This window comes from Beta vulgaris, chromosome 3 (genome assembly GCF_026745355.1).
Source record: "Beta vulgaris subsp. vulgaris cultivar EL10 chromosome 3, EL10.2, whole genome shotgun sequence".
NCBI lineage: Eukaryota > Viridiplantae > Streptophyta > Magnoliopsida > Caryophyllales > Amaranthaceae > Beta > Beta vulgaris.
Genome location: NC_079204.1, coordinates 25,893,218 through 26,001,143, shown reverse-complemented (window position 1 = coordinate 26,001,143; position 107,926 = coordinate 25,893,218). Strand labels below are relative to the sequence as shown.

The 107,926-nt window shown below is 37.6% G+C and overlaps 3 protein-coding genes and 1 long non-coding RNA gene across 4 annotated transcripts; 2 read left to right on the top strand and 2 right to left on the bottom strand.

Moving 5' to 3' along the window:
- Positions 1-7,761: 7,761 nt before the first annotated feature.
- On the top strand, positions 7,762-8,223 carry LOC130590781 (uncharacterized). Its single transcript, XM_057393333.1, has one exon. It carries the CDS (start codon positions 7,762-7,764, stop codon positions 8,221-8,223), a length of 462 nt encoding a protein of 153 aa, XP_057249316.1.
- Positions 8,224-9,823: 1,600 nt separating this feature from the next.
- LOC125496018 (uncharacterized) lies at positions 9,824-11,980 on the top strand. The gene is made up of 2 exons (XR_007272660.2): positions 9,824-9,999; positions 11,683-11,980. It is a non-coding gene; the product is annotated as an uncharacterized LOC125496018 (long non-coding RNA).
- An 11,831-nt stretch (positions 11,981-23,811) lies between these two features.
- LOC104906870 (serine carboxypeptidase-like 7) lies at positions 23,812-86,905 on the bottom strand. Its single transcript, XM_010695698.3, is given in 16 exon segments — positions 23,812-24,131; positions 27,656-27,753; positions 30,804-30,858; positions 30,946-31,021; positions 31,024-31,058; positions 43,797-43,915; positions 44,632-44,703; positions 45,453-45,521; positions 45,849-45,935; positions 46,600-46,707; positions 48,864-48,901; positions 56,139-56,241; positions 61,455-61,577; positions 62,190-62,272; positions 86,259-86,404; positions 86,585-86,905. Coding segments are annotated over 15 exon segments (1,353 nt in total). The 5' UTR covers positions 86,740-86,905; the 3' UTR covers positions 23,812-24,131; positions 27,656-27,669.
- On the bottom strand, positions 38,178-39,942 carry LOC104906869 (uncharacterized). The gene is made up of 2 exons (XM_010695697.4): positions 39,422-39,942; positions 38,178-39,329 (listed from the first exon to the last, which is right to left on the bottom strand). The coding sequence occupies exons 1-2, from the start codon at positions 39,494-39,496 to the stop codon at positions 38,625-38,627; spliced, it is 780 nt and encodes a 259-aa protein (XP_010693999.1). The 5' UTR covers positions 39,497-39,942; the 3' UTR covers positions 38,178-38,624.
- Positions 86,906-107,926: the final 21,021 nt, after the last annotated feature.

Sequence of the window (107,926 nt, the reverse complement as noted above, 5' to 3'; positions counted from 1 at the left end):
AACCGGGCTTACTGATGCGGTTTTGGTCCGCATCAGATGGACCCGCAGCAGCTAACAAAAAAATCTGATGCGGTCCAAAACCGCATCAGCTTTTCACAATCTGATGCGGTTTTGGAAGACCGCATCAGATTTTGTGGTCATGAAATTAAAAAAAAAACCTACTTTCCACTGTAGGTGCAGCAACAAAGCAGGCCATCCTAAAATTACAGATTTTGCAATTGACACAAGCATCAGACTTTAATAAAACCAAGCATACAATAAGAAAATCATACTAAATCTCAAATAAAACCAAAACGTATATAAATTATACAATACGAAAATTACAAAAACTAAATGTACGAATAAAAAAAAATTAAATCTAACTAAAAAACGTACTTTACATAAACTGAAGAATTACAAGAAATAAAACGAACTAGATCTAATGTTTACATAAACAGAAAATGAACGAAAATTACAAAAATTACATAAATAGAAACGAAAAAACATTGAGGGAACGAAAATTACAAAAAAAATAAAATAAAGAAAAGAAAAAATAATAGAAAACTCAGATCTAAGAAATGAACAACCAAAAAAAATGAAAAAAAAAAACCTTTATAGATTTTCGTCTTCGATTCGACACTAGTTTCGTCCTCAATTCTTCTTCGTCTTCGACTCGTGCAGATACTTATTTCGTCCTTGATTCGTCTTCGATTCTTCCTCGTTTCATCTTCGATTCGAAGAATTTAATTTTTTTCACGGACTGAAATCGAACAATTTAAAGAACGAAGTGAGGCGGAGGTCGTGGTGGTTGAAGAATCCATTGATTTCACTGGAAAATCGGTCGATTAATATTGGAAGGAGGACAATAAAGCGAAGGATTTGGAACTCTAGGAAAGTGAAGAGAGAAAGGGAACGTTCGAGGGTGAAGAGCAAGGAGGACATTCAAGGTTTATTTGGGATTTTTTGTCGTCTCAGAGGAGGAAATTTGGAGAAGGGAGAAAGGAGGGATTAGACGCCGTGGGAGGAGAGTAGAGGAGAGGAGAGAGAGGGATTAGGGTTTGAGGAGGGGTTGGGTTTTTTAGAGGAGGGAGTTGAGGAGTTTTAGGGTTTTTTAGAGGAGAGGGGGAGATTAAAAAAATGGTGCGGGTTTGTTAATTTAATATGGGCCACGCACGAATGGGCCGCGACGAACATTTGAGCTTCAAAAAATTAAGAAAATATGATGCGATCCATCAAACCGTATCAGATTTTGAAAAACCCCATCAATTTTTTTTAATCTGATGCCGTTTTTAATGGACCGCATCCGATTTTTTTGACAAATATCCCTCCTATTTTTTGAAGCATTTTCGGATGCGGTTTTACAAAAACCGCATCTGATACAAAGTGACATATAAGGTTTTTTCCACTAGTGCCCCTTCCTTTAGTTCTTGTGCATTGTCAGATCTCACAGAAGTAATACAAGCATTAAATTGTGTTTGCACATAGTTAAAGAAAGTATCAAGAATATGAGGACAATCTGATTTATTTTTAAGAAAATGCACCGAAGTGAAACTAGTGTAATCATCCACTATAGTCAAGAACATGTTACATCGAGTGTGTGTTTTGGCCTTGTAAGGACCCCACACATCAAAAGGTTTAGATGTCTTAGTGCTACTGAAGGGAAAAGGTTTTCTAGTTTGCTCTACAGCAGGATAAATTTGACATATAATGTCATGTGTACAAGAGTGACCATTACAATCAGGCAAGACATGTTTTATTTGGGAAAAAGCAAGATGTTGTAAACGTAAATACCAAAGCTTCGCTACATCAACAGTAGAAAAACAAGTAATGTTGTTATTGAAAGAGGAATGCTCCACTAAATGAGGTTTCGGTGATGTGACACTGTATAAACCTCCTCGCAAACTACCAAGAAGCATTGAAGGACCTGTCAGCCCCTGAAGAAAACATTCACTATGAGTAAATGTAATTTGACAATTCAAATCTTCACAAAGCTTATGAACAAACAAAAGATTAAAGTGAAAATCAGGAATGTGAAGGACATTTGTGAGTAGAATGTTTTCTGTGAGGTATATGGAACCAATTTGTTTGACTGGAATTTGTTTACCATCAGGGATTGTTATGCTTTGATTGGTGTCATTTGTGGGATTATATGTGTGGGATAGGGATAAATTTGAACAAATATGGTCAGTAGCACCACTATCCAATAACCAGGGTATATTATTACTTGTTGACAGACCATATGTACCGGCCATGAGACCCTGACTCCCTATTGTGTGTTCTACAATATTGGTCTGTTGTTGTTGAATAAGACTCATAAGTTGATTGAGTTGTTCAAGTGAAATAGAAGTAGGTTGAGACTCTGATGAATTTTTCTTGTTCTTAAAAGAATCAAACTCTTGTTGTTTTGATAAGTGAGTAATAACTGGTACTCTTTTATCTTTAAATCCCTTGAAGCGAGGTGGATACTCATTAAGTTTGAAGCATCTTTCCATGTTATGGCCTGGTATTTTGCAATGAGTGCAATAATAGAATGATCCAGGTCTCTTATTACCAGCGAGTGTAGGAGGTTTATTTGCAGCAGCTTAGGGTTTCTGATTATTCTGATAAGGCTTGTAAGTTCATTGCTAGAAGAAAGAGAAGTCACTTCTTTGTGCCTTTCTTCTGGTGCAGTGATTCCGTAAGCCTGAGCAACCTTTGGAGGAGGTTGTGTCATGAGTATATTTCCTCTCACTGTAGAGAAACTATCATTCAGTTTCATCATAAACTGAATTAGTCTTTGTTCCTAATCCCTTGTGTGTATCTTTTGTGTCAAATTGCAAGTGCATTTGTGGGAAGAACAGAAAGGCAATGGATTAGCATCATTAAATTCATCCCAGTTTATTTTGAGTTGTGTATAAATTCAGAAACACTAGTTTTGCCTTGATTTATTTCAGCAAGTTTCCGCTCCAGTGCATAAACTTCTGTCATTGAAGAGTATCTAAACCTCTCTTCTAAATCTTTCCATATATCTACTACAGTATCAAAGAATAGGACACTCTTCTTCACAGTGTTGTCTAAATTAGCAATGAACCAAGATATGACCAGATTATTGCATCTCTCCGAGGCTAGATATTCAGCTGTTCCTATTACAGGAATGTCTAGACTTCCATCAACAAATTTCAGTTTGTTTTTGGCTGACAAAGATATTATTATTGATCTCTTCCAGTCATTGAATGCACTTCCATTACCGCCGCACGCGCAGCACCGCCGAGACCCAGCCACCACGTCACGCTGCCGTCGTTTCCCGCTGACTGCCGTTGCTCGCCGCTGACCACCGGAGCCGACATCCCACCCTTGCCGGAATTTTCGTCCTCCCTGCTCCTAGTAGCAGAGGTGATGTCATTATACTTTTGTTAATTTCTGATTTCTTTAGTTTATAATGCAAACCCAAGTTTTTAACCCTTAACCTTTATTAATTTATTTGGGCCTAGAACCTTGGACTCAGAAATAAGCTTAAGTTTTAAATTTGAATTATATTGTTGTTGGGCTAAAGGAGTTAAACTAAAGCTGATTTAGTGCTTTAATAAGTCATGTTAGTTTAATTTATTAAGTTAAGTATAATGTTGAGGCTTATAATCTGAATTTACTTAGTTAAATCATTTAAGTTAATCGTGTTCCTTTAGTATATTGAGCTTTAGTGGACTGATTTAGTTAGTTTCACTAAACCACCTAACTTATTTACTAAAATCTATTATTGGGTTATAATTCATGATTTCTAAACTAGTTGAGTTGTTTAAAACTAATAGAAATAATTCATCAAGTTTGTTGTTTATCATTAAGTTTAAGTTATGAGTACTTCACTAATCCTTAAGTTCACTTATAATAATTAGTTACTTGACTTGTTAGTTTTAAATGACTAAATAATATTAAAATAATGTTATGGGATCTATTATAACTTTAAACTTAACTAATTAATGGACGACTAATTAATTATTAACTATGAACTAGAATAATGTTATGTTTTCGAAAGGTTTTATAATATGTAATGGTATAACTTTAATGTTTCGATAATTCTAAAAATATAGCTAAATGAGTTATTTTATTAATTAGTTGTTAAAGAGTCACCCTAATTAAAAAGTTAATAGCAATTAAGAATTAATGACCTTTAAGGAGACCTTTACGACGTTATAATAACAGTTATGACCTTAATAAGCGCTAACCAATATTTAGGCTTAAAAGCTAAATAACGAAACGTTCATTAATAAAATTATTCTTGAATAGATTAAGGAAGATAAAGGATATTACAAGCCTCCCCCGGCTATCAAGGTTATTAAGCAGGAATTCAGGTAACGTCTACTGCTAACGCCCGCATTCCCATTCGAAGTATGTTTTATGATCATGATTAATATTATGTTTTATATATGGATTGCGGGAACTGAAATGTTTTATGATGGTTATGAACTTATGATGATACGATGCTATGAAATGACGATGATGATGTTATGTTATGATATGAAATGAAAGAATATAATTATTCACGATGATGATGATATGCTTAAAAGAAATGAAACATGATAAATTCAAGTGAAAGACGGTTCTTGGCAAGTATTCTGTTATCCCGGGTCGTGCACGTACCTTCCGGCCGGTTAACCACCTTCCGTTTAGTGAGTGCTATTGTCCTCGGGTGGCACCGCGCATTCTGGGCAAATAACGCCACCTTCCGTTTAGTGAGGGCTTTTGTCCTCGGGTGGCTGCCTTCCGTTTATGATGCTATGATGTTTTGGGGAGACGTCCCTTCCATTGTACTAGCCAAGTTACCAAAGTATAATATATATGATGATGAACATGATAAAGAAGATAATGTAACATGATATGATATGTTTGTGAAATGTTTTATTTATTCTATTCTCCCTGTTTTTAACTAAAATGATGTGAAATGAATTTACGATGTTAGAGTAGTATGTTACTGAGCCTCGGCTCACGACGTTTTGCTTTATGTTTTAGGTACCGATGGTGATAACGGGATGGCGTAGCAGTGAGGATTTAATTAATATCTAGATTATCTAGACTCTCATGGTTTTAATTTAAGTTTATGTCAAAACTCTGATTAGTAACTAAGTTTCTATTGATCAAGACTAATGTTGGATCTATATTATGCTTCATGTTATAAAATGTTTAAGTTTATGATTTTATGTTGCCTTGTATTTTCATTATGGAAAGTACGGCGGTAAGGCACCGAGTATTTAGGTTCCGCTGCTAATAATCGATTAATTAACTTAATGACGATGATTACAGGCCGGGGTGTTACAGCTGATGAGTTCGAAATTGGTATGCTGAACTTTACAGGGGCTAAGGATGAATAAGGTGCTGAACCAGGCTCACCACACAACTCTCATAGAGAGGAAGAGTCTGGTCCAGCACAAAATCAGGTAGCTCAAGAGGTAAGGGAAGGAGATAGTGACTCAAATGCTCATCCACATGAAGATGATGCAGATGAGACCACTATGGAAACTGGTTCACCTGCTCAAAACAACAATGAGACAGGGAAAACTAGTACAGGAACAAGTTCAACATTAGAAGGCACAAATGCAAACTTTGATATGAACAAATCTTTTAAGTACAAGTTTTCTCACCCCACTGATTTAATCATAGTAATTTAACAAGGGGGTGCAGACAAGGAACTCTACTTTGCAAAACTTTTGTGCATTCTATTCCTTCTTATCAAATGTTGAACCTACTGACTATAAGGTTGCTTTAACGGATCCAGATTGGGTTCTAGCCATGCAAGATGAACTCAATCAGTTTGAGAAAATCAAGTATGGCATCTTGAACCCAGGACGGAAACATGTCTGTTATTGGAACTAAATGGGTGTTCAGGAACAAATTGGACGATTCAGGAATTATAGTCAGAAACAAAGCTAGGCTAGTGGTTCAAGGGTTTAATCAACAAGAAGGAATTGATTATGATGAAACCTTTGCTCCAGTAGCCAGGCTTGAAGCTATCAGGATATTAATTGCATTTGCTGCTCAAATGAACTTTAAACTCTTTCAAATGGAGTTAAGACAGCCTTTCTTAATGTTATTTGAAAGAAGATGTTTATGTAAAGCAACCCCCTGGTTTTGAGGATAGTGACTTGCCAAATCATGTTTTTAAACTCGACAAAGCTCTTTATGGCTCAAACAAGCTCCTAGAGCTTGGTATGAGAGACTTTCCAGTTTCTTTTTAGAAAATGGCTATAAGAGAGGATCAGTTGACAAGACACTATTCTTGAAAGAAAGGGAACTGATCTGTTAGTGGTCCAAATATATGTTGATGATATTTTGTTTGGAGCTACTAATCCTGATTTGTGTAATGAGTTTGCAGATTTGATGAAGAGCGAATTTGAGATGAGTATGATGGGAGAACTTGGATTCTTCCTTGGCTTCAAATCAAGCAAACCAAAGATGGAATCATGATCCATCAACAGAAATACCTCAAGGAGCTGCTGAAGAGGTATGGTCTGCAAGATAGCAAGTCCTATGAAACACCTATTCCAACTTCTACAAAATTAGCCTTGATGAGAAGGGAAAGGATGTTGAGGGCACGCTATACAGAGGTATGATTGGCTCATTGCTTTACTTAACAGCCAGTAGGCCAGATATAGTGTTTTCAGTAGGGTTGTGTGCGAGATTTCAAAGCAACCCTAAAGAATCTCACCTAAAGGTTGTTAAAAGGATTCTTAGATATCTCAATGGTACTGATGATTTGTGTTTGTGGTATCCAAAGGGCAGCAGCATGAGCCTCATTGGATACACAGATGCTGACTTTGCTGGTTTTATTGTGGACAGGAAGAGTACTTCTGGAATGCGCCACTTCTTAGGTTCTTGTCTCATTTCATGGGGATCAAGAAACAAAATTCTGTAGCATTATCCAAGCTGAGTCTGAGTACATTGCTGCTGTTTGTGCTGTGCTCAACTCTTGTGGATAAAGTCACAACTAAAGGATTTTGGGGTCTGTTTCGGAAGTGTTCCTGATTTTATGTGATAACACAAGTGCAATCAATATTTCGAAAAATCCTGTCCAGCATTCTAAAACCAAGCATATTGAGATTAGGCATCATTTTCTAAGGGACAATGTTGAAAAAGGTAATGTTGAGTTGGAGTTTTGCAGGTCAGAAGATCAACTAGCTGACATATTTACAAAACCTTTGAGCAGAGAAGTGTTCATCAAGCTTCGTACCTTGTTGGGTATGATTAAGATTAGACAATGAGCTCTTAGGTCTTGACTTGTCCCTTTGGCTAGTCAAATGATGTCAATTTGTGTATATTTTTTTTTTTTTGACATTTTCTTTTGCTTTTTAGGGCTTACAAAGTTTTATGCGATGCTGAACTGATCATCTTAGTACTTGGTACTTAAGCATAAGTCTTAAAAAGGTAAGTTGGCACAGACCAGTTGCAGACCACTTGGAACCAGATTCTTGAGGCGGTTATTCTCTAATATTTGTTTATTTTCAAATTTCAAATTAGGAAAATAAATGAGTGACGGTTTATATTAAGGCAACTGCAGTTTGCGAAGAACGGATATATCCGTTTGTTTTTTTCCTTACCATCTATATATATTCTTGCATGTGATCATACTTTCCTTATTTCTCTCTTATTCTCTTTGATCACATATTTTCCTGATTCTTTTGTTGCTTATTTTCTCTCGATCAAACCCTAATTTCTTCTTCTACTCTTTTCTTTCTCGAATTCTTGAAACACAAATTGTTCAAGTTTTTCTTCTCTTATTCTCAAGTACTCAAAACAGAGGAATTCAGTCTCATCATGTCAAAGAGAAGAAATACTTGGTTGGTCGAAAAGGAGGTTGAAGAATCTCCTGAAATTGTAACTAAGAAAGCAAAGGAAATGGCTGAACCAGTGGAGGATCCAATTGTGGAGGAAGAGGTTGAAGATGAGGAGGAAGAACCTTTAATACAAAGGAACTCCAAGAAGCCAGCAACCACAAAATCCACCACTACAAAAACAACTGCACCCAAATCCACCACAAAATCTAGCATCACCAATGCGGTTATTCCAAAATCAACCGCCAAAATCACCAAAACCGCCACTCCCAAAGTTACAAAAACCACCACTCCAAAAAGCCTGTCGCACCAAATCAAAGGCTTCCTCCCAAAACCGGTTGAGGAGTCTAAGCCAGAGGAGTCGGAGAAGATGGAGGAGTCAGAATCTGAAAAGGAGTCGGAGCCGGTGGGTGAGTCTGAATCGGAAAATCAGGAGATGGAATAAGAAGAAATTGAGAAGGAGGTTGTTGTAGTTGAAAAGGCAAAGAAGGTTGCCGCCAAGAAACAACCCTCAAAAGCGGTTAAGTCTGTTGAGAAGACGGTTACCAAACCCATTCCCACAAAACAACCAGTCAAAACCACCAAGCCCAAAATCTCTACCCCTACAATCACACCCAAACTAGTGGAGAAATTAAAGAAGAAGGAAGGTGCTGATGTTTAGGGGGAAGTTTCTACGAAGGAGGGTGTTAAGGCTGTAGCTAGCAAGGGCACAAGGATAAAGACGGTTGCTAGGAAGGGTGCTGAATCTTCCAAAGGCAAGGAGATTGTGCAGGAACCAGACCCAGAACTGTTCCCAGCCGACAAAAAGAGAAAGTTGCCTGCTATTGTTGCTGCCGAGGGTTCTAAACCCAAGAAAAGTAAGTCTATCACTCCTGAGCCTTTGTATGATTTAAGGGATAGGTCGATTCTGGTTGGTTTTTCTATTGCAAAGAGTTGGGTTGGTCAAAAATTCTTGCATGAGGTTAAGGAAGCTTTAGACTTTCAGAAATGGTCTGTGTTATTTGCCAAAGAACTTGATGTGTTTATGCCTTTGGTTGAGGAATTTTATGAACATATGCATACTAAGGATGATGGGTCCTACTTTGCTTTTGTTAAGGGCATTCCCATTAATTTATCTGAGAAGATTTTGGCGGAAATTCTCAAAGTCCCAAACAAGGGACTTGTTGAGTACTTAAGGGACAACTGGCCCACAGTTAAAGGCCTCACAGCAGAACAGATCCAGACCAGGTTGTTCACTGGTCCACCTGACCCTAAGCAAGGGTACACCATTGGCCACTTCAGGGACCCCATCATGAGGATCTTTCATACCATAGCCTCAAATATTGTGTTTCCCATAGCACAAGGCCGCATGAGTGTCCGGTTGATGGATAGTGTTCTCATATACTGTCTCATAGAACACATTCCAGTCAACCTCCCTGCTATGATATTGGGTCACATGATCTGTTGTGTGGAGAAGGCTAAGCATGCACTGCCCTATGGAGCACTACTACATAATTGGTCTAAGGTAACACCTTATAGTAACACTTTAAAATATTAAAAATTGTCTACCACTTAAGTATCACTATTGTAATACTTGGAGAAAATGTAACACTTTTATGTAACACTAAAATATAAGTAACACTTTTGTGTAACACTTTATTCTTAAGTGACTCATTAATGTAACACTCTTGCACAAGTAACACTTCCCAGTAACACTTCAGTAACACTTTCTAAGAATTATTTATATAATACCATAATGGTAACATTATGCCTACTATAACATAGGTAACACTTCAAGTCTTCAATTACAAGAATAACTTTTTTATTTTCCTCTAAATAGATTATGGAGAATTTTTTTTTAAAGTTGGATAATATAATATACTCCTAAATTGACTTAATACAAAAATTACAAGGACAAACTACGGAGTACTTTAACCATCGAAATCACCAAAACCTTTCTCAAGCTTATCTATCTTCCGCTCTTTTTCACTCTCGTTGTGCACTTCGCTAGAGCACCGACCATATACCGACGCTCAACCCATCTGGTTGTTGTTCTCTTTCATCTTCTCACCATTAAATGCGTGCTTCTTCTTGATCTGTTCAATCCTGACACTGTTGGCGTTTGATGCTGCTGCACATCGTTGGCTTCCCTTGCAATTGTCGACGGTGGCCGAAAGTGCCGCCACGCTTCCCCTCTTGTTTTCTTAACTTGTTTAGGGTTGAATTGAATTGGGTTTAAGAGGTATGTATTTCGAATTTAGTGTTTATTGTTCAATTATATATTATAAAAATTACCAATATTATGATAAAACTTTTGTGAAATAAGAGTATAATTTGATTTCTATTTCGTGGTAAGGTTTAATTGTTTGATAAATTACAATTATTGGAACAAAGTTGATGCTTGCTGCTCGCTACTTGCTACCTAAGATTGTTCTACTTTTGTTTCGGTTTCGTTTGTGAATTTGTACGGAATGATTGTTTAGTGTTTGGTTTTCAACATCTACCAAACCAATTATACTCGACTATGCTAAAGATTGTAGTAACTACTAACTAGAAGTTTTATATACTCATTTTTATGACCTGCAATGGACATAAAGTCATAAAGGGGAAAAAATGGAGAATGATATAGTAGAGGAGATTAAGTTAATTTAATAATCATCATCTAGCCTAATTAAATTACTTTTCCCATTTTGTTAATTTGATGATCTTAGTTCTTTACTCAACCTTAGATTGGTGTATTCATGGTGTTGTATTTCTTGATACAATTCTTATATTATCAACTTATAGCATCGAATTTTCTTACTGAAGATATTGAATAAGATGAATCGAAACATATTTTACAAGTTTCGATATTATAAAGGGCTTCAATGTTGGCTAGAGAAGAATTCGCAGTAAACTAAGGCCAACCAAAAACCAGCAATGGCCATGCAACTACTCTTCAAAGTATTCCACCAATTGGCCTTAATTTTTAGATAATAAGAACCCACGCCCCATTTCAGCAGTAGGATAACCACTAGTCCCTGAATTGTGCTCTCTGATTAAGAAAGTCTAAGAAATAAATAGCCTATAACCTTTCGACAACTTTGTGAGTCATGCCTAACTCTAATCTGAGGGTTTTGACTGAAATGTAATCTCACCATGAGCAAAATTCTTTCTAGCTGAAAAAAAGAAGATGAGACTTGAGAGTGTGATTGACACGAGATAGAAATTCAAGGGGCAGTATGCAGTCCATGATTCCTCCCTAAACCTAATATTAAGCTATAATCATGATATGACACTCCAGCTTGAGCAATTGCTGCAATATTTCCTCAACTTATTGCAATTCTTCCACTGCCAAGTGTTTTAACAAGTGTATTATCTACTACGAAGAATTTTTCTTTCATTTTTTTTCGCTTTTCTAACTAAGTCTTATCTGGTTAGGTTTAAGGTATATGTCTAGAACTCCGTGAGACCCACTAACAGAGGAGCTCAACTGGATTGTTTGTAAGTTTGTCGTCGTTTTTCTTAATAATTATTTTTGAGGAGTAGAAATGGAGACCATGGGGCGTTTGGCCATTGCGGAGGATCAGAATCTTGTCGATAACCACTAATATTGAACTGAGATCTGAAGTTGAGACTAGATTTGTGTGGTATAGACAGTGTAATGTTATACCCTGGCACTGGTTGCTGATAGTTTGAAACTCTTTCTATTTGGAGATGACAGGATCAAGAAAGTTATGTATATCATAGTTCAGATCTAGTGGGAAAGATAGAACCAAGATATAGTTCCTTCATTGTGGCCTGCTGTTGAATGATATTTTTGGAAACATCCTCTAACTATAGAAGATCTACAGCAGATCTATTGCTTTTGAGTTCTAATTATTTTTTTTGACAGACTTGATTTGTTATCATATAAGACTTTGAAGTGTTTTTTTCCTTACTGCAGGATGATGGAAATAATGGCGGATTAGAGTAGCAAACATACATGATACATCGAGAAGCATGCCTATACATGGATAATAGAATTGAAGAATAATGAAAGAATGACCTTTATATTGATTTAGGTTTATTTAAGGAGAGATATATATATTATGATTTTATGATTTAATTTTCAGATTAACTATTTATATTTTGGATGCAATAGTATGTTTTCGATTGAGTATACTCTTTGGCTCATTTTTTACAATGGTCGTTGAGTATTTCTACTCATTTATATCAATAATATCATTTTATTTCCTCTTCAATTATTACGTTTATAAGTTTTACTATTATTATCATTGTATATATGCCGATAAATTAAAGAATGTTACTATAAGATTGTGAAATAGAAGTGTTACACTATAAAACTAGCTGATAAGAAGTGTTGCCAAAATATCTAATAGAGTGTTTACATATGCTGATTTAAAGTGATACATAATATTTAACAAAGTGTTACTATACAGTCATGAGATGACATAGAAAATGCTACTATAGGATGAAAAAGTGTTACATAAAACATTATTAGTAACACTACAAAAATGCTACATTAGCTTAAAAAAAGTGTTACGTTAGAGAATTTTGAGTAACACTTGATAAAGTGAAACATTAGCATTGGAAAGTGTTACCTTAGAGAATAGGTAGCACGGGCAGATGTTTCACTTATAAAAGTGTTACATATGACCTAAAGCAACACTTTTAGGCCTTTCAGTAATACTTTTGGGGTGATACTTTAGGCCAATTATACACTAGTGGAGGATGGCTGACCTTGGTATTCACTCATTGGAAAATTCGTATTGTGGAAGACTATGGCACCACGTCTCACCTTACGAATCAGATTATAGGTTAGAAGGGCATGTCATATACAGGTGGTGTTCTAAAAATGAAAAGTGAAGCAAAGGGTGCTGCTGTTGGTGAAGGGACCAGTACGGAATCAGTTCAGGCTACTTATGCCTTGGTGAAACAGTTGAGTGACCAAAATCAGATGATGCAGAATATGCTAAAAATATGCTGCTGGAGCTGATTGATTTCTTCTTTTCTTATTCTATTTTGCTGCTAACCCCTCTCTTTTATTGAACTTTATCTCTGGTTACCCTCTTTCCCAAATTACAAAAACATTTGATCGTATGTAATTTGGTCTACTACTGATCTGTAATAACTCTTATTTAGGACAAGTAGCTTGTGGTACTCTGCAAGAACTTTGGTAGCATCAGCATCCCTAGAATGCTGTTAGAGCTGCCTATTTAGCTTGACTTAATAGTTATCTACTGCTTATGTTTTGTTCCTTTGATAGTACCCTTGATTTATTTGATGATGCCAAAAGGGGAAGCAGGTGTAGTTCTGTGATCTTTTTCGCCTACTCTTAGGGGGAAGCAGGTCTGGTGTTACAACTTGTGTGTGTTGCAGCAACTAGAACAAGGCTGAGTGCCTTGTTAGTGGTGACAGACCAGAAGTGGTTTGATTTGAGTGTATTCAAAGCACTTTACTTCTTTTCACCCTAATGACTTAGAAATAAGTCTGAACACTACTGATGTTCTTCTTGCGATGCATGTTTAAGTCTAAGAGCTCTGAGTCTAATCAGTATTTGCCTATGGTACTTAGAAACTCTTTCTTAAACTCTGTCAGTTAGTTGTGAACTGGTGTACTTGTAAATGATGCTTAATTCGAGGAACAGTACGAGACCAGTGCTTTGAGTTCTTATCTTAAGAATTCAATTTGTTTGAAAAAGTTCCCAAAACTAATGATATTATTTGCAGGGGGAACTTCAGGGTTTGTCATCATCAAAAAGGGGGAATTTGTTATGTTCCCTGTTTTGAGTTTTGAATGATGACAAACCACATTGAACTATTATATTGCATCCATGTTTCTGTTTACATGTGTAGGTGCCAAAGTACGAGTTCAATGGATAGAAAGACGAAGCTAGTGAAGCCAAGTCTTGAAGAATTGCATGAAGACCAAGATCAAGTTGTAGCATTTAGGTCTTAGATGCAATGTAAGTGGTATAAAGGTTTGAATGCACTATAAGGGTTTGAAACTAGAGAGATGAGCTAGTTGTGGATTACAAGAAATCTCGGTTACTTGTCATACACAACTACAAGTAAAACTTAATTGATTGAAACAGTCTGGGAACAGATCTGAACCAGTCCTCAAGGTTTTACTTCATGCATTCGTATTTTAGGAAAGTTTTCTTTCCGCGCAAAATTGATTTTCAAAATACACGGATGCATGGTTTGTTGTGTGAGCAAGATTTCTTAATTATGGTAAGTGTGTTATATGATATTATGCTGAGTATATTTTCCTTGGAATAATTTCCATATTTTCTAGGAAAATATACTCTCACAATATCATGTAAACATTTACTTACCAAAGGCTTATTTAAGGAGTTTTGCGAACACACAAACCTTAAGCTTTTGCACGCATATTTTCAGAATACTCCAAGCAAAAGCACTTCATCTCTTGAACTCTCAAATCTAAGCAAAAACCCGAATACCACATAGATCTTAATCTACTCTCATTCTAAGCGTGTAAGCCTGTTTGTTTTTTGAGAGAAAAACTGATTGTATTTGAGCATTCTGTGAGTTCAGTTTGCTGGAGAAGTTGATCAGGGATCAACTTCATTTGAACCATCATAGTTGGTGGTTGAGTCGAACTTCCATAGGTGGAAGTTGGGAACATCTCATGCATAGGTGCATAAGTGATTAGTGTAATTCTTTTGTTATTCTGAGTTGATTAATAAAAGAGTGAGTGAGTGGAGGACGTAGACTTATTAGAAGTCGAACCTCGTTAAATCCTGGTGTTGTTTATTCATTGCTTTTATTTCCGCTGCTAGAGAACTGTTCTTACTATAATCGAAAAAGTTACAACATTCAGACAAATACTCAATTCATCCCCCCCCCCCTCTTGAGTGTCTCTTGCACTTACAAATATGATTATAAGAATTTTTTGGGCTGCGTTAGTAAAGTGAGGCTGTGTTTAGTAACCCCCTTTATTCCTTGTACAAAACTCCTTTTATAGAACTTCTAGTAAGTTTTGCACTACTAAGAGCCTCCCCTAAAAAACAGGAAGGTGTTGTTTCACTATTTTGATGATGACAAATGATTATCTTTGATTAACTTAGTTTCTTTGATTTCGTGTGTTATTAGATTTATTTATTTTATTTAGTGTTATTAGGTTTATTTGTTTTAGTTTTATTTTATCTTTTAATCTAGATTTGTTATTTTATCTTAGGTTTATTATTTTTTATATCACAAATATTATGTTTAATAACTTATGGAGAATTGATTTCTTCTTTTCTTATTCTATTTTGCTGCTAACCCCTCTCTTTTATTGAACTTTATCTCTGGTTACCCCCTTTCCCAAATTACAAAAATATTTGATCGTATGTAATTTGGTCTACTACTGATCTGTAATAACTCTTATTTAGGACAAGTAGCTTGTGTACTCTGCAAGAACTTTGGTAGCATCAGCATCCCTAGAATGCTGTTAGAGCTGCCTATTTAGCTTGACTTAATAGTTATCTACTGCTTATGTTTTGTTCCTTTGATAGTACCCTTGATTTATTTTGATGATGCCAAAAGTGGGAAGCAGGTGTAGTTCTGTGATCTTTTTCGCCTACTCTTAGGGGGAAGCAGGTCTGGTATTACAACTTGTGTGTGTTGCAGCAACTAGAACAAGGCTGAGTGCCTTGTTAGTGGTGACAAACCAGAATTGGTTTGAATTTGAGTGTATTCAAAGCACTTTACTTCTTTTCACCCTAATGACTTAGAAATAAGTCTGAACACTACTGATGTTCTTCTTGCGAATGCATGTTTAAGTCTAAGAGCTCTGAGTCTAATCAGTATTTGCCTATGGTACTTAGAAACTCTTTCTTAAACTCTGTCAGTTAGTTGTGAACTGGTGTACTTGTAAATGATGCTTAATCTGCAGGAACAGTACGAGACCAGTGCTTTGAGTTCTTATCTTAAGAATTCAATTTGTTTGAAAAAGTTCCCAAAACTAATGATATTATTTGCAGGGGGAACTTCAGGGTTTGTCATCATCAAAAAGGGGGAATTTGTTATGTTCCCTGTTTTGAGTTTTGAATGATGACAAACCACATTGAACTATTATATTGCATGCATGTTTCTGTTTACATGTGTAGGTGCCAAAGTACGAGTTCAATGGATAGAAAGACGAAGCTAGTGAAGCCAAGTCTTGAAGAATTGCATGAAGACCAAGATCAAGTTGTAGCATTTAGGTCTTAGATGCAATGTAAGTGGTATAAAGGTTTGAATGCACTATAAGGTTTGAAACTAGAGAGATGAGCTAGTTGTGGATGACAAGAAATCTCGGTTACTTGTCATACACAACTACAAGTAAAATTTTGTTGATTGAAACAGTCTGGGAACAGATCTGAACCAGTCCTCAAGGTTTTACTTCATGCATTCGTATTTTAGGAAAGTTTTCTTTCCACGCAAAATTGATTTTCAAAATACACGATGCATGGTTTGTTGTGTGAGCAAGATTTCTTAATTATGGTAAGTGTGTTATATGATATTATCTGAGTATATTTTCCTTGGAATAATTTCCATATTTTCTAGGAAAATATACTCTCACAATATCATGTAAACATTTACTTACCAAAGGCTTATTTAAGGAGTTTTGCGAACACACAAACCTTAAGCTTTTGCACGCATATTTTCAGAATACTCCAAGCAAAAGCACTTCATCTCTTGAACTCTCAAATCTAAGCAAAAACCCGAATACCACATAGATCTTAATCTACTTTCATTCTAAGCGTGTAAGCCTGTTTGTTTTTTGAGAAAAAAACTGATTGTATTTGAGCATTCTGTGAGTTCAGTTTGCTGGAGAAGTTGATCAGGGATCAACTTCATTTGAACCATCATAGTTGGTGGTTGAGTCGAACTTCCATAGGTGGAAGTTGGGGAATCATCTGTGCATAGGTGCATAAGTGATTGAGTGTAATTCTTTTGTTATTCTGAGTTGATTAATAAAAGAGTGAGTGAGTGGAGGACGTAGACTTATTAGAAGTCGAACCTCGTTAAATCCTGGTGTTGTTTATTCATTGCTTTTATTTCCGCTGCTAGAGAACTGTTCCTACCATAATCGAAAAAGTTACAACATTCAGACAAATACTCAATTCATCCCCCCCCCCCTCTTGAGTGTCTCTTGCACTTACAAATATGATTATAAGAATTTTTTGGGCTGCGTTAGTAAAGTGAGGCTGTGTTTAGTAACCCCCTTTATTCCTTGTACAACTCTCCTTTTATTGAACTTCTAGTAAGTTTTGCACTACTAAGAGCCTCCCCTAAAAAACAGGAAGGTGTTGTTTCACTATTTTGATGATGACAAATAATTATCTTTGATTAACTTAGTTTCTCTGATTTCGTGTGTTATTAGATTTATTTATTTTATTTAGTGTTATTAGGTTTATTTGTTTTAGTTTTATTTTATCTTTTAATCTAGATTTGTTATTTTCTCTTAGGTTTATTATTTTTTATATCACAAATATTATGTTTAATAACTTATGGAGAATTAATTAGGAGGTTAATCAAAAATTAAGTTGTTAACTTTATTTGTTTTTGCAACAAATGATTTATTTTATGGACGTAAATTTGTGAAATTATATGATTCCACAATGCTCTTGAAAGTTAGTTTGTGCGCAACAATTAAAGTGGTTATTTGATAAGGAGCGTTCGAAGGCACTAACTTCCAGCACCTAAAAAGGAGGGTTGTTGAAGTAGTTCCTAGATTTTAGGAACTACAACAACCCACAACAACCCACCTACTTCTAAGGCGTGTGATAATGGATGATGTTTCGGAACCAACGCATAACTCCCAACTGATTCGCAAACGGCAAGAATGTGGATGAAGTGAGGTTGAAATTCAGCTCCCACTATGTTTGTGGAGAAGATCATTGGAAATTTGTTATCTACAAATAGTTGTGTGTAACGAACTTAATAGTTAAGCTTTCAGAATTTTATAGTAATATTTTCAGAGAAAGTGTTTTCGGCTTTATCTCTTCTTTCATTATTATACACTGTATTAGAGATTGGATTGTGTGACAAAATTTGTAATCATTTCGAGAAAAAGAGAAAGAGAAAGAATAGAGAGAAAAAGAAAGACTTCTATTGAAGTCAAGAGAGAAAGTCACTTGTTCAGGGGGAACAAGGTGACAGGGAACAAGTTCCTAGAGGAACTGAGAAGGTCCAAGATTAGGTTGTACAAAAGAGAGTCTTTTGGCCTAAGTTTATTAAAGAGAATTGAGTCAAAATCCCTCGTGGTCAAGGTTTTTCTTCCTATTGGGCCTAGGAAGTTTTCCTTGTAAAAATTCTCGTGTTCTTATTCTTTTCAAGTTTATGTATTTATCTCTTTCTTAAATAAAGATTCTTTTATTTCCGCAAAAAGATAGAAAATCTCCCCAACTACAATTCCCCCCCCCCCTCTTGTAGTTGCTCAAGTGTTTGTACTCGACTAACAGAAGGGTTACAACTCGACGACTTGGCCTTCTAATGAATGTGGATTGATTTATGATGAAGTTACTTTCACAATACTTCTCTATATTGCTAGACACATTCAACTCCATTTCATGAGGCACTAGCAACATCTGCTTGACTATAGGAGTTTTTACAACAACCTTGACTTGGTCTGCTGTCATCGCATCATCAAGCTAGTTTAGTGAAGTCGAGTGTCGCTTGTTAGCATCGGTCATCGGTCGTCGACATTATATAAAATACGGCCATAACACCTACCAAAAGTAAACCTCAATTAATGCATGGAGCGTGTTTGTTAGGACATTGTGAGACTTTGTGCTATTTGCACCCACAAAGGGGACAAACCTCATGCACCGTCTCACAGAATAAGAAATTCAGTAGACTCGTTATCGGAATCCATAGTTATAGACCTTGGGATTGGTTTAGTAATTTGGAGGTCGAGACAAACTCGAGCAAATTGAGCTTTTTCATCATTTTGGAGGGAAAACTTGTCAAGCTTAATAAGGTGGCCAATACTCTGGGAGAGAAGATAAGATATGAACAATATCAATACTCATTTGGGAGGAACGAGATCTTCTCCCACTAGTCTACATGGGTTATGCTATTAGAAAAAGGGCTTGAACAATGGTCTCCAAGGAATGAGGATGAATTTTAGCCCTTGGACGAACTAAGGATGACGCTCATGCACGTCAGTTTTGTCAAGCGAATTAGATAAGGTGATTGAAAACCACCTATTAGAAAGATAGTGAATCGTGACTTCCCCATGAATGGAATTACAATCACGTTTGATATGGTTAATGACTACGGTAGTAGGTATGGGCTCACTCTAAACTTTCCCAAAAAGCCACGTGGATTTGAGCAGGGAAACGCATTGTTCATCGATCATGGGGGCTTGGATGGTTATGCCGGGGGGAGTAGGACGTGAAAGGTCTGGAACCATTAGAACTTGCGTGCCTTGGTTCATGGGAAGAGGTGTTAGAAATAGTAATCTAAAAAAATCTAGTGTAAAAATCAAGATGAATTCTAGAGTTATCCAAACAAATATCTATTGTAATTAAGGCATATTATAGAAAAATCTAGGAATGAAGAATCTAGAATAATCAAGCATCAGATATTAAATTAGATCATGTAAGATTAGTGTAGAATATTGTAGATTAATATATACCACTCCTATAAATATGTGTTAGCATTGTACGTAGGATTGTGGAGTCATATTATGTACTTCCTCCCACATTCATAAGCAAGAGTTCTCTTATGGAACCTTGCATATCACATATCATATGTATCTCCACCAAGTTTGTAACATATTATTCCAAACAATGAAAATTCAGAAATTACAAAATTGGTCGATTAACCTTTCGCAGGCGCCTGTCACAAATTATATCAAGAGGGAGATGTATTGTGATTGTTATGATCCATGTGTTGATCAACATTGAAGCTGAAGCAATGGATCTCAACCATAATCCACAAGAAAAGTTTGGAGGTGGACCAGACCTTTTAGAGTTAAGGGGAAGGGTATCATTAGATTTAGGGGATTTGAGAATGGCGGCATTCTTAGCCGGGGAAGGAACGTCAGACATGAAGGAGTAAGAGCGAGGAGAGATGGTTTAAGCTCTTACAAAAGGGTGAGCAAGAATGGGTGAGTGCTTTAGGCATGAAGGGAGGGTCTTTACGCTTTATATAGAGAAGGTGAGAATAGATGAGAGTAAATTGGAAGGTCGTCGGAATTGGAGGGAGGGCCCGAGAAACCCAACAAGCCAAGAGAGACAACATTGAAAAACAAAGAACCCAAAATACTTAAGCAACAAGCCAATAAAACCAAATAAATCCAAAATATAATTGAAAAGAATGAGAAAAGCATGCAAGGAAAAAAACATAGAACAAATAAAAGATGAAGAATTTCTTCCATGGGTTCGAAAATCCATTATTGGATTTGTTGCGGAGAGAGAAGATTAGTAACTGTGCGCGTAATTAGGTGATGTGTGACCGGTTATTTGATAGATAGTATCCTATAAATTTTATTTAATCTTGTCATAATTGAGATTATGTTGGATCTCAAGGAGATGCATGTACGGCTCAATCTGGTACGCCAAATTGTAATCATTACAAGATAAAAAAATTTCATTAATTAAATTATAGCGTGCGCATTAGAGGTTTAAGAGGGAAGTAATGTGTCACACTTGTATATAGTTTTTAGGTGCATTTTTGTTTAATTTAGGTTGCAATTTAGGTTCAATATTGCATTATGTCTTAAGTTGTACTATTATATTCCTATTTGGTTTGTTTTCTTATTTTTGATGAATTTCACGTAATTAATATATATTTGAAGTACAACTAGCTAAGCTTGAGCATTTTGAGCATTTGAAAGGAAGGTGCACTGCATAAGGATCATCATGGATATTTCATAGTACGAGTTTGAGTGAAAACAAAGCGGAAAATCATTAGAAGAACTGTGGAAAAAGAGTCATGTCTATTCTTCTTACCATAACATTTGATGCTGTCATAAGAATTTATAATTTCAGTGGATTTGGAAACTAGACTTAAAGAGATTTCGAACTATAGGTGGTACACCCCAAGGAGACTTCTAGTCAAGTAGTTATGCCTTTCGGAAGGTTGGATTGTTTCTGCTGGAATCTGCTATGTATTGGTACCATACTCGCGAATCGCTAAAATTCGCCTATTTAATTAATATTTCGACTTTCCTTATCTTGTAACTTACTTTCCTAGTTGTATGAGGGTACTTAGAGTATGTACAATGGGGCTCTCCAACTAGCTCTCCAACTAGCTCTCCAAGGAGAGAGAAAATGGAGAGCCACCTCTTACCCAACAATGGGGCTCTTGGGTGTGTCTTGGGTGTCTCTCCATGGAGACACTTTGCCAAAGGGCTCTTGGGGGAGATACCATTTGGGTTGATGGAGAGATGGCTCTCCAATGTGTGGGACCCACTTTTTATTGTAATTACTTCAATTCTTTTTTCTTCATGCAACCATTTAATGATCTTTTCTATAAAAATTATAAAAAAGATGGTAATAATTATTATGCCAACAAGTATAATTTTCCTTTATCTATAAAATGAGCCTAATATTGGATATTTAAAAATTAGTTTTTCATGTTGTAGGTTAATTCTTCATTCCATGCCAAATTTATGAAAATTAAATATTAGCACTCATAATTATATTGTTTTTTAAAAATTCTACTTTGCTTAAATTATGAAAAAGATTAATTTGTAATTATATTTAATTTACATGAATAACTTAATTTATATAACTTTGATCATAATATGAAATGAGGTTCATTTATTGACATGGGGACCACAAAATAATGAAAAGTTGAATGGAGAGCTCTTTAAAGGGTTTTATTGTTGTTGGGTGTTTTTAAACATGGCTCTTGAGAGTAGCTTGAAGAGAGAGAATAGGAGAGAGAGTGTGGAGAGCTAGTTGGAGAGACACCAACCATTGTACATGCTCTTAGTAATATTTATATTAGGAATCACTTATTGTGAGGGACTCCCCCATCCCCCCCCCCCCCCCCCTCTCTCTCTTATTAGTTTTAGCATTTTGTTCCTTTCTCTCTCTAGCTATCTAGTTGTAAAACCTAGTTTTTCTTTTTCTTCATTAATTCATGAGTTCAATAAGTTTATTTCATTCATATCTTTAATTATGTTTTCCTTTGTAGATCTAACTTTTATGAATTATTTTATGATTGAGTAGTTTTTATTTTTAGGGTTGAAAATCCATGTTTATATCCTTTAAGTCTTGATTGATGTTATTAATGATTTGATTAGTCATTGATATTTTTTATTAAGTAGGTTTTATTTTGTTAATCTTGCAACCAGATCAACTGTGTGATTAAATCTTGCTAATAATGAGTCGTAGTTCGAGAGATAATACTCTTTAGAGCCTTACCTACAATTAGCAAATCTTATTATGTTAGCAACCGTTCTGCATACGCTGATTTGAGAGAACTAAAACTCGACCGTAGGGTTCACGGTTAATTGATAGATTATAAATATGAATATGGAGAACCATTACGCTATATCTTTAGTTTGATGATTTTCGTATTTTTTAGTATAGAATTGTTTACCATACTTTTTTTTTTTTTAGTTTTTCCAAACCTTAGAAGCTACGATCGTACTTACTCTACTACATTGTTAGAAGGTTTTTGCTCGGAATGATTTTTGACATAGGTGTATGACAATATTGTTATGTGAATCTCATTAGTTTTGATTTAAACTCATTCCAAACAAGATTAAGTTTTTGCCACTGATTTATTTAAGAGAGTGAGTTATGCGAGCATCATCATGGAAAGAAATGGTCCGAAATAAAAGCATTTTTAACAGGCTGAAGTAAAGGATTGAATTTCGCATTCATTTAAAATTTTTGTTTATTTTGTATTCTTCCCTAAATTTCCAAGTTTGGTATTAAGGGCTCATGAATGGAAGCGCAGCGAGATTGAAATTCTGTGTATTATGGATTGATTTTATATTTAGATAGTTGATTCAAGAATATATTTGTTGATATTTCATTGTATACATTATCTGGGAATTTAGTAAATACATTAGTGTAATTTAAGGTAATTTTTCTCTGTGATTTTATTTAATTAAGAGTTAATTCTATTTTACGGTTGTTAAGTATGTTTCAATAGTAACTCGGAAGAGCACTGTTACAATTTAAGTGATATGCAATTTCTTAAGATGGAAAATGTTACAAATAAAAAAAAGAGTGGAAGTATTATCATAAACACCAAAAGTATTTTTAGACTTTGTTGTTGTTTGGCATGCAAGAAATCATGTAGGCAATAGTAACTCTTAAGATTTTCGAATCTGAATAGTTATTTAGTTGACATGAAGTGGGAAAAATGAGGACAATGAAAATTCATGGGAATTTCAAATTCCCACAAAATGTTGGATTTTATTTACCTACCCTCCCCTTAGTCACAATTCCTCCATAAATTCTATGTATTACAACTCCCCTTATGACTACCGAACAACTTAGAGTAATTTCAAGGAATTTCACAAGGGAATTAAATTCCGACAAATTGTAAATTCCTATAGGAAAATAACTCTCATTGTGACCAAACAGACACTTTGTATGAAAAAACGTTAACAAACAAAAGAAACGCAAAGGGAAAATAACAGGTCCAAACTTCTTATTTTCCCTTAATTGGATATAGATGGGCTAAAATTGATCAATTTTACTTTTCCTCTAAAAAAACCACAGTTAGAAATAAAGAAAAATGTCAACCAAACCTTGTACCTACATCTGTTATCCAAAGACACAACAAGTGTTGCGATATTCTTTACCTCAGTTAAACATATACATTGTTTTTTGGCATCTTTATTGTACTTCCTCCTTCTTTTTTTACTTATCACAGTTTGACTTTTACACTTTTCACCTACATTACTTAGTTTATGTTTAGTAATTTATAGTTAAGGAAAAAAATATTCATGTGGGATCTTGTTAGATTCGTCTGAATGTATATTTTCCAAATATATATTTTTTATAATTTGTATTTATCGATAATTAAACATATTGATGGTTAAAATTATGCATTGGCAAGCATGAAAGTCAAACTGTTGCAAGTAAAAGAAACAGAAGAAGTATATGTTAACTCGGCAACTCCTGAGTCCTGACCCTTTGCTGTCAACCCTTAATAACGTAAATACCCCAACTACAAAATAAATTATCAACATTACAATTTCCTGAGTTTCCATAAAAAAAATTAAATAAATGCATACACACCATGACACCAACTGCAATTTCATGAGTTTCCATTAAAAAATTAAATAAATGCATACACACCAACTGGAATACAGTTTCTCAACAAAAGCGAACAATTCCTCTTTCTTTATTTCATAACTCAAACCGCATTCTCGTTTTTTCCTCTTCTCCCTTCCATTCATGTGCCAAAATCTCCATTTGATTACCTACAAATGAATACAACAAAAGAATATAGACACATATTAACCAAATGACACAAAAATAATTTAGATGTGATTTTTATTTAAGATAGCAAACATTGTAATCCAACCACAACTCCACAAACTAAGAGGACAAAAAAGGAAAATCTCAAATTCAACTAGCAAACCAGTCAGAAAGGTTTTTTTTTCGTAATAGATCCTCATTTTGTTATACTTGCGGAGGCAACAAATTCGAATGTTCATTTAATGGAAAGAATCATAACACAATCCAACAAAATCATAACCATACTTTCTCTACCTCTGGGTGATCATAACACAATCCAACAACGAACATTGCTAAAATCATAAAGTATGGAGTAAAAAGAGAAGCCCATTGTTTCTTTGAGGAGAAAAGAGGACGAAAGGAGGGCAGAGTGAGGAGGACAATGATGAATTGAAGATGGGAGGAGGAAGAGGAGAGAGGAAATGATGGGCATATTATTATTTATAAACAAGTATTTTGGCACGTATAATGCCACAATGCCACATGTCAGTTACAATTATCAAATATATTATTATTCATAAATTTCATAATCGATTTTATTATCTTTTCATAATATTATGTTTAGTGCGAAATTGAAAAATGAATGTTATGGCATGATAAATTGTTTAAAAAAAAATCTAAGAAATTGAGGAGAAAAATAACAATTTAAATAGAATTGGGATAAGAAAATGTTATTACTTAATACTCCCTCCGTTTCCTAAAGATCTTCCCTCTTTCCGTTTAAGGGTGTTTCCAAAAGATCTTCCCTCTTTTGCTTTATTCCTTATTTGGCAAAACAAATTTCCCTATTTACCCTATCATGTCACTATCATATGGTCCACCATTACATTATTAATTCAATTTTACTCCCTTTCTCTCTCCTACTTTAACCCTTTTTATTTGTTTATTTATCTTAACCCTTTCTCTCTCCTACTTTACTCACACCATGCCCCCACACAACTTGATTTTCCTTAGTATCCGTAGGAACAGTAAGTGGGAAGATCTTTAGGAAACGGAGGGAGTACAAGTGTTAGAGATCAAAAAAATTGTCTATGTTTTTATAATTAAAAATAATTATAATACCTTTTATTATGCTTAACATTAAGCATTGAAATCGTAGTGGATTAATGGTTAAACTCTCACAATTAATAAAAGCTCATGTTTTTCAATCCTAATAACTACACATTGTTAATATTTTTAAATGAGATTATAAACATGTGTATTGAAAACTTGAAAAAACTGCTGCATGACACCTTTACTTTGATAGTGAACATGTTTAATATATTTGTATAAATGTAGTTTATATAAATTTCATACACTAGTGGAAAAAACCTTATATGTCACTTAGTAACAGATGCGGTTTTTGTAAAACTGCATTCGAAAAACAACCAAAAAATGAGAAGAAAAGTTGGCAGAAAAATCTAATGCGGTCCTGTTGTGGACCGCATCAGATTAAAAAAACCGATGTGGATTTTAAAAAATCTGATGTAGTTTATTAGACTGTATTAGTAAAATTTTCGCTCAAAAAAATCGCCCAAAAAATGCGTGGCCCAGTTTTAATTTTGTGTGGCCCATTTTCCTTGAGCTCATTTCACCGTGTTAAAAAAAAGTGTGACTTTTTTTTTATCCCATTTCAGTCTTCTTTCATCCTCTTTCCAGACTCCCACCCACCCTTTTCCCTCTCTCCTCTCTTATGAAACCCTAAATCCCAGCCACCCACCCTCCTCCCTCTCTCAAACTCCCAATCTCACTTCCTCTTTCATCCTCTCCTCTCCTTTTATTCGATCTACGCACTCTCTCCGTCTTCCTCACAAGCTCGTCGTTTCTACGTCGTCTCCGAAAAATACCCGCAATTCCTTGTCGTTTCCCCACAAACTGCCACAAGCCATTCATTTTTCGCGAACGAAGCTGCACAAGTGAAGAGAAAGATGCATATCTTCTATTTTCGTTGCTTCCGGCAAGTGTTTTAGGAACATTTAGGGTTTTTTTTGTCGATTTTTAGCATTTAATGATAGTTTTATGTTAATGAGTTCAATTTTCTGTAGTTTATAATTTTAGTTAGATCTAGTTCTTTTTTTTTTTTTTTGTAATTTTCGTTCACTTATATACATTTTTTCGTTATATCTAATTTTTTAGTTTTTATATACATTTTTTCGTTTGTATTTTTTAGTTAGATTTGATTTTTTTCGTTTTTTTGTAATTTTGGTTTTTTCCATTGTTGAACTGGAAATTTTGGTATATGTTTTTGGTATGTATACGTATACAATATATATACGTTTTTTAGAAACTGGAAATAAGGTAAATTGGAATGTATTTGCGTTATTAATTCGGTTTTAGATTTATTTGTAAGTTTTTTTGATCAGTTTTATTTGTATATTTTTTGGCAATGATTTTGTTGTTGTAACATTGTTGTTGTTAAAATGAAACGTGAAAATTCAGTTGGTGAACTGAAAATGAAATGTAAGTGCAGCTGCAGGTCTGCACTTTTTTTTTTTAACATTAATTTAGACAATCTGGTGCGGTTTTGGACATCAGTAAATATTTTGGATCTACTGAGAGCCCACTTGATGCGAATAAAAACCGCATCAGTAAGTCTGATTTCGACCGCAGCGGTTGAACTTTTTTCCACTAGTGATACTATTTTTTACTATTATCAAGGATTAGAGTAATACTAGCTCATGTCTTTAGTCTTTACTAGATTGTATACCTTATATGTTATCATATAAAATTGAGTTTAATTGGAGAGAAACAAATAAAAGATATACAAAAACAAAGGTCAAAATGGAGGTAAAATAAAACACCATCAAATCCCTATAAAAAAAAAATAAAACTACACTAAAGATGAAGGAGACACCAAAAATAAATATAAATAAATAAGTAAAAAAAATTGGCTTTCTTAACGATATTATTACTACAATTACACCCAGAGATAACATACAACATAAGTGTTGAAACTTTACTAATAATTTATACACTCAACTGTAGAACTGCAATGCAGTTTCTTGCGACAGTTGCACTATCTACTACTACCTCTGTTTTTTTTTAGTTGTAACAATTTCTACTTTTAATTTAGTTGTTTTTTATTAGTTGCAACATTTCCCTTTTTAGGAAAGCTTTTGGGATAATTTGACTATATTACCCTTACTTCACCTACTCTCCCCATTTAATTACCGTAATAGTAGCAAGGGAAAGTGGGTCAATTATACTCTCTTTTCTCATTTCTTAAAGTTTGTGCAAAAAGGTGAATGTTGCAACTAAATAAAAACAGAGGTAGTATTAACACTAAAGATGATTTTGACTTATTCCTCTTTTATATGCTTTGGCACGCATCGTGTCCATATAAAACTAGTGACATAAATAATAAAATTCCAAAGCCTATAACATACACTTGGGTGTATAGTATACCCAAGGTTTTTCTTTTTGTATGCAATAACATTCACAAGCAAAGCTCGATTATTTATCAAGTTATTTATCCACACACGAGACATAATGCAAGGTGCGAAATTACCTGGTACTCTCGTACTAGAGTGGATGCGATTCTAACCATTTCATCAACATGTTGAAGCATTCAGCACGCTTATACTCTGGAGCAGTATGTCCCGCTCCCTGCAAGTAAAATAATACATCATACATCCTGATTCCTGCAAGGGTGTACTCTCTTTGTTTCATATTATTTTACCCACTTTTTTTTTTCGAATTGTCTCTTATTACTTACCCTTTTTTTCCAAACTTTTCGAATGAACCCAGTAGTTTTGTATTATTATCCACTACATAAAGCATTATTATTCTATTTGTCACTATCCTCCTCCTCTTAGTCCACAATAAATTTCTTTCTCTTTTGTCTTTAGCACCCACATACTAATTCTCTTGAAGCCCAAAAAAATTGGTAAACTAATAAGAGAAGGATGGAGTATTTTGTTCAATTGAATATGACTTGTCTGGACTTATAAAATATCACTTGTTGGAAGTTCTTAGGACTTGATGAAAACATAAAGATTAATTAAATACTAATAATCTACCTTTATCGATGTTCGGTCCTAACTTTTCATAATTTGATAATAATCCAAACTTTGGAGCATATCTCCCTAGAATAGGTCATTAATACCTATTGGTAACCTGTAAATGCAGATTTCAATACCCTAATTATATATTTAAAAACGAATTCAAAACCCTAATCATGTAATTAAACACTAAAAGAAACTAAAGCAACACTCCTCCCTCCCAAGTCCCACCCCCTCCACCCATAGAAATCCCCCCACTATCCTAAACCAGCACGACACCAGCCCCTTTCTCCCTTACCTCAGCCACCAGCAGGCCTCCTTTTACAATTCTCGAACCCCCTCCCTTTCCATCCCTACCCCATCACCCCCCCCCCTTACTACAGCCACCAGTACCACCCCACCTAAACCCAATCCTATGTCAACTCACTCACAAACATAGCCTTAAAATCCCAGAACTTATCAAACCTAAAAACCACATATATTGAATGTTTTTTTAAAAAAAAAAAAATCAACAACCTCTTCCTCCATAATTATAAGATAATTCTTGACATTCTCTCTCCTCTCTCACAATTCACAAACAACACCACAATTAAACCTAAAAACACAACTAAACCCGAAAAAAAAACTAGAATCCATAAATCAAAATCATGTCTTCTAACCCATCAAATCAAAACCCAACACCACAAAACCAATCGTACCCAAAAATTCCCCCATTTCACGTAGAACCACCAACTTTAAGCAACAGCAGATCGTCCTCACGTGTCACCGTCTCAATGCCCATTGCCACGAAAATTGGCGTAATAGCCGAGACTCTGACGGCAAGTATGGCGCGCAAGATTGCGATTGCGGTGGGTCTGAGCAACGAGAGTGCGTTGCTGTAAAAGGAGTGGTTGACCTCTACATCCACAATCAAATCCCACAACCATTCAGTCGGCACATCACTAGCGTTGGAGTGGTTATCGTGGTGGGGTGGGTTGGTTGGGTTGTGCTGATGGTGGATTCAAGTCGTGGAAGAGAGATTTGCTCTTGAGGAGTTGAGGTTGTCAAAGCTAACGGCAGAAAATAAGAAAAGGAACTTAGTTAATAAAATTTAACTTGTTCACCAGTTTTTAGGTAAAAAGGACCAATTTAAGAAGATAAGGTATAGAGGTGGGATTATTTTATTGAAAATTTTGACTATTTTGAATAGACCGGCCAAAGATGGGATTATTAAAATCATTTTTTTCAATATATTATGCTAACCTAAATATACATAAAATATCATTCTTTTCCTTCTTGTTCTAAGTTCAACCAAAGTTCACAAACCTGCCATAGAGGGAGAAGGTTAACAATTGACACTGACATATGTCAAGTTTGTGGGAAAGAACCCAACGTTCACAAAGTCATGTCAAAGTTGTAGGTTTTCTAAGTACCATATTCTCAAAAAGGAGTATATATCTCATAATACTTCTATAACTTAATTCGCAACTATGATAACATCTGACATTCACCACCTTTTTATCCAATTACTCTGTCCCCATATCACATTTCACTACTTTTAGAAAACTGAGTATTGTGTTATTATTGGATTATCAAGTACTACAGTTCTACTACCATGAGAAGATTTGTTCATCTCTATTAAGAAGATTAGAGATAGAGAAAGCTTTTTACTTAATTATCTGAATACTCAAACTAGCTAGTATAATGTATAGCTGTTTCAGAACATATATAGTATATATCAGTGAAATATTTTCGGGAAAAAAGGGAGATAAAAGTAGATATTGCTTATCTAGTGACTCTTAAACTACCCATAAATGTCGAGTGTAAAAAAGGAGATAGCACTTTATCTTGAGTTACCTATATAAATAATCTCCTACGCACCAATATATATATGGTAGTTTGAAAATGTGGTTGCATACTTGCATTAGATAAGGGGGGTGAACTTTAAAAGAGATGTTTTCCACATGATCATATGCTTCATTTTTCTCAACCAGCATGACCAACTAACCATGGATCGTGAGTAAATTCTACTTGGTACTATTGTGATCATAGTAGACTTTTTTAGTCAAGGATTAAGCTGACAAAATGATAATCTTCATTGCCTTTATATGTTTAAATCCTACTTGGTACTATTGGATTGTACTTCATGTTGTATTTTTATTGATCATTTTGATATTTATGTTGTTCATATGTAAGCTTTAACCAGCTTTTTTGACCAAACATACGAAACAAATGTTACTAATTAAGATGTAGGATTCATCTTAATGTATATTTTAAGATGTTTTATATAATTTTGTATCACTATCAGATACTAAGAGATTTAATTGGTGCATTGGAAAGTGTGAAACCACATATGAATGATAAAGAAGAAAAAAGATGAAATATATTTTATATTTTCTTGCAATGTACACGAGGATCGCGAGTAAATTCTACTAGAGTTTTATTCAAATTTTTAAATATATACAATCTTAGTTTTATACTTTCATAGTCTTAAATAAGTTGTGCATTAAGTGCATCTTAAGCTAATTCTATATTACCAAAATTTGTATGCATTCATATAAAAAATTGACTCGCGTGCATATAATAAATCTAGAACATATTGGAACTTATTATAACTTATTTTTAGAGAAATTAAACAAATTAAGTTAAACATAAAACTAAGTAAATTTCTTTTACCTTCACAGTAGCAAATGTTAGATTATAACGGTCATTTGAGAACCTTGTAGTGTACCTGCACATGCACCTGTAATGTTGAGAGCCAGGCCAGAAAGATATTGATTTAAATATGGTCGAGTTCAAGTAGTATTTAGAAAGTCACCCAGCAACTTGATCATTGACAAACCATGGCCTCCAATCTATCGAAATTGAAATATTTAGCATCTTAATCCATCCAATGTTCCCACATATGATACCTTCCTGTCTTGGTCACCACTGCCATGAAAAAAGAATTTACAGAAAATCTATGACAAACTGACATGATATAAAAGAGATTGATTTATAGCAATGTGTTAACTTTGAGTACATCACTCCGTATGTTCTTTGATTCTTCCTTGATCAATCCTGATATTCATGGTGGACATTACTTGCTACTTCATTCTAGACCTAGCTTGTATCAGTAATTAGTATGAGTGTCTGACATTCCTTTGATCCCTCGATAGAAGAAACGATAGGGTTCGATACCATAAATTTATAAAGAATTTACACATGGTTAAGAAGCAGGATGCTTATGACTTTTTGTCATAAGAATTTGAAACAAATCCCGTCAATTTAAGAAAAAAACTGGTGCCTTGGAAGCTTAATAATACTGAAATTCAAGACGAATGTCAAGTTCATTCTATTGAGTGGATGAAGACTTTGTAATAAATCGGCCTAAGGAGAGAGGCACTCTAGGTATTGCATAATTAGTTAGCTAGCATTAGCCTGATGAATAAGTTAGTTGAAGCAAAGAGTATAAAAATCCTATAAATAGAGAAGAATAGGGGGAGGAGAAGAATCAGGAAATTTTCGAGTGAATTCAGCTTTGCTTAGTTTGTAGTTGGGTGTGTCCAACCACTCCAAAGTCTGGGATTGTAGACACCATTGTATGATTTAATTGCATTTGTATGGTGGCTGACTAAGTTTCATACCGGTTTAATTAGACCTGTGTGGTCTATGCACTTTATACGGAACCGATGACATGGTCATGCCGGTCCAATCACGGCTGACATTCTTGCTATGGCCAAGTTGGATGTGATCCAGTCCTGCTCACTAGACCTATGGGCCTAAAGATATACTTTTGATATAAGATAAGAATATATCCCAAGGGAATATTCTTACGGATATCTCTTGCAAATATCGGGCCCAACACAGATATGGGCTTACTCGGGTCCCTATAAATAATCCCGTTGATCTAAGTCATAAGGTACGTTCGCGAATCCCAATACATTCTACTTGAGAGCTACCGGCTTTACCAAATACTGACTTAGGCATCGGAGGGGCGTTCCTCGGATCAACCCTCGAGGCTAGTTTACGTGTTCTTTCTTGCAGGAACTTGAACCGGCTTAACTGGCTACGAGGCATACCGATTCATACCCTAAAAACTTGTCCCATACCAGAACAATTGGCGCTAGAAGGAGGGGTGAATAATACCTTGTAGCCTAAGCCATTTCTTGCAAACAAAACCCTCATGGATCCTAATCAGCAATTTGGGATGTCGAAACCAATGAAAACAATGTCCCCATTGTGAAAACTCCCCCAAGATTCTCAACTCCTCTACGGTTGCAAGGCAAAGCCGGCCACCCACTCACAAAGGTAGAAAAACCCCTGATACTCCCCAAGAGGACATATTTCATACTTTGCAGAACATGTTCACCCTAGAACAGCTCAGGAGTGCTGCTGAGGTATTCCAAGCAATGGCTAGCGGCACCACCCGAGCCTCCCGGCTAAGCGACCTCTGAGCAGAGCCCACAGCCCAGTGTTAAAGCTCCGCTCACTGTGGACGGGCTGCCAAGGAGAGCGAGACCGGCATGATCAGGATCAGGTGGCCAACTCCAAAACCCCCATAGAGCATATGGGGAATGAGGAAGAAGGGGAGGGGGAAGCGCAGGATACAAAGGTCCAACAGCAATCCTCCCAACCAAGAAAGGGGAGTGAATATTGGCGCAGAGCACCGGTATCTTTGCGGAATTTGCCATTTTCCACCACTATTCTGCAAGAGCCCACGGAGAAGATAAAAATGCCGACATGTAAGTATGACGGCAAGGCTGATCCGGAGGATCACATATCCGCCTATGAAGGACATATGTTGCTGTACACCGATACCGATTCAGTATGGTGTAAGGTGTTCCCCTCTACTCTGATTGGACTGGGACAGACATGGTTCAAGAGTATACCACCGGCAACCGTCTTCGACTTTCGCCAACTCACATCCATGTTTGTAACGCACTTCATAAGTAATAAACGCCGCGAGAAGACAACCAGCGAGCTGATGTCCATCAAGCAAGGTGCGACATAAAGTTTAAGGGATTATGTAGGGCGTTTCAACGCTGAAGGTGTCACCATCCCTACTCTGCAACAAGAGGTAGCGGTCCTAGCCCTCATGACGGGGTTGAGGGAAGGGACCCCCTTTCGAAGTTACCTGGGCCGAAAGAAAATGACGTGCCTAACTGGGGTCTTAGGAAAGGCGAATGACTTCATTAGAGGAGAGGAATTCGACAAAGCGACTAATGCTAAAAGGCCGGCAGTAGTAGAGAAAGATAAGGAAAAGGATAAAGAAAAGGAGAGCCGGGACGATAAATACCGGAAGGATAGAAAGCCTGACACCTCTGGCAGGAGGGAGGAGAACAACTCCGTGAAAAAAGGATTTGAGGGCCGACCAGACAAATATCATAACTATACATCACTAACGATATCCCGGGCTCGGATATTCGAGTTGCCCAATAAAGACGATAAGTGGCAAAGGCCCAGGAAGATGTATTACAAGGGCAGGGATAAGTCTAAGTGGTGTGAATTTCACAACGATTACGGCCACAAAACGGACGACTGCAAAGACCTTAAGGACGGGATCGAAGACCTCATCAGGAGAGGTTACTTTACCCAGTACCAAGCAAAGGTCGATCGCAAATCTCCCCCTAGGGAAGATGAGAATAACCAGGAGGCCGGTAAAGGACAGGATCACTGAGATCCATGTCATAAGTGGAGGACCAACAAGGGGTGGTAGCATCCACGGAGCTAAAGCTAGTCTGAAGGAGGTTCGACACCAGGTGAACTATAACAATACCAGAACATGGCCGACACCTCCACCGATGCCGTCCGTGGCTTTTACCTCAGAAGACGCCAAAGGGATCGTATATCCCCATGACGATCCTTTGGTAATATCTCTGCAGATATCAACTGCAATGGTTCATCGTGTGCTAGTAGATGGGGGAAGCTCTACTAACATCCTCTACAAAGAGACATTCGAGAAAATGGGCTTCGATAAGGCATGCCTGAAAACGGTATCGTACCCGGTTATCGGTTTCACAGGGGCATCTATCGTCCCAGAAGGAACCATAAAGTTGGCCGTAAAGTTGGGAGAGGGGTCTCATTCCAGGGACTTCATAGTGGAATTTCTCGTCGTTGACGTCCCGGCGGCGTACAACGCCATTATCGGCAGACCGCTGATCCATGACGCTCAAGCTGTGGTTTCCACCTACCACCTTACCATGGTTTACACCTCCAATGACGGTAACCCCGAGAAGCTCCGGGGAAATAAGGAATCAGCGAGGGATTGTTATCTAACTTCACTCAAACACTCCGATCACAAACGATCCGCGGAAACACCGCCATCAGAGAGAAAAAGAAGAAGGTTAGAGAACAAAGCCAAGAAGGATCTATCCATGGAAAACTTCGAGGGAAGGCCGGCAGATCAGCCGAGACCTAGCCCGGAAGCCGAAACAGAAGAAGTCAGTTTAGAGATGGACAGGCCAGAAAGTACGGTCAAAATTGGGGCAGTTTTGGCTGAGGAAGTCAAAATCAACTTGATAACGCTGCTAAGAGGGCATGCGGAAATCTTCGCGTTCTCAGCAGACGAGATGTCGGTCATTGACCCGAACTTCATGGTGCACCGGCTCAATGTTAATGAAGATGTCATGCCAGTTAAGCAAAAGAAGAGAAACTTTAGCACCGAGAAAAACGCGGCCATAAAAGAGGAAGTGGATAAGCTGCTGGCAGCAGACTTTCTAGAGCCCTGTGACTACCCTGAGTGGTTGGCAAATGTGGTCATGGTGAAAAAGGCCAATGGGTCATGGCGGATGTGTGTGGATTTTGCCGACCTCAACAAAGCCTGCCCAAAGGACTGTTATCCTTTACCTAGAATTGATCAGCTGGTAGATTCTACTAGTGGCCATGCCTTACTAAGCTTCATGGATGCCTTCTCCAGCTACCACCAAATTAGCATGCTAAACTCCGACAGAAACAAGGCAGCTTTCATAATGGATGCAGGGGTCTATGCCTACAAAGCCATGCCTTTTGGGCTCAAGAACGTCGGTGCCACTTACCAGAAGTTGGTGGACAAAATCTTCGAGCATCAGAAAGGCCGGAATGTGGAAGTATACGTGGACGATAGCATCGTCAAAAGTGTAACTGAAGAAAAGCATGTGATGGACCTTGAGGAAACCTTTGCAACACTGAGACGATACCATATGAAGCTGAATCCAAAGAAGTGTGTATTCGGAGTCAGGTCCGGCAAGTTCCTAGGCTTCATGGTGAGTGAAAGGGCCATAGATGCTAATCCGGACAAGATCAAGGCCATCAGTGACCTCCCGGAGCCAAAGAGCATCCGGGATATCCATAAGCTAACAGGAAGAATGGCGGCTCTCACTAGGTTCGTCTCTAAATCAGCCGATAAGGCCTTGCCGTTCTTCAAAGTCCTCAGGGGAAATAAGAAGTTTTAGTGGGGGGAAGAGAAGAGACGAGCCTTCGAAGGGATAAAAGAGCATTTCATGAAGCTGCCGACCATAACCCGACCAGAGATAGGGGAGAAGTTGCAGCTTTATATCTCTGTATCCCAAAAAACGGTAGCAGTCGTACTATTGGTAAACAGGCAGGGGCAGCAAAGTCCAATTTACTTCATAAGCCATGTATTGGCAGGCGCGGAGCAAAGGTACGAGCTACTGGAAAAAATGGCGTATGCCGTCCTCATCGCGGCAAGAAAGCTGAGACCGTATTTCGACTCTCACACCGTTCAAGTGCTCACCAACCAACCTCTGGAAAAAGCTCTCCACAAGCTAGACACAACCGGCAGGCTCTTGAAGTGGGCAATAGAGCTCTCGGAATTTGACATAGAATACCGGCCTCGTACAGCTATCAAGGCCCAAGCACTGGTCGACTTCATTGTCGAGACAACCTACGCAGAGATAGCAGAATCTGTCGGCACATGGAAGATAGAAGTAGATGGTTCGACGGCCCAACGTGCCGCAAGAGTCGGAGTAGTCATAACATCCGTTTTGGTTTCAAGGCCTCTAATAATGAAGCCGAATACGAAGCAGCCCTGGCCGAACTAAGTCTGAGCATTGCGGCTGGCGCCAAAAAAGTTATAATGATCACGGACTCGCAACTTATTTCAAGCCAGATAGAAGGAACGTACAAGGCCAGAGAGCCAGTAATGCAGAAATATCTCAACCGGGTCAAAAACATGGCGGCGGAACTACAGAGCTTCGAGGTCAAGCTGGTTCCAAGGGCGGAGAATATGGCGGCAGGCGCCTTGTCAAAACTGGCAAGCTCCAGTATCAGCGACCAAAAGAGGAGCGTCATGGTGGAAACATTGAAGGAGCGAAGCGTGGACACCACCACAGCAACCGTCAATACTATAGCCTCAGGACTGGAATGGTATGACAGTATAAGAGCATATAAGCTAACGGGCGAGCTCCCAGAAGAAAAAATAGCGGCCCATAAGTTGAAAAGAGACTCGGCATGGTACTGCATCTTCCAAGGCCAGTTATACAAGCAGGGATTTTCACTACCCCTACTAAGGTGCGTCACGGCCTATGAGGCCACTAAGGTGATCGAAGAAATCCATGAAGGGATATGTGGGAACCATATCGGTGGAAAGTCGTTAGCACTCAAAGCACTAAGAGTGGGTTTATACTAGCCTACTATGCTGACATATGCCCAGGCCTACGTGAAAAAGTGCGACAAGTGTCAAAGGTTCGCACCGGTGATTAATCAACCGGCTAATGACCTCTAGCCAATCCTGAACCCAATCCCTTTCGCGCAGTGGGGGATGGATATTATAGGACCCTTCACACCGACATCTGGGGGAAGGAAGTTCCTGATTGTGGGTATTGATTACTTCACGAAATGGATTGAAGCTGAGCCAACCGCCAAGATAACGACAAATCAGGTAAAGAAGTTCATATGGCAGAACGTTATCACCCGGTTTGGGATTCCAATGGGAATTGTCATGGATCACAGTGTCCAGTTCGATTGCGGCCCCATCCGAGACTTTCTGCGGCCTTATAGCATAAAGTTTGCCTACTCATCAGTTTGTCACCCTCAAAGTAATGGACAGGCGGAATCCGCTAACAAACAGATACTCAACGCCCTCAAAAAGAGGTTAGATGACTTGAAAGGGGCATGGTCAGACATGGTACCGGCTGTATTATGGTCTAACAAAACAACTGAAAAGGAAGCTACCGGAGAAACACCATTCAGGCTAGCCTTCGGGGTTGAAGCAGTCTTACCCGTGGAGGTAGGCCTACCGAATTGGCGAATCTTGAACTATGATCCGGAGCTAAACGAGAGATTGCATAAGGAGGAACTGGACCTACTACCAGAGGTTAGGCTGGCAGCCGAACTCAAATCGGCTGCATACAAGGACCGGATTAGCAAGGCCTACAACAAGCGGGTACGAAGTCGGCCTATTTCTAAGGAGGACTTCGTGCTTAGATGAAAAGCGGCAACCGGTAAGGCACATGTGGACGGTAAACTTACCGCCAATTGGAAAGGACCATGCTTGGTCAAGGAAGAGATCGTGCCCGGATCTTATCGGTTGGAAGACATGTCGGGCAAGCTGCTGAAAAATAGCTGGAATGCTAGTGTCCTCAAAAGGTACTACGCATAAGTCAATAAAATGGGCATTGTTGCCAGTAGGATTTAATTTTTCCTACCATTCCTGTTTTTATCATTGTAGGCCATAAATCCGGCACAGCCGGGAAGAGCCGTTTTATTTTAATAAAATGAGCATCTTCTGCACGCAACTCTTTAACTATCCAACCTTGCCGGTCAATGACCTTCGTGGATCTGCCGGCTAAAAGCTGATAAGCATTATTAATCATTCAGTCAATGACCTTCGTGGATCTGCTGAATAGATTAAAGTGCGAAACCGGTCAATGACCTTCGTGGATCTGCTGGTTAAAATAAATTATCGTTCATGATTAATCAGTCAATGACCTTAGTGGATCTGCTGAATTAGTCAGAATGCCAAATCGGTCAATGACCTTTGTTGATTTGCCGGTTAAAATAAATTATCGTTCATGATTAATCAGTCAATGACCTTAGTGGATCTTCTGAATTAGTCAGAATTTCGTGGATCTGCGGGTTAAAATAAATTATTGTTCATGATTAATCAGTCAATGACCTTAGTGGATCTGCTGAATTAGTCGGAATGCCAAACCGGTCAATGACCTTCGTGGATCTGCCGGTTAAACTTACAAAGAATTATCACTCAGTCAATGAGCATATTAAGGTGCGAAACCGGTCAATGACCTTCGTGGATCTGCCGATAGAGTTAATTACACAATATTAAATTATCTTGTTATAACTAAGGAGATAACGGTCACTGACCCGCGACGAATTAGCGGCATAATTGATTAAGCAATTAAAACGTAATAAGAACGACATCATAGTTGGAAAAAAGATACTTCATTAATCAATCAAAACATTACATCCCTAAAGCAGCTGGTCACATAAGGCCAACCACCAAAAAATATCGGTCACAGACGACCAGACTAACAGAACGGTAAAGATGATTTGGCTACCCTAAGGAAAAGACATTATGATCGCAAAAAACACACCACCCACAAAGTGGCCCAGTACAAGAAGTGTAAGGAAGGAAGCTAAAACTCTATTTGGCATGCTCTTCTTCCTCAGAACCGTCAACGATACCACTTGCTCTTCCGGTTTGTCGTTACCGATAGCAGGGTTGGCAACGTCAGCAGCAGCATTGACGGTCTCCTGTTCCTCTTCGAACTCGGCCTTGGGATCCGCGTTGGCGATGTCGGCCTCGGAAACACCATGGTCCAAGACTTCGCCCTCAACCGGTAGCTCATGAACACGCTGAACATGGGCGTCTTCAATTTTGGACCAGTCAAGGTCTGGGAAGGTGTGCCTGACACACCTCATACCCGCGTTGAGCAAGCGTGTCACAAAGTCCATACCTTTCTGGTATTCCTTAACGGCCTCGCGTTCTAGTTCATTCGCTTCCGCGATCTGCTCTCGGAGTAGCCGGATCTCCTCATCTTTGTTGAACAAGATCAAGGAATGACCCTCCACCACCTTAGTAAGGGTGGCTTCAGCCTTGCTCTCAGCTGCAAGGGAATCATTCATCTCGGTCTTGGCCGCAAGAAGTTCTTGCTCTTTAACGACCATCCGGCCCTTCAGCTCCTTATGGTCCTTCACTTCATTGAAGTACGAAGTCTGAAAGTATCGGTAGAAATCGCAAGGCTCTTTACCGGACTGGGCAGACTGCAGGAGGCAAAACAACAAAGAGGTCAATACAAGAAAAAGACAGGTAGCGTACTTTAAAGAAAGAAGAAAGGCAAAAGCTAAAAGCTTACCAAGGCCAAGTTATGCGCATGCGTCGCGGCAAGCGTATAAACCTCGTCCACCGGTATATCGTATTTAAGCTGCATAGCTTTTAAAATACGATATCCTAGATTCCCGCCCTCCAATGGACGGTCCAGGAGCAGCGATTCGTCGTCCAAAACATTGAGCTATGGATCAAACTTCTCACCGTCCTTTACCGGAGAGCGAGACCAGCATTTCTTCAAAATGTTCGGCATCTCAATCCAGTTTCGCTCCAGAAAGCCCACCTTCCTAGGCTTGGCAAAAGTCTCCAACCCTGGCACCATTTCCGGTAGGGTTAGTTGCTTGTAAATCTTCGGCCGCAACGAGGAGTTACCAACCTCGGCAACTCGGTCGGTAATTAAGTTGGCGGAAGCAGAGGCCACGATGTTGGTGGCAGCCTTAGGAGCCGCCTTCTTCGCCAGTGGTTGTTCCTTTGTCGGCTAAGATTTCCTCTTCTGAGAGGAAATCCCATCCTGACGCTGCACCAGTGGCATCGAGTCCCTGACGACCTCTTCAGGACTAGAATCCCGGCCAGCTCCACGACCTCCTCGGCCTCCACGGCCTCCTCGGCCACCAGCTGGTACCTGGATGGGAATGAATCGGCGCGCAGGCTTGGGAGGCATATTGCTTAGTGGCCGGTATTTGCGATCGACGTGAAGAGCTTCGCGGATTGGAAAATCCCAGCCTGAAAACAGGAAAAACAAAGAAGGATATCACAGTTAGTACGGTTCCAAGAAAATAATAAAAGCAATCAGAGCAGGCGCATATACACACCATAGGGGTCAGACTGGCAAAAGCCTAAGGCCGACAAGGCTGGGTTGGTGAAAATGTAATTGGCGTGAGGAAGCCAATACTTGGGAACCGCTATCCTATTCGCGCCTCTTAAGGCCGGAATAGAGTCAGAAGCAAAGTAATTATACGCTTCTCTTTCCCGATGAGTCAAACCCCTGCCCCGAATATGTTCCATCCGGGAGCGGGGCTTAGTCCATTGGCGCCTCAATGGAAAGTCGTCGGGTACGTGCACCCAGAAAAATCGGCCTCTCCAAAGCTTGAGAGAACTCAACTTAGGGTATACTGTCAACTTGTCGGCCTTTGTATACAAAGACATCCAGCCACCGCGGCCTTCAAGTTCATCATCCCGGCATCTTTTATTTTTCCCGGCTCCTTTTCCCTTTGCAGAACCATCTTCTTTAATCCAGTGTAATTTGCGGAAGAGGTTTAATGTTTTCAGAAAGCCTTTATGGCAGACCACCCAGGCATATGCCATCAAGTTCCGCCATCCAAGGGGGGTCAGTTGGGCCAGACATATGTTCCAGGCTTTGAAAATCTTAATGAAAAAAGGGTCCAAGGGGAATCGCATCCCGAAATCAAGCATATGGGTGTAAATGGCTACGTGACCCACAGGACAGTCAGTCACGCGGCTCCCTTCAGTCGGGAGTACTAGCCGGTACCCCTCGGGAAAGGCAAAGTATTTTGGCCCTTTTATCAGGAATTTACTCTTCCGGGAGGTGTTGGCCCAACCACTATCTAACTGAACGCCAGCGGCACTGCCAGCATCACTAGGTGGCATGTATAAGTCAGCTAGGCCCTCTTCGTCAGATTCCTCGGGAATAATTTCCTCAGGATCCTCCTGTTCAGAATCCTCCCCAGCCTCAAGCGTGGTCGACTCCTCATCAGACTCGTTCATGGAGCGAACCACACTGTCTACATGTTCTGAACGCACAGGGGAGACCGTCACCTCCTTAGGTCCCGGCCTACTAGAGGTCTTTCCAACCTCGAAAGTTGATCTATTAACAGGGGGCTTACCGGAAGGAAACAGTTCAGGGGAATGTTCAGTTAAACCTCTCATGGTCCCATGCTGTCCTAGAACCTCAACTTGCCCTAATACCATCCCTAAGGGTGAGGCACGAATTGCCGGTTCATTGTCTTGCCTACCGGAAGTACTACAGTCATCTTGGCTATTGGCCATAAGTTCCAAGGCAGGGTTAATTATTGGTGAATCATTAACCTCTACAGACCTGATGGAGGTACGATCGGAATTTACATCACTTTCCGTCATGACGGAAGGAGTCGTAGAGATATTTTGCGAATCGGAATCTTCGGAATTGGAAGACATTATAAATACGACGGTGTGAAAGATGGGGAAAAGTTTCGATGAAATACCTGGAAATATGGATGCAAGGAGTAAATGCACCGGAATCAACGATTAGCGTGAGGCCGGAAGAAGAAATCGAGCAAAACCGTCAAGAGAACAGAAGGGCAGTGTAGAGAGAGAAAGATTGTTATGAATATAATCGCAAGTGAGAGAATGTGGGAAATGAGGAGCGAAGGGCGCACAAAGAGTATTTATAGAGGAAATCACGGTCGAGATTAAGCAACTCTTTGTCTTCCCGTCCCGATCATGCCACGTGTTGTTAAGTAGCACCCAGCTGTGAAGCAATCACTCATAATGAGCTCTAAGGACAAGTGCGCGACGAGGCAACGGTTGAAACTCTCTGGCCAACGTTTCGCATTTCCTCACCAAAATCAGGTCATCATCACCCATGTCGGTTTGAAACCTACTAAGCAGGATACATCCATAATGGACATACCATCTTGGGGCTAGTTGTATGGGGGCTGACTAAGTTTCATACCGGTTTAATTAGACCTGTGTGGTCTATGCACTTTATACGGAATCGATGACACGGTCATGCCGGTCCAATCACGGCTGACATTCCACAGGCCTATGGCCACGGGCTTGGATGTGATCCAGTCCTGCTCACTAGCGCCTATGGGCCTAAAAGATATACTTTTGATATAAGATAAGAATATATCCTAAGGGAATATTCTTAGGGATATCTCCCGCAAATATCGGGCCCAACCCAGATATGGGCTACTCGGTCCTAAATCTCGTTGATCTGAGTCATAAGGTACGTTCACGAATCCCAATACATTCTACTTGAGAGCTACCGACTTTACCAAATACTGACTTAGGCATCAAAGGGGCTTTCCTCGGATCAACCCCCGAGGCTAGTTTACGTGTTCTTTCTTGCAGGAACTTGAACTGCCTTAACTGGCTACGAGGCATACCGGTTCATACCCTAAAAACTTGTCCCATACCGGAACAACATCAAACTAAAATCATCCCAAATTCGCTTCTTCTTTTTGTAAACCTTCAATTAATTAAAAAAAATTGTTTATCAAATGAGTGTTATGTCATTATGTGTCTCAATTAACTTATTAAGCAGTTTAATTAAGCTAATGGACCATTTGATAAGGGACCCAAAATAGTTCGAACCACTATAAGATAATCAAAAGTTGGAACCTTTTCAAGTTACTTTGGACTACTAGTGTAAATATTTCTTATGAAGAACTCTATTTAATTTAGGTTATTCCTTGTATATGTATTTCAGTTTATTCATGAATAATAACAAGTTGATTTTATTGAATCCTGAACGTGAGTTCATTGTTGATCTTGGATGGATTTTCAAAATTATTAGTCCCTCCATCCCAAAATCTAGTTCCCATTTCCATTTTGGGTGTCCAAAAATATAGTTCTCATTTCCATATTTAGTTCGACATTTTTCCGTAATTTGTCTAGAAAAACTGTGTTCCATCATTTATTTGCATCTTGAATTTTGTTTTTTCCTTTGTTTATTCAACGAAAAAGTTACAATTAATGCTCTTTCACCAATTATTCTCCATTCTCTCACCTAAAATCATCTTTTCCCATACAACTTTTTTTTTTTGAAAGACCATACAACATTTATTTAAATAAACAAAAAATCTTTATTATCCCTCTTATATTCTACTTGCATAAATTACCGTGAGAAAAGGAAAATGAGAACTATATTTTGGGACGGAGGGAGTATTACTTTTAGAGAGTGAAATCAAGAACAATAAGTACGAGTAAATATTACTTTAAGAGAGTTTAGTTTAGTAAGTGAGTGAGGCTAATCATATATATTCTCAAAACCTCCTAAATTGAATTAAAGGTGAGTGAAGCCTCTGAAATTGATTAAAACCCTTAGTGGAGTTTAACTGGATGAAGGTTAGGAAAAGCCAAGGTAGGTACTTTAACTGAATAACCACAAGAAAATAACCAAAATAAGCGGTAAGATAATCCCTCAAATACAATGGACACACTGACAAAATCATTTACTTCCTCCGTTTCATATTACTCGCTATAATTCTCAATTCACAGACTCCTATGCAATTTTTGGAGAAGAGAGAGGTAGAGAGTAAAAAGAAAAGGGACTCATGTGATAGGAGAGAGATAGAAAGAGTTTATTATCCAAAAAGAAAGTGTAGCAAGTATTATGAAATGGGGGAAGTAACAAATTCCTTGACAATAAAGGTGCAATATCGATAAGAGGAATTTATTACCTGTAGATCAACGCGTGGAGGAACTCTTGTGTCAGATTTTGATGGTAACCAACGGTACTTCGAACGTTGTATTCATATGCTAAAGTTCTATTACATCTTATCCAATAGCGTTTGGTACCCTAGTCAAGAAAGAAAGAAGATGCTAAACCAGTCCACATGAAACTTCCCGAACAAGAAATTCCCTCTCCCCCTCTCACCCGAAAAAAACAACAAAGAAGCACACTTTTGTACACGGATGAAAAGAGTCAAAAGATATTTTTTTATTTCAAAATTCCACCTTTTGATGTTAACATAGTATTTTCTTGATATAATATAGTACTTATACTGTTGTTATAAACCAAAAATTTGTTCATATATGAACTGGGCAAAGGACATGAAGCCTCTTCAGCACAGCCAAACATAATGACTTAGGACAACTGTTCAAGCTAAAACTTGATATCATCTCTATATATTTTAGAGCAACATATCTAGACAGATGATGCTAGGTGCTAAATTACGTGTCATCTTCAGACTTCAATGCACATATGACACTGTACAATTCCTTGGTATAAAGGTTCGATGGATGTCCATTATCCATATATGTACTAGTTCACATTTTATAATGCCAGCCTCATAGTTGCTTTTCTTCCACCAGTAATAACACGGTACGGTAGTTCTATGAATAAAGATTCATCATTTTCACACATAATTTTCGATTCATTAATCTACTCATACTGCATCCTTTATACCTTTAAAGATCAGTTTGGAATCTTAGTCAAACTTCCCTTTATGTTATGCCAAGAAAAGTCACCATTAAAATTTTAGACAACAAGTCACCAACTTGTTGTTCATATACCTCTTGAATGTGAAGAGCTGCTTGAACTTGTATGTCATTAGCCCAGTTATACAATAGCCCATATATGCTCTCCTACAAATTAAAGATAACAGAAAAGAAAAATGTTTAGAAATGTCCTGTAATTCCCTGCAACCAAAATCATACAACTTAACATCGTAGAACATTCCCTCCTAGACTTTGCACTGGCCATTAACACATGCCAGAAGCCTTCCTAAACTCAGTTGGGACCTGGTTTATGAATTGAAAGCAAAGGAGAAAAAAGACTCAAAATAGAGAGCATAAAGGAACAAACTGTTATGCCATGCTGACATCTTTTGCTGCTTGTTGGTGGTTGGGCTGATTAGCAATGCTAGGATTGTAAGGGGTGCACAAAATCAGGTTAAGGACTGCTCCTTACCCTACTAGACTCTAGTAGTCGGCTAGTCACTTAAGGAGCACTCCTGAATCTCATTTAACACTGAATACCCGATAATAAACCAATTACATTTTAGAGATAGAGATAAGATCGAATTGTCCGTTTTACGAAATCAATTATCTTATTGACATTAATAAAAAAACAAAGCAACTACCAAAATTTCTCTAACAAAGCCTTTTTCTATTTGACACGAAACTCTCATCCAATTTTTACTGTAGCACACCAACTTCAAACTAGTACATGACTTTCAATAAAGGGGCCAACTTGTAAAACGACCATATATCAACATGTTCTACTGTCTTGTTTCTTTTTTTTTCTTAGAAGGGGGAGGGGGGAGACTGATGGATACTACCAAAAGATAGTACAAAAAGAGAACTATAAAGGCAATATCACGTATAGGAGATACCTGGCACCATGTTTTATCTGATATGCATTTCGGTTTTAAGATATGAGCATCAAACAACGGGTCCAGGTTCTGCAAAAATAAGGCATAGTTATTTGATGGTTCTTAAATGAAATTTTTGTGAAGAAAAATTAGCTAATCTTAATGCCATGTAAAACTAATTGTGCTTACAATTATAGATAATATGGCACTTCTACTTCTAGGCAGCTCATAACCAATATTTTGGTAGTACGACAAAATTAAGTCTGAACTTAGTTTAACATCTTTCATCTTTGATAACTTAAGTCTTAAAACTAATAAAAAATTTCAATCATGTTTCATATTTGACAAAAAAATAACTCGTTTCATTTTCTTTCTCGTATGTGTATGCTACTCTAGCTGAAGAGTTTCCAAACTCACATATGAAATAGCTTGAAGATTAAGTGTGCAATTAATATTATCCATGTCCACGTCCTGATAAGCGTCATTGCAGCTTCTTATGGTTGACTGTGTAGAAAGAACTAAACAATGATTTCAGATCCACAACAATGAAAAGCAGAAAAGCAAGTTAACCTGTGCTGTCTGCACCGAAAAAAAAATAGTTTGAAACTTATTCTAACTACAAAAATTATAGCAAGTATTTTTAGTTAATAATAAAAAGTACCAATGGTATTGTCAAATGAGAACTAACATACTTAGAATTGAGCCATTAACCCTTGTAAGCTTGGATGGGGAAAATTTTTACATACCTATGTTGGACAAACTAGTGAACTACACTCTTGTAAGAATGAAATGCTTACTCGACATTCTAGCAAGGAATGGGATACTTACCGACACTTTGTTTTTCACTCCGACACTTCTAGTATTACCATAAACATATTTGTAAAGAAAAACTACAAGATAGGACATGTAATCATAATGAGGAAATGGGTAGATCTAACAATGTGTCCACATGTATTTGTACTGTGAAAAGACATGGAAAGTCTTCAAGAATCAAGAATATGTTTCCTGGATGCCTTGTTCCATTCCCATGTTCAAGTGTAGGATAAGATCCCTGTTTAAATACTTTGAACGACAAAGTGTCTTAACACTTATGTATGTACTCAAACTCAATACTTGAATCCATGTACGAGTAACCTAGCTAAGCATCGTAGTTCAAGTTCAATTGTACCTCATAGAGCTCATCCGATAAAAGAGACACGCGGTGATCATAATTCAATTGTGAATGGGAATTCGTTTCATCCTCCTTCCATGTTAATGGGTTTCCAAGAACATATCCCTACACCAAGAAGATACAGTAAAAGGTTGAAACAAATCTTGAAGTTGGAAAACTAAAATGTAGATAACAAATCCTAGCTTGCTGTGATAGATGCTTAGTTTTATGTATCCATTTCCCTAAATTAGGTTACAAGTAACTCATGAGTTTTATCTAGACTTGTATCAAGATTAACTGATTGTAGAATTAACTGGACTTGCTATATAATGTTTCCTCCATTCTTTTTTAATCACAACATATACAACCATGGTGTCAAAACAAGGCCTATCGTATCCCTGTGTCGTAAAGGTTTTCAACTCTACTGAACCGATATATTTTTGGTGGAACAACAACACTTCCTTTGTACACATTATAAGGCTTATTTGCTAAACGACGCCCTATAATTTCCTACTAACGCCCTAAATACAGTATTTTTATACTATATTTATATACTTCCCTAAAGCCTCCTCCAATTTCAAAAGTTCACTTCCCGCTACACCACCACCACCACCGTACCCCGACACACCATCACCACAACTTCTGCTATGGCTTACTTCTTAGTAAAATCTTTCCCATTAGTGGACAAACAAATTGGGACTTGAATTTCGCTATTTTAATCAGTAAATTCTTAGTAAGGATTGATTACAAGTCTTTAACTTTCGTGGAATTGTTCTTGTGCAGCCTACAATACGCCCAATCCAGATCTTGCAAATTTTAGGCAGCTGCTTATCGTTAGTGAACCTTCAGGTAGTCTTTAATCTAGTTTGCTAGTTTTCACCACCACATACACCTTCTTCTACACGGCACCACCACCACCACCACCACCACCTTCTTCTCCACGGCACCACCACCACCATCATCATCGTCTTTTCCACGGCACCACCACAGCCACTATACCCCGACACACCACCCCTTTGTTTTCTTTTTTTTTTCGTTTAAAAAAAATTCAGAAAAAAAGGGGGCGCCCACCAAGGACGCCCCACGCTCCACCACATGATGAGGCGCCTGCCAAGGACGCCTCCACCGGTGGTGGGGCGTCCTTGGTGGGCGCCCCCTTATTTTCTGAATTTTGTTTTTTTTTTAAAAAAGGAGGCGTCCACCAAGGACGCCTCCACCGCAGGTGCCTCACCAAGTGGTGGAGCGCCTGCCAAGGACGCCTCCACCGGTGGTGGGACGTCCTTGGTGGACGCCTCCTTTTAAAAAAAAAAAACAAAATTCAGAAAAAAAGGGAGATAAAACAGAGAGAAGAAGGTGGTGGACTGTCAAATTATAAATTATAAGAAATTATTATTATAAAAATATTTTTAAAGACGAATTTAACTGTATAGATATTATCTTATTTTTTACCAACAAATTTTGAGATGGTTGAGTGCGCCCTGTATTATGAAATAGAGGATTCTTTAATTGTCAACTTTTGACAGTGGCAAGTTTCCTAACTTCCTCTTTTTACTTCTATTTTGACAAGTTCAGAATAACTTTTGAAACTGCATCCTTGGATGCTTATTTTTCTGATACACTTCTTTTGTTTTGAAAACTTGCAACTTTTACATTTGTAATCTCCACATACCTCACTTTACCATTTTTCTGAACTACTCCGTCCTTTATTACTTTTCCCGTTTTGACTATTTACATTTATCGATGTAAAACTTTGAGTAATAATATCTCTAATTATGTATTTGTAAAAATTATAAAAAATTGATATTCCGAAACTACATATTGAGATGAATCAAACGAATCCCATATAATTATATTTTTCCTTACATATAAAGCACAAATTATGGTCAAAGTAACAATGATAAATAGTGTTATAAGTCAAAGTGGGTAAACTAATAAAGGACGAAGGAAATAATATACAAAACGTCAAAACCACATATTATTATGTAAAATATTATTAGATTTGTGGCAATGCATATTTTCAAACATATCAACCTTTTATTAAATTTTACTAGCAAATAACTAGAAATATTAATGGTCAAACTTGGTCATGGGCAAGCGCAACCAACTATCAAAGAGAGGATGAAGGATAATAGTAACCACATACATAGGAGTATGTAACATCTAAACTAGAATTTTGAAGCAATATCAGTAAAGACACATGTGGCAACTACCCAATTAAGCTCTCTATTATAAATGTGTAGAGCGGGTAGTCATTTGCATAATAATGGTTGTTCACAATGTACCTGGAGATTCATAAAAGGCTGAAATCCAACTTTGTTTCCTACAAATCATAGATAACCCAATAAGTTAAAGGATGGAGGTTAAGAGTTCAGACAAAGATAATTACACAGAAGTTGGGAGGTAGGGGCCAACACACTCACAGGGACACAGAAAAATAGGTTAAAGAAAAGTAAAAAATGTTTGATGAAAAAATATAGATTTGGTTGTGCTAATTATAATAATAGAAGCTTTGAGCGCAATCATCTGTAAAATCTGTCTTGCATTGCTTTTAAACATTCTTCTCTCCCACCGTAACAAAAGCAAAGTTTGTGAAATTACACACTAGAAGACACGAAGAGCGAGCATCTCTTATTGTTAGGAATATAGTCAAAGAGATGTATCCATGTCAGGGGACACATAAGAATTTCAGAAGCTACCTGGACTCCCCAAAGCACTATTCTATTCCATGAGTTCTCCACGACATCAAATAGTTCAAAGATCGAGTAGAATAATTTACATTTATGCATCCAGCTATTATAAACAATTCCCGTTCTTTGCCCAAACTATAAGGGATTGTTTGGTTCAGAAAGGAGATAGAAATGAGGAGAAAAACATCAACAAAAGGAAACAAAAAAAAATGTTGGCTCAAAATGATGAGGTAATCAAAATCATGTTCGTTGAGGAAATTCAATATGGTATCTGGAGATTCTACACTTTCTGTTTAGGAGACCATAACTCTTTGGTGACCTCCCTCGGAGAAGCTTTTTCCTGACAACCCCACCAGCATTTTTTCAACAACTAGACCTGAGAGAGAAACAAATAACGAATGCAAAAACAATAAAAGCAGACAACAGGATTTACGTGGTTCACCAATCTGGCTACGTCCACGGCAGAGAGAGAATATTTTATTATGAGAAGAGAACAGAGAGAATAGTGTATTTTTCCGTCGTTTAAAACCTAGGTAAAATAACCTATTTATACTCAGCAGCACAAAACGCGTTTTCCGCGAAATCTGTCGACCGCCGGCGAAATCCGCTCGACCGGGCGGGATTTTGCTTCTCCAGATTTGCACACGAGCCCGACCGAAATTGCCCGGGCGATATCCGCCCGACCGGGCGGAACTTCGCTCTTCCAAAACTGCTTGCGCACCCGACCAGGCGAGATCCGCCCGACCTGCCCGGGCGAGGAGCAGCTTTCTCCTTTTACGCATTTCTTCGAACAACTTTCAAGCACAACATTCAAGGCATATTTTACAAATCTCCACCTTGACTTGAATCCTCTCACAATAACCAGAAAACCAGATGCATTGATCACAACGGACAAAATTTCCCAACACCAGATTTGTCCCAAAAGACAACCATAGTAGATTAGTCCCTAAGGACCCCTGAATTGCCCCAAAAGGGAAACTAACAATCACGAACATTGAGTAAGTCCAAACAATGTTGAAACTTACTCTGTGGAACCGGCTTGGTGAACATATCTGCAAGATTATCAGCAGTTCCTACCTTCTTCACCTTAATTCTAGTCTCACTCCTCAAGAAATGATATCTCACATCAATATGCTTAGTCCTCTCATGATGGACTTGATCCTTAGCTAAGCATATTGCACTTAGACTGTCACAATACACAGTAGCCTGATCGTGATGTAACCCGAGATCACTAACTAGTCCCTTGAGCCATATCCCCTCTTTAGCAGTGTGTCAACCATGTACTCTGCTTCGTAGTAGACAAAGTATTGTAGCCTGCAAAGTTGTCTTCCAACTAATGACAGAACCACCAAGAGTAAAAACATAACCAATCATTGACCTCTTAATGTCAACATCTCCAGCATAATCAGAATCAGAATAACTAGTGATTAAACACTGAGTATCATTCCCATAGATAAGACCAACGTCAGATGTACCTCTTAGGTATCGAAAATCCTCTTGGCTGCCTGCCAGTGCTCCTTACCAGGGTCACCCAAGAACCTGCTAACAACACTAACTGCATGTGCAAGATCCGGCCTAGTGCAAACCATAGCATACATCATACTCCCTACTGCACTAGCATAAGGAACCCGACTCATGTACTCCTTCTCCTCAGCAGTCTTGGGTGAAAAAGAAACAGACAAGTGATTATTGGAAGCACTTGGAGTGTCTATAGGCTTAGCTATTATCATGCCAAATCTTGACAGAATCTTCTGAATATGACCTTTCTGTGATAAGAAAAGTTTCTTCTGACCTCTTTCCCTATAGATCTCCATCCCCAAAATCTTCTTTGCAGCACCCAAATCTTTCATCTCAAAGTCAGCACTGAGAAGACCCTTTGACCTCTGAATATCAGACTTAGCCTTGCAGCTATAAGCATATCATCTACATACAAAACCAGATATACGAAAAACCCATCACCCAGCTTGCTATGGTACACACAGCAATCATACTCACTTCTGTTGTAGCCTAACTCAATCATGTAGCTGTCAAACCGCTTATACCACTGCCTAGGAGACTGCTTTAGTCCATACAATGACTTCTTCAATCTGCAAACGTAGTCTTCTTTTCCCAGAACTTGGAACCCATCTGGTTGTGTCATAAAATCTCCTCTTCCAACTCCCCATGTAGGAAAGCTGTTTTACATCTAGTTGCTCAAGTTCAAGATCCCGATGTGCAACTATTGCTAGTAGCACCCTGATGGAAGTATGTCTGACTACTGGTGAGAAAATCTCATTATAATCTTCTCCTTCCCTTTGTGTGAACCCTCTTGCAACAACCCGAGCTTTATACTTGACCCCCTCAGTTGGTGAAGACCCTTCCTTATTCTTGAAAACCCATTTGCATGCTACAATCTTCCTCTCCTTATGACGTTTGACTAACTCCCAAGTTTGATTCTTATCTAAGAGACTCCATCTCATCTCCCATTGCAGCGAGCCATAGAGTAGACTCACTTCCAGAAAACACTTCTTTATAGGTGGATGGCTCATTATTTTCAACCTCCACCTCTTAGCAACCTGAAGTGCATAGGCCACCATTTCTTCAAAACCATACCTCTTTGGAGGCCCCACACTAACTCTTCTAGCTCTATCAAGTGCTATGCTTGGTTGATGTATGTCAGATGATTGATAGCTAGAAGACTCTTCTTCAGTAGCACCATGTTGATCTTCTCCACCTTGGTGCTGTGATTCACTCTCAGCCTGAGTGACTTGCAGCTCCAACTGTCTATCAACATCACTACTAACGGACACCATAGTAGACTTCATAGGAGAGTTAAGCATAGAATTTTTATCGAATATTACATTTCTACTAAGTATGACATGATTTCCATAAGGTGACCATACTCTATAGCCCTTAACTCCACTCCCAAAACCCACAAATACATCCTTCTTAGCTCTAGGTTCTAATTTTCCCTCATTTACATGATACTCCCTCCGTCCTCTATTAGTTCACCCGTATTCCTTTTAAGGGTGTCCCTTATTAGTTTATCCCTTTCTTTTTTTGCTGTTTTTGGAATGGGACCACAAACTTTTCATCACATACATCTAATTTTAATATAAAATTATAGTTTCTCTTTCTTTCTATGACCCACAACATTATTTCTCCTAAAACTCTGTGCAAAAACAAAAGGGTAAACTAATAAAGGACGGATGGAGTAATAGACAATAGAACCAAAGACTCTCAATAGAGAATAACCTGCAAGCTTACCAGACCACACATCATAAGGTGTTTTACAGTCAATACCTATACGGGGTCCACGATTGATCAGATAGCAAGTTGTACTTATAGCTTCTGCCCAAAACCTCCTAGCCATCCCAGCATTTGAGAGCATGCACCTTGCTCTCTCCAACAGTGTCTGATTCATGCGTTCTGCAACTCCATTCTGTTGTGGCGTATATCTAACAGTATGATGGCGAGCAATACCTCCATTTTTGCAGAACTCATCGAACTCAAACCAACAGAACTCCAAACCATTATCAGTACGCAGCCTTTAGACCTCCCTTTCAACTTGATTTTCCACTAAAACCTTCCACTGTTTGAAATTCTTGAAAGCCTCACTCTTATACTTCATCATAATCACCCAAGTCATTCTTGAATAATCATCAATCATTGACACAAAATACCTGTGACCTCCAATAGATGCAACTCGGTAAGGTCCCCAACAATCAGAATGGATATAATCAAGAGTACCTTTCGTTGTATGAACTGCCTTTGGAAACTTGCTGCGATGAAGCTTCCCAAACACACAGTGCTCACAAAACTATAGATTCTGCACCTTGTGCCCACATAGAATGTAACACCCCGACCCATACGGAGTCGAGTATATTGTCACCAATGCACATGCAGGGCCAACAACTGTCCTCAATAACCAACACAAGTTCTTCCGGCGCATTTTATCCTCACTCATGCACACCCTGAGAAACTTCCCAGGAGGTCACCCATCCCTGGACTACTCCCAGCCAAGCACGCTTAACTCTGGAGTAACTAAGGAAATGAGCTCCCTAAAAGAAAGATGCATCTATCTTGTTGGAATGAGTAGCCTGCTAAATCCCTTTAAAGCAATCATGAGGGGTATTACATACACCCCCACTTGAGAACAGCAACGCCCTCGTTGCACCTGAGGACTCCACATATTCGGCCACAACGACCTGTGGGTCGCCCCAGCCTGGAAACTAATTGCCGGAAACTCCAGATATTCGATTTGACGACCTCTGGGTCGCTCCTTATGACAATGCAGCCCCAGAATCCTCCCCCACTAGGCGCCTGAGGACTCCTAATATTCGGTCTGACAGCCTTAGGGTCACCCCAACACGCGGTCGCAGGGTTGCTATGATACCATTTGCAACACCCTGACCCATACGTAGTCGAGTATATTGTCGCCAATGCGCATCCAGGGCCAACAGAAACTTCCCAGGAGGTCACCCATCCCTGGACTACTCCCAGCCAAGCACGCTTAACCGTGGAGTAACTAAGGAAATGAGCTCCCTAAAAGAAAGATGCATCTTGTTGGAATGAGTAGCCTGTTAAATCCCTTTAAAGCAATCATAAGGGGTATTACATAAAAGATCCCTCTTTGACAGAATTTGCATCCTTCTTTCACCCATCTGCCCAAGTCTCATATGCCACAACTTGGTCAACTCCTCCTTGTGAATCTCAGATGATGCAACAGCAGCAGATGCTGTCACAGTAGACCCCTGAAGAATATATAAGGTACCATCTTTAATACCTTTCATAACCACCTTTGAACCTTTATAGACACTCATAACTCCACCCTCACCTTGAAAATTGAGACCCTTGCTATCTAGAAGACTCAAAGATATCAGATTCTTTGTCATTAATGGAACATGTCTAACTTCGTTCAAGGTACAAAATGTACCATCATGAGTCCTCACCCTGATAGAGCCTATTCCAACTACTTTGCAGGCAGCATTATTGGCCATAGAAACATTGCCTCCATCTATCTGCTTGTAAATCGAAAACCACTCCCTGCATGGACTAATATGATACGACGCCCCAGAATCAAGAACCCACACATCCCTACAATGTGATTGGCTGTTAACTACTAGGGCCAGATCTTCCTCATAATCACCTCCAGTTTTTGCCAGAGCAGCAGAGCCTTCATTCTTGTCCTGCTGCTTCTTTTTTCTTAGGACATTCATTTTTCCAGTGTCCCTTTTCCTTACAGTAATTACATATATCAGTAGTTTTAGGACCCTTAGAATTCGAACTTTTAAAGTTCGTCTTCTTTTTACCAGATTTCTTTTGTCTCTGTACTAGAACCAGAAGCATGATGACGGACCTCTCTAGTATGGAGAGCATATCTCACTTTTTCTAACGACATACTATCTTTCCCAACAATAAAAGAATCCACAAAATTCTCATATGATACAGGCAAAGATACCAACAATATTAAAGCAGCATCCTCATCATCTATTTTAACATCAATGTTTCGCAGATCTAGCAAGATAGTATTTAGTTTATCTAAGTGATCTCTTAGAGACGTACCTTCCTGCATACGCAGGCTGAACAGACGTTGCTTCAAAAGCAACTTGTTGGTTAGAGATTTCGTCATGTATAAACTCTCTAACTGCAACCACAGACCAGCAGCAGTTTCCTGCTCTGCAACTTCAGCAATTATGTCGTCAGACAGACACGACATAATTGTTGAATGCGCCTTTTCCTCTTGAATTTCCATCTCAGCGGTGACTGAATCTGTTGCCTTCTTTGCCAACGGTGCCCACAACCCCTATTGCTTCAATAAAGCCCGCATCTTGATTTACCACAGACTAAAACTATTCCTCCCAGTAAATTTATCAATTTTGACATTCATCCCAGACATCTTTTTCACACAGATCGAACACCAAAGCTCTTGATACCAATTTGTTATAACAGACGTGACAGAGAAACAAATAACGAATGCAAAAACAATAAAAGCAGACAACAAATTTACATGGTTCACCAATTTGGCTACGTCCACGGCAGAGAGAGAGAATATTTTATTATGAGAAGAGAACAGATTATCGAGAGAATAGAAGTATTTTTCCGTCGTTTAAAACCTAGTTAAAATAACCTATTTATACTCAGCGGCTCAAAACGTGTTTTCCGCGAAATCTGCCGACCTGCTTGAGCGGGATTTTGCTTCTCCAGATTTGCACACGGGCCCGACCGAAATTGCCCGGGCAAGATCCGCCCGACCGGGGGGAACTTCGCTCTTCCAAAACTACTTGCACCCCCGACCTGCCCGGGCGAGGCGCAGCTTGCTCCTTTTACGCATTTCTTCGAACACCTTTCAATCACAACATTCAAGGCATATTATTACAAACTCAAACTAGATACCAACCTGCTCAGTGCCCTTTCCACTCCCCATTCTCATCCATAGTCTCCAAAATGGATAGTAGTGAATAATACAAAAGCATACAGAGATGTTGATATATGATGCAACTGGAACACACATCCCATCTGAAGTAGATGCGGGCAAAATGGACGAGCTCAATGGAGTTTAGAAGCTGCAGACTGCAGTTAGATGCTCCCAGGCAAGGATATAGATATAAATAATGAGGCTAACAGCTAAAGCATAGAAGTCATACATTATGTCTTCCAATTGAGGGAATTACACATACGAGAACTTTCTTCAAGGCTAAAACAAGATAGTAAACAGCGAGAGACAGAACAAACAGAAGGAAAGAAAAACCTCATCAAGCAAACAAATATCAATAATCAACTTCAACATAATAATTGATGCACTAATGACAAATATCAACCATCTTATTTGACAAAAAGAAGAAAGTTATGTATTCAAGTTGTATATATATATATATATAAGAAGTTTACCCTGGAAAATCTCTTGTACAACAACAGGGACAATCCTGCCACTATAGGAATCCCCCGCAACGTAAAGCGAATGATTATGGAATTCAGCATGGTCAGCAAGCCACTATACGCAAAATAAGAAAGACATTAATATTAAAAAGAATATTACTTTGTAAACGAACATCATAGTTCAGACAGATTTTATTAGGAAAGGAGACTTCAGATAGGTCTTAAAAAGGTTATTCAAATTAAGGGCTTGTTCTCTTTGGCATAAAACAGCTGAACTGAACTGAATTGAACTGAACTTAACTGAATTGAACTGAATTGAACTGAAATGAATAGTGATATGTGAGAGTAAAAGTATTGTCCAAAGCTGAACTGAATTGAACTGAAAATAAGCTGGGGAGAACAGGCCCTAAGTATAGAAAGAAATTAAAGTGAAAATAAATGAGCTTCCGTAAGAAAATTCCATCAACCAAACAAAAGAAGACTAATAACATCCACAATAAAAAAAGAATGGCATATGAGAGAAACCAAAGATTTGAAAAGAGTTAGTGACATATGACTTGCACAAATTTAAATCCAACAAGAAGGTGATAAATATTAAAAGAGGGATTAGGACGCAAAACAGGAAAAAAAAAATATTTCGATTTGTGGTGTCTGAAATTCATGTCAGTACGGTTTGTGACAAAAACTAGACCAAACAGCAACAATACAGCTTGGCTAACTAGATTAAACTGCATTGTGAACCAAACAATCCCTTTTAGTTTAGGCAAAGAAAATACCTTTAGATAAGTGCCAATCAATTGAGATAATATATTCAGATTAAGGCTACTCAATTTCAATCGCAAATAAATAAATAAAGTTTAGATAAGTTCAAAAAAGTGACATAAAGTGCAATTTAGTGATTTGTAGCAATTGTATGTGTAAAGAACCAATCGTAACCCATGATGTATAAAATGGTTTGCAACTTTTGCTGTTTAACCATATTTTCCTTCTCACGGGTACCAGATATAATACATCTATAAGAAATACTAACCCTCAAGGAAGAAAGTCAATCCAACTCAAGGGAATCATATCTTTAATCTTCAGTTTTTTCACCAAATGTCCCCCAGTTTTCACGTAATTCACAATATACCCTGCAACTTATGGAAATACACCAAATACCTTTAATTTTACACAAATAACACAACATGCCTTTTTTCTAACCGAAGGCTAACGATGTTAGTCATTATCCTATAATTAACCCCTAAACCCTAATTAACCTTCCATCCATACCCTTCTTCCCTTTCTTTCTCTCTCCACCAAGCCCCCTCCTCATGCACCACCTAGCCACCAAAACCCCATGCCAACCACCTTGGAACCACTACCGACCCCCCACCCAACACCACCACCAAACCACATCACCTCCACTACCAATCCTCCCACTGTCCAACCTCAGATAGTGCTTGTCCTCCACCAATTTCTCATTCCCATCCTCTCACTATTGAAAATCTCATAATCTCCTCCAAAATTGCCTTCAAATCTAAGATCTACTTACTCTTCACCTTTCTCTCTCCTCCAATTCCTCACTTCCTCCATGTCATCTTCTTCTTCACTTCGTAAAACTTACATTTTTTTTATATTGGGAAATTAAGTCAGCCCAAGGGCTAACCCTTACCAAGGCTACTAGCCTTGTAGGAACTACCAGCACATTAGCTGGTAAAGCATGCAAAGCATGCTAAGGAAATACCCCCAACATAATGGGGGTAAAGATCGAACCCCTGACCTCAGAGATCAAAGGGGAGTGCTCTACCACTTGAGCTAGCTCCTCATCCTTTTCGTAAAACTTACATAGTTCACACGAACCACCATCCAATACCGTTCATTTTTGAAACCCACCATGAACGGTTCTCCTCAAACCATGGTTCGAAAATACGGTTTCGATCGCAATAACAGGAACGGTCACCGTTTAGTTGGAACGGAACGGATATGTTTGTCGCGGACCACATCGCGGTTGCCGCGAACGAATTTTATCTTTAAAAAAATTTCTTATCATGTTTCTTGTCTAAGTTAAGAAATATGGAGTTGAAAAGTCAAAAGTGTTAAAAACAATGCACTTGACTTTTCTTTACCCAAAATAAAAAAAGTAAGAATTTAAGAGAGAGAAAGTTGTACTGCATGTCTCAAAACAATAATAAAAATACATCTGTATTGCAATTTGCAAGCACTGGTTACTCTTTCTCTTCCAAACTAAGATGATAATAAAAAAATAGATTAACAATATAAAGTAACCTAATCCAGCCATGAGCCCATCATTCATCAATACATGTTTCTCTTGGCTACTTCTTTGTCTTCTTCCCCGTGGCCGCAGAAATTGCCGATGACTTTTATACTGATGACGAAATTTATATGTTTTAAATTGGAATCAACCTTCGGAGCAAAAGTCCCAATGTTTCCATTAAAGAAATCACGTTTTTCATCTTCAATTTATGGATCTAGGGTTTGTTTTCTGGAAGAAAAATCTGAATATCGCATCTTGTAACGGGAAATGCGGGGGATATTTCGTCGTCTCGGTTGGAACGGGCGAAATCTCGGTGTATTACAAGAAGGCGGTCGGGTCGAATTCGGTTCGCGAAAGCTGAAATTCGTTACAACTCGGGCGAACCGAATTGATGCGGCCGATATTTAATACAATGCCTCAAACCTACATTCTCTCTCCTCTTGTTCCCCACCTTCGCTACTCTACACTTTGGAGTATTCCTACTCTCTACACCACTCGCACCCTAGATTTCCTCGGCTTAACATTACTGGCGAATATAATAAAAATTATAAAAAGTTGACGTTTTGAAAGTATATATTTAGACGAATATAATAAGACTTTGTGTATTATATTTTTACTTTATTTAGAATCACAAAGAAGTAAAGAACGGTCAAAGAAGAGTGAGCGAATAGTACAAAACTCAAATTGTGTCAAGTATTTAGAAAGTATAGGATTAGAAAGGCTATACGGAAAATCAGTTGGAGGACACGAGAAGATTACTATGATTGGTAAATGGTAATTCAGAGAGCTGATTTGAGTAAGAGCAGAAAAAAAAGGAAAAACAATACAAATCTTCATACTTAGAAAACTTGACGTCAACCTTAAGCTTGTAACACCATCTAACATACCACGAGAATCTATGTCGCAACTGCAGCATACTACAGCAGCTGTCGATCACAAAATAATATTTACCAGCAAAATTATGATGACGTAAGCCTCGGACTATTCTTGGGATTGCAGATATGTACATTGTACACCTTCGAACATGAATTTATAGTTCAAAATCCTAAGGGCAGTTATGCCGTCTATAGTAAAGCAGTCACGGAAAGCTTTTGTTGATTTTAAACCAACAGGAAACTCTGCACCTGGAATGGCACACGAAAAGTTTGAAATTCCTACTGCATAAGTCTGCATTAACCAGATTATGCTCGAGTTTTGTCTAGTGGTATGCAAAGCAAGTTCACATTGTCTCTGACAACAGGAAACAGTTGAAACAATATACACCATACCGATTCCTCTTGTTCCTAGGGTCTCTCACGACCTTAACTAGACGTCACAACAAATGCCACCTTGCTCAAAACTGTTCATATGGTTCTTACTTTTAGACAAAAGGAAGTAGTTCACAGCTTTCGCTCTAGATAATGCATGGGATTACATATTGCACAACACAAAAAGAGCATGTTTCTTCTAGGTGTATGCTTAAACTGGATCTTAAGGGAGCATATGACTCCTTTGAATGGCTTTTTTCAGATGAAGTTCAACCAAAGATGATAATTCCTCAAGAAGTTTGTAAAACAACTAATAAATGGCATTACCACCATGCTTCATAAGATTGCACTTCACGTGGAGCTTATGCTTCATATACAGGCATAAAAAGAAATGACCCTTTCTCACATTGCTTACTTCTACTTGCTATGCAAAACATAGGCAAACTAATTTCACAGCTAAAGAATTACTCAGATTTCATTGTTCCCCTATAATGTCCCAAACTCAGGGATTCTACAATAAAAAATAAAAAAAGTTTTTTCATAACCTGAATTAATTGCTAACTAATCTGAATGTCGTTTTTGGTATTAAATCTTAGGGCAAAGCACTAGGTTCGCAATACTTTTTTGAGAACCAATCAACTAAATTATAGGTACCCAAATTTTCAAAAGAACTACAGAAGACAAACCATGTAAGAAGATCAGTCTTCCTAGAAAGAACTTGAAAAGATTAAATCTACATGCAGAATTTTCACAGAGAGATGAGCATATGAAAATTAAATAAGTGAACTTCTCACTCGGAGTATATGTAATTTTCCAAGGACAAACTAAGTTGAGCACAGTATAATAAAAAAGAATCAGGGGTTAGCTCGGTGTACAACTGTAGCATAGTAAATGAGGAAGCTTTGCCTCATGAAATTAAATATCCACAACTGCTCAGTTTATTACAGGATGAAGTGATCTGCAATAAACCAACAAACTTCCCATATAGATGACTTCTAAGAGGAAACACAGTGTTGTAGGAGGAAATGTTGGGAAATATTGAAGTATTCTCTAGAAGGAGCAATTATGCCTTTTAGCAATAGAAAGTGCTTGTACTTCTGTTATTGTCTTGGACTGCACTCTATTGTCTTGGTGAACCTAGATATTCTATTAACCTGTACACAGCGCATGTAATAGAATAAAATGGAAAAATTCCAAAGTGCAGATCTCGACCTTTTTGTTTCTTCTTATTGCATAGAGTTAGTTATACAGGAACAATGTGTCAGTACAACGTCAGTGTGGAGCATAATATGTAAAATCACCCTTTTAGTTCTTCCTTATACCTTTATCCTAATAGTTGTAGATTGCGAAGATCTCCGTGATTCTTCTTTGAGTATGCGAAAGAGCATGGTTAGGCCTCTACGGTGACCTTTTGCCTCTCCCTATTGCTATTTTATCTATTTACGATCTACTGTATATATTATTGTGTCATATAGTAACTAATCTCCACTGTTTTCAGTCAGGGAAGGTTCTTGTGATCCCATAAAACCAACATTTCTCTTCGGAAAACAGCAATGAAAGAGTATAGGAAAGATCAGATGTAATATAGAATTTCTGAAGTAAGACATTAGTATGAGGCTGTTGGAGCAGATGAAATATACCAATAGTCTTCCATGTTTAGATAAAACTAGGGTGCTATCCCAAAACAGTATATATAACTATATAAGTCAAGCTAAATGAGTTTCTTGGAAGTAAATGCTTTTGAGGCATATGCCATAGTACATTAGTTGAGGGTCTTTGTCATTAAATATTCCAATCGAGCACATCAACAATATATAGATTCCTCACCTTTGTCAAAAACTGATATATATGCCGTGATGCTGTAATATCATCACTGTAGTAACCTTCTGGATTTGTAGCATAAGAGAAGCCTGTGCCAACGGGTGAGTCCAGAAATATAATGCTAGCTACCTGAAAATCAAACACGTTCGTGTGAGAGCTATTGACTTCTTTACCGATAAAGTTTGAAAATCCAAATTAGATAGACGTGTGAGAGCTATTTTTTTAATGAGAAGATACTGCGAAGAGTCCAGGGTCCAATCCAATCCAATCCAGTCCAAACTTGTCGGACTAGACTGGATAGAATTTTTATTGGACCGGACTCGGACTATAATTTCGAGTCCAAATATTTTCGGACTGGATTTGGACTCACCGCTTTGGAGTCCAGTAAGTCCAGTCCAGTCCAAAAATATTTTTATATATAATATATATTTAATATTTATATATATAATGTATATTTATTTAATATTTATATATGTAATATAAAAAATGTATGTGACTTATTTTATGGAATGGATATAATGAACTTAATTTTTCAAATTCAATTATGAGAAAATTTTGTGAATCATTGAATCAAAATCGAGGAAAAAAAAAATATATAATAATCGGACCGGACTGGATTCAGACTCAAGAAAAAATCATCCGACTAGACTGGGCTCAAAAAATATCTGGATCAGACTTGACTCAAAAAACTTTGGACTGGATTTAGATTTGGCAAAGTCCAATCCACTCGAATCCACTTACCTTTGTCCAAGAAGACGGATTTAACTGAAACGTTGGTGATTTCGAGTGCCAATCGCAAGCAGAATTATTGAACATCAGAGGACCTACATAATGAGCAAACAAGTGCCGAACACTAACTCAAATTGTTTTGATATTTTATTAAAGAGATAAGATGTGATCAAATTTGGTTCATACCAAAAAGAAGTGGTATAGGATCCTAGATAAGATTAGTGGTGTCAAAACAGGTTCTCAAACAGGTTCTAGGTATACCCACGGCAAACCAGGTCATACCCAGACAGGTCAGGATTTTGATTGTCAGTGTCCTAGGTCATGATTGGTCAGGTTTTGTTCAACTGGGTCGAACACATTTGAATCATTGGATTCCCGGGTGCAGAACAGGTCTGAGCGTTCTATTTACGAATCGATCCAATCCCTGATATGATCACCCGTTGATATTTTTTTTGCCCGGTTTGCGCAGGTCGTATTTAGGTTTCATGTACGGTTGCGTTAAGTCAAATGTACTCGGGTTGAATTAGTAATGACCTTAGTTCAATCATTATGAAACATCAGGTCCATTCGCTATTGAACCTCCATTCAACTTCGGGTAACTCCTGATCGGAACATCTTGATTTTGTTATGTATTTTGTAAACGAATCATATTAATAAAAGTATTAAGATCGACATATATATACATATGTGTGTGTGCGATAAATATATGGATGACAACGAAAAACCAATAAAAACACTATATTGATTACCGTAATGTTTAGTTTATTCTCTTAGTCAACTTTTATTTCGAATAATCAACTGCGTAAAACCACTATAATGATTGAAGGACTAGAACGACTCATCATATGTTTTAATATTATATACTATAACCAACGATAATAATAACGAGTAGACGATTAATTTCAAACTTTATATTGATGATTTATTACTATAAGCATTATGATTGATATATAAGTTTGTAAATAGCTATGATGATAATGAGAATAATAATACTAATAAACATAAAGTGACAATGATAATAGATAAAAATACAAATAATAACAGTAATAGTAACAAGGCTAACAATAGCAACAGGAATACAAATAAGAACAGAAATACTAACAATAACAATATAAATACTAATACGTTAAATCATTTTAATATAAGGTTGTTGATATCAAAATAGTTGTAAAACCAATCTAATACTATATTGATTATAAATTAGTATAACGACTCTTAATATGTTATAATACTATAACAAATGACAATCATACATTCGTGTTTACAACGCCGGATATGTGAGACCTAAGTGATTACAACGAGGCTGGATTCATAAGTTGCACAACCATATAGTAATTTAACACTTAGTCAATTACTCGGTTATTCCCTTGTCCATAAACATTATCATTTCTTAAATCTCATATCATTGACCAAAAAACAATACGAGTATAATGTGATCATAATTGGTGATAATGATGATTAAAGTCGATCAACACAAGCTAATACGAGTATAACGTGACGGAAGCCAATGTAGGGGGTAATCACTAGGCTAAACTAAATTAGTACATAGATTAATGTATTGCATTTCGACTACATGTCGATGTATAGATAGTGTATAGATCAACGTATTACATTTCTAGATAGTATACATTAGTATAAACACAAAGTAATACAAATGGATTAGTGTATAGATTAGTCAATGTAAGTGGGTAATCATTATGATAATCGTCCTCGAGTGTAATGCGTTTTATAAACAAAGAAATCTACTTGAATGATTCAAATTACATATTATACTAAACGAATGTGTCAATGGTAGTTGATAGGCTAATTAAGATAACAATATAATATTTGAGTTAATCGTCTTTATAAGAAATGTATTTTGAAACAAAAAACATCTACTTGAGATATATGTCTTAACTTTGTATATAGTGACTATAAACAAACTATTTTATCAGTAGACTTAAATACTTTGGTACGATATAATAATATTGGAATCATTCTAACTAATACGCGATTGATTATTAATGAGTATAGACTCTTAATATGTTCTAATAGCATAACTAACGATAATAATAATGAGTATTATATATTAACTACGAATATACGATCAAGTAGTGGATATGAGATTACTACTATATATAATTATATTCTTATTTGAAAAATGGGGTTATAAGGTATGATATTTGGGGTTTAGGAACGTGAAACATGGAGATTAGTTGTTATGAATAATAATTTGGTAGGATTATTTGTTTTCTTAAGGCAAAATCCAAAATCATCTAATGGGCAAAATCTAAACCGTTAGATCATCATAATCAAGGGCACACAAGAAAATAACACAAAGCACACAGATCATGAATATTAACCGTTAGATACATGTCATAAAACAAACTAAACCGTTCGATCCTCTCCTACCCTATTACCTTCTCCCATCTCTCCTCCAAACCTAAAAAATCCTATTTCTCTATGTTCAGCCGCTGCTCTTTCCATGTGCCGCTCCTTCCTTCCTTTGCCTGTCCTTGCCGGAATTCGGCTGCCACCACCACCCTTCCTCCCTTTTTCGATGCTCTTTCTCTCTCATCTCTCACTCTTGTCTGCTAGCCTCTCTCATCCTCCACAACCAATGTGTTCGTTCGCCTCTCATCATCCTCGCTGAACATAAACTTCATTCTCGCTGCACATTGACGAAATCTCGCGTGACTCCACCAAGTCCGTTGTCATCGTCGGAAGGAATGGATTTCACCCCTCAGGTCGGTCTTCTCCAATAGAGCATAATCGTTTGTCCCTCAATCGCCACCCTTATCCTCACTTGTCCCTCCTCGAAGGCTCTCCATAATCTCTCATCCTCGCTCGTCACTCGTCGAAGAACCAACCACCATCTTCGTCGAAGACTCATACACCATGTTCGTCTCAACCTAAAGTCATTGTGTTTTCGCACCAACACTGTAATAGCCCTGTTTTTAAGCGCGTTTGTTAAAAAGCTAATTATAATTATTAAGTTAATTATGTTCCGAAATTTTTTATTGCATATGAGTTGGAGTATGAATATTTCTTTGTGTTGTATTTGTAATATATTTATTTGTTTAATTTTATGAAATTATTTATATTATGTGTTTGTATTTTATTTGTTTAAAATCATCTGAGTGATATTTGTCGAAAGTTCCCAACTATAGTCGATTCCCATTTTCATAATCATCCGTCGGTTTATTTGAAACCCAAATACCCCCCTTGTCGGTTTAATGAAAAGCAAAAGCCCACCCCTTAGCCTTTTCTTTCTCTCGTGAAACGGACTCCAAACCCCAACCCATTTCTTCTGCCTTAATCTTTCTCTCAACTCTGATTCTCTCCACCGCCCCTCCCTCGTTGGAACTCGCCGGAGCTTCGTCTCGTCTTTCCGCCGCAAGCGACGCTCCTGTTTTCATTCTCTCTCCCTCTCCTGTGTTCGTATTCCGTCGCCGCGGTGCTGCTCGCGAGCCACCGCAGTGCTGTTGTCAGTTTTCGCCATTACTCCGACGGTGTTGTTTCTGTCCTGCCGTGAAATTGTTGTTGTGTCGTTGGTGGTTGTTCTTGCTGGCTGCCATGGCTCGACGTCATTCTTCTCCCTCCTCTGTTGCTGCTCATGTTTTCCCTCCCCTGTTGTGCTCTCGCGGCGCCTGCCCGAGCCACATGCACCCTCGCCAGTGCCTCGCAGCCTCGTCCTAGCTCGTCTACGCCTCCATGTCGATGTTTAGTCGTTCCTCGGTGCTCAGTCGCGTCACCGAAGCTTTGAAAACTCCTCAGCCCTCTGTTCTTCGCTGCTTTTGTGAGCAGAGGTACTAACCCTTTTATGTTGTTATTGTTCTTTATTGTTGTTGATATTGTTTCTTGTTGCTATGTTATTGGTTTCAATTCTAAGAACACTAAAATATTAAGTTGATTATTTGCAAAACAGAATGAGTTTGTGGATTAATTTGGGTATTGAAGCCTAGGTGGATGAAATCAATTATATCTTCAAATAGTTATCAAATCAGTTTCTTGTTGGTTGAATAAGGCTATTAAGCTAAGATAAGTTGGTATTATTAGATGGTTATTTATTACTACTTATTGTTGATAGGTTGATTAAAGACAACATATAAGGATAGCAAATTGTGATTGTTGTTGGAATGATATGAGTTAGTAAGAGGTAGTTCAAGTATATTTAGTTTAATGTTGATAGAAAGTTACTAATAAGTGTGGTAGTACTTGTATACACAAAATTTCGAGTCGAAATAAATAAGACGAGAAACAAAGTAACAAAGAAATTATATTTCAATAAATGTATTGAGTACAATCTCTGTAAACAGTTTATAATGAAAAATAAACTAAGTCCTCTGATTCTGTTTCGTAGCTTGAGAGTGACACGTGTTGGTGTCGACGTGGAGTTGAATGTAGACTGACCTGTTGTCAACGTCAATTTGAGTTTGAGTGTGGGATGACGTTTTGTCGACGTCAACCTGAGTTTGAGTTTTGTTTAGGTATATTCGAATGAGGGCTAACAAAGCTTGAATCTCAGTCGAATATGTTTGAGTGTATCTGAATAGTCGGCACAATTTTGATGTGCTTGTTGACTAATTGCAGAGAGAATTCTAAGAGAATTTTATGAGCTCTTGTGAATAATGATTTTTCCCCTCCCCTCAACTGAGAGATGTGAGGTCTATTTATAGGGAATGGAGATCCCTTCATGGACTTGGTAATTTATGGGTTTGGGCCCGTTTATGACTTAGAAGTCTTTTTTACCTTTGCCATTTGACCACCTTAATGGACTAGTAATCTGGGCTAGCCCAATACTTTATAACCCAAATTATATTTGTTTGATCGAATTTGGATATGTAATTTGAGTGGGCTAAAATAATTAAATTGGGCTAATCATATTTATTTTAGCTCAATGATAATTAATTTATTTTCATGTAAAACACTAATAAATTTTTAGTGTCTACAAATTGCCCCCTCGAGACTATGTCACGTATACGACTTGAAGTATTTAAGGGTGACAGGGTCTCGATAAATTTGAGTTTGACTTGATAATGGTTTGACAACCACCGTATTGTTTGCCGATTTTCTTTTTAAAGGTAGAGTCATGAATTTTCCCAACTCTATCAAGTCTTAGATTCAAGAGTTCCAATCTTAATCCAGTTAGGAATTTTTTTTTTTTGTTATCAAGTAAAACAAATCTTATCCTACTAGGTTTTGGCTTTTGATGTACCAGTGTATAAATACACGCACTTCCTGCAAATTAAACCACGCCATCAGCTTCCTGTTATTTACTTATCTTCTCCTTGGACTCTCGAACATTTACCAACACCAACTCCTTTTTATTATCTGGCATTAATTCTTTGATAGTGTGCTGAAGTGTCATCATCAAATACCAAAATTCTAAAGAGGTCAGAGGCTTCTCCATTTGCATACAACAAGATACTATTGGTTATACTTTGCACTTTTCTTTTTCTTAAAGTTTTGTGAATATTTAATGTCAAGATACATGTATAATCCATCATGATCTGCTATGTTGGAATTCTTCGTCAACATCATCCGAATGTTTTTTTTTAAAAAAAGAAAAACTCTTGGCTTTGCATACCAATTTGTTTACGGTTCCCTTTTTCCCTTTTTTTTGTTTTTTTTTTTTTTGTTTTTTTTTTTTTTGTACTTGGCAACAATAATTTCAAGTGTTAGCAGAACACACGTTCAAACTTCAAACCTTGACATTGCTTTCTATGCCATGATGATATGAACCCCATATATGTGATAACTGATTTCATGCACTTCCTCTACTTCTTTTAGAATATATAGCAGTACTGCGTCGCCGTCGAAAATTAAGACTCGAGCCTTCTCACAACTCTACGTCCAGTGAGTTTCAATCTTTGCACCCCTTTTTTTTTCATAATATCCATGTTTAACAAACCAAAAGCTTGCTGCACACTTTTTTCTTCTACCGGTGATTATTATATACAAGTTACTCAGTTTGTGCCTTGCACTTTTCTTTTTTTTTTTTTGTTTGTATGGCAGAAGGTTTGTATGTTTGGAGGAGAGAGAACCGAGACTTTGTAATTTGATTTTTTTTTTTTGGACTGTATGATATACTACCCAACACTGTAGTATTGCAGTAGCACTGGTTCTGATTTCGTTAATCGTCATGAACAAAATTCTTTGAGACTTTAGTTTTATCTTATGCCACGCAATCCCATGATGCACCTCCTGTTTTTTTTTCTTAATGAATTCTCATGCTTGATGATGGTATTACACGTGTGAATGCTAAATCATGATATGCATTTTTTTTTTTTTTTTTTTGAGTATATGGTTGTCATTATGATCATCATATCAAAATTTGCAATAATCATCAAAATTTATTTTCTTCATAATAATGATAGCTCTTTTTTTTTTTTAGTCTTGTTTTTCTTGAAATTTGTTTGTGACGATGATGATACGAAGTTTGTATACCACTGTGGATCATACATCAGGCCTCGGGGAAAATCTTAAACAAGATTATACAAAATCACTCTGTCCCTTTTTAGTCTTTTTGTACCCTTTTTTTTTTTATGTGAATGCGTGCATTTTTTTTTTGACAAGGTTAGGTCTTGACATACTTTATTTGACTTGCAGTACATCATATTTTGCGAGATACTGAACTTCTAGACTATCTTTGAAGCGTTGCAGAAACTCAAGACTAGTGAGGTGATGATTTTGTTACACCTTTTTTTGTCTAGAATATTTTGTTTGCACAGTATCACTTTTTTGTACATGTGTACCCGTGTATTTTTTTGTGTGTGTGTATGACAGGTTCACTTGAAGATGAAGACGAAGGCGGGGATTCCGTCGTGATGGGCCACATGTCTTTAGCACTGTGAGCCTGTCAGGGGTGTTATTCATATGTCTTTAGCACTGCGACACTGACACCTCCAGACAGTCCCTTGAAGACGAAGACGAAGGCGGGGATTCCGTCGTGATGGGCCACATGTCTTTAGCACTGTGAGCCTGTCAGGGGTGTTATTCATATGTCTTTAGCACTGCGACACTGACAACTCCAGACAGTCCCTTGAAGACGAAGACGAAGGCAGGGATTCCGTCGTGATGGCCACATGTCTTTAGCACTGTGAGCCTGTCAGGGGTGTTATTCATATGTCTTTAGCACTGCGACACTGACACCTCCAGACAGTCCCTTGAAGACGAAGACGAAGGCAGGGATTCCGGTGATGGGCCACATGTCTTTAGCACTGTGAGCCTGTCAGGGGTGTTATTCATATGTCTTTAGCACTGCGACACTGACACCTCCAGACAGTCCCTTGAAGACGAAGACGAAGGCAGGGATTCCGTCGTGATGGGCCACATGTCTTTAGCACTGTGAGCCTGTCAGGGGTGTTATTCATATGTCTTTAGCACTGTGACACTGACACCTCCAGACAGTCCCTTGAAGACGAAGACATTCGACCCCTCTCCCCTTAGTCGTTATGTTCGACCCCTCTCCCCTTAGCTATTTGTGTGCTCCTTTCTTTCTTTTTTTAACACGCATTTTTTTTTTTTTCAGGATGGTGTACTTCAAAGAATTTAAGCATGGCGATGACATTCATCTTTCTTTAATTGACAATGAAGAAGATGATCTACGAACTGGCATTACTTTTGTTATTCACAAATCATTGCTTCGTCCTGATGGCATGCATACACACATTAACAAAGGATCTTTACTGAGTGAAATGTCAGTAAAGGTGAGCAAGGGGTCCCACGACGTAACTCCGATGTATGTCCTTAAAAGCACTGTTCGAGACAACTTTGAGCTTCCTACGTCTTCATCGATGCTTGGTCGCAGAATCATTTCAGGTTCGGTGCGGTGGGGCTCTAAAAGTTTGAGGATCTCGGGCGAGGCGGTTTACCTGCCCGGTTATTGGGAGTGGACTGAGGATGTTTTGTCTCGTTTTGGGTCAATTCTCGACTCTTGTTCTATTTACCCTGCAGTCCAAGCTTCTCTTTTCTGTATGACAAGAACCCAGACATCATTCGCTCATTTTGTGAGAGCTGGTGTCCTACTAGTAATACACTTCATACCATGACTGGCGAGTGGTCTATTTCATTGTGGGACTTGTACAAGTTTGGAGGGTTACCCATCGTCGGAAAAATTTATGATGAGACAGTCCCTAGCTACAACATCATGCGTGCTCGAGACAAAGAGGGCAGACGATTACTATCTCAAGCTTGTGAGATACTGTTTGTTGTTTATCATACCCTAACAAAGGACCCCACTCTAGGAAAGGTGTGAGCGCTCAAAGCTGGATTGATTTTTGGTGTAAACAGAAGAGAGTTCACAAGGAGCCTACCAAGAGGCGCAGATACTCTGAGTCTCGCCCAAAATTTACTGCTAATCCAAGCGTAAACATTGAAACCCAGCCGATTGTTTGGGAGAAAGCAGAATCAGATATGTTTAACCTTCTTGGACTCAAAGGTGTGAATAGGAGGACGAACACTTATGTTGCTGCCTTTATACTTGTTGGTTATGCACTTTTGTGTTGCCTGACTCTGAAGAGAGGTTGATTAGACCGAGCACTTTTGAGATTGCTGTCTTGATGGCATGTGGGCACACCTTTAGTCTTGCAGTTCCAGTGCTTTCCAGTATATATCGCGGTCTGAATGCTATTGCAAGCGCTCCGAAACCAGCTTATTCAAAGACCTTCTTCCCAGCACATTACCTTTATGGTTGGTTAGCATATTATTTCAACACTCACCATGACGCCGACCCTGTCCCACCTGGTCCTTGGATGGTTATATATTCGGGTGCACAAGGATCAAAATTCTTTAACGGAGATGATGCTCATAGTCTTATACATGCAGGGGCGTCAATTAACGTGGGTTGCACCATGTTGAACAAGAGCAAACATGACCTTTTGCATGATGACGGTCAACTAGACCCTGTCAAATTCAGTTATATGGTTTCTATTCGATCAGGTTACCTCGTCTTGCGTTCCTGCGACAAGTTTCATGTTGAACCTTACTCCCCACATCGATTTGCACGACAGTTTGGCTATTGCCAAGATTACACTGGCTTACTGCGTCGTGATGTACAAGAACGGCAGGTGTCTTACTATGAAGCTTTGCGTTATTGGACGCTGCTTTTGTTTACGGAAAGCCAGTCTCGTGTTTTTACACCATGCCAATCACTAGACTGGAAAAATTGGTGACATCTGAATTTGCTAGCTGGTGGCCTAAAGTGTCTATTGGGGATTTGAGGAAGAATGTTGAAATGCTTTGTTCAAGCGCCCTGACTGATGCATCAAAGTACAAGCACGGTCCACGACATAATGATGGAAGGCGTTTGGAGCCGCCAAAAGATGACGATTTACGTCTTAGCGGCACTCCTGACAACCGCAGTAATAAACCAACAGCAGATCGTCATGGTTCCATTAATGGTGCAGACACTAGTGACACAGAATCCGATGTCAATTTTAAACACAAACGTAATGGGAAGAGGAAGTCAACCTCCCAGGCTCAAGGAGTTGGTGCATCGAGCTTTACGGAGTTTTTTGATAACATACCAAATTCTCCTTTTCTTCCTACCGATCTTCATTTGGTAAGTTCGACTTCTCTTCTTTTCCTTCTTTTCCTTTAATTGCTTCCTTTTATTTATTGATTTCCTTTCAGGACGGTGACATCGACTTGGATGCGGGCATTCAAGACATTGTAGATGATAATCGGGTTGTAGAGGGCGATACGCATCCTCCAACCAGAAAAGGAAAGGAATTAAGGGTCGCCCAGGATTCGACGCATGTGGACCAAGCGAAAGAGACTCATCGAATTTGCCTATCTTCATCAACTCGTAGTGAACGATCGATTCAAGGTCCTCATTCTCTTGAAGTCGCCTCTAGGGCTTTGGATATTCACCCTAACGATGTGAACGCCTCAGATGACGCTATAAAGGGTGATCACATTCCTACTACATCTTCTAACACTTTTTGTCCAGGGCCTAATTCTTCTACCATCTTTACCAACGCTATCAGAAGCATTGGAGCAGGCTATCTGACCATGTTACAACAATCGCCTTTTTCTGAGATTGAGGAAAAATATGCAGAAGCTCGCATGGTGTATAAAGGCATACAAAACCTTAAGGGTGACCCACGTCCGCTGAAGCATAAGGTTGATTCCTATTTTTGGTCTGTCAAGACTTATCTTGCTTTAGAGGCAGAAGTTGCAGGGCGCCAGCGGTCAGAGCAGGTGGAGCATGACATGCGTGCTCAGTCAGAGTTGCTGAAACAAGCTGAGTCCGATTTTGTTAAAGAGCAAGAGAAGCAAAAACTATTAGAGGAACATGATGCAACAGTCACAAAAAGGGTAAGTGATCTAGAAGCTGAGTTACAAAAAGCTTGTGAGGAGAAAGTTCATTTTCTGATGAGTTGGCGGCTAACAAAACCCGTTTGATGTCCTATGAAGAACAAATAAAGGCTGTGAAACAAACCCTGGATGAGTTAGCAGCAACACCATCTTTGAGTACTGATGAGATTTCCCAACTCGAACAACATAGGGTGAACCTTCTCGAACTACAATCTGCGATCAAACCCTTTGAGTGGATGGATTGAGACTGAACACATATTTTGTTTTATTTGCTTTTATTTTTTTATGAGATGAACGCATCGTCCCTTTTTTTTTTTTTTTTTTTTTTGTTTTTGTTTCCCGTTCACAGTTTATACTCTTGCGGGCCAGGAGTATTACAATTTTTTTTGTTTTTTTGTTTCGCCGTTCACAGTTTATACTCTTGCGGGCCAGGAGTATTACAATTTTTTTTGTTTTTTTATTTCGCCGTTCACAGTTTATACTCTTGCGGGCCAGGAGTATTACAATTTTTTTTTTTTTTTTTTGTTGGTGTGGTGTGCTGCACTCGAGTAATTTTTATGTTACCCTAGCTGCCTACGTACTTGTAAAATCAACAAATTGCTTTTACAAGATCAAGCCAACGTAGTTCAAATGCACGTATGTTTCTTTCAACATATGCAGTTTATCCTCTTGCTTAGGAGTTAACGATGTTCTTACTTTTCATGAGTAGTAGCGCTTCAGAAACTTGCCGTTGATAGGCCCCACCCGTAATCCGTCAGCGTCAACAATTTTATAGGCCCCATTAGTGTACACCTCTTTGACAACGTATGGACCATCCCATTTAGAACTGAATTTACTTCCCGTCTTGCGAGAAATAATGATGGGTCTCTTAATTGCTAGGACCATGTCTCCAACTTGAAAGGAGCGAGGTCGAACTTTCTTATTGAAAGCGCGTGACAGGCGAGCTTGGTAGCACTCAGATTTTTGTTGTGCTTGGAGTCTTTTTTCGTCAAGCGCCTCCAACTCAGCAAGTCGGAGTTTATCATTTTCATCAGACGTCAAGCCTTCCTGTATGGCAATTCGCAATGATGGAATTTGAAGTTCAGGGGGAGAACTGCCTCAACGCCATACACCAACGAGTATGGGGTTGATTGTGTTGCTGATTTATATGTCGTTCTGTATGCCCATAAAGCTTCCCCTATTCTTTCATGCCAATCACGTTTGGACTTGGCGACCACTTTGCTCAATAAACTACAAAGTGTCTTGTTGAACGCTTCAGCTAAACCATTTGCAGGTGCATTGTACATTGATGATCTATGTTGTGTGAATTTAAACTTCTCACATAAGTTTTTCATCAACTTATTGTAAAATGGTGTTCCATTGTCCGTGACAATTCGTTGGGGTACACCATATCTGTAGATGATGTGAGTACGAATGAAGTCAACAACATTTTCTTTTTTCACTTCACGTAGGGGGATGGCTTCTGCCCACTTAGAAAAATAATCAGTCGCTGCCAAAATATACGCTTGTCCAGCAGATGACTTTGGTGTAATTGGGCCAACTACATCGAGTCCCCATGCTTCAAATGGCCAGGATGCGACTGTGGGGTGCAATGGCTCTGGAGGTTGATGAATGAAGTTAGCGTGAAATTGGCAGGCTTCACATTTCTTTGCATAGTCCATGCTATCTTGTACCATGGTTGGCCAATAGTAACCCATTCTTTTAATACGGTCATGTAGTTTTGGACCAGACTGATGAGCGCCACAGACTCCAGAGTGAGCTTCCTCCATGGTTTGTTTTGCTTCTTCATCTCCAAGACATCTTAACCAAAGACCATGAAAGGATCGTCGATAGAGAGTCCCCTTATAATATATAAATCGTGAGGCTCGACGACGAATCTCTGTCTTATGTTTTGGATCACTTGGCAATTTTTCATGTTCCAAATAATCGATAATTGGTTGACGCCAATCTTCTTTGTCGATTTGATAGACAGAGATTATGTCGACTTCTTCAGCATATTCTCAACACCATCGTCATCAGGAGTAACAACCCATTGTTTGCAAACGGGTACATACATTCTTTCTTCTGCCCCCAGTGCCAAAGTGGCTGCAAGCCCAGCTAGCGCGTCAGCCATCTTGTTGGCACTCCTTGGAACATGTTCTAACTTGACGGTATCGAGTTTGTCAAGCAATTGTGATGCTTGCCTTTGACAAGGGATTAAATCATTCTTTTTGACTTCATATTCACCTGATAGTTGTTTTAGGACCAATTGGGAGTCCCCGTGAATGTCTAAATCTCTAAGTCCCATTTCGATTGCCATTTGGAGGCCTATTATGAGTGCTTGGTACTCAGCCATATTATTGGAGCACAGTTGAGTTAGCATAAAAGAGTATGGCAGTATACACTTTTCTGGAGAAATGAAGACAACTCCAGCTCCCGCACCGTCATGACGAGCGGCACCGTCAAAGTACATTTTCCAAGGTGGGAGTATTTCAATGAAAAACACGTCTTCACCTGGCAAATCATCTGATATCTCCCATTCTGCAGGGACTGGGTGGTCCGCGAAAAAATCTGCTATCGCTTGCCCCTTGACAGCCTTTTGCGGAACATACACAATGTCATATTGTTTCAGAAGCATAGCCCACTTTGCAAGTCTGCCAGACAACACGGGCCTTGAGAGAATGTATTTTATTGGGTCAGACCTTGAGATGACATGAACTGTATGTGCTTGCATGTAATGTCTTAATTTTTGGATTGCAAAAATCAAAGCAAGGCAAATTTTTTCAATGGGGGAGTAATTCAATTCAGCACCCACCAAAGTTCGGCTTAAATAATAAAGAGCTGTCTCCTTACGATCTTCTTGCTCTTGAGCACACATTGCCCCCAGGGATCGCTCCTGCGCCGCGATATAAAGGATGAGTGGTTTCCCTTTTATTGGTGCCCCCAAGACGGGGGGAGAAGACAAATACTTCTTGATACTTTCGAAGGCCTTTTTACATGAGTCATCCCATTTGAATGGGGCATCCTTTTTCATGAGATGACTAAAAGGATGACATCTGCCTGCCAAATTGGAAATAAACCTTCGAATGTAAGCGAGACGCCCTTGGAGGCCACGCAACTCCTTGAGGTTCTTAGGTTCAGGCATCTCTTGGATGGCCTTAATCTTTGCTTGATCAATTTCAATGCCCCTGTGCCTGACAATGAAGCCTAGAAACTTTCCTGAGGTGACGCCGAAAGCGCACTTGAGAGGGTTCATCTTTAATTTCCATTTTCGCAATCTTTCGAAGACTTGACGAAGGTCATGTAAATGATTCTCCTTCTTCTTAGACTTTACCACCAAGTCGTCTACGTAGCATTCCACAATTTGATGCATCATATCTTCGAAAATTTTCTGCATTGCACGCTGATACGTAGCTCCGGCATTTTTCAAGCCGAAAGGCATAACTTTGTAACAGAATATCCCTTTAGGGGTTGAAATGCAGTTGCTTCTTGATCTTCAGGAGCCATGTGGATTTGATTGTATCCAGCAGTACAATCCATAAATGACAAAGCCTCATGACCAGTGGTAGCATCAATCATGATTTCCGTTACGGGGAGTGGGAAATCATCCTTTGGAACAGCCTCATTAAATCGCGGAAGTCCACACAAACTCGTAACTGTCCATTTTTCTTTCGTACTGGCACAATGTTTGCTATCCAAGTAGGGTACTTGACTTCACGAATAAATCCTGCATCAATGAGCTTGTTTACTTCTGCCTCAATTTCAGGAATTAGTTCTGGCCTGAAACGTCTTTGAGATTGCTTCTTTGGACTGACACCCTTTTTGATGGCTAAACGATGGACAGCGACTTTCGGGTCGAGTCCTGGCATCTCCTTATAGCTCCATGCAAATACGTCTTTATATCAGAGAGTAACATGGAATATTTTTGTTCTTCTGTTGGGTAAGAGAAGCGCTACGTAGACAGGGCGTGGCTCTTCTTGAGTTCCAAGGTTTAACTCTTTTAACTCATCAACGGTGGCTTGCCCCCCATCTTCAAGAGTTTTAGGAGCCTCATCTGTTTCCATCTCCTCGTCACTTTCAGGAGCCTCATGCCCTGTGATATGGTTTGAAGAAACAAATTCAACATCCTTTTCTTTTTCTTGACTAGGCGAACTCCTTTGATTTGTTAACACTATGACACGACCTTTGGCTTTCAAAGGTGTATGTTCAATGATGTCTACCACCTGTGTACGCCTCATGCGAGATGGAATAACACTTTGAGGTGCGTCCTCGCCTTTGACTTCATCTTTGCTTCTTGTGATGCGACTTAGTACCGACCGTCTTGGTTGTTTATCAATTGAGGTCGATGCGCCAAGACGTTTAAAGACAGATGCCTTCTTCTTAGAGAATCGAGAAGCTTGTAAGGGTGTTCGTGTTTTTGGTTTCACACCTTCATTTAGCTCATGTCCACCAAGTCTGTCAAAAACCGATGTATGGTTCTTTATGACAGGCGACTGTATTCGATCAAAGACCGATATTTTTTGCTGGGTCGCACCTTCTTCACCCTCATTTTCTTCGACTTCCTCCGCAGTAATATATTGTGAAGAAGAGGTTGTCCCTCTACGCCGTGCGGAAATTTTGATGGGTGTTGGAGCTTCAAATCCCAAACCAACTTTAGTCGGACGTACCTCAACGCCATATTCTTGTAATCTCTTTTGTGTGTCATTGATTCCATGAGGCTTAACCTCAATAACATTTCCCATGGACGCTGGATTTTCGAAGTCATAACCAGAGTTCGCCAAGAGCTTATAAGCGTTTGGGTCAAATTTACCCTTGTTAAGCCATTTTCTCCTAGATTGATCAACAGATTCCGATGTCGGAGGCTTAGCAATTTGATTGTGGTTGGCTCTAGGCAAAGGAACAACCACTTCTTGCTTTAAACATTGGAGAGTAGTCTCATCTACTCCTTTTTCTTCCTTTGGATCTACTTTCATGACCTGATGCCCTGCAAAAGGTGATTCCCCTTCCTTACGACGTGATTTAGGAATATATCGCAAAACTGGAGTAGTTACTGAATTCTTCATTGCTTTAAGGGGTTGAGCAACAACTTCTTCTTTTACCTTCTCCCTGTATTTTTGTTGTTGCATCTCAGTGGTGGTTGACTCCCTAGAGCTTGATGACGATGGAATGTCACCATTTTTGTTTGTACCCCTTTTCCCCGTTGAAGGAATTTTAGATGGCAACATTTCACTCGAGGGTTCTTCATCTTCAAAAAACTTAGCATCGGCAAAGTACGAATCTGTCATGCTAAAGGGTTTTACATCTCCATTTATTTTCTTCTCTCCTCCTCGATAAAATTTCAGACATTGATGAAGGGTTGATGCGACCACCCCATTTTCGTGTAACCATGGTCGTCCAAGCAACATTTTATATGACGTCTTTGTATCTATGACATGGAAGAGAGTAGATGATGTTAACTCTCCCATCACAAGGTTAAGACGTATTATGCCTATGGCACGCTGACTGTTCAAATTGAACCCCTGGATCATTAGACGACTATCAGAAAGATCTTCCATAGTGATCCCCAAATCAATCATGGTGGACTTTGGCATGATGTTGACAGCTGAACCTCCATCCACTAAGATACGATTCACTCTCTGGCCAAAAATATAACCAGCAACAAACAAGGGTCGGTTGTGAGGTTTTGAACCCAACAATAAGTCTTCATCAGTGAAGGCTAAGGCAAAATTACATGACGTGCATTTAGCCGAACTTTCTATTGGCTCTCCAGCATCTTTCACTTTGTCAAGGTATAGTTCTGGATGCTGAAGTGCAAGAGCCACCTGTCGACACATTTCTCGAGGCAAATGAAAGATCTGCCTCCATCCCATGCGTGTAGGAAGAGCTTCTAAGATAGATAATATCTTTGGATCTATCTCTGACCCTGAATGTTGAACAGTCACTTTAACAGAGACTTCATTTTCTTTAACCTTCTCTTGATCTCCCTCTTCTTCTTTTTCTTCATTATTCTCAACGAATGAGGTAGCATTAACAGTAACCGTAGTAAAGTAATCTTCAGGAAAGAATTCTTCAAGATTACAGGAGTAAGTGGGTCTTGTTCAAGTAAGTCAATGCAATACTTGTTGTTTAGTATGCTTTTTTGACTTTTTCTTTTCTTTCGAGCGTCTTGAGCTTTTCCTTTTTTGGTGCTTCTTCTTACGACAAGCAACCTTTGGTTGAGGCTTCGACTGTCGTCTAGGCCTCCTTCTAGTGACTAACGTCCACCCTTCGTCATCCTCTTCTTGTTGGTTGCTAGTTGGGCTACTGTGCTCAATAAATGGCACCTCATCAACTTGAAGAACTGGTCGCAACACATGTACAATTACTGGCTCCAGACTCCCAAACTGCAAAGTTTGAGCCTCCCAATAAGAATCTAACATTGCAGAGGCATGATTAGCTTCGACAACTTCATCAAAATCCAATACAATCTTCCCATCCTTTGCAAGTTGCATGATTCTCTCCTTGAGTGTTATACACTTTTCTATAGGATGACTAATCAGCCTGTGGTACCGACAGTAGTTAGGATCAGAAGTCCTACCGACCTCCGCAGGACGCTTAGCTTCGGGCAATTCAATGACTTTGTTTTCAAGCAAATCATCTAACATCCCTGATAAATCAGAGTCTGGAAATGGATATTTCTTTGCTTGGAGTTCTTTCAAGGTTGGCCTATTTTTCCTAGGTTCTTTGGAAGGTGAACCCTTATTGTTTTCAGTACCAGCCTTGCTAGAGATCTTGACAGGCGAGGAGGTAGTCGTGATCGACATTGACTCCTTAGTCGAACTTTTGGCAGTCTTGTCAGTTTTCTTAAAATCCTTCTTCTCTTTCTTGTACTCTGAAGAAGTGTTGCTTTTGCCTCTATTGTTGGCAATGGTAAGCTCCATGTCATGAGCTCGCGTAGCCAACTCCTGAAAAGTCCTAGGCTTTATACCTTGCAAAATATAAAGCAAGTCCCAATCCATCCCTTGAATGCACATCTCAACAGCAGAGACTTCAGTCAGGCGATCTTTACACTCTAGACTCAATGCGCGCCAACGATTGATGTAATCGATGACTGGCTCATCCTTCCACTGGTGAGTCTTAGTTAGTTCAGTCATACTGACAATACGTCGAGTGCTATAGAACCTGTTCAGGAATTCCTCCTCCATTTGATCCCAACTGTCGATGGATTGTGAGGGTAAATCAGTGTACCAGTCAAAGGCCATGCCTTTAAGAGAACGAACGAATTGTTTGACCAGGAAATCATCTGTGGTACCAGCATTATTGCATGTTTCCACAAAGTGAGCAATGTCTTGCTTAGGATTTCCTATGCTGGAACTTGGGGGGCTGATAGCCAAGTGGCATCTGCAGCTTGTCAATTCTTTTGGTATAAGGCTTTACATACCGATGACTGCCTTGAGAACTTTCCCCGAGTTGATTTTTGATAGCGTGAGCTACTAATAACTCAAGTTGTCGAGCTGTGGGTGGGCGGCGATCGTCTTCACCACTATCGCCTTCGCTTTCACCCCATCCAGTCTTGATGCTGAGTCGTCTCCCTCAAGTTTCTTGTTGAGGGCAGCGATTTGCTCATTTTGGAGTCGGATTTGAGCATCTTTTCTTCTCCATCTTCATTAATTTTTGGAGTAGGCTATTCATTTCAGCAAGTTGTTCCTCAACTGTCTTAGCCGAGTCACCATAAACAGCAGTGTTCGACTGAGAGAGTAAGGGTTCCTCTAAGTGATAATCTTTAGAGGCGATGAGTCAACAATGTCATCACTTGTCTCATCGTCACTCCCACATTGAGTGGGTCAAAGAGAGGGCTAGTGTGGACAGTCAGTCTGTCTGACTTATCAGATGAGAGTTGCTTCCATATTTGAGAAGCAATCAATGATGGCTCACGTTCAGCCAAAGCGATTGAGCCAAACAAGGGGTTTCACGCTCCTTGTATGAGCCATGCACGACAGATGATTCAGTAGCAATAGGCTTAGAGAGCTTTCTTGGCCTGGTAGGAACGTTTCGCAGTTCGGAGCTTTGCAGCGGCGGCAGCAATAGCAGCCTTCTTCATTCCTCTGGTACGAAAACCAAGAGTCATATCATCCATATAATCACCCAACGTTACAGATTTTCGTGGGGTGTCAGCAGAGTTTTCAGAAGATTGAGAGATGTTCTTGCTTGAGGCATTTCTCAGATTTGTTGTTGATGACGAAACAGAGATGAGAGGCAGAGATGGTCCCACCGAGCGTGCCAAAATCTGTATACACAAAATTTCGAGTCGAAATAAATAAGACGAGAAACAAAGTAACAAAGAAATTATATTTCAATAAATGTATTGAGTACAATCTCTGTAAACAGTTTATAATGAAAAATAAACTAAGTCCTCTGATTCTGTTTCGTAGCTTGAGAGTGACACGTGTTGGTGTCGACGTGGAGTTGAATGTAGACTGACCTGTTGTCAACGTCAATTGAGTTTGAGTGTGGGATGACGTTTTGTCGACGTCAACCTGAGTTTGAGTTTTTGTTTAGGTATATTCGAATGAGGGCTAACAAAGCTTGAATCTCAGTCGAATATGTTTGAGTGTATCTGAATAGTCGGCACAATTTTGATGTGCTTGTTGACTAATTGCAGAGAGAATTCTAAGAGAATTTTATGAGCTCTTGAGAATAATGATTTTTCCCCTCCCCTCAACTGAGAGATGTGAGGTCTATTTATAGGGAATGGAGATCCCTTCATGGACTTGGTAATTTATGGGTTTGGGCCCGTTTATGACTTAGAAGTCTTTTTTACCTTTGCCATTTGACCACCTTAATGGACTAGTAATCTGGGCTAGCCCAATACTTTATAACCCAAATTATATTTGTTTGATCGAATTTGGATATGTAATTTGAGTGGGCTAAAATAATTAAATTGGGCTAATCATATTTATTTTAGCTCAATGATAATTAATTTATTTTCATGTAAAACACTAATAAATTTTTAGTGTCTACAGTACTTTAAGTTCATGGTTGTATTATAAGCTAAAAGAATACTAATTAAGAAGTGTATGATGCTCGTATGTGTAATTAGTTAAGAACTATTGATCTAGTCTTTGAGAAAGAACAGATTCTGCTACCTTATCTAATTAAAGGGAGGAAAAGGACTACACAATTGTGCTAATAACATGGAGTTACTCCGGAGTAGTTTTATAGCTCATAAGTCCAGTAGTGATTTGAACATTCCTCTTGGTTGATGTGTTGAAATTTGATATTGAACCTATTTGTTTAATTCAGATTTAATTGATAGTATCAAGTTAGCATAATTCTAGTTATACATGGGTATACTTGATGATGTTGTTGATATTGTTGTGGATATGTATTGGATCGCTTTATAACCGTATTATTTAGTTATTAATTTGGAATTAAGTAATTTGACTATAGGATTGATATTATATTCGTTATTAAACGATAGTACCTACTAAGATGTATTAATGGATTAAAGAATTAGTATCTAAAAGAGCATAGTATATGATTGAAATTGTTCAATGAGTTAGAGTATCATATGAATTAGACTTTAAATGTGGTTTTGACTTAATTAGTAGTCTCACATGAAGTCGAAGAGCGAATTAACTAATTAGTGCTAATAATAAGAAGAGTATGGGAGATAATTTACTTTAACTATGGATTAGATTAGTGAAGATCTGGTTGATAAAGTATTTTAGTTCGATGACTATAAACGAAATAAGATAATAAAGTCGGCTTATTTGACTAGTGATTCACTAAAGTAAAAGAGTGTGTTTAACTACATAAATCAATGTAAGTTATGTATTACTTTGAAGAAGTCCCACTTAGATAATGGAATTGTTTTAATGAGATAAACTCGCCCTATATGACCATAAGTATGGTCTGTACTTGGTTTTATTACTGATTATGTTAATAAGAACTCAGCTAATGGTATAACTTGGATCATATTTAGTTACTATAATCAACTTGTGATCGATGAAGCTTGAGTTGTGTGTTTTAAGTTAACTCTCCTTAGTTAATTCTAAGAGACAGACCTATATTGTGATTGTTGAGGGGACTTGATAACTAGTATTATTGTCTAGATGAATATAGATTGATAAGTATGAAGAAGTAGTATGAACTATCTGTATGAAAAGGCAGGTGTTGTGTGAAATTGGCTTGATAACTCTCGTTAGTTAATTCTAACTAAGAGACCTAGTGATGTTGTTGTGGATATATTATCGACATGATTACTTACTACCAGTTGTGGCTCACAAGCTTAATGATTGGATTTGGAATTGAAAAGCATAAATGTATCAATTTGGAATTCGTATTTATAAGGGTGGGTGGTGTGGCGCGATAAATGCGGAGGAGAGAGAAGTTGGAAGGAGAAGGTGGTTGGTGGTGTAGAGGTGGTGTAGGGCAGGTGGCCCAAGACAGAGGAGAGAGAGAATTGGGGTAAAAGAAAGAAAGGGGAAAAGATGAGAGAAAGGAATTAGCTGTCTAAACCTAACGGAAACTTGACATCGTTAGTCGTTAAAGGCATTTCATGCATTTTGTTGAAATAGTAAGGGAACCTGGTGTATTTTTCGAACTATATGGATACCCCGTGAATTTTGTGAAAAATCCGTTATGGTTTTTATTACTATTTCCTCCTCTTTCATTGGTTGTAACACTTTAGCTTTTGCACTATTCATATAGGAGCCCACAACGGATATTTTTGACTAATTTGTACTATTCCTAATAAATATTTAAAGATGTTAATGGTTATAGACTTATAGTTGTATATTGGCAATATAAAAGTCAAAGTATTTCACGATAAGGTCTAATAAGTTCAGATATGATCACTTCAGTAAAGATAAGCAAGATTAAGGTTTCACACACTAGGTCTAATAAGTTCAAATAAGCTCAAATTAGGTCAAATAAGATCTCATAAGGTATAATAAGTTCTGATAAATTTCGAGTAGTTTAGATAAGTTAATATAAGTTAAATAAGTTTTGATAAGTTCATATAAGCAAAAAAAATAAGTTTAAAAGAACGAAACCTAAGACTTTTTCTTAAAGTTCTTACTGCTCCTACTTTATTTTCATATTGGATCCACCTAATTCCACAATGTCTCATAGACACATTCTGTCTTGATTTCACACCCTCTCTCCTCCTTGTCTTGGTTCTACAATAAATAGGAAAAAATTTAAAATTTGGAGGAAGTAATGTATAAAAAGCTCTCTTATAAGCTTAATCATATCTAAAGCTTATTTTTTGAGATATAATCTAAACTTATTTTTTCTTATTTGGTTTGAGCTCTAAATTAAGTAAAAATAAGGTGAACTAAACATAGCCTTATGCCATGTTCTTTTGGACTTATTTTATGTTCCGTTGAAATTCTCTTAGTCCAAAAAAATAGGACCTTAGTATTAGATAGAATGAGTACCAAACAACCTTCAAGTGCTTTGTAAAGCGAACATGAGGGAGTATATAATACTATCATTATTATTCATAAACAAAATAAAATGAAGAATATACTCCCTCGTTTCCATTTTTCCATTTATGTTTGTCCCAAATAGATTTCTCATTCCCTTATTTAGTATGGGTCCACCAATTAAATTATTATCTAGCTTTCATTTTTATTATATTATTCACTTCCCCATAAACAATATGATTTTATAAGGTGGTCCACATTCTTTTTCCTCAATAAACAATTCATGAATAGTGTACCAACTTCAATTTTTAATTTTGATTTAATACAGTTAAGGTCCCACATATGATTTCTCCTTAATACCTGTGTTCAAAAGAAATGGGAACTCTATGTAGTGACGGAGATAGAATCGATCATAAAAATTGAAATAAAAAACGGTATTTCAAAATTCCCGGGGTACCCCTATTGTCTAAAAAATGTACCACGTAACCAGCTATTTCAATGAAATTCCCTTAATGACCAACGGTGTCAAGTTTGCGTTAGTCATTAAACCTAATTAACCCTTCAAATCCTAATTAAGCCCTCTAACCCTAACCCCCTAACATCGTGTAAAGTTTGCATTAGAGGGGTTAATTAGGGTTAGAGGTATTATGTAGGGTTAATAACTAACATAAACTTTACATCGTTAGTCATTAGTGGCATTTCATGCATCTTATTGAAATAATAAAGATACCTGGTGCATTTTGCAAACTATAGGAGTACCCCATGAATTTTGAAATACCACTACCCCTCCTGAAAAAACGATAAAAAAAGGGGAATTCTAAACAGTGACCCTCTATTTTTATTTTATTTTTAGGGGAAAAGCAGTCGATCATTACTCCATTGATAAGGTATCCAGCCTAATCAAAAAAATTGATGAGGTATCCATCAAAACATAAGTGACCCTCTATTTAGTAGAATGTAAGATGGTGGAAATTCTTTTTACTTATTTTAAATCGTGACCCTTAACTTTGTATAAAGTAACTTTTGTAACCTTATTTTCAAAAATTAATTAAGAAAAAATTATTTCCCTTTCTAGGTACGTTTCAAATGTGGTGGAATTTCTCCCACCACTTCAGGTGCACTTGGTTTGAACTGGGTTGTTTTTCTAATATTGTAAAATTCTTTAGCATTATACATGATAATGAGTTGTGAATGTCAGACTCAATCACCCATAAAGAACCCAGAAATTTGTTTTGAGTAATCATCTTTTTCTTTGGTTGATTTGATGCAGCATGCATGAAGAAATTATGGGTATGTTTTCAAATTTGCTAATTTCTAGTTTGATCAAATATTAGTGATGGACATTTCCGGCGATATAGTTGTGTTGTTGGTATAATTGTCAACACGTTTACAAAAGTTTCATTATTCATCAACGATAAGAACGGTCAAATTCTTAATTTCATGGAAATCATAATTTGGCAATGTTGAGGTGCATCATGAAAAATAAGAACTTAGGTTAGTCTTTTTTTTGCAGGAAAAAAAAAGCATTTTTCTTAACTAGATTCTGGTTTGTTAAAAGAATTTAGAAATTGAGGTCACGAAAGTTACTTCATATAAAGTTGAGGGTAGCAGCTAGAATCAATTTACAAAATTCCACCTATCTAGTTATACAATCCGTCTTGTGTGGACCCGGTTCACATTAAAATGGTGTGGACCAGGCCTACACATGTGCCTCACTACAAACTAGTCACTCCTGTTTTTCAAAATCTGCGCGATTTCTCTCTCTTTAATAAGATTCTCTCGCCCTAAAATTTTAACAAAAACAGTTGTTCAGAACAAACATACACTATATCATTTTAAAATATACTATATCATGTCAAAATACACTATCATGTCAAACACTATAACGATCGATTATGATAATTTTGTGTAATATACAAATAAACTACGCTATAATATTTGAAAATACGCTATATCATGCAACACTATCATGTCAAAAAACACAGCAAAACACTATGATGTCAAAAGACACTATATCATTTCAAAATACACGATATCATGTCAATATACACTATAACATGCAACACTATCATGCCAAAAAACTCAGCAAAACACTATGATTTTAGAATACACTATATCATTTTAAAATACACTATATTATTTTTGAAATACACTATGACATGCAATACTAAACGCGGCAAAAACGAAAAGCTGTAATCATTAAAACTCACGTGAGATGGATAAGGTGTACACTAAATTAGTGTGCACCGGGTTCATTTTAGTTTTTTTACTAGTTATTTGTAAATTTGTGTGCACCGGGTTCATTTTAGTTTTTTTACTAGTTATTTGTAAAACAAAAGGTCAGTAGATCACCCTCTAAAATTTACAAAAAGAAGAAAGAATAACATACCAATCTCTATAACAAGTCCGGAAAAAGCAGAGCAACCAGGACCTCCAGTGAGCCACAGCATAAGCGGGTCTCTTTCAGGGTCTCTCTCCGACTTAATAAAGTAGTAAAATAGCTTCACTTCTTCATCTTTTCCTACCCCAACATACCTGCATGCAATTCAATTCATTTTCCATGTCAAAACCCACCAAAATTAAGTTTGAGGAATTACATAAAACTTACTCCCATGTCTTATCTTCTGATGTTTTTTGTCTCTTAAAAAGATTTTTAACTAGAAACATCACAAGGGAACAGAGGAAGTATCAATTCAAAAAAAAAAAAAAAATTACCCAGTTTCAAGATAAAATGGAAGGTCGCCCGGATACCCAGGTATGGATTTGACAATATTGGGTGAGAAAGCAGAAATTGCTGTTAGGATTAGGAGGAGTAAGGAAATTTCAACAAAAAGAATTTGAAGTATGTTTCTCACTGTTAGCTTTACCATTTTTACTCTACAATCTAGATGAACTGTTGGAATCACCAATCACGCGGATAATCTTTACACAAGGGAATGGCTGAATGGCGAAACTGAAGGAGTATAATTGTAAAATAATTGGGTGAATGAAGTGTCCATACGACAGAGAATTAAATAATCACACATGGGGTTCTATTCAAAAAATAATGATAATAATGACACATGGGGGTAGTCGGGTAGACCGGTGAAGTATTTAGAGCAGTATACGCTTAGCTCCTCTTCTCCACATTTTTTTTTTCTATACTAGTTGGACCACCGCGTGCGTAAAGCCAACATGAATTATAACAATAATCTCAATTTTGGAATAATATTTTGCATATAATAAGTTATATAATATAAATAATATTATTTATATATACACATATTTATAAGATACATATATAAAAGCTTAATTTTGCGCATAATTACATGTAGACCAAGATATAAACATCGAAGGAAAAATCAAATATTACATTCCTATGATATATTATTTTACATAAAATATACTTTTGTAAGAGATAGCAACATCATTTTTTTTATCTTTGATCTTGGATGCATTCATTGTATTCATGAAGTAGATGTCTATTTGTATCTTGCAATATTTTGAACTCATAGTAGTTGAAATCTGCAACTTCAATATTATATGTTTCTTCTAGAAATTTAATTGCTTTTCTTGCTGCATTTGTTGTGAAGGGACTAGTTGTGTAGATGATGATCCAATAAATCGTAGAGGTCCACGAACGTTTGGAATTCCATGAAGATCGACATATGCTTCTATTTTATCATGAATTGCCGCATGAATTCCAAAATCTACATGTGGTAGACTTAACTGCATTAATATATCATTTAATATAATTTTGATATTTACCTCAATTACTCGACGTGGTTCTTCCGTTGACACTGAAATAGAAAAGGAGAGTGTTAATCAATTATAAGCAAGTAGTATTTGAGATTTAAGATATGTAAGTTGTATGAGTGCATTCTTAATTACTATGTAAGGGACGAACTATTGTACTTGTTGATGTTTTTTTTTTTGTATTTATATAGAATACAAAAGGAACTGAAATAGATTTGTGAAAGGTAAACTATGAATAACTTAATTTTGGCTACGTGTCTTCATGTAGATATATCTACAAAAATACGTGTAAGACAGATGGTCAATTCAATGTAAACTTTTATTATACGTGTCTAAAAAGTTGTTGTATATGTGTCAACCAGTTAGTCAGTTATAAAAAGGTGTCATAGTATTGAATGACTTTGATTTAAGTAAAATGTTGATAGTTATCTGCATATGATGTATGTATATACATTTTTTTTATTTGTTATAATATTGTATTTAGGATAAATAAAGAAATTGAGGTGTTGTCATCTCTATATAATAATATTTGTTAAAGTAACTATAATTTTGAAATAATATGGATGTAGTAAATAAAACAAAATGATATTAAAAAAAAAAAAAACTTAATGGAGATATATTAGTATTTCTGAAAAAAGACAAATACATATTGTATCATATATTAAATAGTTAATAAAACATAGTTGATTACATAAAATCTAATTTTGAACGTGAATACATTATGCAACAACACAATTAGGTTCTAATATATTTTTTGTATAGCTGATGTAAGTGTCGGTGACTGTCTTCCAACAATTTCATCTGATAATAATTGTAGTCTTCAATGTCAAGATCATATGTATCTTGAAAAAAGCTAATGGCTTGTCGAGCCGCAGTTTGCTGTGAAAGATTCGCCTCTGTTGAAGTTATTCCGATGAATCTTAGTGTCTGTTGGAAATTTGGAACTCCATGAATTTCAACGTATGCTTTCAATTCGTGAGCAGTGATAGAATGAATTCCATAGTGTGCCGCTGGTAAATTAAGTTGTGTCAGCATGTCATGCAAAATTATTTTCATGTTCGTTTCGATTACTCGATGTGTTTCATCCATTATAAGCAACAATATTTTCGAAGTTTTCGTAGTATTTGAATGAATGTGTATGTGTTTCACTTTCTTTCTATCTCTGTGTGTGTGTGCGCGCGCGTGTGTGAATATATATTGAATACGAGTTTGATAATATATGTAACATGCATGTTGCCATGTGCCACAAAGATTGCTCTAAATGCATATATGTACGACAACACGTGTTGTTTAAATATTCATGTTGATATGATTTGGCATGAATGTTTATGTGGACTGTATATTTGAAATTTACGTGTCAGAACATTTATACCCTAAGATAAATAATTATGACATAATATGGATGTAGTAAATAAAACAATCTGATCTTATAAAAAAAATAATACAAATATATTAATTAATATTTGTAAAAAAAGAAGGTAAATACATATTCTACCATATCTTACATGGATTGTTACATAGATTTTAATCTTAGATTCGGATACATTATGTAATAACACAAATAAGTTCTAAAACAGTTTGTTGTACAGAAAAAGTAAGTGTCGGTATATCTTCTAGCAATTTCATTTGATAATAATTGTAATCTCCAATGTCAACATTGTATGTATTTCGAAGAAAGCTAATGGCTTTTCGAGCTGCAGTTTCTTGTGAAAGATTGACCCTGTAGAAGTCATTCCGACGAATCTTAGTGTATGTGGAAAGTTTGGAACTCCATGAATTTCAACGTATGCCTTCAGTTTGTCATCAGTGGCAGAATGAATTCCATAACATGGCATTGGTAGATTAAGTTGTATAAGCATGTCACGCAAAATTATCTTAATGCTTGTTTTACCCGGTGTGTTTCATCCATTACAAGTAACGATATTTTTAAAGTTGTGGTAGTATTTGTTTGATTGTGTATGTGTTTGTGTGTGTGTGTGTGTTTGTGTAAGTATATATTGAATACCAGTTTTATAATAAATGTACCATGCATGTTGACATTTGTCATAAATTCTGCTTTAAATTCATGTGTCTATGATAACACGTGTTGTTTAAATATTCATGTTGATATGATTTGTCATGAATGTTTACGTGGGCTGCTTATTTGAAATTTACGTGTCAAAACATTTATGTCCTAAAATAAGAAATAACGTGGTGTTAAATAATTTACTTTGTTTTAGAACAATTATAATATTGTACTTTTTTTATGTCAATAAATTGTGATTTATATTTGATTTCTCTATGTACTTATGATAGTTAATATGATAAAAAAAATATAGTAAAATTGGAAAGCATTGTATTTAAATATTTAAGGGTTCAACAAATGATATGAGATACATAGAATCAAATATGGAAGATAAAAACGAAAACCCACCAAAGCAACACGATTTTACGATAAGTTTATGAAATCGCAAAGCACAAACCATCAAGCAAATGAAATTTCGACATTGTAATTAATTCCACAAACTCAGTGTCAAAATTCGTATAACCTTAATTTGCTCCATAAACTATAAAAATTCATAAATATAAATGAGAAAACAAACAATAATAAAGTAGCTGAATACCTAAGATGATACAAACTCACCGTAGCTTAACCAACACTATATCAATCAATGTACCATAATTTCATAATGAAATCTACTAATCATAATCGCAACTTTACCAAAGATCATCTTTTGGTTATACAATGTTATTACAAATGGATACATCACCCCAAAATTTGACTCAAAGAATATGCTCGTAGTCCACTTCCATGAATAAAATTTTGTAACACTATACAATAAAATTTTTAAGAACATACAATATTCCACACATGCAAATTGGGAATCAAAGTACCATGGAAGTAGTTGTTGTAGGCTATCAAATATAAAAAATACATTATTTTAGTTGACTAACACAACTTGATCATGATTAATTATGGAAGTATAATATAGGTTTTTCTAGCATAGACTTAAATTATGCATAGATATCCTATACGTCTCTCTTATAACAATTTCTTGCAAATTATAACAACTAAATAAAGTTTCATTACAAGTACTAATAAAGATATAGTTTCATGAGGAGGAATGCTTAGGTTGAGTCGATATTTTTTATTCTTTTCTTATGAATTAATAAAATTTAATATTAAATTATCAAAAATACTAAAAATATAATAACAACTTTAACAACAAAAAGATATGTATGGTTGATATCATAAAATATAGCTTTGTGCCATGCAAGATATAAGGATTTATAAGGAGCGTCAAGCTAATTAATAAAGTTATGCATCTAAATTGAAAATGAATAATTTTTCTATTTGAAAATACCACTTTGTCTTACATATAGTATTCAAGTCTCATGCAGTTCATCTACCACGCTTAAATTGTGGATTTTAAGGGAAAAAAATACACCACCAATAATGTGGGTCAAATGTGATCATGTCACAATTCTTAACCTTAATTTATTAATTAGAAGTTGCTGATAGATGTACCAAATGATCATCATTACATATCTAAGTAACACAATTTTTTAATTTTTTTAGGTGCATGGTTAGATGAAGACAATAACACAAAGTTTCCTACAACTAAAAAATCAGAAGGTTAAAATAAGTAAATTAGTTAACACCAGAATAATACTTCTACTTACTGAAAACAAAGCTAATAAGAATAAATTTTTTTTAAAAAAAACAAGGTTGTTGATGGTTTCATCAACTTTTCTTCATCTTCTTAGTTCTTAAGAACTTCCATCACCATTCTCTAAACTTAGTCCTTTAAGTGTCATAATCTCACCGGTTTCACTATCCAGATTATTTCCCATTACCAGAAGAACAAAAATAGAATCTAAAACTCTTGTGCACATATCTTTTCTTACCAAATATATCTCTAAAATTCTAAAATGACCCATAATGGAGGCACTCTATAGTAGACTTTATTATTACTTGTTAAACTTCATAACTTCTGCATCTTTTCAAATTTTAAAAAATTTCGTTCCTACTTTGCCAATCACTTTTCTCTATCGCAGCTAGGGACTTGTTTCGAAATGGGGTAATGGGGTTTGTTTCATTTAAATCTCATTTTTTTTCTTTCTAGTAGACAACTAAAAGGATTCTTTTACATATCAGATACTTTGCTTTTAAAAAGTTTGATTTGCTCTTGTCTAGAGTATAATCATATGCCTCTGTTTCAATGGAAAATTATATGATTTACTCTACCTCAGGTGTCATTTAGTTTGAGATGTCTATATTTGAGGGGAGAACAATCAAAAACGCAAAAAAAAAAATAGAATGATGGCTCCTCTCTGGGAAGCTTTCTTTTGCACAGTTTGTCACTTATATGAAATACTGATTGTTCAGAATGGCTAGAACCTCAAAGATTAAAGAACGACAAATTGACAACTCAACCAAAAGCCCAATTACCATCACAGAGTTACGTGCTTAGTATCCTAATTGAGCCAGAGAGTTTTTTTATTTTATTTTGTAGACGCTGACACCCTCTTTATGTTTCTCTATTACCATTCCTTGCCAAAACATTATATGAGTTCCTCAAGCCAAATACATAAAGTAATTGAAGATGGACAGATTAGTAGCTAGCTTTACTTGAATAACCAGGGGAATAAAGAAAGAAAAGGACATAGAAAAGCTGGTTTACAATGCTTAGTTTGATAATGAGAGTATGAGACATAGGGACTACAACAACCTGTGAAGTAGAAAGACACTCGGAAGGTGCTGTTTCAAGTTTTTGAAACACATAAAAAGCAAATTGAATGCCTGAAAAACGTTGGAGACGGTGGCAAAATGTTATGTTCTCTTAAAAATGCTTAGAAGATTGGTGCAAAACTGATTTGAAAAGGCTGTGTGGTGCATGCATGAAATTTTGACTGGCATATCCAGATAATATAACCCCCAAATAGAATGAAATTTAAAGCAAAACCTGGAGCTAATGGCTGATGGAGATTGGAAAAGTGATTCGGAAGTTTTCTCCCAAAAATGATTTTAGGTTGCATAACATGAATCGTCACAAGAAATCGTTTCCACAACACAAGATCTTATTTTCTTCCTAGAGTTCAAAACACATTTACAGCAGAACGCAAGGCAAAAATGAAGATGACACTTTGTTTTTTCACTTGAACATACAAAAGTAACATTATCCTATCAAAATTAGTTCTGATAATTCGAAATTTCGAAATTGCGCAAACCTTAAATTACCTGACTCATTATAAACCTAGCAAAGTTAAATCAGCTGCAACAAATCAATTCAAAACTTCCAGATCTGAAATGCAATTAAAACAACTTCGGCAAAGCTAATTCTACAGCCCAGCTTTTTCACCAAAAATGATAATCATATAAATCAAATTCTGAAAACAACTGACAACATCTAACTAATTATACGTCAATAATTCCAAAACCAAAAAAACTAAAAAATTGAGAAAAACACAACTTAATTTGGAAGCGTAACGCAAATGAAAAAAAAAATGTTACGGTGGCAAAAAAAATTCAACGAATATGATGTTGTCAAATTCAGGTTACACAAGCTAACATATGAACAAAATCTTGCAAAATAAATGTAAACAACTTAAAATTCGATAATTACAAAATCACAAAAAAGACACAATTCATTAAGATGAACCCTCTATATGAGATACCCAAACAAGCTAAACCAATTTAAAATAAAAAACCAAATTACGAAAAAAGGAATTACAACAAATTAAGAAGATGAAATTTCGGGTAAAAAAACGACGATGATGGCCATGATAATAATGGCGATAAACTACGATGACGATGAAGAGAGAGAAAAATCTGGAAGTTAACTAACCAGCATTAATAACATCCTCCCACTTTGGTCGAGCTCCGGCGAAAACGACGGCGATGGCCATGATAATAATGGTCATAATTACGATGACGATGAAGAGAGAGAAAAATCTGAAAGTTTAGTTTGGTAATTTGGTAAAAATGATGAAGAGAGAAGAAGCCAAAAAAAATTGAGGACAGAGATTCACGGGTTGAATATTACCATTCTTCCCATTCTTTGGTATTTTGCCATTAAAAAAACCATGGAAACAAAAAAAGTTAATAAGAAAAGATGATGAAGGAAGAAGAAGAAAAATTTGAGGAGAGAGGTTCACGGGTTGAATAGTGTCACTGTTCCCATTCTTTTGTATTTTGCCATTAAAAAAAACAAAGGAAAAAAAAGGTTAATGAGATACTAAGTGGCACTCTGGTAATTATGTGAAGGAAGTGGTCGGTGCCCCTACCCCTGGGCAGCCGAAACCCAAGTTCCCTTTTTATATAAGATATAAGATAAGGAAGGAAAAATATATTCCTCCGTTTCTAAATAAGTGCAACACTTCTTGTTTTCACGTTTGTCAATGTATTATTTTAATATCTTCAATTATCAATAAGTAAAAATTATAAAAAGTTGAGATTAAAAAAATTCACATTCAGACGAATCTAACAAGATCCCACATGACTATGTTTTTCCTAAACTGTAAATCACCAAAACTAATTAAAGTTTAAACTGTGAATGGTAAACACTATGCAAATGTTGCACTTATTTAGAAATGGAGGAAGTATTAGGCTACCCTCCTCTCAAGAGAAATACCTAATACATCGGAGATAAGAATAGCAAAGAGTGAAGAATTTACAATTTGAGATATGAAAATTAAAATTAATTAGATGATCAACATTAACGATTCAATCAGCCGCTCTATTTGCTTCCCTAAAGACATGTCGAACTTGGAATGAATTGAACTTTGTAAGTAGTAGCTTGGAGTCGTCGATGATGGAAGTGATCATCCACGGAACTGACCACATATTATTAATAGCGATCATCTGCAAACATTAAGCAGGGGATAGTTGATCCCCTTTTGCTTATTTTGAATCCTAACCCTGACTTTGGCAGCGTGCTCTCAATAGTAAGTTTTTGAATAAGAACGTCAACACAAATTATAAATAGGTAAGGGGATAAAGGATCCCCTTGACGAAGTCCGCGATATTGTTTAAACATTTACCTTCTTCTTGTCTATCAGAAACATATGGCATACTAATATTTACAACTTTCAAATCTTTGATTGCCACGGGAACTCTAGTTGAGGATCCGGTGAGAATGCGAGTCGTTAAGAAAGATGAACTTATTGGCAGCACTACTTATAATGCAAAGTTTGGAAATAATAAAAGAACCCCAATCAATGATTCAGTAGCTCCTAAGACAACTAATGTGATCCATGTCATTGGCACATCTTCTGCATTCTAGCTACGACCATAAAGGAACTTTACTTCTTTGAACATGACTTATTCCCAAGACCTCTCTAAGCTCAAAAAGGCCAATCTCGTTTAACCCTTGAATCCACGTCCACCTCCTAAAAATCCTTACCCCGGTTACGACCTAATTAACTAAAACTGTGAATACCATCAGAGCCGGAGTATAATACTGAAAACTGCACAGCTCTAAAGCATCAAATCCAAAATCTTGTGGATGATGGAAAACTCTCTTTAGGGTCCATATCTGCTAAACCAAACGACTGTCAGCCCAACATCACAAAAAAACCCCTTCCTAATCATAAATCCTCATTGGCGATCAATGCAATCTCTTCAATGTCAGACGGATGTGATCCAGTCCAGTTAATCAGCAAGACAGTTCCTCAAATTTATGAGATGCTAATAGCCGCAGGTTACAAGTTTATGGTCTATGACTATTACACTCGAGAAAAAGTCAAAATGATGCCTTGTAAAGACCCTAGTTTCACTCTCAACAAGGATCCATTTCTGAGTACATGTGTGGAACCTTGGATTATGATGGTGCTTTCTTCATCTCGGACTTTGATGCTGATGAAGACGCCTCTTCGGCCTTGACAATTATGAAGAAAAGCACAAGAGGACATTCCACTAGTCCAAATACATACTAGAGCCCCATCTGCCTCGATGATCTTAGTGATGACGAGTACGTGGATATATCCCATTTGAATAGAGCACGTTGCCATTTTAAACCATCCCATTTGGAGGATGAAAATCCTTTGGAGGTCTTGAGAAGGAAGGAAAAGGGCAAAGAGCCAATGATAGAGGATATTAACAAGGAAGGAAAAGGGTATTGATCGACAACGGCTCCACAATCAATGTTTGTCTGTGTGTGCTAACAAGACTCGGTTATTCAAAACAAGATATGGTGCCATTCGACCAGGTGGTCGAAGCATATGATAATGCTAAGAGAGAAGTACTGGGTTTAGGCAGCCTCCTCATTGAATGTGGTCCCGTGGCAAAGAACGTGGAATTCATGGTCATTGAAATTCAAGCCTGTTTTAACTTCTTATTAGGAAGACCATGGCTGCATGAAAATATAGCAATGACCTCTACTCTACATCAGAAGGTAAAGCTTCTCACTAATCAGGGTGCTTTGACTATTTTTGGTGATCTAGAAATTATGACCATCTCCAACACTGGAAAATCGGTATTGCATCTGAATAAAGTAGAGGGCACTAGATTGGATGGTTATACTATCCACTGTATTCTAGCAACAACTGATAATTCATGGATGAATGAGGTCCCAACAGTTACACCAGACGTAAGTGCCGAAGAAACGGAACCAGAAAATAGGGAGGATGACGAGGAAAAAAATAGGAGTTCCGAGCATTGGCACTCATGATTCATCAGTTGAAGCATCGGAAGAATCTTGTGTCGGCAATTTTCAAGATGATGATAATGACTCAAAGAAGAGATCTAGGACAGATGATTTTGACTTAAATTTTAAGACAGCAGATCATATCCGAGAAGTTCACACTAAATCATTGGTTCTCTTTCCAGGATTTCAACATGAAGATCACTATTGCGAACTGCCACAGTTCTGGAAGTTTAACGGGAACGGTGATCCTTTTTTCCACTTAGTTAAATTTATGAATCCCTTGCACCCATGGGGCATACTAGAGGAAGATTACCCCATGCTGTTAGACAAGAGTTTAGAAGGACCAGTTTTGGACTGGTACTATTCTTTGGATTATGTGGATAGAGTTAGTTGGGAAAAGGTTAGCCAAGCCTTTGTAAATCGGGCTCTCGAGCATAAACATACTGATGTTAAGAAGATGAAGCTGGTCACTTTGCGTTAGAGTATCTTAGAAACTTTCTTGCACTTTTGTTCGAGATGCACCCATAACCGCATACAACTTCGTTTCCCTATTACTGATCAAGAGTTCATGCTCATATAGTTGCGAAACCTGAACAATTTTTATTATCTTCACATGGTTACTATCAAGTTCACCTCCCTCAGGCACATGGAATAACACGGCTTTGACATCGATGCTCTGAAATTGTAAGAAAAACGACCTCGGGTAGATCTTGAAACCCTCAACACAAATCGAAGGGTATACGCTATGATGGAAGAACCATTGAGTATGGTGTATCCTTCGGAGCCAAAGTATAATTCAAGCCTCGACATATGTGCATTGTTTACCCCTTCCTGGAACATACATGAGCAAACTTTGTGCTTATTGTCGCCAATTTGGGCATGAAACTGATCGATGCCATAATCTTTACTACAAAGTTCAAAACTTGGTTGATCGAGGCATCATTAGTCCAATCCATAAGGAAATGTCCGCAAGGAAAGTGTCGGCGCGACCTCAACCTCAATCCCAAGTTGATATCTTTCGCAAAATAGTCGAGCAAGGTCGGATTCACCCACTTTCTAGAAAACCCAGGGGCAAGTCTCGTAAGGTCGGATCTCCACAAGTACTGCCAAATATCATCAGTTGCATGGTCACCGCACAAACCAACGTCATGCTCTCAGCCATCGCATCAAGCAAATCACCAACATAGCTCTTGTCTATCGCAAAGCTACATGATCATCTCACAAAAGAAAAAACCTTCGGTATAAGTCATGTAGGGGGTTAAACCATCGAAAAAAGAAAAAAAAAACCTTCAACTTGTTAGTATCACAAGAGAAAAAAAACTTGCACTGTGAGATCACTCCATCTATGTAGCACCTGGGGTACGTAGGTTGCTTAATATGAGTACAGCTGCTTTATTAAATAAAAACTTTAGTTCTTTCTAAAAACAATGAACTACGATGAGTCTAATTCCCCATAAAATGCACCTGGAGCAATGGGGATATGTAGGCAGCCTTCAGGTTTGACTCAAATGTATTCACCATTGTATTTTAGGCAATGTAATCAGAACTCAAGATGCAGTCATCACATGATCGATTTCAGAATGCTGAAGTGACTCATCAATGGGGATACATGCCCTAATCTCTATATTTTTTTTTGTCTTTGTTCAAATATTAAGCAGGGAATGGAAGAATGAAAAAATGAAAAAAAAATCTATTTTCAATTCCAATGGCAGTAAAATTGCTCATGAGGGTCAAATAAATAAATAAATAAAACCTAAATTATAATGGTGGACAATTCCAGTCAAAATATTGCAAAATTATTTTCAAAAATTTCCTTTATTTCACAATGCATTCTACAATATGTATCTTTCTTCATTTTTTTTTTTAATTATTTTTCTCTACCTTTAGGTCCAAAAAGAAGAAATTTGTCCTTTCTCTTAGGATCACCAATTACCATCATAAAACAAACACCTTAGCCATATCCACAACTGCGGTCAAAGAGCCTGTAGGGTTTTCATGCAATCTCTCTCCAAAGGATTTCTAATCATGATTAGGAGGGGTTATACTCAAGGAACTGTATTAGGGCATGATGGTAGGGGAATTAAGTAACCAATTCCCATAGTAGACAAACAAAACCGATATGGATTTGGATATGATCCGGACAACACTTCGCAACATCAAAGAGCCTTCTTTTACTCCCAATAGTCAGTTCATCCTGCAGGAAAATACTGAACCATACTATGAGTTTCCAGAGCCTCAGCTTAGTAGGAAGGAACATAAGATTTTACTAGGATCGTAGATATTCTTCAATGAGGTTAGAAATCTGGATTTAATCAAAAGTTGGTTTGTCCGAGAACAAAAAATGAAGAAAAATGACTGTGTGGATAATGTGGAACATGGAGTCCTTAAGAAACTTTTCACTTTCGAGTCTTTCGAAGAAGGGGATTTTGATCTAGTATCTTTGATGATATGTTCTAGCAAAAGCATTGAACCTAGTGGAGTATTGAGTGTCAGGCAAAAGACGGGCCTATATTATTTAAAATGTTTTTAGGAAACCATCCTCTATATCCATCTCATGAAAAATACCTTTTCACCCATTTCGGATGGATCTCATACCGATAGCTCATCTTCGAGGCAATCTACCTTGCATACCCAGTTAGAAGAGTCTGATAGTGAGAAAATTGAATGTGAACATTTATTTAAGTACATTTGCATGCAAGATGTTATTTCTTACAGTGAATTTAATAATTATGAATCACTTGATACAAGTGAAACATATATGATCCAGTGTAATTAATATTGGTACAGAAAATGCTGTAAAAGAAGTCAAAATAGGATCATCCCTTTCCCCAACTGAACAGTCTTTGTTTATTGCAGTGTTAAAAGAGTATGTAGATGTGTTTGCATGGTCTTATGCTGATATGCCTGGTGTTAATAGAGAAATCACGGAACATCGCATTCTGTTACATCTTGGAAGCAAGCCTAAGTAACAAAAGCTCTGCCGAATGAAGCCAGAGGTTGGCCTGAAAGTGAAAGAAAAAAAATCCAAAAACATCTTGATGCCAAATTCATCCAAGCTGTAAAACATCCGAGTTGGCTCGCTACTATAGTGGTCGTACCTAAAAAGGATGGAAGAGTTCAGGTGTGCATCGATTTTCAAGATTTGAATGCTCACCAAAAGACTACTTTCATCTACCCCATATTGATGTCCTTGTGGATAGCACGACTGGTCATGCGATGTTTTTCTTCATGGATGGATTTTCCGGGTATAACAAAATACTTATGGCTCAAGAAGATATGACAAAGACGTCTTTCATCACTTCGTGGGGGACTTTTTGCTAAGAGTTATGCCTTTTGGTCTCGAGAATGCCGGAGGCACATATCAAAGAGCTGCAACCACCATCCTTCCTGACCTCGCTCATCCACGAAATCGTGGAGGTTTATGTAGATGACATGGTTGTGACAAGTGAAGATCATGTGGGGCATATCCTCGCACTAAAGTCCTTCTTTGAAAGAATTTGGAAATACAATCTAAGGATAAACCCGCATCAGATGGGCTTTTTTCCACTAGTGAAATCACGCAAGCCAAGGCCCCCCTTGTTCTTTGGTAGGTATTGGTTAAACAACAGATTTTACTAAAATTTCCCTCCATGCTTGTGAAAGATATTTTTCTTTCCACCCTTTAAGTTTCTTCTAGATACGATCATGAATAGTTTGGAAAATCCGTTTTCTTGAACTACCTACATAAGTAGGAAGCCCAAGGTATTTGTCATGTTCTTCAACAACCTTAAAAGTTAACTTCATCTGAAGCATATCTTTCCGTTTTGGATCAATATTTCGGCTATATGATATCTCGGATTTATCCATATTCAGCTTCTGACCGAAAGCCAACTCATAGTCAGCAAGAATTTCCTTCACATTTTCCACTTCATCTTCCGTACCTCTGACAAACAAAAGGCTGTCATCTGCTAAAAATAGATGAGTAATTGGATCAACTCTCCTCCCCACTTTAACACCATGGATGTCTTTTTTCCTCTCCGCATCTCTCAATAGAGCAGACAAACGTTCAGCACACAGGATGAACAGAAAAGGAGATAGAGGGTCCCCTTGTCGGAGGCCCCTACTTGTCTTGAATTCCCGGGATGGTTGGCCATTAACTAAGATTGAAAACGAAGCGGAGGAGACGCACTTCATAATGAAATTAATAAATACAACCGAGAAACCCAATTTTTGCATCATTTGATCATTAAAATTTCATTCTACCCTGTCATACGCCTTACTCATATCTAACTTTAGACCCAAATACCCCATTTCTCCTTTCTTCTTCTTTCTCAAGTAATGAAAACATTAGTAGGAAACCAAAATGTTATCAGTAATAATTCTCCCTGGAATAAAACCACTCTGAGATTCATGAATGACAAAAGGAAGAACTTTTTTTTAACATGTTTGCCAGTACCTTCGCCACTATTTTGTACAACACATTGCATAAGCTAATGGGTCTGAAATCTGCAGGGGTCTCACATCTTTTCTTCTTCGGAATGAGAGCAATATAAGTCTGGTTGAAACAGTCGATTTCCCCACCTTCATTCAGAATTTCCAGCACTTTTCGAACCACCTCTTCGCCTACCACATTCCAGTATTTCTGGTAGAATAACGCACACATCCCATCGGGGCCTAGGGATTTTGTGAGATGCACCTGAGCTAATGCTTCGTGAACCTCATCACCGATGAACTTTTTTGTTAATTACCCAGCCATGTCGGATGTGATAATGGTCTGCACCAAGGGTGTTACCACCGAGAGGTCCACTTGCCCTCCCGTATGGAAAAGCTCATCAAAGTAGTTCGCAAAAACAACCCAAATTTGCTCCTCTTCTATTCATACCCTGCTGCATCTTTAATAGTATCAATATGATTTCTCGCCATTCTTTGCTTTGCTTTCGTGTGAAATTTTTTTGAGTTTTTATCCCCGTGTTGTAGCCACCTTTGCCGAGTTCTCTGTTTCCAATAGATTTCTTCACAAGCCTCCAAATCATCCATTCTTCTATCTAATGCACACATCTCCACAATAACTTCATCGGTTTGTTCTGCTTCCATCAGTCTTTCCATTCTTGATCTGCACTCTCTCATCTTTCTTGCAAAATTTCCGAATTTTTCGCGACCTCCAGCTCCTCAATTTATCTGTTGTTGTAGCAAGCTTTAAGCTTATATCACCCTCTTTTCTCCATCCTTCAATGATTTTTCCTTGGCATGCCTCATCTCTAGTCCACATTTCCTCGAATCTATATAGCCTTCTATTTCGTTGAAGTGGACAGCTTGAACCCCTTTATTCATACACAGTAAGAGAGGAAGATGATCTGACTTTCTCTTTTCCAAATGTGATACAAAAGAGCCCGAGAAACATTCTTTCCACGCTTCATTAACAACATATCTGTCCAACCCCTCTTGAACATTTCTTTCTCCCCCTCGGTTGTTTGACCATGTAAACATATGGCCAATAAATCCCAAGTCCGAGAGATTACACCATCTCAAAGCTTCCCGGAACATGTCTGCATTATTTTCATCAAAGGCATTGCCTCCTTTCTTTTATGTCGAGACCAACATCAAGTTGAAATCTCTACCACAAACCAATGGCATATCTTCATCATTCTTCAATTGTTTCAGTAAGAGACCCATTTTGTACTTGTTCTCATCCCCCGGATGTCCGTAAATACCTGTGAATCTCCATTCTCCCATAGCTGCATTATCTAAAACGACATCAATATGGTTTAGAGAAAATGATTAAATGGTAACATTAAACTCCTTTCAGAGCAGAGCTAATCCACCACTTCTACGATGACCCTCACCACTGCACTCCACTACTAACATATTCTCAAAACTCATTCTTTACTTCACTCTTTCCATCTCGTGCTTCTTTAATCTAGTCTCCGATAAGAAAACAATTTGGGGACTTTCAAGAATCACTATGTGCTAAAGCGCATTAACTTCATGAGGTGTCCCCAGACCTCTATAGTTCCAGCTAATAATGTACTTCACTGGTCAGCGAGGGCCCTTTGTGTGGGGCCCGCCACTTCTTGGTTTTGCTACTGCTCATTGTACTTCCCCAGCGTTGAAACATCAACTTCCCACTTCTTTGGAATGTGCAAAGCCTCCACCTCCAAAGGGTCTCTTGAACTTTCCCTCATTTCTATAGCCTCACGTTTTTTCCCAACAAAGTTCTCCTTCATATGTTGAACCCCACTCTCTTGTCTGTGAACTCAACACCATCTCTTCTTTTTCAATACACCATCGTGCTGTCCTTCCTCTCTCTCCAGTACACTTCCTCCACTCCTATCTCCTTGAAGCCCTTCCTCATCCCCGTCTTTTTCAAACACTTTTTCTACTTCCTGCTCCCCTTTTCCAGTACCACTTTCTATTACCAGATTGTTTCTCTATTCACCTCATCTCTTAACTCTACTACTTTGAGTTTTGAGATGACTTCCTGAACATTCTTGCTATTCTCCACCAGTTGCATATTTTTTGATTTAGTGGTGAAAAGCTTCCCAGGACACATTGCAAACCCTTTTTCACCACTGCCTTCATACATCTCATTTTTGAAAATTCTTCATGTCGAGGCTTTGAGCCAAGGTCCATACTTCTTCTACGGGGAATCCTCTTCTCTACTATCATCACAATCTTTTGTTCCATGTCCAATTTTTCCACAGAAAAAACAATAGACGGGGTAGTTTTTCATATTTCACGTCAAAACTTTCTTCAACTCCACCTCTCAGACTAAGTGTAACATGTTGAATTAAAGGTTTACGAATATCGATCATTATTCTAATACGGATGGATTTGTCAATCCCCCCGGATCCCGAGTCATCGATCTTATTAAGAACAACACCAATTTTATTACCCCAGTTTGCACATTTTTTTGATCCAACCTACCTTTAAAAGGTTGGTTATAAACCCTAACCCACAAGGGAAGGCCATACAATTGTATGTCAGAAGGCTTTACATTACCTCGAATTTTGCCAAGCACCAAAGCATGCCTGTCAAAGTGCCATGGTTGGTATTCCAATACCCTTGCTTTGTCTTTCCAACATAAAATTGATAAACATACGTATTCTTTCCCACACTGGTAATGTGCATCCCATGCTTCGGCTGCCACAAATTTTTCATTGTTGTCATAAAGGCATTCATGTTGATATTTCTATTAGTCCATATTTTCCCCACTAATCCAAGTTCAACTCCTGCCTCCTCTTCTTCAACGCCTTCTTCCTCCCAATCAACAATATCTTTGTCACGCTCCTTGCCCTCTGTTTCGTTATCTCCCTCCCTTGCTTTGTCCACCCGCAAACTATTATTTACTTCGTCTTCAATTGCTTTAGTAGTTTCAGTGATCTCACATGAAATCATTGCTCCAATCTTGGGCAAATCCCAAGAAAATCCTTCGAAAAGGATGAAAACTAGGTACAAACCCTAGAAAACCCTCCCAAGGAAATAAAACCTAGAGGGAACAGGGTCGTTTTCTAATATAGAGTTACATAAGTAAGTAATTTATATGTGATTTGATTTATGATCAAGGTACGTTATGCAGCTAGATCTTTTGAAATGTGGTTTTTATGTGATAAAGTTGTTTATTAGATTTAATGGTTGGATTGATTTGAAATTTGGTTTAAAATGGTTACAATATTTTATTATTCACTCTTGGAAGTGAAAAGAAGGAATGGTTTTATCAATCATTTTTATATATAGAAGTTTTGTTATCCTTTTTGGAAAATTAAATTTGTTGTAGCCTAAAAATCAACAACTATAAAAATGTGACACGTGGCTCCATCACAGCCCTACAAGTGGCACTATCCAATTTTGGTCAAGTACATGGGTCATAGGCTTGTCTGGACTAAAGTACACTTTCCTAAGAAAAAGATGTACTAAAACCCTTCTTCTGGCCCAAAATTGTACTTTGGCCCAATAGAGGTAAAACACATTTATGTGTAAAAGGGTGAGGTGTCCTCTCCAATCAGCACTTGCCACGTGTCCCAGCATTATTGCTTAGCCAATCAGATGCTCCCAAATTAGGGTGACATCAAGGTACAACAGTCATTTCAGACACTATAAATAGTCCTTGAAATCAGGGGAAAGTTACGTTTTTCAAAGCATAGTACTGTTATTCGCCATAAATTCTCTCTCTCTACTTTCTCTGTCTAAAAGTTTCTGCATATCCTGATACCTGACTTAAGCTTCGGAGGGGAAATACCACCCAAATCTCCGGGTGGGTCCCTTTTTGCAAGGTTTCAGGGCAGAGCTCAGGTTTGGGATTCGAATCAAAGCGTTGTTGCACAAGTCTCCTAGTTTAGAACCTACTGTTGGGGAATTGTAGTATTGATTTACGAGTTCAACACTACGTAACAAAATTATTTTTACAAGAAAGGTTGATTAATTTTTACGAACTTCGAATGTTCAAAAAGTTGTTTATGAGGAAAGGAGGTTTATTCATGACTTGCAAGTCATATTATTATTATTTCCACTTGATTAACATCAAGAGCTTCAAAGTCCACTTGTTGTCAATTATTGTTATCCCTTGATATAGCTCCGTAATGGGATGACTAGCTTGAGGGAGGAGGGTGTGTGTGTGCACACCTAGCAAAATAAAAGGGGAGATAAGAAGAGGAATTATTTTCAAAATTATTTTTTAATCCAAGTTGTTTGGAAAGAGTTTGTTCTTAAAAGGTTATCTTGAATTATTATTTAAGTGTTTGGAAAGAGTTTTTTCTTAAAAGGTTATTCTTGAATTATTATTGAAGTGTTTAAAAAGAGTTTGTTCATCATTCTTCAATTGTTTCAGTAAGAGACCCATTTTGTACTTGTTCTCATCCCCCGGATGTCCGTAAATACCTGTGAATCTCCATTCTCCCATAGCTGCATTATCTAAAACGACATCAATATGGTTTAGAGAAAATGATTAAATGGTAACATTAAACTCCTTTCAGAGCAGAGCTAATCCACCACTTCTACGATGACCCTCACTACTGCACTCCACTACTAACATATTCTCAAAACTCATTCTTTACTTCACTCTTTCCATCTCGTGCTTCTTTAATCTAGTCTCCGATAAGAAAACAATTTGGGGACTTTCAAGAATCACTATGTGCTAAAGCGCATTAACTTCATGAGGTGTCCCCAGACCTCTATAGTTCCAGCTAATAATGTACTTCACTGGTCAGCGAGGGCCCTTTGTGTGGGGCCCGCCACTTCTTGGTTTTGCTACTACTCATTGTACTTCCCCAGCATTGAAACATCAACTTCCCACTTCTTTGGAATGTGCAAAGCCTCCACCTCCAAAGGGTCTCTTGAACTTTCCCTCATTTCTATAGCCTCACGTTTTTCCCAACAAAGTTCTCCTTCATATGTTGAACCCCACTCTCTTGTCTGTGAACTCAACACCATCTCTTCTTTTTCAATACACCATCGTGCTGTCCTTCCTCTCTCTCCAGTACACTTCCTCCACTCCTATCTCCTTGAAGCCTTCCTCATCCCCGTCTTTTTCAAACACTTTTTCTACTTCCTGCTCCCCTTTTCCAGTACCACTTTCTATTACCAGATTGTTTCTCTATTCACCTCATCTCTTAACTCTACTACTTTGAGTTTTGAGATGACTTCCTGAACATTCTTGCTATTCTCCACCAGTTGCATATTTTTTGATTTAGTGGTGAAAAGCTTCCCAGGACACATTGCAAACCCTTTTTCACCACTGCTTCATACATCTCATTTTTGAAAATTCTTCATGTCGAGGCTTTGAGCCAAGGTCCATACTTCTTCTACGGGGAATCCTCTTCTCTACTATCATCACAATCTTTTGTTCCATGTCCAATTTTTCCACAGAAAAAACAATAGACGGGGTAGTTTTTCATATTTCACGTCAAAACTTTCTTCAACTCCACCTCTCAGACTAAGTGTAACATGTTGAATTAAAGGTTTACGAATATCGATCATTATTCTAATACGGATGGATTTGTCAATCCCCCCGGATCCCGAGTCATCGATCTTATTAAGAACAACACCAATTTTATTACCCCCAGTTTGCACATTTTTTTGATCCAACCTACCTTTAAAAGGTTGGTTATAAACCCTAACCCACAAGGGAAGGCCATACAATTGTATGTCAGAAGGCTTTACATTACCTCGAATTTTGCCAATCACCAAAGCATGCCTGTCAAAGTGCCATGGTTGGTATTCCAATACCCTTGCTTTGTCTTTCCAACATAAAATTGATAAACATACGTATTCTTTCCCACACTGGTAATGTGCATCCCATGCTTCGGCTGCCACACATTTTTCATTGTTGTCATAAAGGCATTCATGTTGATATTTCTATTAGTCCATATTTTCCCCACTAATCCAAGTTCAACTCGTGCCTCCTCTTCTTCAACGCCTTCTTCCTCCTAATCAACAATATCTTTGTCACGCTCCTTGCCCTCTGTTTCGTTATCTCCCTCCCTTGCTTTGTCCACCCGCAAACTATTATTTACTTCGTCTTCAATTGCTTTAGTAGTTTCAGTGATCTCACATGAAATCATTGCTCCAATCTTGGGCAAATCCCAAGAAAATCCTTCGAAAAGGATGAAAACTAGGTACAAACCCTAGAAAACCCTCCCAAGGAAATAAAACCTAGAGGGAACAGGGTCGGTTTTCTAATATAGAGTTACATAAGTAAGTAATTTATATGTGATTTGATTTATGATCAAGGTACGTTATGCAGCTAGATCTTTTGAAATGTGGTTTTATGTGATAAAGTTGTTTATTGATTTAATGGTTGGATTGATTTAGAAATTTGGTTTAAAATGGTTACAATATTTTATTATTCACTCTTGGAAGTGAAAAGAAGGAATGGTTTTATCAATCATTTTTATATATAGAAGTTTTGTTATCCTTTTTGGAAAATTAAATTTGTTGTAGCCTAAAAATCAACAACTATAAATGTGACACGTGGCTCCATCACAACCCTACAAGTGGCACTATCCAATTCTGGTCAAGTACATGGGTCATAGGCTTGTCTGGACTAAAGTACACTTTCCTAAGAAAAAGATGTACTAAAACCCTTCTTCTGGCCCAAAATTGTACTTTGGCCCAATAGAGGTAAAACACATTTATGTGTAAAAGGGTGAGGTGTCCTCTCCAATCAGCACTTGCCACGTGTCCCAGCATTATTGCTTAGCCAATCAGATGCTCCCAAATTAGGGTGACATCAAGGTACAACAGTCATTTCAGACACTATAAATAGTCCTTGAAATCAGGGGAAAGTTACGTTTTTCAAAGCATAGTACTGTTATTCTGCTATAAATTCTCTCTCTCTACTTTCTCTGTCTAAAAGTTTCTGCATATCCCTGATACCTGACTTAAGCTTCGGAGGGGGAAATACCACCCAAATCTCCAGGGTGGGTCCCTTTTTGCAAGGTTTCAGGGCAGAGCTCAGGTTTGGGATTCGAATCAAAGCGTTGTTGCACAAGTCTCCTAGTTTAGAACCTACTGTTGGGAATTGTAGTATTGATTTACGAGTTCAACACTACGTAACAAAATTATTTTTACAAGAAAGGTTGATTAATTTTTACGAACTTCGAATGTTCAAAAAGTTGTTTATGAGGAAAGGAGGTTTATTCATGACTTGCAAGTCATATTATTATTATTTCCACTTGATTAACATCAAGAGCTTCAAAGTCCACTTGTTGTCAATTATTGT

Bases quoted from the DNA above. Each gene is read 5' to 3' on its own strand.
- LOC104906869 (XM_010695697.4), bottom strand. From the start codon at position 39,496: ATGCAGCTTAAATACGATATACCGGTGGACGAGGTTTATACGCTTGCC. The intron at 39,330-39,421 runs GTAAGCTTTTAG...TGCCTCCTGCAG, and splicing joins ATGCGCATAACTTGGCCTTG to TCTGCCCAGTCCGGTAAAGA.
- LOC130590781 (XM_057393333.1), top strand. From the start codon at position 7,762: ATGTCAAAGAGAAGAAATACTTGGTTGGTCGAAAAGGAGGTTGAAGAA.